The sequence below is a fragment of the Leopardus geoffroyi genome, chromosome C2 (genome assembly GCF_018350155.1).
Source record: "Leopardus geoffroyi isolate Oge1 chromosome C2, O.geoffroyi_Oge1_pat1.0, whole genome shotgun sequence".
NCBI classification, from domain to species: domain Eukaryota; kingdom Metazoa; phylum Chordata; class Mammalia; order Carnivora; family Felidae; genus Leopardus; species Leopardus geoffroyi.
The window spans coordinates 4,633,450-4,776,347 of NC_059333.1; the positions used below are offsets into that span (position 1 = coordinate 4,633,450).

The 142,898-nt window shown below is 51.7% G+C and overlaps 1 protein-coding gene and 1 long non-coding RNA gene across 3 annotated transcripts; one reads left to right on the forward strand and one right to left on the reverse strand.

The window, feature by feature from the left end:
• Window positions 1-20,682: 20,682 nt before the first annotated feature.
• Window positions 20,683-111,626, reverse strand: BACE2 (beta-secretase 2). 2 transcript variants are annotated; one of them, XM_045501325.1, is made up of 9 exons: window positions 111,289-111,623; window positions 71,835-71,923; window positions 61,173-61,389; window positions 57,160-57,288; window positions 55,664-55,798; window positions 54,197-54,298; window positions 49,380-49,529; window positions 44,161-44,329; window positions 20,683-21,168 (listed from the first exon to the last, which is right to left on the reverse strand). In XM_045501325.1, exons 1-9 carry the CDS (start codon window positions 111,577-111,579, stop codon window positions 20,915-20,917), a joined length of 1,536 nt encoding a protein of 511 aa, XP_045357281.1. In that variant the 5' UTR covers window positions 111,580-111,623; the 3' UTR covers window positions 20,683-20,914. The 2 variants fall into 2 exon arrangements, with proteins under 2 accessions (XP_045357281.1, XP_045357282.1); XM_045501326.1 differs by lacking the exon at window positions 44,161-44,329 and having other exon boundaries at window positions 21,100-21,168; window positions 111,289-111,626.
• A 7,957-nt stretch (window positions 111,627-119,583) lies between these two features.
• On the forward strand, window positions 119,584-122,478 carry LOC123575995. Its single transcript, XR_006701124.1, has 3 exons — window positions 119,584-119,811; window positions 120,298-120,496; window positions 122,008-122,478. It is a non-coding gene; the product is annotated as an uncharacterized LOC123575995 (long non-coding RNA).
• The last annotated feature ends 20,420 nt before the right edge of the window (window positions 122,479-142,898 follow it).

The following is a 142,898-nucleotide window of genomic DNA, read 5'->3' on the forward strand; positions in this document are numbered from 1 at the left end:
ACTCACACAGCTGCTCCCCCGGAGCCTGGGAGGCCCAGGCCTGAGGCTTGGAATGGGGGCCAGTTTTAAAGGATGAGGGAAAGAAAGGCCTTATTGACAGCCGAGGCAGGGATCACGACACAGGCCACCGGGGCCATGACAGGCATAGACCCGGGCCCATGGCCGCCTTCCTTTTGGAGGGTTACGTTCAAAGCGCTGATCCCTGCTAGATAGCGGCTGGGTGCGTGGGTGGGCATGGGGAAGGGGCTGGGGGGTAAGCGGATTCGTGGGGAGGGCCACAGCGCTTTCAAGAGTGGAACCGACAAGTTTTTGCCAAGTGCATGGCACAGAAATGGATCTCAACACACGCCCCTAGTCCACTGAGGGTTTTTACCGTCTGGAGACTCAAAACGTTTTCATGAGGTTATAAAAAGCATAGAGAAACCCAGATAAGTTACATGCACTCACTGATCTAGAAAAGAGGCATCGTCTACCCCCAGCCAGGCATGGCGCCCGATGCCGCAGCCTGCTTCCCACCAGGCTGGACACAGGCCCAGCTAATCAACATCCTCGGTGGGGAGGGCTTGGTTTCTGTCCCATCTCAGGGCCTGGTGAGATGGCCTTCCTTCCAGCGGGAGGTGAGACCTGGCCGGGGTCTGAGAATGAGGGGCAGCAGCGTGTTTCCTGAAGGCAGGGCTGGGGGTGAGGGTGTAACCTAGGCCTTGTTACTTAAGGGGGACCCTATCAAGGGAGCTTGTCACAAAGGCCCCGCCCCTCCTGGGTGGCTCAGTTGGGTAAGTGGCTGACTTCAGCTCAGGTCGTGATCTCACGGTCCGTGGGTTGGAGCCCCGCATCCAGCTCTGCACTGACAGCTCGGAGCCTGGAGCCTGCTTCGGATCCTGTGTCTCCCTCTCTCTCTGTCCCTCAAAAAAATGAATGAAAACGTCAAAAAAACATTAAAAGAAAAAAAAAAAAAGAAAGGCCCCACCCCAGACACAGAATCCAAAGGCGAATTTTAACAAGATCCTGCCACGATTCACGTCACGTTAAACCCCGAGAAGCTCTGACCCAGAGAATTCTGTGCAAAGAGTATCTGCGGTCTTGGGGGTGAGAGAGGGTCGGGGGCCATTATGGGAACGCGCACAGGGCAGGTGAGTGGCAGCCAGGAGAGGTTTGAAAACCACTGTTTCCTCCATCTGTCCTCCTGAGGGGCCGGCAAGCCGGGGACTGGAGCGTCCCTGCTCTCAGCCAGCTCCCAGATCCTTCTCCTCCTTGGCACGGGTGCTTGTTCCCAGTGCATGGAGTGCAGTCAATAAACAAGATGTGACCTAGCGACTCTGAGCAGAGAGATCTGCTCCCTCCCCGGCCTGCTGGGCTGGGACGCGCACTTCTCCTTGAACGTTCCTTCCTCACACGTGCAGGGCTCAGCCTTCATGCTCATCCAGCAGAGCAAACCTGAGACCCCGAGTAGAAAATGGACCAAGAAGGGGCGCCTGGGGGGCTCAGTCACTTGAGCATCTGACTTTGGCTCAGGTCAGGATCTCATCGTTCGCGCGTTCGAGCCCCGTGCTTCTGATCCTCTGTCCCTGCCCCCCTCTGCCCCTCCCTGGCTTGCGCACTCTCTCTGTCTCAAAAAATAAAAAAAGTTAGAAAAAAAGAAATAACTATTTTTAAAAAATGGACCAACGAAATGAAGCAGCCGTTTGCAAAATACGTGATACACAGAACAAAAAATGTAATGTTGCAAACAAGCGGATGCCTCTAAAACTAGGCGGGGCTTGACAGATAATATATGTCAGGCGGCCAGTCTCATCCCACTGCTGAGAGGAGTATGAATTTGGGTATCTTCCCGGAAAAGTATCCAAATACCGACAGAGCGGACAGACCCTCTGTTTCCCAGGACCCAGGGCTGCTGTCTGCACTATCTTACAGCACTACGAGAGGGATCCAAGGAGAACGTGGGGTCCAGAGAAAACAAGCCCAGAGACGACCGAACACGAGCGTTTCCCGCTAACACGTTCAAACGATCAAAACACGAATTGGGTGCTATAATGGTTGCCACGCAGGAATCTGGCGTTCCTATTCTCCCATGCCTCTAAGTTAGGACAAGTTACCATTTTCTTTTTCTTTTTCTTTTTTAATGTTTATTTATTTGGGGGGGGGTTGCAGAGAGAGAGGGAGACACAGAATCCGAATCCAAAGCAGGCTCCAGGCTCTGAGCTGTCAGCACAGAGCCCGACGGGGGGCTCGAACCCACGGACCGCGAGATCATGACCTGAGCCGAAGTCGGACGCTTCACCGACTGAGCCACCCAGGCGCCCCACGACGAGTGACCATTTTCTAGCATGTTTAGAACTGGTTCTGTCTGGGCCCGGGTGCTCCCTGCTTCCTGCACCGCCACGACCTCGGTAACAGGTCCTTCCACTGAGCACCTGTTAACGTTCTCGGCGGGCAGTCAGCCAGCATTGGTTCTGGTTGCTGGGACGGTCACGTGGACCCAGGAGGGTGCCACAGGGCAGGGTATACAGAGATGGGAGTGCAGCAGGTGTGTCATGGGATAGAGATTCGGGTCAGGCTGAGGCTGGCCTTGAGTGCTTGAATTTGCCTTTTTTCTTCCTGCTGCTGCAGTAAGCCAGGGGCGGTGTTTAGGCTGGAGGTGATTCAACCCAGAGAGAAGGCGGTGTCAAGGTGGGATAGGCAGACGGCCAGGGTACAAACAAGGAGACCAACTCAAAAGCCCAGAAGACAGGGGCGCCTGGGTGGCTCGGTCGGTTAGGCATCTGACTTTGGCTGAGATCATGAGCTCGGGGTTTGTGAATTCGAGCCCCTCATTCGAGTCTCTGCTGTCAGCCCAGAGCCCCCTTCGGATCCTCTGTCCCCACTCCCCTCTGCTCCTCCCACACTTGCATTCGCTCTCTCTGTCTCAAACAAACATTGAAAAAAGAAAACCCTAGAAGACAGATCACTGGAGCACCTGAGTGAGAGGGGGATCGATAGGAGGCCTCTAGAAGGTAGAACCAAGTGACTAATGACCCACCCAGGGTGGGGAATGGAGGACCAAGAGGACAGGAGAATGACTCAGGTTTCCTGCCCAGGCTGTGGTGGGGCTGCCATTGACCAAGACAGAAGGAAGGATCGAGGGAGAAGGAATCGAAGGAAGGATCGAGGGAGAGGGACAGCAAGACATCAATGGGCAAGATTTTCAAATGTATTTTTTCATGGTACTTGCTGATTATAAATATATATTTAGGAAGTACACAACTTGTAAAAGAATGGTTTAAATCACCTGTAATTCCTTTGTCAACGTTTTGGTGTTTTTCTCTCCGGTATTTGGTCTGTCTCTCTCTGTACGTGTGTGTGTGTGTGTGTGTGTGTGTATACATTTAAGACAGTGATCTCACTGCATAGACAGTTTATATCATTTTTCTCTTAGTATAATCATTTCCTGACCTTAAAATTATTAAAATAGATTTTTAAAAGTTGCCTTGCACTGTACCCTATGGGTGTATGACAATTACTCTATTCTGTTAGTGCTGGATACTTGGATCACTGCCATTTTTTCCCACCTTGAAGAACACAACTGGGGGCGCCTGGAGGCTCAGTCAGTTAAGAGTCCAACTCTTGGTTTCGGCTCAGGTCACGATCCCGGGGTCGTGAGATCGAGCCCCGCGTCAGGCTCTGCACTGGTGTGGAGCCTGCTCTAAATTCTCTCTTTCTCTCTCTCTCTCTCTCTCAAAGTAAAAAAAAGAAAAAGAAAAACACAACAATATGTTTGTAACAAAATCTTTATTCACGTTTCAATAAAAAGGTTTAAAAATATTTAAATAACCAAACGAAAACGTTCCAGTAGTAAAAAACAAAAACAAAAACGACGCCTCCCCCCCCCCCCGCCAAAAAAAAAACCCCATTGAAATGATATAAAAATATATACAATAAATGGCAAAGGCCAGACTCCCCGGCACGTAAGTCAGCAACTTGCCCTTCTTGTCCTGGGAATCACAGAAGCAACATGAGAAACACGAGAGAATGGGAGCCACAGAGCTTTGAACTCTGTATTTCTCCGGAAACCAGGAGCGGAGATAAGCCCAAGGAGAGATAAGCTGCCAAGGTTAGAGCCAGGAAACCCAGGAGGCTGTGTGAAACTCACATGCTCTGTCCCGGTGGGACCTCCTGTGGACAGCTGGTCCCCTGCTCCCCCGTGAGGGAGTGGTTTGAAAAGGAAATCGAGGTGCGCCTGGGTGGCTCAGCCGGTTGAGCGTCCGACTTCTGCTCAGGTCGTGATTTCTCGGTTCCTGAGTTCGAGCCCCACGTCGGGCTCCCTGCTGTCAGCACAGAGCCTGCTTCAGATCCTCTGTGCGCCCTTCCCCCACTCATACTCTTTCTCTCTCTCTCAAAAAGTAAATTAAAATATAAAAAAAAAAAAAAGAAAAAAAGAAATAGAGCAGAACCGATGAGCCAATGTGACGAGAAATAACATGTGGGAAAGCTTCCCATCTAACAAAGAACGCTTTCCAGAAAAGGGTCTTCAGAGAGCAGATGACAAATGCGAGCGTGCCTTTCATCACCAATTAAAACAAACAAAAACAAAAACACCTCACGGAAGCAATTCCTTCAGTGAAGGAGACCCGTAATGAAGGAAAGCAAAGCAAACGTTTGAGGAGAGCAAAATAATAGGAAGAAATGAAATCCAAGCTGACCAAACTCAAGAAAGAAGCAAAAGAAAAAGACAAAGTCATCAGAAGACACACACGTGGGGGAAACAATGCTTAGGAAAACAGGTGCTTAGGAAAACAGAGTAGGCAACATGGTTCGAGAGAAATGAGGCCGGTAAAAAAAAATTAGGGAAATAAAGCAATATTTTTCAAGTATTATAAAGTGATGGTTATCAAAGACAAGCAAGACAGAGATCCCATATGTATAACTGAAGTTGACATACAAGTGGGGAGGGGCCAAAGCATTGGATCAGAAGAAACATTTAACTTTCCTGGACCCCAAATGGTCAGCATGAGACAGGTCATTATATACACATTAGAGAGCTTTTGAGTTAAGAGTCTTTAGGGTAGCTAGGGAAAAAAAAATGTCAAGTCATATAAAATAGGAGGGATAAAAAGCTGGTATCAGTTTCCCCCAAAGCCATGTTCAAAGCCAGAAGGCAGCAATGCTGTGCCATAAGGTGCTCAAAAAAGAAAGAGGGGCGCCTGGGTGGTTCCGTCAGTTAAGTGTTAGGACTCTTTTTTTTCCCCCCAACACTTATTTTTGAGAGAGAGAGAGAGAGGCGGAGGGACAGAGAGAGGGAGACACAGAATCTGAAGCAGCTCCAGGCTCCGAGCTCGCAGCACAGAGCCCGACTCAGAACATCAAGGTCATGACCAGAGTCGAAGTCGGTCACTCAACCCACTGAGCCACCCAGGCACCCTGGTGTCAGGCCTCTTGCTTCTGCCTCAGGTCATGGTCTCCCAGTGGGAGGTCAGGCGCGCACTGGGCATGAAGCCTGGTTAAGATACAATTCCACCCGCACTCAGAGAAAAACGTATTGCCACAAAGCTTCTATCAAGGAAACAGAATGAAAATAAATGCATTAATCATCAATCAAGAAGATATGTAAGCAAAACAAAGAGAAAAGAGATTCATAAAACAGAAATGAATAAGGACAGTAAACAGTCGAATTAATCGGTAAAACCTTTAGAACAATAAACCCTTCAAAAAATAAAATGGGTGGGGCGCCTGGGTGGCGCAGTCGGTTAAGCGTCCGACTTCAGCCAGGTCATGATCTCGCGGTCCGTGAGTTCGAGCCCCGCATCAGGCTCTGGGCTGATGGCTCAGAGCCTGGAGCCTGTTTCCGATTCTGTGTCTCCCTCTCTCTCTGCCCCTCCCCCGTTCATGCTCTCTCTCTGTCCCAAAAATAAATAAACGTTGAAAAAAAAAATTAAAAAAAAAAATACAATAAAATAAAATAAAATAAAATAAAATAAAATGGGTAAGTCATGAGCTAACCTGACATAATAAAAAAAAAGCACAGGGAGGGGTGCCTGGGCGGCTCAGTGGGTTAAGCATCCCACTTCGGCTCAGGTCATGATCTCACGGTCTGTGGGTGCGAGCCCCGCGTCGGGCTCTGTGCTGACCGCTCGGAGCCTGGAGCCCGCTTCGGATTCTGTGTCTCCCTCTCTCTCTCTGCTCCTCCCCCATTTGTTCTCTCTTTCTCTCTCTCTCTCTCAAAAATAAAGAAACAAAAGTAATTTAAAAAAAAGAGCACAGATACACAAAACGAAGAATAAAGGAAAAACAAGTTACAAAAACAGGCAAAATGGAGAAAGGAACCATAAGACTGTTATGCTTAACTTGTAAGGATAATTTGGCACCCTGAATTAAAATGCATAATTTTATAAGAAGATATAATTTATCAAAACTGATTTTAAGTCAAGAGAGAAAATCTAAACAGACTGTTTCCACGGAAGACACAGAGAAAGGAGTCAAGGTGCTAGTTGGCAAAACATCAGACACAGAGAATTCTAAGGAAAATCTACCAAACGTTTCAAGAGCCAGTAATCCCATTACCACACATAAGCTCTCCCAGAGCGCAGGAAAAGGGTAAACATCCAAATTATCTTTATGAAGTGAGCGCAGCATTGACAACACCTGGCAGGCTGCAGAAAAAGGAAACGATAGACAAAACACAGTTGTGAATATGGTTCAGAAGGTGTTAAGTAAAACATGAGCAAACAGAATCAAAAGAATCAAAAAGAAAAACATGTCACAACCAAATACAGGTTATTCCAGAAGGGCAAATGGTTCACTATTAGGAAATCCGGAAATATAATTCACAATATTATTAAATCTAAGGAGATAAATCACGACGTCCTCCATAGATGATAAAAAAAAAAAAGTACCTAACATAATTGTAAAATTTATGATAAAATCCTCAATAAGATAGAAACAGATGGAGGCATCGTGGATGGCTCAGTCAGTTTAGCATCCAACTCTTGATTTTGGCTCGGGTCATGATCCCAGGGCCATAGGATCGAGCCCCGTGTCGGCTCTGCACTGAACGCGGAGACTGATTGAGATTCTCTCTACCTCTGCCCCTCCCCAACTTGTGCACACATGCGTACGTCCTCTCTCTCTTAAAAAAAAAAAAAAGGTGGTATACCAGTTGGGGTTCTCCAGAAAAACAGAACCAAGAGGATGGATAGATACATAGATTTATTTTAAGGAATTGGCTCACATAATCGTGGAGCTTGGCCAAGTCCAAAATCTGGAGGACGACCAGGCAGCCTGAAGACCCAGGAAAGGGTCCATTGGCAGTTTGAGTCTGAAAGCTGTCTGGAGGCAGAATTCCATCTTTTCTCTCTTAAGACCTTCAACTGAGTGGGCGAGGCCCACCCGCAGTATAGAGGGTAATGTGCTTTACTCAACGTCCACTCATCTAAACGTTAATCTCATCTAAAAAAATACCTCCATAGCCACACTGACACAAAGTTAACTATGAGAAATGGATACTTCCTCAACATAATAAATCATCTCTTTCTCAAGTAGTATCACGTTTAAAGTCATGAAAGAGGGGTGCCTGGGTGGCTCAGTGGGTTAGGTGTCTGACCTCGGCCCAGGCCATGATCTCACAGCTCCTGAGTTCGAACCCCGCATCAGGCTTTCTGCTGTCAGCGTGGAGCCCGCGTTGGCCAAACTAAGGAATTCACTACGAAAGCATGATACAAAATCGGTATATAGAAACGAGCAGATTTGGGGGCACCTGGGTGGCTCAGTCGGTTGGGCGTCCGACTTTGGCTCAGGTCATGATCTCACAGTTTGTGGGTGCAAGCCCCACGTCGGGCTCTGTGGCTGTTTCAGATTCTGTGTCTCCCTCTCTTTCTGACCCTCCCCCATGCATGCTCTATCTCTCTCTGTCTCAAAAATAAATAAACGTTAAAAAAAAAGAAAAAAAAAAAAAAAAAGAAACGAGCAGATTTCATATTCAAAAACAACCGGTTAGAAGATGTAACTGGAGAAAGATCTCATTTGCAGTAACAACGACAAAAGATTAAACACCCAGAAATAAATTTAATAAGAAATTGGCCAAGACTTTTACCAAGGAAACTTTAAAACGTCCCGAAGGAACAAAAAGGGAGAAATTAATGACTAGGAACACATTTCCTCTTCTTGGATAGGATACCTCAACAGCAGAAGGGTGTTGAGTCTCCCTAAGTTCCACTGCAAGTTTATGAGATCCCAATAAAAATTCCAATGTATGTTTGGGGGAGGCATCTATACAAACTGATTCAATTGTTCATATGAAAAAATAATAGGAAACGTTTGAAAAAGAAGGGCAGTATGAGGGGCTCCTGGGTGGCTCAGTCAGTTAACCATCCGACCTCAGCTCAGGTCACGATCTCACGGTTCGTGAGTTCGAGCCCCGCGTCGGGCTCCGTGCTGACAGCCCAGAGCCTGGAGCCTGCTTCGGACTCTGTGTCTCCCTCTCTCTCTACCCCTCCCTCTCACTCACGGTCTGTCTCTTTGTCTCTCTCAAAAATAAATAAACATTGGGGCGCCTGGGTGGCGCAGTCGGTTAAGCATCCGACTTCAGCCAGGTCACGATCTCCCGGTCCGTGAGTTCGAGCCCCGCATCACGCTCTGGGCTGATGGCTCAGAGCCTGGAGCCTGTTTCCGATTCTGTGTCTCCCTCTCTCTCTGCCCCTCCCCCGTTCATGCTCTGTCTCTCTCTGTCCCAAAAATAAATAAACGTTGAAAAAAAAAAAATTAAAAAAAAAATTAATTTTTTTTTTTTTAAAAAAGAAGGGCAGTATGAACACAGTAGCCATGACTATGAAAACTTGTGTAAAATTATAATACAGAGGGGGCGCCTGGGTGGCTCAGTCAGTTAAGCATCCAACTCTTGGTTTTGGCTCAGGTCGTGATCTCACAGTTCATGAGACTGAGCTCCGCACTGGGCTCTGCATTGTCAGAGGTTGGGATCCTCCCTCCCTCTCTCTCTCTCTCTCTCTCTCAAAATATATAAACATTTTTTTTTTTTTTTTTTACTTCTAAGACTGAAAAAGAAATTGTAACACTGAAACAACCAGGTGCTGGCAAGTCACAGAACAGACCAATGGAAAAGAAACACAGGGGAAAGAAAGAGAACGCACAGCACAGGGAACAGAGAGTCCGGAAGGAGGCACAACCCCACGCATCATTGGAGGCACAGCCACACACAACAATGATGCGTGCGATAAAAAGGCATCGTAAGTCAACGGCAAGGGTGAGCTATTGAATAAAGAGTGAGAACTGGGTGCACCTTCCAATGGAAACACCACACCTCACACTTGCATGAGCTTCTTCCAAATGGATTGAAGGTGAAATGCTTACCAAAAAAGCAATCCACAAATATAATCAGAAGAAAACATGTGTATAAGGCTCTTTATAAACACCCAGGTGGGAAGGCTTTTCTAACAGACTTAAATCCAGAAGGCTTATCAGAAAACATTGTGTAAAGTTGAGTGTGTGTGAGTGTGCACACCTTTCTCAAAGGCAAAAACAAAACAAAACACAACAACCCAAACCCATGATATTCAGTCAAAAGACGCGATGAACGGGAAAACAAAATTGCGACTGATGAGAACCCCCCCGCCAACCTGTCTACTTTATTATTTTATCTTATTTTATTTTCTTTATTTTTAAGTAGGCTTAACACCCAGCACAGAGCCCAATGTGGGGCTTGAACTCACGAGGCTGACACCTGAGCTGAGATCAAGAGTCGGATGCTTAACCAACTGAGTCACCAGGTGCACACCACCAGCCCCTCCTCTAACATCTTAAAAATGTTAAAAACCATCATTTTAAAAAACCATCATCCCGGGGGAGGCGGGACTTCTTATGCTACCGAGATTAGCTCAGTTACTTTGTATACCAACCCTGGGAGGGAGCGTTAGTATTAACACCATTTCACAGCTGGGAAATTCAAGCAGGAAGGGTTAGTTTGCCAAAATCACACAGCATGAAGTTAACATGTAAGGAGACTTCGGTATGTAAATCCTGTAATATGCACACCGATATACACGTGATGGTTCCCCAGAAATTGACCAACAAAGAGTTCTATGGAAAAATGGCCAAAAGATGTGAACAGCTCATAGAAAAAGAACTCAGTTGGCTTAAAAAAATTTTTTTTAATGTTTATTTTAGAGAGAGCACGAGCGGAGGAGGGACAGAAAGAGAGGGAACACAGAATCCGAAGCAGCCTCCAGGCTCTGAGCCATCAGCACAGAGCCCGATGCAGGGCTCAAACCCATGAACCCTGAGATCATGACCTGAGCCAAAGTCAGCCCTCAACCAACTGAGCCACCCAGGCGCCCCAAAAGAACTCAGTTGGCTTTTAAATGCATAAAAAGATATCCAAAGTTGCTCATAATAAAAGACATGCAAATGAGAACTACACTGAAATGTCACCCTCCACCCATCAGCTTGGCAAACATTCTGCAAGTTAAGCTACCAGCTTCCTGATGAGAGAATAGGCACATTCATGCATTACTTGTGGGAGCGTAATCTGGAATAACCCTTAAAAAGGGCAATTCGACAGCGCTTGTGAGAGTTACACATGTAGCTGTCTTCTGACCCAGCAACTCCCCTCCTGGAAACTCACCGTACACGTGGACCTGCCCACATAAGGATGTTTGTACAAGGTTATTCATTGCAGCCACGTTTGTAGAAGCAAAAGAGAGCAAACAACCCAGATGATGTCACCAAGGGACCAGTTGCATCAAGAATGTACATGCATACTGCAGACATGGAGCATCTGGGAAACACACGGGAAGCAATCTCCCAAGGTGAGCTATGTGGGGGGCAAAAAAAAGAGAAGCAGAATGGTGTATATATACTTACCTTTTTATATCAAAAGGAGACAGAAAATAAAAGCGTGTGCTGATCAATGCCTAAAGAGAAACTGGAAGGCTACACGGCAAACTCCTCTAACAGGTTACCTTGGGAGAGGTGGAGAGCAATACGGAAGAGAAAAACCAGGCGGATGAGGAGTCGGGAGTGGGAAGGAGACTTCTCATCACGCTGTGTTTTGGTTTTTGAACTCTGCGAACATACAACCCATGCAAAAAGTAGGGAAAACGACAGCTCAAACATTGTATTTTATGCCATCACACACACACACACAAAAGAACACAGAAGGCACAGATCTCAGAAAGGAGATAAGATTACCATCATTTGCAGATGACCTCATCGTCTTCCTGGAAACCCCCCCAGACAAGTCAAAGCAGAACAAAACGTGTTAGAAACAATAAGTTTACTGATGTGGTCAATTACAGGATGAACATAGAAAAATCCCATTCATAATGATGACAGAAAATTCAAAACCCTGGGGAATTAAGTTATCAAGAAATAGGTGTGGGTCTACATGAAATAAAGTCTGCTTGGGACGGGACAGAGGACAAGTCGAGACAAAACGACCCGTTCCATTGGGTTCAAAGTCTTCGTTTCGTAACGATGTAAATTCTCCCCAAATTTATCTATACATTTAGCACGGTTCCAAAACAAATCTCAACAGGATAGTTTTAGAAACATCACCCAATATTTCTAAAGGATATCTAGGAGAATCAGTATACAACGTTGAGCAGGATGACTAAGGGGGGGGGGATATTATATATTAATTCTATATTAATTCCATTAACCATCCTATATGTTAAAACCGTATTAATAAATGTAGGGGTGAGTCGGGGCCCACTGCTTTTTGTGAAAAGCCTCCTGAGATTATTTGAATTTTTAATAATGATGCCAATGTAGGACTTGAATAAAAACTAATTAAAAATCCCTAAACTATTCTTTTCACCCAGGATTCCCAATTTTTGAGGTAACAGGTTCGGGTGAATGTCATATACTCACTAGATTCTTACATTTTACACACTCGCGTTCCTATTCGTTTATTTCTCTTGAAAAACGGATGCGATACTGGCGTATCATTCAGCAAACCGCCTCTCTCTCTGCATCATTTCCTGGTTTGTCCACATTGCTATTTCTTGAGGATAGATTCCAGAAGTATCCATTCAGAGGGGACGTGGGTATTCTTCAGGCTCACTGGAATGCCTGCCCCAGCTTCCACGCTGCCCCAGCACCGTAGATGGCTCACCTCGTAGGCAGCGACTGGTCATTAAAACCTGGGTTCACTAGGGGCGCCCCAGTGGCTCAGTTGGTTGAGCGTCCAACTTCAGCTCAGGTCATGGTCTCGCGGTCTGTGGGTTCAAGGCCCGCATCGGGCTCTACAGTGACAGCTCAGAGCCTGAAGCCTGCTTTGGATCCTGTGTCTCCCTCTCTGTGCCCCTTCCCCACTCATGTTCGGTCTCTCTCTGTCTCTCAAAAATAAATAAATGGTTAAAAAATTTTTTTAAAAACTGGGTTCACTTGATTCCTAAGTATGTAAACTTCTGCACACATTGTAAGATCCATCAAGCAATTTTACGTTTCGTGACCATTCCCCCCCCCACCCCACCCCCACCCCCGCCATTTGCCAGCTTTTGTGTTTTTCTTCTCGGCTCTCATGTTCTTCTTTGGTGTTTAATGGGTAGCTGAGCTTTGTTTTAATGAGGTATGGTTAAGACAGCAGAAGCAGAAGGGGCTGTCAAGAAGAAAGATCCCTGGAGACAGGAGGCGTGGCATGCCCTACAGGGCCACAGGGGGAGGCAGAGGGAGGAGGGGGAAACAAGAGCCTTCACTCTGGTTTCCAGAGGAAGGAATGGGCAAGGCAGGGTTAAAAGGGGCTGTCTGGCCAGACTGAATGATCTCAGCAGGCTCTGGGGCACAGAGGTTGTCCTGAATTGTCTGGTACCTGACCCTGGGGTGATCCGGGCGGCAGGGGGGGTGGGGAGACAGTGGCCCAGAGTGTGGGAACCAGATAAAGGAGACCATTGCGGGGTATGGGCTCTGGCTTGCTTGGGTCACATTTGGAGCCAGTGTCGTTTACTCTGGAGTGAGCTGCTTGCCCTCTCGAGGAACTGGCGAACTCCGGGAGCCCAGTCTCTCCACCGCCAATAAGGTACCACATGTCCGAGCGTCAGAACACAGAAAATAAAGACATGGTTAGTACCTTTGGCTTACTGGTATGAAATTTTGGATGCGAAGGGCAGCAGGTCTCTGGCTTTTATTACTATTTTTTTTTTTCTTACCATGATGATACACGTAAGACCTTGGCCTATGGGCAGCTCTTTCTGCCCACGGGTCCTGTCCCCGTGCTTTAATAAAATCACCCCTTTGCACCCCCCCCTCCCAAAAAAAGACCTTGGTCTACGGACTCTTCTCCTGTGGGCGAGAGTTTTCTTTCCCCAGACCTCTCAATTTCTGTCATCTGTCCTCTCCGTACCCTTGCCTTCCACACACAGTTCACAAGATATTTTTAGTAACGACGCGTACCTGCTAGGGCCTGATCTGAGGAAGGAAGTGTCATCATGTACCTGATCAGCCAGGCCAGAATTCACCGTCCAATAAATGTTTGCTTCATCCTTCTATTTATAAATACATACATATATGCCAATGTGTAAATACACAAATATTTCTCCCAATATCTACCCAGGTAGCGTTTTTATTTTAGCATACATCAGTTCCCATTTTTTTTTTTTTTAAATTTTTTTTTCAACGTTTATTTATTTTTGGGACAGAGAGAGACAGAGCATGAACGGGGGAGGGGCAGAGAGAGAGGGAGACACAGAATCGGAAACAGGCTCCAGGCTCTGAGCCATCAGCCCAGAGCCTGACGCGGGGCTCGAACTCACGGACCGCGAGATCATGACCTGGCTGAAGTCGGACGCTTAACCGACTGCGCCACCCAGGCGCCCCCATCAGTTCCCATTTTTAAAAATAGTTTTCTTTTTGATTCTCCATTTTTAACCTCATGAAAACAGTAGCAGAATATGGTTGTGATCACAGGTCTGGTAATCAGAAAAGGTGTTTTTTCAAATCTGGACGCTGCCACTGACAGCGAGAACCCGGAGAGCTTACGGCACCTGTGACTCAGTTTCCTTCCCTGTGCGGCAGCCAAATAGGCTAGGAGGTGGAAATGCACATGTGGGGATCACCCCCCAAGATTTACTACATTTTCTAGCATCTTTTGAAGATTCTACTTCAGAGTAGAATGGAAGAGTAAACATCCTCGGATAGTTGTGGGGTATAGTTTCATTTCACGCGCACACTTGATGAAATTTGCCAACAAAGGTACACAGAATGGAAAATAAATAACTAAAAGCAGAAATGTTATTTCACAAAGTTTTGCAACAGCACCACCTAGTGATGAGCACACAAAACCACATCTTCAACACCACCCACCGCTTAAGGAAGGGCAAAATATGATAAACCAGCATAGCAAAAAAAAACCACACTGAAATCAAATGATCTCTTTCATTATAAAGAAGCAAACGTCCTGTTCTCTTTCTCCAGTAACTATTGCTTCACTTACTAATGGCTTGAAATTCCCTCCCCAGCCCCCCCCCCTTGCCTAGGTATCACCAAACCCATCTATCTAATCATTGAAAGGGGTCTTTCAAGGTTTGGCGTAGCGGCTAGATCACAGCTCGCGGGTGACATCTGTCTTCGTTCATTACTTCTGCTTCCCCCAAGTTGGCAACATCCCTGTCTGGAAGCTGAACCCACTCGGCTGGCCCCCGATGCTTCTGGAAGCTATGGCTCGGCATCGCACCTGGGGAGACAGTGTGGTGCAGATTTGCTCGGCAGGTGGACAGACCAGGGTCCCTTCCCAGGCGAATACTTTTCTGGCTGTGTGTTCCTGAGCGTGTGACCTGGGGCTGGTTGGTCTGTCGGATTCGGACACCATCTCCTTGCAGGGTGAACAGGGCGGGGTGGCCCGGGGATCCTGTCCAGTCCTTGTGACCCCTTAAACGTGCTGATCTATATACATGGTTTAGATGGTTAGACGTGGCCCCACGTCCCTAAGTACTCTATTCTCCGCCAGGTAGATCATCCCCCTACCCTCGATTTTATCTTTCACGCTTCCCAGGAACCCATCTGGCAGCAGTGGAGGCGAGCGGAACATGACACGCGCCACGGCCAGCCACGTCGGCAGTGTGACTCGAACAAAAGCAGGAAAACGACTCCAAGCCCAGTTAAGTCGAAAGCGGTGTTTATTCAAACAAACCAAGCTCCTCTGTTTCCTTCCCAACGGGATACATCTTAAAGTGGGGGAGCCTACAAGTATAAAAAGACAAGGGCTTTAGAAAACCCGACTGTAAGGTGCCCAACCACGTGGACCGTGGCCGTGGCTGCGAGGCCACTTCCGAGGAGGGGCGCGTACCTCCTCACGCCAACTGCTGGCCTAGTGCGCCCTCGGTTTCAATCACCGTGGCACGCCCCCAACGGAGGGACATCCCAAGAGGGACACAAAAAACAATCTTCAGCCTTGTCAGAAATGCAAGTTGCACGGAGCCGTGCACGGAAGATGTTCATCTGAGACACGCACGCCAATTCGGTCTGCGAAGTGCTACGGTCGGCACCACTTGAGAATCCGAGGTTTGCAGCTTCCCGGCCCGAGCAGGCACACCCCAAGGCGGCAGCAAAGTCACCCTTCGTACGGAAAAAAAAGAGTCACCGCCTCCAGGGACCGGACGTGGAGATTTTAAGCCTGAAGTCTCCCTGACTGTGCAAATGAAAAGGAGCAGTAAGAAATACCTTATCGCGGATGGCAAAAATTCACCTTTCATTCGCGCGTAGCAGATCCCAGCCATCGCTCCGGGGTTGAAACACGCTTATTACCAAAGTACAGCTGACCTACGGGCACTCGCTCAGGCCGCCTCCTCCCGGGTTCCAGGTACCTCCCGGGCTACATAGGGTTGCCAAGCTCACGGATACAAGAATGTTACACGTGACACATTAGATGGCACATGGCCTCCAACTAGGAAAGTGGAAAAACGATCCCGGTTGTAACTCCCAGCCACAAAGCACACACGGTTATTTAGGAAGGCGGATGGAGCCTCCCGGCCCAGCCCTTGGCTACGGGCAGATCTTCAAGAGAAAAACGTGCGGCCACATCACCCAGCACGATGTAGTTTAGAAACGCCAGACACGTGTACGTAACACTGACGCTAAGAAACCCAGAGAAGGCTCAGGACTAGGGAGAAACGCTGTACCGATTGGCTGAAGCCACGTGTCTTTATGACACTCGAAATTCACCCCGGGAACTCACGAGACTAGAGGTTCGGCCGACAGGCTGGCGTCACTACAATCCGGCCGACCCGCCCCCAGGATGACATTCTCGTGGAAGCAGGGCGTGGGCTCAAGCGGCGGCTGGAGTTCACTAGACACGCGTGGGGGCCCTACGGAACTGCGCTGATTCTGAACAGAACCTGGGTGAGCTGCGAGATGTATGGCCTGTGAGATGCCACAAGGCCACGCTTGTGCACAGGGGCACAGGGGCTGACGCTTCTTTCTGCAAGTGTCTCTGACAGCAGGCGTCCGCAGAGGAGGAGTGCGGTCAGGGACCTGTCGGGATTCTTCCTGAGTCAGGGGGCTGCCCGGCAGGGTGGGGCGGACGTGACTGTGTCTGAGTCGCTCTGGCTTTCAAGGCAACTGTCTGATGCCCACACCCCTAAGGTAACTGCCGACCACCCGCTCTGGCTGCGGCCCCTCGACCCTGCCCTAGGAACATCCCAGTGTACAACCTTGAGTCTACAGCCTAAGGACTAGGTCTTGCTTGGGAGCTCATGTGTCTCTAGTTGCGTCAGAATACAGGTGTTCTAATATGGCTGTAAAGTAAGTTTCCCTTTAGAGGTTCCTTTGGAAAATTCTTGGAAAGTATGGGTGCAAAAAAAATCATTTCCAGGGGGTGGAAATGAGTTGCCTATGACATCCTGGGACGTCCTCAGTTTGCCCAGCAGATCCTTCACAGCCACCTGCCGACAAAGGATCCGGCTTCCTACCCCACCTCCCTTCTCAGATTCTAGAACCTTCGAAGTCCCAATCACCCCCCTTCCCTGGTCCTCGAATGAACCAACCTTCACCTGGCTTGGGCAATGCGAAGTGTAAGGGGCCGCGTTATCACGTTGCCCATGCTGACACCTGACCCGTGACTCCGGCTTGAATGTTCTTGAAGTTTCGGGCTTGCTGCTGTAGAAAGTAAATCCCACCTGCCACTGATTCAGCAACTCTAAGGGTAAGAAACGTGAGGATTCCCGGAATTAATTCGAGCAGCTTTTGCCAAACTGCGAATTCCGCTTATGTTGTCGCCATACTTTGGATTACGTGTTTATTTCCCTTCCCCACTCGCAAAATGTATTTTTCCAGCTTTGCCACGTAATTGGTCAACTGACAGAAGTTCTGATCGGAAATTCTTAAAACCCACTACAAATGTATGTGAGAGCTTCTGCTGTATGGAGTCTTCTTGGCGCTAAAAACCTCGTCCCTCTCTTGGCAAAACCCAAATTCTACAATTTATAATGTTTAGTCGTTTTTCCTAAAACAGAAAAAAAAAAAAAAAACAACCTCTTGGTGGCAAAGTATTGGCTCTGAACAGTTGTGATATCAATTCTAATGAGTCTGTTCAAGACAAGAACATCTGGGGAGTCCACGCAAGTATCTGGTTTCCACTAAGAAGAATAAGTTGGGGAAACTCTATTATTGATGCTTATGGAACAGGTTTTTGGGCGGGGGGAGGGGGGGGGGGGGGGGGGGAGGGGGAGGGCAGGGTTTTATCTCCCGTGTCATCACGAGGCCCTGGGCCAGAACTCAGAACTGAACTGTGATGGTAATCCACCACACGGGGGACCTGGAGAGAAGAACGTGACAAATTTTCATTTCCACGGGGACCTATTAAACGATCAAACAGTCCTTCCTCACTTCTTAAATAAGACAACGCTAAGTCAGAACCTTTTGCAAGATCTATCACCCACGGCTCTGCGGAGATGTCAGCGGTGGGGGCACTGCTGGGGATTACTTTCGTGATTCTGAGCCATAACTGACCCCACCTTGATCTCCAACCACAACACTCTGCATTTCACAGGGAGTCTGGTGCCAAGTTTTCAGGAGTGGGCTGCATTCACGAAGGACAGCATTCCCAGAAGTCTCACGCGAGGGACCCGTTTCTTTAATGCCAGATACTGGTTTTTGGTTTAGAAAAAATACAGAATAGTGTGGTACCAATCACTGTGGCGCTTTTTAAAACTCCCGGGGGTGGGCGGGGGGAGGACTCAGTCCTCATCTTGTTTCTTGCTAGTTTTCAAAGAGGTCTAGAGACTGAAGACAGGACTGCATTGGGGGCTTCCAAATAACTTACCGAGAATATAAAATATCACCCTAGTAAAAAAAAAAAACAACAACAACAAACCTATGGTTCACGAAGAAGCATCCCACTTCTCATGGGAGGGTTGACAAGGTTTGACAAAAGCATAATGCTAAGTTGCAGCTTTCAAGAAAGGACTGTCTTCCAGCATTTTCCATAACGTGGTATAAGGTAAAAATGACACGGTCAGACAACTGCTACTTCCCTTCCTGTTCAAAGCAGGCCTGCTAGAAGGTTTCCCAAGCTCCGTATCAATTTACATAACTCGAGGAGGTGGGTGTCACGAACCAGGGTTTTGACTCAACGTCCAATTTTCGACAGCAAAGCATGCCAGAAAAATGTCCCACATTCCACTGTCTATTTCATTCTGGCTGCTAACTTACACTTTTGTAATCTAAGCATTTCCATTAAAATGTCACATCCCATGACATCTGGGATGAAAAGGTGGCGAAATCTGATAGGAAACCCACAGCATTACAGCAAACTTCATCAGCTACCCTAGAGCTTGAAACTGACTTGCTGTCATCATGCATTCTGGGGACAGTGCCTGCTGGTCTAACACGAGCCCGGAAACCCAACACGAGAGACTGGAACAGAAGATATCCGTGTGAAGGACGAGGCGGCAAAACTGCCCGGGTCACCTCTGCAGTTCCCTCGTTTTAGTGCACGAGCTTGGATTTTCACCGCCAAGGGAAGACCCGGTCTGGGAGGACCGCCATCACTTCCGTGCGAAGTGGACCACAAAGCGGGAACCCATGAGAAAGCCAACAGGACAAGAGAGTTAGGCTTCTAGAGATTTCAAACTCTGAAATGTGCTCTGCAATTACTACCTGTCACCTAGCTGAGACCGGACCTGATGAGTATCCGATAAGGGAACCCCCCTCCTGCCATCCCATCTCTAGAGGGCCTCGTAACCCGCCATGTTCCAGCTGTTTCCTGAACAGAGCACAGAAGATTCACGCTCTAAGATCAACTCAAACCTTCTGTTGCCGCAGTGTCCACAAGGACACCGCGACATGTATATGTGGCCCCACATCTCTGTGGTTGTCTATTCCTCAGGACGGATGTGCCCTGGCCCAGTGAGCAGAGCAGATGGCTGACGCTCCCCCGCCCCCCCACCGCGATGTAGCCTATTCTGAATATACGTGACGGTCCAGCCAGAGCTGAAACTCCAGTTAGCCCTCCCAGTAGGATTCCTGCATCCACCCAACTCACCCCAGTAGCAATGCAAAGTGAACATGGACTTGGGCACCCAAACAAGAGAGGGGATATTGGCTTTGAACTGTGAACACTTCTAATTACATCTGATCACAGCAGGCTGACTACAGAGCATGAAGGATTTCTTTCTTTTTTTTTTTTTTTTTTTTTGCGAAGAAATTCGTTTATCAAATAAATGATAGCAAGAGGGAGGTTCCCCAAATAAAGATCGCACTGCACACCCACCTCGTCGCCGGAGACCGAACACGCCAAAGGAGAGCAGCGCGCAGGTCACGGATTTGTTCTCGCGGGTTCAGATGGCTACACTGGAGTCTAGGGGTTCTGCAGATGCGGACACATGGTCTGGAAGCACGGGAAAAGCCGAAGTTCCTTCAAGTCCTCCGCACATCTTGTGTCTTCCTTCCCCCTGAGTGTTGGTCACAAGGACGGGCATTCGGCCATTTCCCTACCTTCCTAAAAGGTAATAACCCAACCTACCTTCAGAGATCTGGAAAAAACAAACAACCAAGCTGGCGAAATAGGATCTGTTTTTCTCACCCAAGCCCCACTTGTTAATTTTAAGTACGACTACGCCTGTGGGATGATGGCCAGCTGGGTGACAGAACAGCACCTGTCACTCTCACCCAGCGGGATGATGATTCTTCCAGCCGAGGGCAACAAGGGCAGCAAGTAAGCTGCCTGCGGCCCCCACCCGGGCGCGGGGCCCCGGGCAAAGTCTCAGCAGAGGTAGCTTCTTATTTTCAGACCCACGGTACTACACAAGCACGAGCACAAAAGAGGAGGCTTCCCTTGCACTCTACCATGATGGACAATAGGCTTCCCGTCTTCAGAAGAGGCTGGTGAAGACCGTGGAGGGATGTTCTTCTCCCGGAAGATTCGAGCTCCCATTCAGACCACAGAGAGACCCAGAAAAGGGTTCTGTTTCCAACTCCGAAGCGGGCAGGATGGTCATATCATCAGGCCCCAGGTTGCTCCTCCTGCCGCCATATTGCAAGGTTCCCGTACACTCTGATCCAGGTTGAGGCCTGGTGCCAAATACCCTTCCATGCAATTAATATGAAAAGCTTCCCATTAGCTAGGAGGAGTTACGAACCATACGTACTCCCTTCTCCAGAGACGGGAGGAAGGGGAGAATGAGCCAAAGCTGGTCTTGGCCGCACACTTAGCCAGTCTGGCATAACCAGTCACATAAAGCCTGAAGCCCAATTCACTCTGTTTTGGTTTAGAATGAGGTGTTTTTTATTATAATTTTTCTTGGAAGTGAGGGAGAAGAAGGAAGCTTTAAAATCAAGAATCAAAATACAGTGAATCTGGAAGGCATCTGGGAGCAGAACAGATTTAAGACTAGTGGTTACAGGAAGGAACCCTGCCTTATGACCCCGGCTGCTGCACCTGAAACGGAATTCTCCTAACAGAGAGTTCAAGGTCGCGCACGAGCTCGGACCCTGCTCTTCATTTCCAGCGATGCCGGACGAGCGAGGACTCATCATTGACAACCTCGGGGTCCGGGGGCAGGCGCCGACACCGGAAAGGAAGTAGCAGCAGGACGATCAGGGTAAGAAGGATGATTCCACACACGCTCATGAGAGTGTAGGAGACAATCCACAAAATGGGCTCATTCAAAGGCAGGGCGGGGACGCAGTTGCTGGCTATGTCGTCTGTTGAGAAAGGCCCAGAAATTTCAGACACTGGAGCACCGGCAATTTCTGGGGAGACAGAAAGGGGGAAAATCCACAGCTGTGAGGGGCGCAGCCCATCTCCGCCGTGTAACGAGAGAGAGAACGCCTGCTCTGTGAGACCACGGCCTCACGGGTCAGGAGCCAGTGGCTCAGGCAGGGGACCTCTGCGTCAGCACGTTGTCACGGCGTTCAATGCCCGCACCCGAGCACGGCACGTCCCGCGGTCTGCGGGTGCTGCACCCACGTGGGGGAGAGCGATGTGCAGAAGGGCACATCCAGAAGCCTCGGGGGCCCCGGTGAGGCCTGGCAGGGCCGCGGGGCCCGGCGGGCGAGGGTGCATCGCCCAGCGCCTGGGGAGGACAACCGAGACGGGGCGGCTGGGAGGGAAGGAGGGGAAGGAAGTAGGGAGGACAGTGGTATCTACGGCGAGGAGCTCGGCAGAGCCTGCCCGAAGCTCGGGGATGTCCCCGGTGCAGTCCACCTGTCCACCTGACTTCATGCCGCCTTCGCGTCAGCCTGCCCCACACTCCCGCTGGGCTCCAAGACCAGCCGGCCAGACCGGCCTGCCCAAGAGAGTCCCCCCTGCAGTGTATGAAGGGCCCAGAATCAGGAACGGTATGTGAGTGCAACACTGAATTCGCAGGAAACACGGCTCCAGACACCGGGCTAGAGCTCTTACCGCGGACGAGGTCGGGAGGCTTCCTTCCTTCCTTCCTTCCTTCCTTCCTTCTTCCTTCTTTCCTTCCTTCCTCCCTTCCTTCCTTCCTTCCTTCCTTCCTTCCTTCCTTCCTTCCTTCCTCTTCCTCCCTTCCTTCCTTCTTCCTTCTTTCCTTCCTTCCTTCCTTCCTTCCTCTTCCTTCCTTCCTTCCTCCCTCCCTCCCTCCCTCCCTCCCTTCCTTTCTTTTTCTTTTTTTTTTAAGTAGGCTCCATGCCCAGGGAGCCCACCCAGGTGGGCTCAGTCAGTTAAGCGACCAACTTCGGCTCAGGTCATGATCTCATGGCTCATGAGTTCGAGCCCCGCGTCGGACCCTGTGCTGACAGCTCAGAGCCTGGAGCCTGCTTCGGATTCTGTGTCTCCCTCTCTCTCTCTCTGCCCCTCCCCTATTCATGCTCTGTCTCTGTCTCAAGAATAAACATTAAAGAAAAAAATTTTTTTTAAATGAAAAAAAATTGTAGGCTCCATGCCCAGAGCAGAACCCAACACGGGGCTTAAACCCATGACCCTGAGATCAAGACCTGAGGTGAGATCAAGAGTCGGATGCTTAAGGGACCTAGCCACTCGGGCGCCCCGGAGAGGATTTCTCAAAGCAAGTCTGGGGGTTATCAGTACTGCATTTCTCTACCATCAGATTTATCTGCCCCTTTCAGAAGCACAGAATTTATGTGGCATTTTACGTTTTACTTGGAAAAAGAAAACGGTCTTGCCACCCACTTCACCCATGTTTAATCGCAGAAATGAATATTGAGCCCCCAAAAAACAATGTCACGAAGCATTTGATTTTTCTGTAACTGGACGCCTCAAGACCCTAAGGTCTGCCACATAACATCTTTTTTTGGTGAGGAAAGAAAAAGTCAAACTAACAAAGGAATGATGGCCTTAGAAGAAGGGTTTAAAATGGGGGAAGAAACAGACGTGATTGGAACATTTTCCTGCTCATGGGGATTGTGTGTGTGTGTGTGTGTGTGTGTGTGTGTGTGTGTGGACTCACGGCGTCCTCTGAGTCAGCTGGAAGAGCGCAGCAAGGGACCAGAGCCTGTGTGTACCCAGGAACACAGGGGCGCTGGCCTCCTGTCCGTCCAGACGGCAGGTGCCACGGCTGTGGTCACCATTTAAACAACAAACTCTTGGGCCATTTATATTTCCATTATAATTTCTGCCTTTTTCTCCTGAGCTGTAAGAATCCTTCACGTAGTAGAAACAAGTGGCAAGTGCCTTTCCAGAGCAGGTCCTCTGTCTTTTAAAAAGCATGTTTACTTTATATGGGGCGCCTGGGTGGCGCAGTCGGTTAAGCGTCCGCCTTCAGCCAGGTCACGATCTCGCGGTCCGTGAGTTCGAGCCCCGCGTCGGGCTCTGGGCTGATGGCTCAGAGCCTGGAGCCTGGAGCCTGGAGCCTGTTCCCTCTCTCTCTGCCCCTCCCCCGTTCATGCTCTGTCTCTCTCTGTCCCAAAAATAAATAAACGTTGAAAAACATAAATAAATAAAAAAATAAAAAGCGCGTTTACTTTATAAATTGGGAAGCATGCTTAGTGCAGGTACCAAAACCAGCACCAGTGCGGAACGTGAGGCGATGAAAATCACCTAAAACCACTTTTGCTTCAAGATGGAGGAAGAGGGGCCACATTTGCCCCCCCCCACACCTGAAGCAACTAAAATACTGGACAAAATATATGATGAAACAAAGATTCTGAAGATATTGCAAACTGCGCAAGGAGCCTAAGTCCCGAGGGATAGAGGAAAGTGGCCTTGAGAACGTTTCTGGGTTGTGGTGCAGGGAGGGGGAGACGGGCAGAGGTGGGCAGCCTTCTGGGCGGGGGCGGGGCTGGGCTGGGAGGTCCAGGCAGGACTGAGAGGAGGGGCAGGGCAGAGGGGCAGGGCTGCGGGGACAGGGCAGGGCTGGGAAGCAGGGCAGAGGGGCAGGGCTGGGGGCGGGACAGAGCACGGCTGGGGGTGGGGGGCAAGGGAGGCCGGGGACTGCTGGGGTTCACAAGGGCAGTGAAGGGCAGGAGGCAGCTGTAGACAGAAATTCCACACACCTCCAGAGGGCCTCCCGCTGAGCCTTCAGCAGAGAGCTGACAAAATTGAGCGGAGGGCCCAAGATCCACTTGAAAGGCCTAGAAGGAACAGGCTTGGAGCTCCCGTGCAGAGCTGACAACTCTATCTACCGCCAACCGCTTTCTGTCTACGCCGTGTCCCAGTGGAAAAAAACCCAAACCCAACTCGCAGGGCATGAATCAGAGTACTAAGGGTCTCTCCTCCATCACTGGGAAAGGAATCATAGACTGCACAGCGCTCTGGTCTGATCTTAGAGGCTTCAAAGCAACACGGGCCACGGGCGCCTGGGTGGCTCAGTGGGTTGAGCGTCCCACTCTTGGTTTCAGCCCAGGTCATGATCTTGTAACCGCTTTTCTAAAACGCGGGGATCGCGTTCTGGCGGATGGAACCCACGATCAAGGCTGACGGCAGTCCCAGCACCCGGTTGATGAGGTCCAGAATGAAACCAAAGGAGTCTGGCTACCCGGGAGGGGCTCCTCCGCAGGAGGCCCGTTTAGACCAACATTCAATATATCCGGAGGCAGTTTATCAGCCTGATTAGTAGCCAAACACATTCTGCAAGAGGCCCTGAGATTGGGAGCCTGCTTTAGGGCCATTCACAGCTGCACGCAGGGTACCTCAGTCTACCTGTTGTTTCCTGCAGAAGAGAGGACTTCAGTAGTCAGTAGGGGAGTCTGATGAAACATAGTAAAGGCAGAATTCCATCATGGTCCAAGCCACATTCCGACACATATATAGTCCTTACAGACCACTTCCTAGGAAACAGTCCTTGGCTGGGTTTTAAGTCGGTCGGGTCCTAGTTTCGGCTGGCTCCCAGTGGAGGTCCCAGGGCCAGAGGCAGCCAGACCAGGGATGTGGAGGGGATCACATCAGACCAAGGAGGAGGAAATCTCATACGGCAGTCGTGAAGGTTGGCAGCCGTCGTGGTGACTTAGGTGGCTGCCCCGTGCCCAAGACAGACAACGTCGTACAAGGACAGGGATAAAGAGAGGGCATCCAGCTCCTGGGTCTTACTACCAAATCAGCCGGGGTCCTAACTTCCAGCCAAAGGGCGGGTTTTGTCCTCCCCGTGGAGCAGCCCTGGACTAGAGGATTACAGCCCGAGCGATTGACATCAAAGTGTTCCATTAGGACCAAACTTCTCTCTTTTTTTTTTTTTAAATTTTTTTAACATTTATTTATTTTTGAGACAGAGAGAGATAGAGCATGAATGGGGGAGGGGCAGAGAGAGAGGGAGACACAGAATCGGAAGCAGGCTCCAGGCTCTGAGCCATCAGCCCAGAGCCTGACACGGGGCTCGAACTCACGGACTGCAAGATAGTGACCTGAGCTGAAGCTGGACGCTCAACCCACTGAGCCACCCAGGCGCCCCAGGACCAAACTTCTCGAAAAGCCCCTGAAATGAGAGTAAAGGAAGAAGAGAGAGGACTCACCTAGTTCGCACCGAGGCGCAGAGCCCAGAGGATGGAAAGACTCACAGCCCCATGTAAGGGCGCCGAAACGATGAAATTACGGAGTGGGGTTCGGGAGCAAACGGCTAAGAAAGAATTCTTGCGACGTCTGGTGCAAAAGGTGATTTTCTTCCAGCTCGGGGACAGGACCCGGGGGCAGAAAGAGCTGCACCGGGCTTGTGAGGAGTGACTGGCGATATACTTGTAAGTTAGTGGGGGTGAGGGGCGGCAGTTAGTGGGGGTGAGGGGCGGCGTAAGTCTCTAAGGAACTCGGAAGCTAGGCTTTCAGGACCTTGAGGGGCTCGCTGCTGCCAAGATGAGGTTACCTTTGGTCTTTAATAAAACAAAACCACCAAGGCAGTAAGGCAGCCAGGAGGTCCCTGAGCAAGGTCACACTCGGCACGTGTGTCAGTGGGCTGCGAGCTGTAAGGAGATTTAACTTCAGCTACATTTCTCTTTGTTTCCCTCATCAATCTCGGGGTTCCTGAGATCAAGCCCCACGCTATCAACACAGAGCCTGCTTGGGATTCTCTCTCCCTCTCTCTCTGCCCCTCCCCTGCTCCCGCTCTATTTTCTAAAATAAAAAAAATAAGCATTAAGGAAAAAAAAAAAAAAAGCAAGACAAGGCAGGACTCTAACTTAAATGTGACCCGGGAACACATCTGAAGCCTATTTGCAGGAATACAGGAGTATTCAGCACTGTTTTGGATACCTGGACCCAATTTTAACATGCTGGGGCTTAAGTCACCAACAGGCAATTCTCACACCCCAGCTGGGTGTCCACGAATTGAACTCAATTCTGACACTGTCTACCCGGAAGCAGCATCAGAGCCCACAGGTGAAGGGCTCAGTCCTACAAAGCTGTCCCCCAACCCCCAACCTTCAGACATCAGTTAAAAGCCCAGGTTGGGGGCGCCTGGGTGGCGCAGTCGGTTAAGCGTCCGACTTCAGCCAGGTCACGATCTCGCGGTCCGGGAGTTCGAGCCCCGCGTCAGGCTCTGGGCTGATGGCTCAGAGCCTGGAGCCTGTTTCCGATTCTGTGTCTCCCTCTCTCTCTGACCCTCCCCCGTTCATGCTCTATCTCTCTCTGTCCCAAAAATAAATAAACATTGAAAAAAAAAAATTAAAAAAAAAAAAAGCCCAGGTTGTTACCTACGCTTCTGACTGATGAACTACAGACTGGAGGTACCAACCACCCCCACCTTGAGCTTCATTCATTTGCTAGAGAGGCTCACGGAACTCAGAGAGACTGGGTTACTTACTGAATTACTGGTTTACTATAAAAGGACAAAACTCAGGGACAGCCCCATGGAAGAGGTGGCCAGGGCGAGGTCTGGGGGGAGGGGGAGGAGCCTCCGTGCCTGCAGGTGCCGCTCTCACCATATTTCCACACATCCACCTGCCCCGAACCCTCTCCTTTTGGATTTTCATAGTGGGTTCGCTGCACAGACCTGATGGATGAAGTCACTGGCCAGTGGAGATGGCTTCAGTGACCAGCCCCTCCCTCCCTGGAGGCCAGGGGGCGGGACCGGAAGTTCCAACACTAATCACAGGCCAGCCCCACCCTTAGATGCTTTCCAAAGTCACCTTACTAACATAACAAAAGACAACACTCCTTGTTGGAAATTCCCAGGGTTTTAAGGAGCTCTGTGCCAGAAATGGAGGCAAATACCAAACACATATTTCTTGTAAACTGTAACATCACAAGCATCCAACAAGGTGAAATTCACAATGTCTGGCCTCCAATAAAAAAAAAAAAAAAGAAAAAATCACCAAGTGTGCAAAGGAGCAGGAAAACACAATTCATAATTCACACAGAAGTAGAAAAACACAGTTCATAACAAGGGGGGAAAGAATCAATCCTATGAAACTTGGCAAGGAATGACACCCATGGTGGAATTCGTAGCCAAGATATTAAAACAGCTACTATAACTACATTCCACTCAGGATGCTGGAGGGAATATCGGGCATGAATAGAGACACAATAGCTATAATCACGTCAGACGTGTTAAACAGACAGACAGAAGCTATAAGACCTAAGTCAAATTTCTAGAGACAAAAACTGCAATGTGCAAGAGGGGAAATGCACTGCATGATATTAATAGAATATGTATCCGCAGGAGAAAAAGACCAGTAAACTTGACAACTTGAAACTAACCATGAAACACAGAGAGGGCAAAATCCTGAAAACAAACAGAGAACGTCGGTAAACTGTAGGACCACACTCAGAGGACCCAGATGAGGGGAGGGATGGGAAGCAGAAAACGTATCTGAAACAATGATACCCCAAACCTTTCCAAACTTCAAGGAACCAGCAAGGTCACAGATCCAAGAGGCTCAGAGATCCCCAAGCATAAGAAGCACGAAGCAGATTACACCAGTGAACTGCTGAAAACCGGTGACAAAGGGAAAATCTTAAAAACACAGAGAGCAAAACGAAACATTCTGTACAAAGGAACAAACAGAATTAGAGCGACTTTCATGTCAGGAGTAACACAAGCGACAAGACTGTGCGGTGACAGCATTCAAGTGCCAGAAGGGAAAACCTTGTCAATCTAGAATTCCGTACCAAGCAACAGGGTCTTTCAAAGTGAAGATTAAGATGTTTTCCGACATACACCAGCTGCAAGAATTTATCACAAGAAGAGACACGCACAGCCTTAAGAAAGAAGGAAATTCTGGGACACCTGGGGGGCTCAGTCAGTTAAGCATCCTAACTCTTGATTTCAGCTCAGGTCATGATCTCAGGGTCATGAGAACTGAGCCCCCGCATCAGGCTCTGCACTAGCAGCAAGGAGCCTGCTTGGGATTCTCTCTCTTCCTCTCTCTCTCTCTCTTTGCCTGTCCCTGGCTCTCTCTCTCTCAAAATAAACTTAACACACACACACACACACACACACACACGGATAAACCTGGAGGACATTATGTTAAGTGACATAAGCCAGACAGAGAATCTGGCTGGATCTCACCTACACGTGGAATCTAAAATAGTTCAACTCAGCAGCAGAGAGTAGAATTGTGGGGGTAGATCTTAAGTGAAGGAAGGAAGGAAAGAAAGAAGAAAGGAAGAAAAGAGAAGAAGAAAAGAAGGAAGGAGGGAGGAAGAGAAGGAAAGGAAAGGAAAGGAAAGGGAGGGGAGGGGAGGGGGAGGAGAGGCAGGGGAGGGGAGGGGAGGGGAGGGGAGGGGAGGGGAGGGGAGGGAAGGGAAGGGAAGGGAAGGGAAGGGAAGGGAAGGGAAGGAAAGGGAAGGAAAGGGAAGGAAAGGGAAGGAAAGGAAAGGGAAGGAAAGGAAGAAGGAGGGAGGGAGGAAAAAGGAAAGGGAAGGGAAGGGAAGGGAAGGAAGGAGACAGTACCTTTGTGAGGTAGGTGATGGATATGTTAGCTTCCAGGGATCATTCCACAACATACACATCTATCAAAGCACCAAGTTGTATACCTTAAATGCATATAGCTTTCATCTGTCAATTATATCTCAATAAAGCTGACCAAAAAAGAAGGAAACCATCACAGCCAACTGCACCCAAACCACGGCAAAGCCAGCCCTTCGAGCAGAAATCGGTGATGTCGGATGGAAGCTGGGATCCACACAAAGGGAAGACGAGCCCAGACTCGGTGACCACACGGGCAATGATAACGTCTCTCCTTTTCATTTTAAACACTGAAGAAGATAACTGGCTGAAAGCAAAAATAACACCAGTGTAGGGGGCGGTTTCTAACACATGCCTAAGTAAAACGTGTGACAGCAACATCGGGGGACAGGATGGCGAGAGACCATGCAAGAACACTGTAGGTCCCTTTCCTACCCGAAGCGGTCCCCTGTGTCAATCAAAGCCACAGGCTACGAACCCTGTACCACCACCACCACACAACAGCCACAGCTCATAAACTCGCCGAGATCAAGAGAAACAAAAATATTCAATCCAAAGGCAGCAGGAAAAGGCGGGGAGGGAGAGAAGAGGCCGACAGAAAACAGGTAGCAACGCGGGAACAGCATTCATTCCCACATGAATCATCACATCAAATATAATCTCAGCCGGGGGTCGGCAAACATTTCTGGGAAGGATCGGATAGCAAATGTGTTAGGGATTTTGGGGCCGCCTAGGATTCCTGTCCCCTTCTGTCCTGATTATTTTCACACCCCTTTAAAAATGTAAAACCGGGGCGCCGGGTGGCTCAGTCGGTTAAGCGTCCGACTTCGGCTCAGGTCACGATCTCACGGTCCGTGGGTTCAAGCCCCGCGTCGGGCTCTGTGCTGGCAGCTCGGAGCCTGGAGCCTGCTTCGGATTCTGTGTCTCCCTGTCTCTCTCTCTGACCCTCCCCCGTTCAGGCTCTGTCTCTCTCTGTCTCAAAAATAAATAAAACGTTAAAAAAATTTAAAAAAGAATTAAAAAAAATGTAAAACCATCTTCAGAGGTCGTAGAAAAAACCTCCACCCGCCAGATCCGGCCTGCAGGCTGCCATCTGCCAACCTCGGGTCTCAACGCCCCAGCGACAACGCAGACACCGTGGAATTAGATACGAAGCAAGACCCGACTACTCGCGACCCGTAAGAAGCCCACTTTAAATACAAATACTCAAATACGTTGCAAGTCACAGGGTGGAAAAAAGACGGGTCAGGCTAACGGTAATCAAGAGAAATGCAGTGGCCGTGTCAGTTATCAGACGCCGCAGACTCAGAGCAAAGAGGACTGCCAGGGACGAAGGCACTCATTTCCGAAGGGTTCAGGTTCAACGCACGAACAGGGCACAGCCATACTAAGGGTTTACGCGCCTCCTAAGAATTTTGAAATGTAGCAAACAAGAATAAGGAACCTGCAGAAGTTTAGGGAGACCTGCCCTTATCATTCTCAGCAAGAGGGCACGCGGGCAGGAAGTGAGTGCGGGTAGAGGCCACCCCAGCAGCATGACCCGCCAGCTTGACGTCACTGGCAATTACTCCGCCCACACGGCGAATATTTTTAAAAATTTTTTTTTTAACGTCTATTTATTTTTGAGAGAGAGGCAGACAGCGAGCAGGGGAAGGACAGAGAGAGAGAGGGAGACACAGAATCCGAAGCAGGCTCCAGGCTCTGAGCCATCAGCACAGAGCCCGATGCGGGGCCCAAACCCACGAACCGCGAGATCATGACCCGAGCTGAGGTCGGACGCTCAACCGACGGAGCCACCCAGGCGCCCCGAAAATACCTTGCTTTCAAGAGCACATTTAACCAACACAGGCTACATTCTGGGCCACGAAACAAGTTTCAAGACATTGAAAAGAATTCAGTTCAGGGGCGCTTGGGTGGCTCAGTGGGTTAAGCGTCTGACTTCAGCTCAGGTCATGATCTCACGGTTGGTGAGTTCGAGCCCCGCATCTGGAGCCTGCTTCCGATTCTGTGTCTCCCTCTCTCTCTGCCCCTCCCCCACTCATGCTCTGTCTCAAAAATAAATAAAAACACTTAAAGTTTTTTAATAAAAAAAAGAAAAGAATTCAGTTCATACTGTGTTCTCTGACCACAGTGGAATTAAGAAGTCAGAAACAGAGGGGTGCCTGGGTGGCTCCGGCAGTTAAGTGTCCAACTCTTGACTATGGCTCACTCAAGTCACGATCTCACAGTTCGTGAGTTCAAGCCCCACATGGGGCTCTGCTTGGGATTCTGTCTCTCTCTCTGCCCCTGCCCCACTTGCGCACGTGCGCTCTCTCTCTCTGAAAATAAGCCTAAAAAATTAAAGAAAGAAAAATCAAAAGAACGGGGCAGTCAAAAAAGTATGTCAACGAACAGCACACATGATATGATTTCACTTAGGTTAAAAGAGAAAACCAAACAACAACAAAACCAAAACCAAGCCCAGATCTCCTAGGTACGGGGCGGGGGGGGGGGGGGGGGGGGAATTAACTGATTCTAGCATTTGCTCTTTGCTCTTCAAGATCATATACATTTTTCATATATACACAGATACAATAAAAATACATAAAAACCCTCAACCAACTCCTATTTTCTTCAATGTACATGTATTCCTTTTTTTAATCAAAAAACATTTTTTTTAAGTTTTTGGAAAAACAGCACCAATTTAAGGCTGCCAGTCAAAATGTATCATCTGGAAACAGATGTATCCTCACGTATTCCAAGCAGCTGCTTCACGTTAAAAGCCGGGCACCCCTCTGGCTCAGTCTGGCTCAGCTGGAAGAGAGTGCAACTCTTGATCTCGAGGTTGTGAGCTGGAGCCCCACGCTAGGTATGGAGATTACTTAAGTAAATCAATTTTTTTTTTTTTAAATGAAGGGACAGGGCACCTGCGTGACGCGGTCGGTTAAGGGTCTGATTCTGGATTTCCGCTCAGGTCACGACCTCATGATTCATGAGTTCAAGGCACACATCAGGCTCCGTGCTGACAGCTCGGAACCTGCTTGGGACTCACTCTCTCCCCCACTCACTCTCTCTCTCTCTCTCTCTCTCTCTCTCTCTTTCTCTCCCCCCCCCACTCTCTGTTCCTCCCCCACTTGTGCTCTCTCACTCAAAATAAATAAATAAACTTTCAAGTAGTTTACAAAAATTAAGGGAAAGTTGACTTAAAATTACTTCTGGAGGGTATTTTCCATTCACTGGATGATCTGCACATTTCTTACATATACTAATTATTCTATGACCATGGAATAGACTTTAATGTTTTGTACTGAAATTATGAGGCCATCCTACATACTGGTTAAGAGCATGGACCCTGGGGTCAGACTTCTGGGGTTCAAATCCTACGTCCCACGTATGAGCTGTGTCACCTTAGCCAACTTCCTTAACTTCTTCGCCCCTCAGTTTCCTTATCTGTAAAATGGGAGATGGCAATGGTCCCCACAAATCACAGTCTTCGTGAATGGGGACCAAGCTAATAGAAGGCACTTAGTACAGTGCCTGGGGTAAGGGCAGTGCTTCCTAAGCATCGCTTGTTAATATCTTGTTATTTTAAATCTTTCATCAATGTCTTGGGTTAAAATTGTAACTATGTGTTTTCTCGGTTCTATCTTCCAGAAGACCCAGTTGATAATGAGCACCTGAGCAAGATCCATCAACTTACCAACTATAAAAATTATCATGGTTGGGGTCTTTTCTGCCATGGCACGTAAAATAAAGTGATGGTACCGAGATGCCTTTCGAGCAGCCGTGGTTCGCTTGGAAGAACATTCTGGAGTTCCAGGACAGGCATTCTAGACCCAGGGCCATTTTGTGCTGCAACTACACGAAAACCTCTTACTAACTACCCCAGGCCTCAATGTTCTTTTTTATAAAACAAGGAACGGAGACTGCACGATTCATGTCTTTGGGGCCCCTTGGCTTTGCGATCCTTTGATTATATTCTAAGTAGATGGCAGAGGCCTCGCTCTGAAACTCTGTTCTTAACAGCTAACTTTCCTATTTTTAAACATGAATATGTACCAGATGATCCACTTTCAACCTGCACAAGGAAATTCACAGCGAAACGACTGCCACAATCCATGGTACGTTCTCAAGTTGTAAAAGCTCAACTCTATACAGCTCTTGGGTGTTAAATGTCTCAATCTATAAAAAGACATGAGTGGTATTTCAGAAGCTTTGGATACATTAAGAGAGATCTGTCAATCTTAACGCTCTGTTATCCTTCTAGCTCTAGGACACTTGGCCCAGCCAACACAGAGGCATCTGAACGTGCACCGGCCTTGAACGTCTGTCTGTCTGCTGCTGACTTGTGAGACTATCTGTACGCTGAAGCCCCAGGCCGGCCAGCACTATGACACGTGGTGACCACCGCCGTATTTATCCGGCTCTGATCTGAGACCAGAATAGTGATTCTTTGTAGGGGTTGGGGGGGGGGGGGGGTGAGGCGAGGAGAGGCAGGGCAGCACAAGAGAAGCATCTGTGGATCTTTTTCCAAAATAACCATCACCCTCCCACCCACCACCATTCTGATACACCCTGGCTGAAAAAGGAGGGGAGGGTGTGGGCCATCATGTATTTTAAAAAGCTCCCCGGCAAAGTCCTCAAAGAGCTCCCACTCGCTGCTCTCCTTCCCACCCTGTCCCAACCCTTAGAGACAAGCCTAATCCCATAGCGGAGTGTGGTGTGACAAACACCAATTATTACGGAAACCCAATAAAAGACATCAAGAGAAAAGGGAGGCTCCCAAAGGTTTGGGCTCCACCAAGTGCTAGCTGGCACCGCGAGAGAACGTCCTCCTCCTCCCACACACAGAAAAGATGATAAACTCATATTTTTAAATATGTAGATGAGCCCGGAAATAGGTGCTAGAACTGGGGATCCAAAGCCCAGGGACAGGGGTGCGGAGGGGGATGGGCAAAAGACTTGACCCCGGCACCACGGAGATGGCTGGTAGAGGCTGGCTCGCCGGGGGAGGGAGCCGGGAAATTTCTGCCAACCAGGAAGCCGGACTCACCCTGCCCGAGGTCTGGGGGCCGGAAGGGCAAGGAAGAACCTCCTGTGAGAAGCAGAGCTTCCCTGCCACCGCCTGGAGCAGGGCTGGCATCGAAATTTACACAGCTTGGTGTAGAAACCCTGAAGTGCTCATCGCCTCGCACTCAGCAGAAACAAATGCAAAATTGGTTTATGGCAACATTTTTACAACCCAAGGTGCACTGAACTCTCTCCAAAGGGAAAAAAAAAAAGAAAAAAAAAGCTTTCCCACTAAAGATAAGCTCACAACAAGTAGTTGCAAACCAAGTGAGAAGAAAATCTGCCACGAGAGAACAGCAGACACAAAACCAAAGAGATCAGCTCTCCGTAAACGATAGGAAAACAGAATATGCTGGAGATTACACAATAGCGGTGTTGAAAAACTCACTAAAATACCACCCAGGCTTTTTAATCAGGCTGATTGAAAAGTTCATAAAGGAAAATAAAATTGAGGAAGAACAGTGGGGGGGGGGCCTGGGTGGCTCAGTCGGTTAAGCGTCTGATGCTTGATTTCGATTCAGGTCACGATCTCACCGTTCATGAGATCAAGCCCCTCATCCAGCTATCGGCGTGGAACTTGTTTGGGATTTTCGGTCGCCCTCTCTGCCCCTTCCCCACTCATGCATGTGTGAGCACATGCGCACACACTCTCTCCTGCTCGCTCAAGAGCAATAAATTTAAAAAACAAATACTGTAAGATATATCGATTGAACAGAATAGAAAATCCAGACATACAGACCTATCTCCCCAAATACTTACTGGAATTTGGTATGTGATAATATTCAAATCAGTGAAGAAAATGTGGATTATTTGGAAAAATGTTATAGGAACATGGGATAATCATATGGGGGTGAGGTTTAATCCATACATGCTATGTCAAGGTAAATCAAACATAGAAGTACTTGTACAAATCACGAAATGATTTCAATAAGCAAGGTCATTTAAAATGTGGCTTTAAACCTAAGGGCCTTAAAGGAAAAGACTGACATATTTAAATACATGAAAGCATTTCTTCAATAAAATCCATTATCAGGGGCACCTGGGTGGCTCAGTCGGTTGGGCGTCCGACTTCGGCTCAGGTCATGATCTCGCGGTCCATGAGTTCGAGCCCCGCGTCGGGCTCTGGGCTGATGGCTCAGAGCCTGGAGCCTGTTTCCGATTCTGTGTCTCCCTCTCTCTCTGCCCCTCCCCCGTTCATGCTCTGTCTCTCTCTGTCTCAAAAATAAATAAACGTTGAAAAAAAAATTAAACAAAATCCATTATCAGCAAAGTGTCTAAATAATGTAGAATTGAAATATGGATTATAGCTTTTTTCCCTCCAAATAGCTAATTACTCCATTACACCACAGAGATTCCACAAATCAATAGAAAACAACTAAAAACCCGACAGGAAACAAAAAATGGGGAAAGGATATGAGTGCCTAGTTCACAGAAAATGAGAAACAAATGCCCTAGACATTTACTTATAAAAATAAACAAAATAAACTCCACCTCACGCATACAAAGTAATACAAATTAAAAACTACACTGAGATAACCTTCGTCCATCAGACTGGCAAAATTCCCAAAGGGGTGACAACACCTTGTTGGTGACGCTGACTGGAGAGTCAGGCCACAGTATACATTGCTAGACAAATGGTACAGCCAACGCAGAAAAGAGCACAACCTCCTTAGAAGGCGATGTGACGATACCCATCAAGATGACAAAATCTTAGGGCACCTGGGGGGCTCAGTCGGCTGAGCGACTGACTTCGGCTCAGGTCACGATCTCACAGTTCGTGAGCTCGAGCCCTACCTGTATCGGGCTTGCTGCTGACAGGGCAAAGGCTGCTTCAGATCCTCTGTCCCCCTGCCCTCTCTCCCCCTCCCCTGCCTGCACACTCTCTCAAAAATAAATAAACATTAAAAAAAAAGATTCTTATATGTTTATACCCTTTAACCCAGCAATTCTATTCTACTTTTGTACGTGAGAATAAACACAGACAAATGGGATCCACTGCGACACAGTCTATAACAACAGGAGACTGGAAACGACTTCAATGTATCCATAAGGAATTGTTAAATGAATTAGAGAAGAGCAACAGAAGATTATGAGGCTCAAAAAATAATGGGGAGAGGGGGCGCCTGGATGGCCCACTCGGTTAAGTGTCCGACTTCGGCTCAGGTCATGATCTCGCGGTTCGAGAGTTCGAGCCCTGCATTGAGCTCTCTGCTGTCAGTGCAAAACCCACTTTGGATCCCCTGTCCCCCTCTCTCACTGCCCCTCCCCTGCTGGTTCTCTCTCTCTCAAAATAAACAAATTTAAGAAAATAGTGAGGGAACACTTGAAGTATTTATAATTGCCTCTAACAGAGCCGGGCACTATATAATGCATTGTAACTTGAACATGATCTGGCCGTTTTCAAAACTTAAATAAAATAATGGAGATAAAGGGAATACAAGTCACAACAATATTTACAGAACAAAATTTACAGAAAAGTAAACTTGTCTATTTGAAAAAGTACACAGTGGAATTGCCAGAAATGAAAAATACAGTCCGTGTAATTAAAAGCTCACTGAATAGTTTAAGTGGTCGACTGAACACAGTTGAAGAGAGAACTAGGGCACTACGGGATGCATCTGCGGAAAACTACACAGCATACAGCAAAGATAAAGAGAAGAAAGTATGAGTGAAAGGTCAAGGGACATGGAGGAAATAAGGAGACATCTCGAAATTTATCTCAGGAGATCCAAAAGAAGTAAAAATGGCTGTGAGGTAATAGTGAAGGAGGCACAACTGAGAATTCTCTAGGATTGATGACAAAAAACATGAATGCTTAGATTCAGAGAGCACGACGAGTCTTGAGCAAGATGAAAAACAATCTATATCTACATACCTCATGGTGAAACTCCAGAAGACTAAAAATTTAACCTAAGTCTGAACAGCAAGCAGAGGAAGCAGATGACCCTTTTTGGTACAACTGAAAGTGACTTTTCATCAGCAGTAATGTTGGCCAGAAGACGTTGAAACATCATCTTCAAAACACCAAGGGAAAAACGGTCACCCTAGAATTCCACACATAGTTAAATTATGATTCAAGAATTGGGGAAAAATGAGGGGCACCTGGGTGGCTCAATTGGTTGAGCGTCCGACATCGGCTCAGGTCGTGATCTCATGGTTTTTGAGTTCGAGCCCCGCATAGGGCTCTGTGCTGACAGCTCAGAGCCTGGAGCCTGCTTCGGGTTCTGTGTCTCCCTCTCTCTCTGCACCTGTCCTGCTCATGCTCTGTGTGGTCTCTCTCTCAAAAGTAAATATTAAAAAAATTTTTTTAATTTTTGAATTTTTATTTATTTTTGGAGGAGAGAGAGAAACAGAGCATGAGCGGGGGAGGAGCAGAGAGAGAGGGAGACACAGAATCAGAAGCAGATTCCAGGCTCTGAGCTGTCAGCACAGAGCCCGACATGGGGCTCGAACCCACAAACTGTAAGATCATGACCTGAGCCAAAGTCGGACGCTCAACCGACTGAGCCACCCAGGCGCCCCCTAGAAATTTTTTTTAACTTGGGGGAAACATGAAATTTAAAAGAAATCCTAAATTACATTCTTCAGCATAAGGAAAACTGCTGTGTCATAATGTTTATCCATTTTCCTTTGTCGAGCTTTGAACAGTTTTTAGTTTGATGAAAATGGCGGTTTTATGTAATAATGTAATTACTGAATGATGTGCTTTAGTTTGTTTTATGAATAAAGCTGCTTCTGGTCAGGTCTTTGGGTGGAAACACACATTCATTTCCTCACTGCATCTACCTAAGAGTGCCGTTGCTGAGTCATAGAGTAGGAATATGTTTAACATTAGCAGAAAATGTCAAACCGTTTTTCCATTCATACTAAACAATTTCAGCAAAGTGAGAATCCCTTAACGGAGGATTAGAAGGGAACTCCAAGAGCCTACTCCATGCACCAGACTATAGGACTGCTCTCACAAAAAAATCCAAGTGACTAACAACTATTTTAAAAGGAGAATTTAGGGGCGCCTGGGTGGCGCAGTCGGTTAAGCGTCTGACTTCAGCCAGGTCACGATCTCGCGGTCCGGGAGTTCGAGCCCCGCGTCGGGCTCTGGGCTGATGGCTCAGAGCCTGGAGCCTGTTTCCGATTCTGTGTCTCCCTCTCTCTCTGCCCCTCCCCCGTTCATGCTCTGTCTCTCTCTGTCCCAAAAATAAATAAACGTTGAAAAAAAAAAAAAATTTAAAAAAAAAAAAAAAAAGGAGAATTTAGCAACGTGACTGGATAGAGGATTAATACACAAACAAACCCTGTGTTGCCTGTACACCAATCAAAATAGGTATCTAAGCAAGAGGTATATGCATAAGAACTTCTTGAAGAAAACTGCAAAAACTCTGTAGGATATAATAGAAGACCTAAACAAGTAAGACTTGGCACATTCAGGAGGAGAAGACTTGTATAATAAAGATTTGATTTGGGGGTGCCTGGGTGGCTCAGTTCGAGACCCGCGTCGAGGCTCACAGCTCAGAGCCTGGAGCCTGCTTCAGATTCTGCCCCTCCCCTGCTCGCACTCTTGTCTCTCTCTCTCTCTCTAAAATAAATACACATTAAAAAGTAAATAAATAAAGATTTGATTTCTTCTCAAGTTAATCTGTACATCCAGTGCACTTGCAATCAAAATCCCAATAAGGTTCTTCAGAGATCTTGACAAGCTGAACAAAAGGACAAAAGTAGCCAGGACCATCTAAAGAAGAATAAGGAGAAGAGGTGAGCTCCTGCTGGATATTAGGTCTTATTATAACTACAGATGTTAAACTATATGTTATACCACAGGGGTAGGCAGCTACACCAGTGGGATAAAAGAGAATGTTCAGAAATAAGAGATCCAGGGGCACCTGGGGAGCTCAGTTGGTGGAGCGTAAGACTCTTGGTTTCAGCTCAGGTCATGATCTCACGGTTCGTGGGTTCAAGCCCTGAGTTCAGCTCCACACTGACAGCACAGAGCCTGCACAGAATCTCTCTCTCTCTGCCCCTCTCCCACTTGTGCTCTCTCTCAAAATAAATAAATAAACTTAAAATAAAAAAAAAAAATAATAGATCCAGATTTATACTGGGTCTTGGTTTACAACAAAGATGTTATTAAAATTATTTAATTATTTAACTTGAATCTAAACCAAGCCAAGTTTATAGAAATGTGAGGTTAAATGAACATGTTAAATGATACCATTAGGAAAAATCCAGACAAATCTAAATATATCCTACAAAACAACTGTCTTGGAAAAAAAAAGAACAGCTAAGAATATCATTTTGGGGGTAACTGAGGAAATCTGAATATGGTCTAGATACTACACAATATTACAATGTAAATATTGTTGGTTTTTTAGGAGTCATAATGGTATTATGGTTATATACGAGCCTGTCCTTATTTTTAAGAGATATTTGTGGATGAGGTATTATGGAGTAAAATATTTAGGAGTAAAATGTCATGATATCTGCAACCTATTTGCAAATGGCTCAAACAAAAACTACATACACACATATACTAATATATATCAAAATATAAAAATTATTAAATCTAGATAGTGTGTATTTAGAATGTCATTATTTTTAGTTTTTTCTGTATATTAAAATTTTTTATAATAAAATATTGAAAATATCAGAGGAGAAAATATATTCCATAAATGGTACTGAGAAAACGGAATGCCCTTATAAAAATTAGATTCCTACTTCACATTATGAGAAAATGAGGGGGAGGGGAAGTATACAGTATCTTTAGAAAAAAAAATCTCTATTTTCTTAGATTAAAGAAAAATTTCTTAAATAAGGTACAGAGTAAAAGCCGTAAAGAAGAGATTGGTACATTTTATTTCCCTAAATGTCAATAAATGTAAGTGAAAGCTAATAAAAACAAGTAAGAGAAATCCAGAGACTAGCAGATATTTACCACACATTAGCCCCCCAGAATTAACGGATCAAATATTAAGACTGTGTAGCCACCAATAAAAAAGATGGTAGAAAAATGTCCATAAGCTATTAGTAGAAAAATTCACCATAAGAGAGAAAGCTCAGACACCCCAAAAACATCCAAAGTTGCATCATCTCAGAAGTAATCAAACTGTGACACTATTTCACACATATAGATTGGCAAAAAGCAAAAACAAAAAGAAAACAAATAGAATAGTTTGAGGAAATGAAAACTCTTGTAGAATCCTGATGGTCCAGCTACCTTGAGGACAAATCCAACAGCAGCCAGTAATTCCAAACCATCTAGAAATTCCATTTTCAGAAGATCTCATTCACAGGCAGAAAGATGTTCGCTGCAATAGTGTTTATAACTGCAAATATTAGAAACGATCCAGATGTTAAGGCAGGACTGGGTAAATAATCTGGGTATATTCATCCAAGAGGATACTATACAGCAGTCAAAATGGGTGATCTCCCATCAACACGGAAAATCTAGTAAATGTAATGCTGACCGATAAAGCAGGTGGACAAAGGATATATATTATTATCTATAGTACTGTGTAGAATTCACATACATTTCATTTTACTATTTTTCAATAATTGTTTCCTTAAATTTTTTTAATGTTTATTTATTTTTGAGAGAGAGAGAGAGAGAGAGAGTGAGTAGGAGAGGGGCAGATTGAGAGGGAGACACAGAATCCGAAGCAGGCTCCAGGCTCCGAGCTGTCAGCACAGAGCCCCACGTGGGGCTTGAACCCACAGACCGCGAGATCATGACCTGAGCCGAAGTCTGATGCTTAACCGACTGAGCCACCCAGGCGCCCCCGTATACACTTTAAAACACCAAAAACCCACAACCAACCAACCTATGTTGGTTGTTATATGGTATTTATTTACAGGTAAATGGGAGACAGCTTCTAAGGTGACGCCGATGATGCCCGCTCCCCGGTATGTACGCTTGTGTAATCCCCCTCCCACAGGGCACCAGGGTGGTTCTGTGCAACCAACAGAATAGGGTGGAAGCGACAGTATGCCCTTTCAAAATTGGTTGGAAAAAAGACTGTGGCTTCTGTCCTGGTTGCTCTATTGCCCTGCTACTCCCTGCAATCGCTTGCTCCCGGGTGACCAGACGACTGTCCTAAGTGTGCTCAGGGAAGCCTGGTGTGAGGTCCAAACGGCAAGTAAGGTCCGGTTGGCAAGGTCCAACCACAGGAGTGAGCTTCCAAGAGTCCCCCTCCAGCCTCACGAGAGACCCTAGACCAGAACCACCAGCTAAGCCACTCCTCGGCTGCTGACCTTCAGCACCTGCACAAGGTCATCAAATACTGCTAAACTGGGGGCTAAGTTGTTACCAAGCAAGAGACGATGAATGCAAGGTACTCATACCTATGTAGTGAAATGTTACGTGCGTAGTAATTATAAGAACGTACACGGGTTTCAAGCTAAAGGGTAATTCTGGGGAAGGCAGTGGGGTGGGGCTCTAACTCCACTTACTTTGTTTCTATGACACATTTTTGAAGAAAATATGACAAAAACGTTAGCATTTGTTAAATCTGGGTGTTCCAAAAGTGTGTACAAAGCACATGATTTCCTGTGACTTAAATCATTTTCTTTGTTATTTAAAGCAGGTTATGAATTAAAAATAAACACTTCTAGAAAGAGAAAAAAAAAAAGCGGTGTCTCTCTTCCATTTATTACAGCCCCATAGACCACTGTCTGGCTCCTAATTGCAGCCTGGAGGGAAGTAATCACTTTAATGGCTAAACGGTTTGCACGGGAGAGGAGACATATCTGCGTGTATTCCCATGGCTGGTGAAATCAAATGTTTAAGTACCCAAACCCTAAATATATATTTTTTAAATAGTAACAGAAAAACTTCTATAAGCGCACCTACCAAAGGATTCATGCTGAAATGCAGGAGCGAACGTTGCTTTGCCTGGAGACACTTCGTACTAAACTATTTCCAACAGCAATTCACTTAGGAGACACGGTGATTCCGCTCCCTGCGGAATTAAGTGGACGATATACGGCTGTTGCCATAGCAGCCTCTACTTTAATGGTATTTAACAAGAGAACAGAAATTGTGAGGAAAATTGCCTTCGTTCTTAGTTCTCTGGGTTATAAGAAGTAAAACATTCAGGGGCGCCCGGGTGGCTCTGTCAGTTAAGTGTCCGACTTTGGCTCAGGTCACGATCTCGCGGTTCGTGAGTTCGAGCCCCGCGTCGGGCTCTGTGCTGACGGCTTGGAGCCTGGAGCCTGCTTCGGACTCTGTGTCTCTTTCTGTCTCTGCCCTTCCCCCATTTGTGCTCTATCTCTCAAAAATAAATAAGTGTAAAAAAAAAAAAAGTAAAAAAAAAAAAAGTAAAATATTCACATCCAGGAGACAGAGTAGCATCTCAGATTGTACACTCCCAGGTAGTGCCCAGAGAAAGGTCTCCCCCAGGGATACCTCACAGGCTAAAAACAGTTAATGCGCTCTCAAAGATAAACATTATCTCAAGGACTCTGAGCCCGCTCACCAATAAACTCAGAGGAATCTGCGTTAACGTTTAAGAAGGTATTTGCAACAAATATGTACGTGGTGTTGGGCATTTTCTTTTTTTTTCTTATGTTTTATTTTTGAGAGAGAGAGAGAGAGCAAGTGGGGAAGAGAGACGAGGGTGGGGGGGGGGGGCGGACAGAAAATCCAAAGCGGGCTCCATGCTGAGAGCAGAGAGCCCACTGCGGGGCCCGAACTCACAAAGCATGAGATCGTGACCCGAGTCGAGGTCGGACGCTTAACCGACTGAGCCACCCAGGTGCCCCAGGGTGGTTTTTTTTAGACAGCACATGAGTAGGGCCAATATTCCGGATGTAAGTTCTCCTTTCACTATTTCTCTTCACCCACTCTCCAAATTGTTATGTTACCCTTCGAGAACGCCAATGTGTCTAAACGAGGCTGCGAGGCACCGTGACGCCATCACTGACCTGCTTTCTTAACCAGGATCCCAATGTTACGACCACGATTTGGGTAGCAAATAATAACTGAAACCTCCCTCTCCGGAATAAATCAGCGGAGATCGTTTGACACTGTCCCCCAAATTCTCCCGTTGGTTTTAGATCCCAGGGAAGGTCTGGTCAGGGTCGAAGCGACCAGCACAGTTAGTCAGCCTTCCTGCCCATCCTGTTGCTACGTCTAGTGCCTAAGGATGCTTTCATCTAACCCACACACCTCCACCCCTGCACTGCATGGTGGTCTTGTATTTCACCCCAGCCTCTAATTTTCTTCGGTTCCACCTCCCTGTTGCCCACTCTTTGGCTGCCTCACGTCTGCTTAGTTTTTTTCCTCTCCCTTGGCATGTTACCCACCAACTCTGAATCCAAAGTGCCAGGATTTGTGAGTTCCCTGGAATCCTACCCAGAAGCACCGTGGCACCCGGCCACTGCCTGCTCATGCGCTCTCCACGCGTCCGGGCGATTCCATCCCATGCCACGTCCAGCCCTGGCCTTTTCCACACCAGCTTGGGCTACTGCGAGACGTACTCGACCCCCCGCCCCCACCCCGCTAAACCATGTGCTGTGCGGACACCCCATTCTAGCAAGTTGTTCATCTACAGACATTCTCGAGTTTGGGGGGATTACCCGCCCATCATCTTCCCTGTCCTCTCCTGGTTTCTCTGAACACCTGCCCCACTCTCTCAAGCTCAGCTCTGCAGAGCCACGCTGCTGACTCACCCTCAAACCAGCTCTCCAATTCTAGGAGAAAAACAAGCTCCTTGATCTCATTATTTTAGGATTTCAAGAAATAGCAACGATAGGCATTGACTTATTTCACAACGAAGATTTCTTGGAGGGAAAGAAAAACACACAGCTTACCCATGAATCTGCTTTATTTATTTTGATTTCACTGTCAAAAAGCCTGTAATTCATCCCCAAGGCCGCGTATGTTTATTCTATGGTGTGAGATACCCTTTTTTTTAATGTTTGTTTATTTTTGAGAGAGAAAGACAGAGCGAGAGTGGGGGTGGGGCAGAGAGCGGGGGAGACACCGAATGTGAAACAGGCTCCAGGCTCCGAGCTGTCAGCACAGGGCCCGACGCGGGGCTCGAACCCACGAAGAAGTGTGAGATCATGACCGGAGCCGAAGTTGGAATCTCAACTGACTGAGCCAGCCAGGCGCCCCTTTGAGATACCATTTTAAATTTAAGCCGAGAGACAACTATCACGCTAACATTTACAAGCACTTCCCATGTGTCAAGCACAGGGCTAAACGTCTTACGTGGATTGTCTCGCTTACTCCTCTCCACAACCCTACGGTACGTCTTACTGGTAAGACCGATCAGTGACGACAGGCCCGCGCCAAACAATTCAGTAGCAACTGACACGCTACCAAGAATCGCTTCCAATAAAGCGCTCCGGTTAGGGTCCTCTGTCCAACGCACGCGTCGCTTACCTGCACAGGGGCTTGCCGCAAAGCCCACCCTCTTCCGAGCTCTGTCAAAGACCACGTAGAAGCCCTCCATCACGGTAGCACCGATCACCAGCGCGTTGGTGGAAGGTGAAATGCCGAATCGGTAACATTCGTAGTTCAGGCCAGCCCCCATCATGGGCTGGATGTAAAGCTACATAAGAGGACAGAGCAAACAGACAAGGAGGGGCATGAATCGGGCAGCGTCGCGGAGCTGTCGAGGTCACGCCGCGTTCGGAACCCCCGCCCCCGCCTCCCCGGTGCTGTGGGGAGATACACAGTGGGGTGGGGTGGGGTGGGGAGGGGTGCGGGGGACATCACCCTGCCATCCAGAAGCTGAGAGCACAAGCGTGGCGATAAGCATCGTTGAAAGTGACAAAGGCACGTGCTCCACCTGTAACTCCACGGGGGCGCCACAGTGATGTCCGGCCGGCCTGCCAACCAGCCAGCTGTTATTGACAGTGCACTTGGCATGGCTTAGATACTGCCTCAGGGCCAGCACCACAGGGCTGAAGGACACCCCGTGCCTGCCCCCTTGAAGCTCCCCATCTACGGAGGAGGCAGGAGGTAAATGCGGAGTCGGGGGGAACCGCTCCGACAGGCCCCTCCACGGCAATGTCGCCCAGCGAAGTCTCCCCCTCAGACCTCTTCCTTCGCTTGGCTTCTGAGAAAGGGTTCTCTCCTCTTCCTCCCAACTCACTGGCCGCTAATTTCTTCACTGCAAGCATCGGCGAACTCCAGGGCTCTGGGCTCTCCTTCTGGCTGTCCCCCTGGGTGACCCATGTGGCCCCGTGACCCTAAGGACACCCCTGGGCTCTATGCTGACCCCCGAATCTTGACCTCCAGGCAGATCTCTGCTGCCATAGCCACACTCCTATGTCTTCCTGCCCATTCGCCACTCAACCGGCATCTCAAATCTAATATTAAAAAAAACTGAACTGGGAACATTTCCCCCAAATGTGCTTTTTGTTTAAGGTCTTCCGTCTCAGTAAATCCGTGATTCACCCAGTTACTCAGGCCCTACAACACCGGGCCAGGATCTCTTTCCCTACACAGCAGGCCTTCCTCTGAAATGGAATCCGAATGCGATCATCGCTCCCATCCCCATGGCTACCGCCCAGTCTGGACCATCGGCATCATCTTCTCTCCCGAGCAACAGCAAAGGCTCCTAACTGGCCTAGGACACCGTCCTTGTCATCTCTGCCAAAGGGAGCTTCCAAGGAGGCAGCAAGGCAGAAGCAGGAAGATCTATTCCCTCAAAGAGAGAGAAGCCGTCAGAGTCAGAGAGAAGATACAGCACACCTCGTGGAAGAAGGGTCTGTCCTGGCTGAGGGCCATTTCTTGCAGGGGCTGTGAAGTTCAATAAACACAAACATGGCCCTTGAGGTCGTTGGGGGGGGGGGGGTGGCAGGGCACGGAGGGGTGGGGCACGAGTTCCAGAGGAAATGAGTCAAAACTTAAAACAATCAGAGAGCAAATCATCCTTGCATCAGTAAGAAGGCTCCCTTTGTTCTTTTAACAGCAAAGTATTCAAATGCAGGCAACCGAGAGAATACAGTGGCTTAGTAACACAAAATACCAAACATTTGGAAAATAAAGCGTAAGATTACAACACGAGTAGGAAGAAGGACCTTCTTGTGAGTACTGACCGGCCCTAAAGGGCAAAAGCACGAGGAAAGATTTGGAGGGAAAGGTCTCGAGCCCTGGGCTTTGTTGCCAGAAGGAGTGTGTGTGTGTGGGGGGGGGGGGGGTATTTTCAGAGGGTGCAGCAGGGAGGGGCTGTCCCAAGGAAGGAATGGTTTGCCTCCCGGCTGCACCCCGACAGCAGGAGGCAGGACAGAGCACCAGCCACAAGGAGGGACGACACGAGAGCAGGAAAGGAAACCAGAAGTCAGGCTGCAGAGAGAGTATCTGATCAAACGGACCCCTGAGGAAGAGGAACATCACTGCCCTGTCAGTGCAGAGAAGGCGAGAGGGAGGGCGGCTGCAAGGCAGGGAGGCGAGCAAGGACATCGCCTGCAGCGGCTGCTGCTGCGTCCAGGGAACAGCCTTGCCCTTAGAACCCTGCCCGACTGGTCTGTCTGTCTCCAAGCCCTCCTTCAAGACAAGGACCCATTCATTCTGTTCCTCACTGTATCCTGGTGCCTAGGCTTCTAGGGTACGACAGGCACACAGGAGGACCTCAGGAGGTGTGCGCTACGTTGAGTGAGAGGGGCTAAGCATCATCGGCACCAAATGAAAAGCACGACTTCCCAGGATCGACTTAAATTAGGCAAAGGCAGGGGACAGATACACTTACCTGCCGTCAAAGCACCTTCACCTAAGGTTCTGTAAGCAAGCCCTAGGAAAGTACACGAACACGCGCACACACACTCCCCCAACTGATTCTATAATAAAACCCAATCAATCATCACGTTGTCCTGTAACAGACGCTACCGATACAAAAACACGCAGACTGAATCTGGGATCTTTTACTCTTCCTGTGTGTCTCCCGGACGACTTCCAGTAAAGGTTCCAGACTGTAGATGCTGGAACATGCTAGGAGAGCTGCAGCATTGCTAGATCTCAGAATAAACTGTCTGCCTCACGCGAAAATAGCACCCATAGACCAATCAGGGGTAGGCTGGCATTATTTACATTTTTAGGGTTCTAGGGAAAAGAAAACCAGAATTCGCCTGTGGGCTGGGGTTGGGGCCGCTTTTGAAAACTGGCCAAAACAGATTCAGCCCATGTGCTTTTGGAAAAGAGCGCCGGAGACGGACAAAATTTCAGAGATGCCTCTGACACAACGCTTTTCTGCACTAGCCAGCATATGCCCCTCCAGTACTGCTGTTACTGGAGGTCCTAGGCAGGGGCCCCCCATTCTAAAACTTTGGGGACAAGGAGCCCTGATGGCTGCCCTAAATGTTAGGAAGTGGGGGGCAGGAGTATTAGGAGATGCTCCCCACCCCCAGCGCTGACCCTGAGGGGTGTGTCAGTGGCACCCGGAGCTTGTGAGATTCTCAGCAGGCGACAGTTCACAACTGCCCATCCAACCGCCTGCTGTGGACATAACAGATTTTCCGCCGAATGCCTGTTTTCTTGGTTTCTTAGGAGTCCCTGATGCTGGCAGCCAACCCCATGCCATTAATTTACCGTTACGTGCTCACCTTTGTCCTGAAGCTAGGATTCAACTTTAGTTACGAACCACGCTGATGAAATGATGCCTACCTCTCGAGGTGTGCCCAAAATGCAATCACGGCGCGCAATTATTTTAAAGACACGGAAAACACAGCGCCGTATGCAGTGAGAATGTCTCTGGCAAGTATCATGAATCCTCTTTTATAGTTAAAGGGACAGACGGAGAAAGGGCGAGGCGATCTGCTCAAAGTTACAGTGTGAGTCAGGGGCAGAGCTGAGAACGTAACCGAAGCCTTGGGCTCCGGCCGCGTGCATCCTCTGTGAAGCCTTCTCCCGAGGCTTCTGGGCTCTTCCCCAGTAACCCTCCATTCCTGGAAGGCACGTCCCCCCTCTCCCCATATACAGTCGAGAAGGAAAAAGGCAATATTATCACTTCCTTCTTTCCTCTGAAATGACTCCTTCTTCCTTACCCCCCCCCCCCCGCATCCCATCCTTTATCCCCAATTCACCAAGTCACAACAAAGGCACACTCATCCGGTCTGCTCAAAAAACAGTTACTACCCACTAGCCTCCCCGGCCCAGTCATTCCTGGGAAGGAACAAGGTCTTCAGTCTCCTGGTTCTTATCTTCGAGGAATTAATGTAGCTGAGGGAGAACTGTAAGGGTGTGTGCGTGTGCTTTTAAAGAAAACAGAAGTCGAATGAAAAAGGCAGCAGCATAAAACACACCCTACAGACACGACTGCATGCCAGATGAGACGACTAAACAACATGCATTATGAGTCTGAAGGGCAGCCTCACAACGGGTTATTCTGCTCAGCGGAGGGTCAACAAAAGAGGGTTTGTCTGAGTTGGATCTTGAAGGATGGGAAGAATCTGGATATGCAGAGGGAGTGGGGAGGAGAGGGCATTTCAGGCAGGGGCTTGGCAGGAGCAAAGGTTAAGCGATCGGAGCGAGCACAGAGCCCTAGAGGACGGTGACCGGTGAGTGGTGGGTCAAGGGCGTAGCAGGGCGCAGGCTGGAGGGCGAGGAAGGGTCCAGCGAGGCCCAGAAAGCCACCAGGAATGAGGAGTCAGTACGCACGGAGCGGGGACTCACTGATGGCTCACGGCAGGCAGAGCAGGCTCAGAGCGGCCACATAGAAGATTACGTGGCAACGTTTTTAGGAGAGAAAGAAGGGGGCTGGGGTACATGGAGGGCACTTGGGAGGTTCCTGAAGGGGGACCAGAGCGAGAGCCAGAGCGAGATGGAGCAGGGCACAAAATGCTGTTCGATTAGAAGCTTAGGAAGAGGAGGGGGCGCCTGGGGGGCTCAGTCGGTTGAGCGTCCGACTTCGGCTCCGGTCATGATCTCACGGTTCGTGGGTTCGAGCCCCGCGACGGGCTCTGTGCTGACAGCTCGGAGCCTGGAGCCTGCTTCATGTTCTGTGTCTCCCTCTCTCTCTGCCCCTCCCAAGCTCATGCTCGGTCTCTCTCTGTCTCTCAATAATAAACATTACAAAAATTAAAAATAAAGTAAAAAAAAAAAACAAAAAAACCACCAAAAACCAAAACACGTACTGGTGCTTTGGTGGATACTGCAAAAATGTCCTCAATTCCCGACCTTCCCTTGTTGCCAGGCCCTTGCGATGGCACTGCGCAGCCCCTGCCGTTGGGAGGTGGGCGCACTTCCCCCGCCCGGGCCCCCAGGGGCAGCAGTGCACGGGAGGTGATGGCCAGCTGCGTGCCTGCTCCGGGGGCTCCTGCGTGTCTCCCCTCTCTCTCTGAGCCCCGCCACCCCCGTGCGTCAGCCACTGGACGGTGGGAGTCATCTGGGAGCCACTAGACTCGTGAGCGAGGCCCACCCTAGACCACCCAAGCGAGGCCCGGCCAAGCACGCCAGCGAGCCTGCGGAGACCAGGCAACCCGCCCAGACTCACGCTCGCGGACAGGCCTGCTGGCTTTTGCGGTCACCCGTCACACGGCATCACCGTGGCGATCGACACCCCACACAGACGTGCTATCTGTACCGGCACGTCCCGCACCAAGTGCCTGACTTCCGCACGGGACGCGCTCCGGGAGAAAAGCACACGGGCGGGTTCGTACCTGAGGCAGGATGGTTAGGCGGAACGACCGGCTGGAGTTCTCGTCTCTCAGGTAGATGGAGATTTTAGGGAAGTAAGACCAAGGCGTCTCGGAATTCGTCCAGCAAGCCAGCTGGGACCCAGTCCAGAAACCGTCAGAGAATTCTGGAATCTGGACAGAAAGAGAGCACGTGAGAGACCAGGACTCGTCTGGCGCGTCAAGAGGAAACGGCTCCCAGCTCTCCTCATCCCCTCGCCAGATGCCCGGGACGGCCTGGCCGAGACAGCAGTCTTCTGGAAGGCGAGCGGTGATGACGAATCCCCCAGGCACACGGAGTCCTTACAAAGTATCAGGCGCTGTTCCGAGCCCTCTGTAGCAGTAATTCCTTGAATTCTCAAAAAACCCCACCAGCACAGTATCACCCCACCCCACCCCACCCCCCAGCACTTTATGGGCGAGGAAACCGGAGCACAGGTGAAGTAACGCGCCCAGGGTCACAGCAGTGGCCGACGACCCTTTAGAAGAGAGAACCTTCCGAGCCTTTCGGGCATCGCCTCTCCTTTGAACTCCGAGCGCGGAACTCATCCCGGTGCGCAGCCCTGTGGGGGGCTCTCTGCTCTCCGGCGATATCGTTCTGCTCCTCCAGACGTCAGCTCAGTCGCCCTCCTGTCCAGGAAACCCTCCCCACCATGCTGCTATCCCGTCATGCAGCTCTCCCCCTCGCTCTTTCTTCCTGCGGTGGTTAGAATTTGACATTCGTTGGTGGAACTACCGAATTTCTGTTTCCTGCACCACAGTCTGAGTCCTTTAAGGACAGAGGCCTGCTGTCTGTCCCACCTGGCAGTTCTAACACCGGGCCCCCAGGAGAGACTCAGGAAGCCTTTGCGGGAAAAGCGAACAGCCAAGGCCACACAGCGTCCACCTGGGCCTCCCGCCCTGGGTCTGGATGGACAACGCCACCGGCACATGCCCACCAGTTGCCGAGTCCACAAGTCAAACGCAACTAACTCCCATCAGCTCACCAGGGCGAGTGTAGGTTCCGGAGGACATCTACCCGCACCTGCCAGCTCAAAGAGGGAAGAACCGTGCCGGGTGTGCCTCTTCGAAAACGGCCGGCAGAGCGAGGGCCCAGCTCAGGTCAGAACGAGAGAAGTGTGCGACAGGAAGAGCTCTAGGAGCGTATGGGACAGGAACAGATCTAGGAGAGCCTGGGACAGGGGCACAGCTGGGACTGAGTGTGATGGAGCAAAGGCAGGAGGGCATGGGAGGGGGCGGAGCCAGGACATGGGAGGGGCGGGGCCACGAGGGCAAGGGAGGGGGCGGAGCCAGGAGGGCACGGGAGGGAGCGGGGCCACGAGGGCATGGGAAGGGGCTCAGCTAGGAGAGCACCCACTTGGAGTAACAGGTGACTGTCACTGGGGAGACAGTGGCGAGAGAGCATCTCCAAGAAGCTGAGCTGAGCTAAGGGCGGGGGTGGGGGGCCAGCACGAGATGTGTCTGAGGGAGGACGGGCAGAGAAGCTGCCTCAATGGGTAAAACCGAGGTCGGCAGTGGAGGCTGGTGGGGCGGATCGGAAGGAACAGAGGGGAGACAGAGGAAATGATAGTGCCCTGGCATCTTCACCAGAGACCATTAAGAGAGATCTGAGCTTTGTGGCAAGCCAGTAAGGTGGCCAAGTGGGATTTGCACAGGCCACTGGTTCTTGAGTCTCAACTCCAGGGGGCGGGCCTGGCTAGAGTCACTGATGGGTGGTGATGTGGCATAGATGGAATCCCTCCGAGAGAACACAGGGAGAAGGGAAGGGCCTAGGACCCACCCTGGATCAGGCTGGCAAAGGAGACCCCATGAAGAGGGTGCAGGGACCAGAGGTCCAGGAGGAGGGTGTTATGGAAGCAGAGAGGAGGTAAGACAGGTAAGCAGGGATGGTGTGCAGGCCAATCGGGGCAAGAACTAAGAAAACTGGGTGTTGCTGCACAAACCCGGAGTGCCGTGTACTACAGGACCACACCTGGCAGGTGCAAGCCCCCCTCCACCCCGTCCTGGGCCACACAATGGGGAGAAAATGCCCCAGAGTTTTTCGTCCTCCCATGGAACATCCAGCATGAAACTTAGTGACTGATCTGTAAAATTTCTAATGTTGGCGTTAATATATTTTCACCTTTTATAAAAGTTAAGTCGAGCTGAACTGTGTATCAGAGGGCAGAATCCCCTGCCAGAGGAGCTGAGAAGGGTGGGGCTGTCATCTGCTGGACCCAGGGATGAGCTAAGACAAGGGCGGCCAGGCCTGCACCCAGGGAAGGGGGCCCCACACCAGTGCTGGGAGCGACACCGATGTGCAGACGGGAGGGATCAGGCCCAGGGGGGTGCCCAGTAACTCACCTAAGGGGTATAGCTCTGAATCGGATGGGGGACCATCTACCTCCAAAGAGGTGTCTGTGAGTCCAAGGGCCTCCCGGAAGGCTAAGCTACGTGTCCTCGGGGGACAGTTTTGACCCTCAGATCACAGAGTTTGGGGTCAGAAGTCATCCACAAGCAGGTGTCGCCCCGCTTCTGGATTTTACAGATGGGGAAGCACTGGGCAGAACACAAGGGCACTTCACCTAGGAGGACGGGGAGCCCAGGTCTCTGCCATACACAGAACTCCCCATGAGGCTCCTCTCAAATTACAGACCTATAAACCACGCATTCCTAAAATCCCAGCTGAACAATCCAGGCCACGAGCCCAACATCTGCACTGCGTCTAACTCCCCAAAGCCGGCCATTTCCCGGGGCGCCTGGGTGGCTCAGTCGGGTAAGTGTCCGACTTCAGCTGAGGTCATGATCTCACGGTTTGTGGGTTCAAGCCCCACGTCGGGCTCCGCGCCGATGGTGTGGAGCCTGCTTGGGCTTCTCTCTCTCTGCCCCTCTCCCACTTGTTGCGCACTCTCTCTCTCTCAAAAATAAATAAACTTAAAAAAAAAAAAAAAGAAGTCAGCCATCCCCTTAACTGGAAAGAAACTCTACGCCACGACAGGCGAGAACACTGGCCATCTGTGGTCCACGCGCGCTGACCCAGGGACCCCGTCTGCCCTCCCTGGACTTTCTCGGCCCAAGACAGAGAGCCGGCACGGGTCCTCCCCTCCCTGACACAGGCTCTGAGGTCACAGGGTAATTTTAGACAAGGCAAACACATGCTGTAATCTCATTCTTTCTACCTCCTGCTTTTCTCACAAAGTCCGTCGCCGCCGAACGGGGGCTGTGACGCCGTCTGGGGTCCCAGCGCCTGGCAGGCGTGGCCCGCTCTCTTCCCGTGGGGCTCACACAGGGGCTGGGGTCGTGGGCCCCGCACAGGCCGGGGCTGGCCACAGGCTGGCTGGGGTCACACGTACACACGCATCGAGCATTTCTGCAGGATACGCCTGAACACATTTACGGCCCAGAATACTCCGTCTGAAGAGGCTGATGTCAGGTCTGCTGAGGACACTTTCACTACTGAAGAAAATCAGCATATGGCTCCTTATTTTAAGCATGGTCTGATTTTCAGCCAGCGTTCTGAATTTAGGGCACTAAAAACTTTACTTGCCACTTTTTTCTGATTCAGCAGATACGAGACAAGAGGAGGAGCTTTACTCTGGCTTTTGACCGCTGCTGCCTGGAAATCCTCTCAAGCTCAAAAAGGGCCTCGGCCCTACGTCTGTTTCACGGCCCCTCTTCGTCCTCTCGGATCACCTGCCGCTCTTCCCATGACGGTCTCAGACTCTTGAAGTCTGGTTCAGGACAACCAAAAGCCCTGTGCTCCTCCCCATGCTTCTGCGAGAAGCTGTCACAAAGCAGCTGCTACGCATGTTCCGGTCACTGGTCCTTCGGTTCCGGCCAGCGGAGCAGTGAGTGGGGCGGTCGGGCCGGCACTCGTACCAGGAGAAAGACTCTGGGTGGGAGACGCGCGCTTTTGGTGACCTTGCAAGCGTGGCCCTGTGCAGACAGAGGCTTATGAAAACACCCAAGAAGCTGAGGGAAACGTTTGGAACGCGTCCGAACAAGGAGCAGCAGCGGCACCGTGGTTTGAACATGAAACAGAGGCTTCCTCTCCCCAAGCATCACCGTGTGGGGGCTTTCCACCTCGGCCCTCACGACAGCCCAGCGACGAGGGCATGGAGACTCCGAGGGCCCAAATCCCACCCCGGGCACCTAGCTACGTTCAAGCGCATCAGACCCCTGAAGGTGTGCTCTTCCCCAGTCAATGCCTTTGGTCCATCCCGTTGCCCCGAACCAACTGGAAAGTTGGAGCCATACTGGAACACCTGTCAGCCAGTTCTCCAAAATGCATGCCGCCCTTGGCCGTGGTTTTAATCATGATTACGCGGGCTTGATTTTGATTGACCTTCGTCTTCTGTGAATCACATTCTTTTACAGAAGTAAGGAATTAAAATTCCAGCACAGCTTGGATGAAGGCCAAAAAAAAAAAAAAAAAAAAAAAAAAAGAGTACAATTTTTGGTTTATTTGTTTTGTTTTACAAGCTGCAAATATATCCTCGGTCTACCACGTACTTTAATATAGAGTATTACCAAGTGGATTTTTTTTTCTTAGATTAAAAAAAAAAAGTCCTACACCCACGACTCTATTATTTGAAACACTAAACAGCATTGCACCTTCAAATCCAAGTCCTCTGAGGTTAAAGTGAAGAAATTCTTTGCTGGTTAAGAGTAAGACTGTGAACTTAATAAGTCATAGTTAAAAAAAAAAAAACCCAACCCCTCAAAATCCTCGGATGACGACTATTGGAGTACAAAGCAGTACCCCTCAGCACGTGGTCATGACCTGGCGGTCCCCGAGATTTATCAGCGCCCCGAGGACTCACCAGAGACGTGCGGGCCACGGCTTCAACAACCGCATCAAACACCTTCTGGGGCAGGCGCAGAAGTGTGGTGCCGCTATCCACGATGGCTTTGTCTGCATTGTACTAGAACAGAGGAGAGTTGGTGGGGAAAAGGCACAGACATAAAACTCCATAATCGATGCGTGGCTGCAGCCTGTTATTGCTGTCATTGCTACATACGCATTCAGGCAGCCGTGGTCCCTCACTGGTGGCTAAATTCCTTTCCTAGTCTTGGAACTTGGACACTAGCCCAAATGCTCACTTCCCGGATAAGGAAACTGAGGCCAGGAAAAGGAAGTGACGTGACCGCCGTCCACAGCTCTCTGCATGCAGAAATCCCCCCATTTGGGGGTGCTCAAATGTCCTTGGAGGAGCCCCTGAGGGCAAAGACCCACTTGTCTTTCCAGACGGGCGCGACATGTTAATTACCGCGTATACGAATCATACAAAGTCAAGTGTTATCCCACAAATGGAGAAAGAGAAGGACAGAGAGTCTTTATTTAACAGACACCTGCTACCTGCATTTGACGGAAGCAAAGCCACGTTCAGGAAAGGGATCTCACACCCACATGTGGAATTTGTATTTTATTGTAGGCCCTCCCATTTGGTTCTACCGCCGGATTCTTTAACGGCAGATAAGGGTCTCTGACGACAAACCCGGCTTTGGGGCCTATCGCAGGGCAAGGGAGCACCGCTTTATCGAGCTCTGACGGGTGTGCGTTTGGGAACTGGTGGCAGAAGGCACGGACCGTAAGGAAGCGATGGCAGGTGGGGATTTAATGAAATGCTGTGGTTTTTATAAACCATCCTGAAAGCTCGTTTGGTTTTGTATTTTTCATCCTGAACATTCTGCAAACCAGGCCGACCTCATCACGTTGTCCTCCTCATAATGCCATCATGGCCACAAAGGAGCCAAACGCAGACAGGGTGTGAATACGGCTCATACGAGACTTGGTGCCCCAGCTCTACACGGGCGCCTCCCGCGAGGACAGGCGAGGTGCGCCCCCTCGAGTGACAGCTGAGCGCTGGGGTGGGGGGGCGGGGGGGTGGCGAATGATTAAGCTGATGATCTGAGTTTCATTTTGCTTATTTCTAGTTCCCCCCCCCCCGCCCCCCTGCTGCCTTTCCCCTTCGCACTGACGAAACCTGCTTATTCCGTTCTCTTCAACACAGTCCAGTCACCATCAGGCCCAGACGAACAGTGAAAGATGTGGCCCTTGGGACAGTCCTCCGCACACACCATTTTATGCTAATTTTCCCCTGCGAAGCCAAGTGACTGGAAGGAAACAAATTTTCTGGAAGGAGGAGTTCATTATCATACAAAAAGGCCCTGTAACTTTTAATGTAATGAATCTATGATTTATCTATTTTTCTATTCGGGTCCCAGCGGTAGTATTGAAGCGACCCAGCCACACAAGGGTAGACACAAAGAGATCACGGTGCAAATACCTCTCTGCAGTCCAGATTAAGGCTCTGGCCTCCAATTTCCAATTTCAGAATTTCTATCTGGTAATACCACTCCTCCTTAATAGGGGTATACCAGATGTCTCCTTTGTACAAACTTGGTTCAATTCCACCCAGGACCTGAGAAGAAAAATATTTACGGGGGTAAGAAAAAATACGTAGGCATAGCAACACGTCACACAGAGAAAGCATGCGATCAGAAGGTGAATCCTCCCTGGGATCAGTACCTTCACATTATTGTGATGTTACAAAACAGATAGATATGCTTGAAAATTAAACAGGGAACGTTTGGGGGCCATGTATCCAAAGGTCCAACAATGTCACACCCTAGTCTAATCGAGATGCTCTGGGGGTTTCCATTATGTAAAGGAAGTACATACAATTTAGCCTTATGGTCTCGAGACTTCGCTTCCTCCAAACACATGAAGCGAAATAGTTAACTGTGTTGATTGATGGGAATTTAGTTCCTCTGAGGACTTAGACTTACTGTCTTGCAATTGTGCGTGGAAAGCAGAACAAAAGAGCTTCCCTACCCAAAACTGCATGCTGTCAAACTATAAAACATCGCCCCATGAATCCTAGGCTGCCCTCTGTCCAGAAAAGGGGGTACATAAGGTATTAAGATCGTGTATACTCGGGGCGCCTGGGTGGCTCAGTCGGTTGGGCGTCTGACTTCGGCTCAGGTCATGATCTCACGGTCAATGAGTTCGAGCCCCGCATTGGGCTCTGTGCTGACAGCTCGGAGCCTGGAGCCTGCTTCGGATTCTGTGTCTCCCTCTCTCTCTGCCCTTCCCCCACTCACGCTCTGTCTCTATCAAAAAATGAATAAACGTTAAAAAAAAAAAAGACTGTGTGTACTGTTAGCAAACGAAAGCAACTGGGCTTGCTTCGATTAGAGGGGTTGTGGGCACGTGCCCAGAGGTGCCCTTCTTGTACATCGTCCCTGTCACCTCCTGCTTTAGACATCGGGGTGCAGGGCTCATTGAGAGGACGCCCAGGCCACAGCATATCCACAGCGCTGATGGCTTTGATCTGTCTGTGTAATAGAAAGCTTTCCGCTGTGTGTGCACAGGTGCGCCTGTCTCCCCACCGCACTGATGACATCGCCAGCATTTCCCTCTGCCTCCCCAAGGCAGAGAAAAGCCCGCTCACCGCACCCCCTACGGTTCCTCACCTGCCCCTCCCCAACCCGCCAAAAACTGTCACCCTTCAAAGAAAAAAAATTTTTTAAGAAGCTTTAATGGATTTGGGGGAAGCAATGACAATCATCAGCTTTTGGATGGCAAGGTAATTAGGAAAGATAAAAATAATTCCCAATTGTATCCATTTTCTAAAGGTTCTAGAACAAAGGTTATCAAAATTCCACAGGACTTCTGCATGCGCCCACGTCTACTATTCCTATCAGGGTGTCAATGAAACAGAAGAAACTGCCCGATTGATTTGTGATTTTTTCCCCCCCTTTAAGACTAAAAGATACCCACAAGACTACCTCCGTTGGTACCGGATCCAGCGACGGGCAGCCCCGCCCCACACATCTGCATGGAGAAGACGTTGGGGATTCTTGCTTGTGCCACCAGAGAATCAAAGAACGTCTCCAGGGAACTTGACGGCTGTAGGAGGGAAAACGGCGACAGCACAGATGAGTGACCCAAAGCAGACACCACGCGTGACGTACCCACTGTTTCCCTAATTTGTCTCATGGCTAAACAACAAACAAGCTGCAGTAATTCAGAAAAACCTACAACAGACTTCCCACCAGGCGGCATTTTCCCTGCTGGAGCGGCTCTGTTGTAAAAATAAGACAGTATTTCCAAAATTAGAGCGATACGGTAGATTAGCGAGAGGCCCCTGCGCGGGGACGGCACGCAAAAAGAAGAGGGTATTTGTAGAGCAACCACGACGCCGTCTCATTTGTCACCACGACTTTCCAGGAGGCAGGGGTGAGACGTGGAAGTAGGTCGCCGAGATGGGTGGTGAACTCTAATCATGGCCATCTGAGAGTAACAAGAGAACGGTCTCCAGGTGCGGCCTTTGTGGCTTCAGAAAACGTCACTCACTCCTTTCAGCCACGGTCGTCTGGCGCGCCGCGAGACATCTCTGATCACAGCACCCACTGAACGCCGGGGAGCAGGAAAGCAGCAGGGGAGGGACAGTCCTGGGATCCTCAGGTTGAAAAGCCCCTCTTCCCTGCTGGGCCCAAGCGGCCCGTGCCTCCCTTCCCGTGGAGATGGCAGTCACTTGGGCACCCCCAAGTCTCCAGGACTCAGAGGAAGAGGCACGGTGTGCGAGCAGCTCTGAGCTGGGGGTGAGCCTCCCCCCTGGTGGTCTCAGGGCAGGTCAGGGACCTCCGGGCAGATTTTTGACAACTGGGAGATACCAATCACTTGGAGTTGTTAGTTTCTTAAGTTTATTTCTTTTGAGAGAGAGAGAGAGAGAGAGAGAGAGAGAGAGAGAAGGCAAGCTGCGGAAGGGCAGAGAGAGAGGGAGAATCTCAAGCAGGCTCCGTGGGGGTCAGCACAGAGCCCAACGCAGGGCTCGAACCCACAAACCGTGAGATCATGGCCTGAGCCGAAACCAAGAGGCAGGCGCTCAACCGACCGAGTCACCCAGGCGCCCCTCGCAGTTGTTGGTTCTTGACGGAAACTCGCCTGTGGTGGCACAGGTGCCATTGGCACATTCTGACCCCCGACGGTCACCGTCAGAACTATTTGCTACCTATAAGAATTAAAACTGAAATTCTGGAGGGAGTAGGAGAAGAGCCCGCTGGCAAAGAGAAGTCTTCCCACGTATTTAACTCTGTTGTCTCTGGCCTCCTAGTCCTGCTTCCACGACTCTCTGCCAGGAGTCGGCACAATCTCTGTACGCAAGGTGGGCAGAGGACTTGGCATCTGGGTCGATGACGGAGAGACAAAGTCCCCTCCTGCAGGAGGCCGGGTGTGGTGCTGACCCAGGCCGCTGTGCCTCCGGTCACCCGCATGGGAGGCAGCGAAGTAAATAAACGCTGCCTGGAACTAAATTCTGGCTCCGTCCCTTGCCAGCCGTGTGACTTGTTCCTTTGTTTCTTTCTCTGGAAAATGGGAAAATAATAGCCTCCTAGAGCTGTCGTGGGACTCAAATGGGTCCATACGCACAAAGGACTTGGAATAGTGCCTGGTGCCCGGCAAGGGATCCATTGTTACTCTGTCGAGTCACTTTTCAGGAGGACGGTGCCTCAGGATCCCTCTTGAGGTTTAAAAACATACAGGTGCCAGGATCAACCAAGAGAACCGGATTCAGGAGGCGTGTAGGGGGACCGAGACACCACACGCTGTGGTGGCCGCTGAGTGGCTCGGTCAGTCTCTCCCAGACCCCAATCCAGACTGCGCCGCCTGGCACGGGTCTCCCGCCACGCGCCTCGTCCCACCCATCGCGCGACTGTCTCCCCCAGGCTGGGACGGGACCCCCATCGCTGGTCATCTCGGAATTTCACGCACAAAAAGGTCACGTGGGGAGTCCGGACACCCAAAGGGACCCCGGAGTCATTCCTTCCCAGGAAGTTTATTATCAACATTATCAATTCCGGGAAATTCAGCTTCCTTCTACCATCCCTCCAGATGATCCGCCATGACACCAACCGGGCACACTCCTTTCGCGGTCAATGGCAGGTAAACAGGGAATGGTTTGTCCTTGGTCACGCTGTCAGGGAAATCGTATTTAGGAAGGGAGGTGATTGGCGCGCCTGGGTGGCTCAGTCGGTTATGTGTAGGACTCTTGATCTCGTCGTGGTTCATAGGATCGGGCCCCGCGTGGGGCTCTGTGCTGACAGCTGGGAGCCTGCTTGGGATCCTCTCTCTCTCTCTCTCTCTCTCTTTCTCTCTCTCTCTCTCTGCTCCTCCCCCTCCTCTCTACCTCTCAAAATAAATAAAAATAAACTTGACAAAAAGGAATGTAGGTCAAGAGTCTGCAGATTTCCCATTAAGCTCGCCACACAGTACTGAGAGCAAAAGGGGGCTCCAGAACCCCCCAGGGTCTGCAGACGGGCTCTGGGCAAGGAAGGTGAGCTTCTCTGACCCTCAGTCTGCACAGCCATAAAATGGGAGAACACGGCCTTCCAAAGTTGGCCTCATGGGGAGGTCTCGAGATTCAAGGGAACCAACATCCTGTGATGTGCCTCACGGGCTGTCTCTCCTTGAGAAGTCACAGGGTTGGGAACCTCCCCCGACCCCTCCCTGCTGCCCCCTCCCCGCCTGGCCCCCCCCTGCACCGTTTACTAGTGGGCTTGGGCTGGAATAAACGTCCTTGCAGGGAGAGAAAACAGGCCTCCCCTCCTGGGCCCTCACGGACCACGGGGGGCTCTGCCGTTACTGGGTGGGTAGGTCCTGCATGCGTGCGCCTTGTGGTTTCACACTCCGCTCTGGCTCCAAGCCGGCACCGAACAATGAGCAGGGCAAGGTGTGGTGCCCACTGCAGACTAGGTGGGGTGACCTCCCGCTTTGCTCAGGTGTGCACAGCCCGAGCCCCGGGCACACCCTGGGTCCTAATCTGCTGGCCTCTGGCTCCCTTCCTGGTGGAAATCCCCCGGCCTGTGAGCAAGCCCGCCCCCCCACACTCCTGCACACCAACGTCCCTTCCTTTGGGCCGGCCTGAGTCCAAATGTTTGGAGAACATTCAATTCTGTCTTTCCCATTTTGTGCAGGTTCCGATGCTGAAGAGAGCGACGGTTCCACACTTTCCCCCCGCGCCTCCCGGGCCACTGGCTGGCGGTCCCTAGGACGTGCGTTCAGGCCCCACTCGGGCTCTGGGAGGGGGGGCTCCACAGGGGTGTCTGCAGCCACAGCAAGAAAGCACGACGCTCTCCTCCGTGGTGGGGAGCCTCCCGGCTGAGGTTCAGGACCTCCCGCAGGCTCTGTGTCTCCACGCAAAGGTGGGAGTTTAATAAATGTCTTTTCGGGGCGCCGGGGTGGCTCAGTCGGTTGGGCATCCGACTTCGGCTCAGGTCATGATCTCGCGGTCCGTGAGTTCAGGCCCCGCGTCGGGCTCTGTGCTGACCGCTCAGAGCCTGGAGCCTGTTTCAGATTCTGTGTCTCCCTCTCTCTCTGACCCTCCCCCGTTCATGCTCTGTCTCTCTCTGTCTCAAAAGTAAATAAACGTTAAAAAAAAAAAAAAAAGTGTTTTCTTTTGACCCTACCCGAAGAAAAACCCCTCACCACCATAATTCAAGTGATTCAGGTTCTGTTAACATTTTTACACGGCAGAAGTAAAATAGGCAAAACTAAGACAAATGAGGAAAAGTAACGCTTTGGGTGTATCTTGGGAAGTTCGAAGGACTGCACCGTTTACCTTAAGCTTCACAGATGCCCAGAAACACGATGCGCTGTGTGACCACGGTCTGCTTCCACCACGGGAGTCTCACGGACCGCCTGTGCCCCGCGGCCCGGACCCACCCGCCGCCCGTCCGAGCACTGGCCCCAGACGCGTCCCACCTCCGACTCACTCAGGTCCACGCTGGCCTTACCTTGGCCAGGGCAGCGTACGCGAGTCCCAGAATCCCGTTCCATTTGACGCCGGGCAGAAAGAAGTTCTCGGACTCGAAGATGGTGGCAATGTTGACAAGAAATGAGCTATTGAAGCCTTTCGGGATGGTGACCACGTCCTCCCCCACGAAGCCGGTCCAGCTCCCTTGCGTGTACTTCACGGTGACGTCGAAGCCCTTGGAGCGGTACGTGCTGGACCTGGCGGAACACGAGGGAAGGCGTCGTATTTGTCTGTGAACCCGCGTGCTGACACGGCGGCCGGTCACCGTGGCGGAGACCGCTGTGCTAAGCGCCGGGGGCGGGGGGGGGGGGGGGGGGGGCTCTGACGGTCAACTCTTCAGGACTGACAGTGGCCCTGCTGACGAAGTGGCATTTCCCACAAGACACGATCGCTAACATTTGGGTAGCAGTGGTTCCGTGCCACGTGTGAGGGAGGTACCGGGGTCGACATCTGCCCCTGGGAAGCCAGTAAGTCAGGGGCTTTACTTAACTGGATGAGCCTTTGAAGGCAGAAATCAAACCTGGGCACCTGCCTGGCCCTCTGGCTTCACAGGGGCCCTGCAGTGGCTTCTCTGTGACACAGGGAGGGGCCGCGGGCAGTGGCCCGAGGTTCAGATTCACATGTACCATCAGTGTGAAAATACCAAGTGATCCCCTCCACCTCCACGGCCTTCCTTCTGATGTCACAGGCTCCTTCTCCCGGTTGTCCCCAAGGCTCCAAAGCTCATTATACTCATACCAAAATATGGGGGATACCAAAACATGAAGGGATTCAGACGATGGTCAAGGCAGAGGAGAATCCTGCCCTTGGGGAGACCGACAGTAAACAAACGAATACACAAAATTCCAAGTGGTGATAAAGAGTGTTAAGGACTCTCCAGAGAATAAATCGGTGGTGGGGGGAGGGGGGTTGGCAGTGACGTGGAGGTGACCCAGGCGTCTGCAAAGCAACCACGTGTGTGTGAGACATGCACAAAGACAATGAGCCACATAGGAAGGACATTCGGGAGGGAGGACAGCAGGTGTCAAGGCCCTGTGGTGTCCCAACCTGTAAGGTTAATTCTCTTACCCAGCTGAGTTTAAAAACTCTGCTGATTTACAGCAAAGGACCCAAAGAATGTCTCCAGGCAAATATCTGAGCATTCACACCACACGCACCCTAGGAAAACTGTCCACTTCCTCAGAGAAGTGTCAAATCACCAAACAGATCAGTGGAAAGTGCCCCCCTTTGCCTGTGGTTTTTATTTCGCTGTTTTATCACTGAACACTCAGTCCTTGTTTTAGGATTACATGGACTAATGCAGTCTTGCCTGAGGTCAGGAAGGAAGTTAAATCGGAGATGATATGACCTCTTTTGGGTGGGGGGTGGGGTGGGGTGTGGTGCGCACAGCTCTTACGCTTTAAATATATTTGACAGTTTTTAATTCGGTAATCACGCTTCTGAGAATTTGCTCCTAAGGAAACGCCCATGATGCACGCGGAGATTCAGGTACAAAGACAGCCACTATGTTTTATCTATAATAGCAAATGGTTGGAAACAACCTAAGCGCCCAGTAAAAAGGAAACAGTTTAGCAAACCATACTATATCTCTATGATGGAACATTACATAAAACCGAAACAGACTAAGTCATTTTCAACGACACAGGAACAAGGTACAAGAAAAATGTCGGTGGCTCCCTTGGGTGGTGGGGTTTGTAGGGGAGACTCCCCTCGTTTTTTAGGCCCATCTACAATTTCTGCATACTTAACTTCCACAATCAGAAAAAAAAAAAAAGAGTTCTTTTTAAAATGTCTGGCAGACACGGGGCACCTGGGTGGCTCAGTCAGTTAAGCATCTGACTCTGGATTTCTGCTCAGGTCATGATCTCGCACTTTGCGGGTTTGAGCCCCGCGTCGGGCTCCGTGCTGACAGTGTGGAGCCTGCTTGGGATTCCCTCTCCCTCTCTCTCTGCCCCTCCCCTGCTGGCATGCGTGGGAGTGCCCTCTCTCTCTCAAATAATAAACTTTACAAACTGGCAGAAGATTTTTGGAGAAATTTGATCTACGTTAACTTCGTAACGGGATACAAACCGTACAGAATGGCTGCTTTTGATATTTGCCGTCTTAGATCGCTCTGCCATGATCTCTAAGGGGCGGCAGCATTAAGTGACCACCTCGTGTGTACCTGTCTCCTGACAAGGGAGAGCACAGAAGAGTGAGGGTGGAGGGGTCCACGCACGCGGAGAACTAGGGGACCCATCAGAAGTCGCACGTGTAAGGCAGTCAGGTCGCTGAGACGCGGGCACCCGAGGGTTGCTGTAACGCCCAGTTTACCGCCAGCACTAATTCAGGTGTGCCTGATGTGTAGCAGGGGCTGCACGCAGCGACGGTGACCCGCAACGAAACCACTGAATTATTCGGGCCCTGCTGACAATCTCGGGTCATTCCTCGAGTCCGCAAATCCACCACTGCTAACGAGAGCGGCTACCTAGGATCCAGTCCAGGGTCAGCACACTGTTTCTGGAAAGGGCTAGAAAGCAAGTGCTTTACCTTTGGTGGGTCATGTGATCTGTTCCAACTCCCCAGCTATGCAAATCTAATTGAGGACGGAGGCCACAGACGGTACATCAACAAGGCGCGCTGTTGTATTCTAATACCGTTTTACGAACAGAAACACACAGCAGGTTGGGTCGTAGCCTGCGGGTCCTGGTTTGCCAACTTCCGATCTAAAAGATTAATTATCTCGGGCGCCTGGGTGGCTCAGTTAAGCGTCTGACTTCGGCTCAGGTCAAGATCTCGTGGGTTCATGAGATCGAGCCCCGAGTCGGGCTCTCCACACTGTCAGGGCAGAACCTGCTTGGGATTCTCTTCCTCCCTCTCTTCTCTCTCTGCTCTTCTGCTGCTCACGCTCTCTCTCTCTCTCAAAATAAATCAAAAAATAAAAATTTAGAAATAAAATAAAAAGTCTGCCTTAACAAATGTTAAATGATTCGTTATCTCCCCAAAACCACCTGAAGTACTTCTCAAAAGTACTGTCTTTTGAGAAGTTGTTTTATTTCTACTGTGCCCAGAGTATAGAACACTCATTAGAATTTGCTAATATCGTCGGAGTCTGAGCCAGCCTCTTACATGTATTTGGCGTGTTTTCTACACTATCCTGACCAGCTTGCTACTCCCCTCATGGGGGAGGCATTCTGGATATTTCAGTGCCACCCGGAGAGCTGAGAGGCAGGTGATGTCACGCTGACTGCGTTCAACCGCTTATTAGCTGTGTGATACGGGCCAGGTTGCTTCACCTCTCTGTGCCTCTGGCTGAAAGGCAACAACATAGCACCACACCTCGTGCGGTGGTTTAAGTTTGAGGAACAAGAGTTAATACTGGAAAGCGTTTAGAACAAAGTCCCTGGGACACAGCAGGTACGCAACGAAAATAGCTGCCATTATTATAATTATCTAATCACTTGCTATCTTTATTCAATCTAGGAACTACTATTAGAAGAGGTAAGAATTTTTTTTCCCTGAAAACGCTCCTACAGAGTTACTCTCACTGAATTCCCAAACGGTCTCATTTGGAAGTCCAGCCATCCCTCGGAAAGGGGGTTAGTCTGTCGAACGGCTTGGTTAAGGTGGTCAGGAGCGGCGGAGGGGGCTTGGTGTCTAAAGGCAGAGTTCTCCTGCATCCTAGAGAGGTGCGGTCCAACAGAACTGGCCGCAGATCGGTGCTGTCCAACATGGTAGCCGTAGGGGCCACTGAGCGGTAAAATACGATTGCAGGGTGACTGAAGAGGTAAACTGATTTCACCTAACGTCACGTATTTTCAACAGCCACACGCGGCTAGCAGTCACCCCTGTAGAAAACACAGCTGTGGGCAACGCGAGAAGAAGGTAAATGCATGCTGTCTGAGCTCCCTGAAACGAACCTCAAAGGGCAAACACCTCAGGGATGAATGGTAAGCAACTCTGAGGGTTGTGGACACATAGTTTCCGGGACTGAATTAAAAAAGGAAAGTCTTCCTCTGCCTTCATGCTCTAACATCCTACTCGTTGGCACTAAAATGCTGTGGCTCTCAAGGGCTCCGCTCACTAATTAGCGACACTGAGAGAGAACCCCACATTGGCTCCTCCCGTGGCGTCCATTCTGGGCGCTCAGAAACCCCAATCGATCAAGGATGCAGGCAGCCAGGAAAAAGTCTCCTCACGGCAATAAAACCCACTTGGAACCGGGGGCGCCTGGGTGGCTCAGTTGGTTGGGCGACCGACTTCAGCTCAGGTCGTGATCTCACAACTCGTGAGTTTGAGCCCCGCGTCAGGCTCTGCGCTGACAGCTCAGAGCCCGGAGCCTGCTTCGGATTCTGGGTCTCCCCCTCTCTCTGCTCCTCCCCCACTCACGCTCTGCCCCCCCCTCTCTGTCAAAAATAAACAAACACTTAAAAAAAAAAAACCCACTTGGAGCCCAGTTCAGGAGGCATTCTGCCTCTGAGTGTTGCCCGAACACAGGAGTGGAAAGTGAAATCAACGAGCAGAGGAGAAAAGAGCCACAGAACATTGTAGTGTTCTGAAAGAAACCCCCTGTTGCTTCCAGAGGACATAAAAAGATAAGGTGTAAGGGCAGAATTGAAGAGTGGGGTCCTGCGGTCTGACCTGGTTCTCTTAAACCACCGCACCCCGGGAACGTGGAACCTCCGGAAGAATGCAGCCAGGGGCTCTTCTGTCTGTTTGGGGGTTTGGAACCTACCTTTGGGGTTGCTGGGCTGGCCCAAGTGACCAGATACTCCCTCCCCTTCTCTGCTCGCTCTGGGAGTGACCGGACCAGAGTGGTGGGGCCGTTGATGGCCCTTGGGGCTGCTCAGCTAGCCTGTCTATCCTGGAGACTCGTCAACATCCTCAACAGTGGCCAAAGCTCATGGGCTCCAAAAGTCCCGTCTGGGACAGGCAAACAATGGGTGGGCTTGAGAAAGGATCTAAGTCATCAAATATCCGCATCGTCGCACACGGAGACATGAGGCATTTCTTGGGGGCATCAGGGGTCCAGCTCAGCCTCCTTCAGTTGGTCACCGGTAGTCCCCTAACATCCTAATTCTACCGACAGGCATCGACGGCTCCTTTGCCGCGACTACCCTGGGGGCTTCACCCGGCATGGAGTATGGGAGGAGGAGACATTTTAATGGAAAGATGTTTAATTTCCCGAAGAGATTAGTAGAAGGTCAGGGGAATGAGTATGTTGGCTCTTTAATCAAGCCAATTGGCCGGAGGCTATTTTATTGGCTAAAAAAGAAGTACATCTAAAGAAATACACAATCTTCTTTTTGCCATGTGGAAATTCATCGGAACGTTTGCCACCATGAAAGGAGGGCTTCTGATGGGAAAAAGCTACACAAATGATTAATGGTAGTCTGACGGCTCATTCCATAAATCAAAGAACTCTTGTCAAAGAACCCCAAGCCAAAGCTCCAATTACTGGGAAATGTTTCAGGAAGCATTAAACCTGAATATCCAAAGACTGGGGGACTTGAATCAGAGGCTGACAAACCCAACCAGGAACCTTATTATAACTGAGGGAGATCAGAGGGACAGGCAAACACAGAAACATCATAGAGCGGGCAGCTACATCTCAGAAAAGAACCCTTTGTCAGAAACTAAGAAGGGAAGGGAGAACGTTCTCTTGGCATCCATCAAATACAATGGGGGAAAGCATACCGTAGGCCAACTGTAAAGTCAGCTCAAAGCAACAGGCAAATTAGTAATACATAATTTACACAGAAAATGCTCCTATCTTTCCAATATTAAATCTGCGTCAAATAGAAGCCTGGGAGAAACATGGCGGGGCGGGGGGTGGGGGGCACAGGGGAAGGGAGAGAAAAGAAAGTTGGCGTAAATCTAAGCGACTGCTTAACCTGCAGACGCCCGCTGTTAGTAGGGACACCACTGACTGAGCAGAACCAGCCCCAAACTCAGAAATGTGATGCTTCATGGAACAGTCCTCTTAAAAGGCCGGCCAGAGGCCCCAAATGTGGGTGATGTCTTCTGGGTACTGAGAACTTTTCAGCATCACCTGTGAACCAAGAAGGTGGGCTCAGGTCTGGGCGACAGAGCCAGGGGCGTCCCCCGCCCGCTGGTAGGTTCTGTTATCTCTGCTCGTCCACGTGTGGACAGCCCAGGAGACCCTTGAGGGCCCCAAAAGCTGGTAGGGAGCCCTCAGCCCTCCTGTGCTAGTTAGCGGGAGGGAAGGCTTAGCCATCGGGGCAGCTACAGACGTTCTCACGAGTTTCACCTTAAACGAGGCTCAACCACCTAAATATGAGAAACAGACACATCTGCCGCCGGACCACAAACCTGGCCGGCAAGGTTAGCGGCGAGGTTAGAAAGACGTGTCCTCCCGAAGCCTGAGACGGGACCACCGTCCGACCAAACCGTGAACAAAGCAAAAGGTAAACAAGAAAAGACCCCCGCAGGCTACGGTCGGGTAAATACCGTACACGGTTATTTGTAACGTTGCCTGCGACCTACCCCGGTTTCAATAACCGCATCTGCGTGGCAGAAGGGACTGGCTTGCAAAGTGCTCTTTTGGCCTTTATTGATCCCTGGCTGTGGGCGCTTGCCCAAGCCCTACCGTCTACCCACTGGAAGGGCACACTCATCCACAGGGTTAAATCTGCACACTTGAGGGGCGCCTGGGCGGCTCAGTGGGTTGAGCGTCCGACTCTTGATTTCAGCTTGGGTCATGATCTCACGGTTCGTGGGTTCAAGCCCCGCGTCGGGCTCTGTGCTGACAGCTCGGAGCCTGGAGCCTGGAGCCTGGAGCCTGTTTCGGATTCTGTGTCTCCCTCTCTGCCCCTCCCCTGCTCGTGCTCTCTCTCTCTCTCTCTCTTTCAAAAATAAATAAACATTAAAAAAACCTTTTTTTTAAAAATCGCATCCTGGAATCTAATGTGAGTACACACATCTCTCAAATGTTGGCTTTACTCTCCTGAACTTTCTCCTACTGTCTCTCGTGTCTGCAGATCCGTGATGAAAACCAGAACGACCCCAGGGGAGGAAAGCCACTAAAGACACAGCTGAGCCTCGAATACGAGGTTCAGAGCACAGGGAGTGTGCTGCACATGCGTGTTCTGAGCACAGGGTGGGTGTGGGGACACCAGGTACGTGTCGCGACTACAGCCTGCAGTGTGAAGAAGACGGAGGGCTAAGGTTGCTATGCCACCCAGATACATTTTTTTACGTATTTTTAATACGCATTTGCCCTTTCCAGAAACGCGAGTCAACCCGGGGAAGGCGACGCTTTTGGGGGAGGGACAACTTTACCAAGATGCTTCGCCTGTTTGTTAAATCATGTCACCAACCCAAGCCGCTCGGGGGGTCTGAATCCACTTCACCCCTCCTTCTCCCCTTCTCTGCACTGGCTGCTGCAAGGCCCCCGGGGATGCTCACAGCCTCGTGTGCCCCCACCTCCCAGCCCTCCCACTGCAGCCGACCCAGAGTGTGCACAGACCAAGGTACCGACCACCTCTGTCCACATGACCGCTTTCCATCCTCCCCGTACGGTCCCGGGGCGTCTAGACTTAACACATGCAGGTAAGCGATACTGCCTTTCCAATTCATTCAGGGCATTCCCAAATACTTGCTAGAAAAACGGGGTGTGCCGGGGCTGAAGGTTCAGGAACGGCTGACCTAGAAGCTTGATCTTGGACAAGTCTCTTGGCCTCCTGGGCCTCCTGTGCTACGTGAGTAAAATCAAGGTCTGGACCAAGTCCAAGTCCTGCTCTAGGACGAAACAGTCCAGACTGAGCAGCTGGGGGCAGAGGATGTGGATGGACGGCCCATCGGAAGGGGAAAGGGCAGAGGGTAGCCCCCAGCCCCGTGCACACGCGCGCGTGCACACACATACGCCCCCCCCCCCCCGCTGCACATCTGTGGCTACAGCAAAAGCTCTGGGGCACCCACAAGTCTTCTTCTGTCATAAACAGTCACTGGCTGGGAAGTTCGCCCCGGAATTTCAGTAACGACAGGTTCTCGGTGCACGGGGTCATACACTAAGCCACAGGCTCTTCGAAGGACGGGCCCATGGGGTAGCTGGTGGCCCCACGAGGCCTGCCTAGCACCTGCCACCACTGCTTTTCATCTGTGCCTACAGAGGAGCACATCTCTTGTGCCACCAAAATGGAGACCGAGTTGTGGCATCGGGAGAAGACAGGCGGGCACTTCTCCCACACGGGGCGACGTCTCCTGCCTTACTCTCGACGCCCACAGTTTTCTGAAGCTTCCCAATTGTTATTTTCCCTCAACCAAAGTTGGGGGAACAGAGACTGTGGACGAGGAAAGTGAGCAGGGAGGCATGTAGAGGATGGGCAGCAGGGCACTGAACGTGGTCAGGGTCTGGCAACGGCTCACCAGCCTGAAGAGCCAACCGCATTCCCCTTATTTGTTTTCTCTGTTTAAGGTTAAATTTCAGGGTCACAAAAAGAGATGTGAAATCGAAATGTGCGTGGCATTTGGGCAGCAACGGCACCCAGAAGACGGCGACTCTGACCCCGTGGGCTCCCCTGGGGCCCAACGCTGCCACGAGGCCCTGGGGGCCGTCCCGGGAGCCCAGCGGGGGCTGCGCGATGCCATCCAGGCTCCACACTGTTCTCAGGGGCCTGCCCCACAACGGCAGGCTTGGAGCCCTGTCCTCAGACTGAATGTTCTGTGCTCCTTTCTAAGCGAGTCACAGAAGTGGTCCCAGTGAACCACACCTTGACCACCATTGAACTTCGGGACAGCAAAGGTGGCTCTCCGAGCAAGCCCAGGCCGCAGTCCGGAACAGCCTCACGCTGACGCCTAACGCTCCCCTCCCGGCTCGAGCCCCCCCCCACATCAGGACTAGAGGGGCTCGAGGACCGTCAGAGGACGGTGTGCTGTCTGCAAACCGGGTGTGACTACAAAAAGGCCAGCTGACTCAGATTTTTATCAAGTCAATGATCCTCCTATGGATTCCCCTGGAAGGAGTTCATACCTGTGTGTACACGCATACCCAGACAAGTACACGACTCACAGGAAAACACACAACCATATACTCACACACACAACCGTATACACATATGCAAATATCTAAATACACACAGATGTCTACACATGCACACAAAGGACCCACAACCATATACACGTATGCAAATATCTACATACACACAGATGTCTACAAACACACACACAACCATATACACAAATACATACACAACCATACAAACGTATGCAGGTATCTACACATAACACAAAAACATATGCATACACATAAATATACAATAATCATAGACACATACAGATATGTACATATACACAGATGTCTACATATACACAATGATACACAGTCATATAGACACATATATATACACACAACCATATATACATATGCACAGATATCTATACATGTACAAATATATTCATATACATACAACCATACACACATATGAATATACACACAACTATTTACACATCTGCACAGATACCTGCACATATACACAGAGACAATCATATACACATACACAGATATCTACACATCTACATACCCACAGATATATACACAACCATATACACATATACACGAATATACAATCATATGCACAACTATACACACGTATGTAGCTATCTACATATACAAATATTTACATACACATAAATATACACGCATACATACACAGATATCTATACATATACACAAATATATACATACACAGATATACACACACCATATGCTCAAATATACACACAACCGTATACACATATGCACAGATATCTACACACATACAACCATATACACATACACAGATATCTGTACATCTATATACACACAACCACATACACATACCCACAGATATATACACAACTATATACACATATACACATATATAGAACCATACACACATATGCAGATATCTACACACACAAATATTTAGATACATATAAATATACACACAATCATACACACACGATATCTACATATACACACGTCTACACATACACACAACCATATATGCATACACAGATATCTACAAATACACACACAAATGGACATGCAACCATATACATATACACACAAATAGATACACAACCATACACACGTATGCAATATCTACACATACACACAAATACGCACACGATTATATACAAATATCTACATATACAGATGTCTACAAATACAAATACACACAACCACACACACAGACGAGTACATACAGAACCATATACAGATATCTACACCTACACAAATATATACACACATATACACACAACCATATACATATACATACAAATATACACACCCATCTATACACACACATATACATATACATACACATATATATACAACCATATACATATATACACAAATACACACAATCATACAAATGTCTATACATACACAGAAATATGTACACACACACACAAATATACACACAGCCATATACACAAATGTCTACACAAATAGACGCATGTACACAGGTCTACATACACACAGATATCTAGGCATACAAATATACATGCAGATGTCTACACAGACACACGAATACATACATACACAGATCCCCCTTTAAACAACACAGCCTTTCGGCTTCTCTTATGCCAGTGTCTGCTCAGTATTCACGCGGTGCCCCAAAACCCTGCCGCGCCCAGCCACGCGCCCGTCACTCACCTCTCCGTGTCAAAGTACGAGTCTATGTAAGAATGCGGGGCACCTGCCACGGCGAAGTTGCTGCTTCCAGTGTCCACGAGAATCTGCAGCTTTTATTTTGAAGGGGAAAAAACAGAAACTATCAGGTTACTGGAAGAAGGCAATGCTCTCGAAGAATTCTTTCTAAAACTAAGCACCAAAAGGTATTGCTTGGAAAAAAAAACTTGTATCAATGAGAAATTTGTGTTAAAAGTCGTTATGAAATTGAAATCTGAACAGTCCATTAAGAAGCTAACAGCAGGGAGGGGCACCTGGGGGGCTCAGTCGGTTAAGCATCTGACTTCGGCTCAGGTCATGATCTCACAGTTTGCGGGTTCAAGCCCCGTGTCGGGCTCTGTGCTGACGTCTCAGAGCCCCGAGTCTGCTTTGGATTCTGTGTCTCCCTCTCTCTCTGACCCTCCCCTGCTCACGCTCTGTCTCTCTGTCTCGAAAATAAACATTAAAAAAATGTTTTTTAATACACAAACCTTAAAAAAAAAAAACTGCTAAAAAACATAAGCTATTGATGAGATAACCCAGGTGGGTAAGTATTTACCTGCAATTCTCTCAACACTTACACAGCTGCTCTGGGGAAAACCCTCAGTTTTGCCAAATCCAGTGTTTTCCATGCTTCTCTCACTTGACCCCCTCCCTCAGCAGTCTTGCCCAGTCAGCCACTCTGTCCTGGAAATACGGTCTTCGTTCTGGATTCCGGGACTCCACGCTCCCAGTTTTCCTCCGACTTCCTGCCTGCCCACTTCAGTCTCACTGCTGGGTGCCTCTCCTCTGCCCCGTGTGCGGGAGTCCCCCACAGGTTGGCCCTGCAACCGCCAGGCACCAGCCACACTCGCCCCGTGGCAGCGACCTCATCAGTCTCACGGCTTTGCCCTCCACACGCCCGTGACTCCCCTACATCTCCCACGCGGGCACCCCCAGGCCTTCCCCGCTCAACACCTCCACTTGGATGCCCAACAGCCATCCGTTAGGGGTTGAAATGTGTCCCCCAGAAAGTCACACCGCGGTCCTAACCCCCCAGAACCTGTGACTGTGACCCGACTTGGAAATAGGGTCTTTGCGGATGCCATTAAGATGAGGTCATTAGGGTGGCCGTCATCCAACAGGACTGAGGTCCTTACAAGAGGAAAACACCATGTGAAGATACAGACACACAGGAAGAAGGCCAGGGGACAGGGGCAGAGACTGGACAGAGGCAGGTGCAGCCAAGGGGCACCAGAGACTAACGGCCACCACCGGCAGCCAGCAGACGCAAGGAAGGACTCGACCCAGAGTCCCAGAGGGAGGGCAGGCCGGCCGCCACCCTGACCTCAGACTTCTGGCCTCCAGACTGTGAGAGGAGGCATTTCTGTTTCAGACCACCCGGTCTGTGCTTCACGATGGCTGCCCCAGGAAACAAACACACTGTCTCACATCTGACGTGTCCAGAACCGAGCCCCCGGCACCCCCGGGCCTGCCGCGTCCATAGACTTTGTTGCCATTTTGTTAACGGTGGCTCCGTCGCGTCAGCTCAGGCCAGACAGCGTGGTGACACCTTCACCGCTTCTCTCCCCCATGCCCCACATCCAGACCCCCTCCTCCGGGCTGTATTCCGCGCCTGCCCGTCTCCATCACCTCTGCTGGGACCAATGTGGCCGGGGGCATGACCGTCTCCCGCCTTTCCCAACCAGGGTCCCCGTTTCCTGCCTCAGTCCGCTCCACCCAGTGGCCACCGTGACGCTACAAAAGTGTAATTCAGAGTGCACCACCCCCTGCCCTCCCTCAGCTCGACAGCCTCAGTCCTCACACCGGCTGCCAAGTCTCCGGCGCCCCGACTTCACTCCACCCCCACCATGCTGTTCCGTGGACATTCCAGACTGGGGCCGTCCCTGCCCCCCGACCCGCTGCCTGTGCCGAAGTGGACTGCCCTCCTGGGGGGGACCCGGAACGCGGCGTGCCCTCCTGGGGGGACCCGGGACACAGAGTGCCCTCCCAGGGAACCCGCAGTGCACATCCCCCCATGTCCTCCAAGGCTTTACTCAACGGGCACCTCTCAATGTACCCTTCTGAATGGCAACTCCCTGCCTCTGCTGGGCACCCCCTTCCCTTCCTCCCTCTGCTCCCATGATGCTCATGCCCTCCTGGGGTAACAACAGCAATGGCAGGCATCTAGCAGCACCTACTATGTGCCAAGGACTCAGCACCTACTATGTGCCAGGGACTCCTTACAGTGCTGCATAGACACTAACGTGTTGAACCCTCACAAGGGCCTTCTGAGGGCAGCGTCGACACCCTTATTCACAGATAGGGCAAGCAGGTGCAGAGGGGCTGACCAACCTGGTCACGCACGGGTGTGTGCGTGGCAGGGCCGGGTCTGAACCCACGCCGTCTTACTCCAAACACATTATTTTATTTAACCCAGCTACCCACTTCCTGGTTCTAGGAGCTACCCATTTCCCCTTCACCCCATTACCGTGTGAGCTCTCAGGCAGGGATATGTGTTATTTTGTTCGCTGCTCTGTCCCCGTGCCCGGAACGGGGCCAGGCACAGAGGAGACGCTCAAATATGTGTTGAGTGAACAGCTAAATGATTCTCAAAGGTTAAAAAAAAATCAAAGACACCAACTTTTCCTTTGAAAGACAATACAGATTCGGGAAAAAATAAACAAGGTACAGTTGGGGCGCCTGAACGTGCTGTGGGCAGGCTCCGCGGAGGCCCTGTTTTAGGCTGCCAGGCAGACAGCAATTCTGGCTCCCGCTTCTCCAATCGAAGTGCCCTGGCCTTCCCCTGCAGGAGGCTGCGGAAATGGCCGGGAGTAACGACCCGTCCTGGGAGGACCTGCCCTGGAGCTGTGGGCACAGCGAATGCACTGCCCACGTTTTCCCAAACAAGAGCCAATTCTGTGACCTCAGAGGGTGCCCTTCCCAGCACTGAAGATCCCATCCATGACACTTGGCGGAATGGCAGACAGATCTGGGGCCTGAGGCCTGACGTGACTCTAAAAGTACTGAATAAAGAGATGATAAAAATCACTCGATACGCCTTAACTTTAGGAAGTGAATTCTGCCCTTCGTCTGCATCTACTAACACGGAGTCACCGGAAAAGGTGCAAAATCTCACTCCCCTACAGAGAGGAGATGTCAGACAGCCTGCAGTTTGAATAAAAATCATCTGGTTCCCCGTTCAAGCATGTGATGCCCAACAGCCCCGCGGCTGCCGCCAAGTCTGCGTGTACTTGGGCTGGACCGGAAAGGAGCTGCAGAGACCTCGCGTGCCTCCAGCAGTCAGGGCAGGTGCGCCCGGGGGAGGAGTTCGTGCGCAGGTCAGCCGGGAGGGCCGGATATTCCTACAGGGCAGAGCTCTCCGCTCCCGCTCTCAGTGTCAGTGACTCAACACAACGTGATCCTCAAAGCAGGCTTATCAGAATCTCTATGCAGGTTTTTAAAAAGTCCCTTCACATTGGGGCACCTGCGTGGCTCAGTCAGTTAAGCGTCCGACTCCGGCTCAGGTCATGATCTCCAGGCTCATGTGCCGACGGCTCGGAACCTGGAGCCTGCTTCCGATTCTGTCTCCCTCTCTCTCTGCCCCTCCCCCACTCATGCTCGTGCTCTCTCTCTCTCTCTCTCTCAAAAATAAACGTAAAAAAAAATTTTAAAAATAAAATAAAAATAATAAATAAATAAACGTAAAAGCAATCCCCTCAAAATCAGTTAAGACACGGGGCGCCTGGGTGGCGCAGTCGGTTGGGCGTCCGACTTCAGCCAGGTCACGATCTCGCGGTCCGTGAGTTCGAGCCCCGCGTCGGGCTCTGGGCTGATGGCTCAGAGCCTGGAGCCTGTTTCCTGATTCTGTGTCTCCCTCTCTCTCTGCCCCTCGCCCGTTCATGCTCTGTCTCTCTCTGTCCCAAAAATAAATAAACGTTAAAAAAAAAAAAAAAATCAGTTAAGACAGGAGCCCATCCCACATACGTCCAACTCAATACCTTTTTCCTAATCCTATGGCTTCCCATGTCCCATTTCCATTTTGATCCTGTAGTTTGCGTTTTCATGGAGGCCTCACGCTTAGGATGGCTGATGGAATCGTCGGCCGCTGGTGACCGAGTCAACCTCCAGCCCGTCTGTCCTCCCGAGGCGAGCCTGAACTCCCAACTCTCCTCCCAGGTTGGTTCCCCATCCCAAGAGCAAGCTCATTAACGTCACTCAGGTGTGGGCGGACGGGGGCTTGCTCTGAATAGCAGTCCTATCCCTGGGGGAGCTCCTCGGGTTTCAGGAGCTCTGCCAGGAACTGGACCAAGATCAAACATAGATTTCTTCTAGTAAGTCACAGTATCACATATGGCCAATGTGAAAACAGCAAGGATGGCACCTTTACCCACCCTGGGAACGAACTGCCAAAATGCAACCTGTCAAGCACCAAGGCTTTTGTCCCAGCAGCAGACACTGGGTCCAAGCTGACATACGCTCAGCCGTGCAACACACGGGAACCCGCTTCCAGATTTAAATGGTTCCTGAGGACAAGAAGAGCTTCTCAAGTTGCTTGGAGGAAAGCAGCAGAGAAACAAAGGAGAAGGGTAAAACCCCAGGACTCCTTCATGAGGCCAATCGGGGAATTCGACACCTTTAAAAACAGGGAGTGAGGGGCGCCTGGGTGGCTCAGTCAGTGAAGCATCCGACTCTTGATTCCAGCTCAGATCATGATCTCGTGGTTCACGGGTTCGAGCCCCACGTCGAGCTGTGCGCTGACAGCGCGGACCCTGCTTGGATTCTCTCTCGGCCTCTCTCTCTGCCCCTCCCGTGCTCATGCTCTCGCGCCCTCTCAAATAAATAAAAGAAGAAAGTGTGGCAAGACATATCAATCACCCGAAAAATAAAACAAAACAACAGAAAACAATTTCACAACAGCGAGGAATACTTCATCTGTCATTAAATCACAGGTGAGAAAACTCTAGAATCCTGAACATGAGCATCCTTCCTGCCCACACTCATGGTCGGGCAGGAAAAGCGTGCCATCTTTACGAGCGTTTCCGGGTCTCCACGCACCCAGCCACCCAGCAGGAAAGGCCAGCTGCTTGGGGGCATCCCACCTCCACACCCAGTGCTTTTTCGCAACAAGCATGGTCAGAGGCACAATCGCCTAGGAGAATTTCTGGGTAGACATCCACCCCCCCAACAGTCTCCGCATCTTACCAGAACTTTCACACACCCCTGCGCTTACGTCTACCGCAACAAACAAAGCCCCGTTTTGCAGAGGCAGGGGACACAAAAGCAGAGAAAGCTGCACCAGAATGCAGACTCCGCTCTTTTACACAGCTGACTCCTAACCGTCCAGGCATCTGGTACGACCCTCTCTTTCCCAGCGAGTTCAGCAGGGCTCAGCTTGCAAGAAGATTCAATTCGAGTCACGGCTCGGCAAAGCTGGCCACCTCAGTCGTTCCTGGAGCAAAGGATCTGAGGAGAGAAATCACCCCGATAAATGAGGCAGTCCAAAGTCAGGCAAGGGACGGATGTCCAGGGAAACCACCGTGGGTTGTGTTTCAAGTGACATCTCTGCACAGCAACAAGCCGACACTTTTTTCTGTGCGACGATGCTGGAGACAGACGTCGTGTGTGCTGACGTCCCGCCATAGCTCCCCTTTTGGGAGGAATCCAAGCCACAAGGGAAAAAAGGTAGTGCCACTCGCCCCGTACCTCTGCTCTGCAACAAGCTGAACCTCCGAGGCTCAGGATACCGGTTTCTTAGCCTCACTCCACGCATTCACACCGCCTTCTGCGGCATCCTTCATCCTGAACTTCCAAAAGCATTTCCTGCCTCCTTGGGTTCAAGTCCACACACCCATGATGGTCTAAACCCCAGGACGCTCAGCCCCATCAAGGGACGTTGAAGATGCAGATAGATTAACATTAAAAAAAAAAAAAAAAGGTCCAGAACTGCAGGAATTGACAGGACAAATTTTTTGTCGCTCCGTAAAAACAATAAAAACTCCAAACACTCCCTGGAGCCACTGCCCTGTGCCTCCCAGAACAGCCAGGCATCACTGAGCTAAACTTCCGTCTCGATTACAAGCCTGTAAACAGCACAGGTAACTACTGACCAGTGCCCCTAGAAGCTCCAGGAACATCGCCTTCCTGGTTTTCCCACCACAGCCCTCCTTTCTCATCCCCCCTGCAGATACTTCCCTCCTCTGTGCTCTTGGAAACGCTGTACACGTTGCTGCTAGGAATTGTGTCCCCAGCCCCTGGTGCACCGTTTCCACACTGGACGGCGCCCCACGGTCTTCTCCAGGGGACATCCCAGCACGGGGCACCCTGCAGGGGAGCAGGGCCTGGGTGGGATTCGCCGCTTCGGCCCCAGTACCTTGGACAGCGCCCAGGGCATCTTGGCCGCTCGATAAAGTTGTGAAAGCCGTGAACAAGTCGCTGCATATTCTGGGCAAAAGAAACTTGTTTATTCATTTATAAGACAAGTCGGTATTGCACACCCACCAATAATACACATAATATCAAGACGGCAAAAGATCTGAGACCGCCTATTCTAGAAGACGAGAGAGAAGACGTAGGAGACTCCTACTACCCCTAAAGCAAACACTTTCCCCTTTGGCGTGTACTTCTTCAACGATATTCTCCAAGCCCAGCAGCCCCGGCTAAACCCGCGCGATGCCATTCTACAAAATAATCCTGAAGCAAGGACACCATTCGGCACACTGGCGGGTGAGGACTGGACAGGTTTCGAAATGTGAACGGCCAGTGTCTTCACGACAATGTGCTTCTGAGCCACTTTGCTGAGCGGTGACAGAGCCCGGGATCCAGGGGGCCCCACCTCTCACGAGCAGTGACACAGCCCCGGATCCAAGGGCGCCCCACCTCTCACAAGCCTGCGTCTGGGCAGGACCCCACCTCGCTGCCTGTGCCTCGCTGCTCCCTGGTGCAGACTCTCAGTGAGACAGCAATACCTGCTTGTGCCAATCACACATGCAACTCTCTGCAGGAGGTGGGAAGACTGAGGTCAGTCCTCAGTGGCCACCACCACAAACTCCAGGACATCCCAAGGGACCTCTGGCCAAGGGCTGGTTCCAGAGAAGTTTGAATCTAACGGGTTCTTCAGGACGTCCACTTTAGGAGTGTCCTTGGGGACAGTCAGGACTTTATCCTCACGCCCTGGCCTGCCTAGACAAAGCTCACTCATTTTTAAAATGGCACCTGCTGTGGGGTTTTATTTTCCTCATTGTGTGTTGGTGCAACGCTGACGGAGTCCTGGCCGTCTGGGTCTTTACTGGCCTTCCTTTTCTCCAAGTAGCTTTCCTTTCAAAGAGCTTGAAAGTTGCTTGAGGGCAAAACAGATTTTCCGGTCTCCTTTTGTCATTCCCCACAATGACTACCTCAGGCATCTGCTAATCAGCTGACCTGTAGGGGTAAGAACACACCTGGGAGAAGGTGCACCTGCCAAGAAGCTGGAGGGAGATGGAGATCAAACTCCTGATATGTGTGTGCAAAGTATTTAGGTTTTCTAGAAATGGCTGGGGGGGGGGGGGGCTCACTTCATGTCCCAGGTGCTCTACAAAATAACCACACGTTTACCTCTTAAATATCCAAGGATAACCAATGTTAGGACAAGATGATGGGGGCACCTGGGTGGCTCAGTCGGTTAAGCATCTGACTTCGGCTCAGGTCATAGATATCACGGTTCATGGGTTCGAGCCCCGCGACGGGCTCTGGGCTGACAGCTCGGAGCCTGGAGCCCGCTTCGGATTCTGTGTCTCCCTCTCTCTCTGCCCCTCCCCTGCTCGCACTCTGTCTCTCTCAAAAATAAATAAACATTAAAACATTTTTAAAGGAATTAAGACAACAGCAGAGGTTCTGGTGCCCACCCATGTGCCCTGGTATTTACTGGAGCTTCCGGTACATTCTCTAGCTGCAGCAGCAAAGACCCTTCAAGCATCCAGGGTGGCATGAAGTGCCAGGAAGTGAACACAGCATCGGATGGCCTGAGACCTCCACCTGCCGGCTCCTCACCTGGACAGCTGGACAGCGCGCTCTGCCGCCTCCCAGAAGTCCGGGCAGCCCCGGACCCAGCTGTTCCCGGCAGTCACGGGCTCCTCCCTGCCTCACTGCCTTGCCCCCACCAGTGTCTCAGGGCAGGGAGAAACTCGAGAAGGGTGACTCCGGCAAACCTTGCCTTATGTGCCCCAGAGACCAAATATGCTTAAACTCAGAGACCCTGAACGGAACGAAAGCCAAGTGTGGTCAGGAAAGCGAAGAGCCCTCCAAGACAACGACCCACCTGACCGTTCTACCACCAGCCGAAACCTACGTCCAGACTGAGCGTGTCTCCCACTGTCTGTCCCTCCTTAATCTTCTGCTGACGCATGGGGCCATCACCTTGCAGAAAGTCATTTGCTCGTCGCTGCAGGCGGGCAAAACATCGCGTTAAAGGAAAGAACTGGGTGACGCGTCCAGTTAGCGATTAGCAGCTGGAGATCTCTCAGATATCACTGTCTCTTTTTCAGCAGGTTAATAGATAGGAAAATGAGCAGATCGTTTAAATAATGGCTCATTGAACACAACGATTCCTAATTACATTAGCCGCCCATCTGCTGAAGTCGGCCGGCAAGCAGAACCCACAAGCAGCGGCATTTTCCGGCCCAGCTACGCGGGCTGTTTGCCCACAGTTATTACGCGTGATTATAGGCGCTGATCTTGTTAACCAGGTTCTTTCTCCGCTTCGGTTCTGGAGATGAATCTCATTTACTTAAACACATCTTGTTGAAGAAAGCAAAAATAATTGCCACGCACCATTTCTCCACAATCTAAAATTAAGGTTGTTTTATAAAGAACAGGGTGGGGGGGGGGGAATCACTTTCAAAGGGCCCCACTTAACACAAACAGATGTTACCGAACTCAGCTAAGAGGAGCTTGATTATACGATTTATTCAGGCTCTGCGCTCACGCACGCTTGGGCTTTCACTACTGCAACGAGGCTCCTACTAGAAAAACACACGTCAAGGGCCACATGGATTCCTCAGCTCCTTTTGGAGGAAAAAAACAAAACAAAACCAGCAGTGAAGGTTTTCCACAGGGTGCTCAGGGCTTGGCAGGTTAATTCTGGCCGTACAGGTGGAGGTTAGGAGCGCGGGATCTGGGGTGCGGGAGGGTTGATGCGGGGGTCCCTGTTTTAAGAACCGAAGTCAACCCCAGATCAGACATGGCTGATCTCCTTCCGGACACAGGAGTTATGGCTCCCTCTGCAGTGAAAACCCATCCCCGGGGTGGTTTTACCGCAGGGAGGGAGTGGTCCCTGAGTTTTGAAACTTTCCAGACACCCCCCCGCTCCGCGCCCCCCCCCCCCCCCCCCCCCCCCCCCCCCCCCCCCCCCCCCGGTGGCAAGACTGGAGAGGCGAAGGGTGGGGGAGATTTCATCACACATCCAGAGCCCGGGCCCTTAATGGTGTCCATTCATAGGCTGCTGGCTGCAGGTTCATTTTCCGCCAACGGTCCCAGGATACGCTCTGCACTTTCTCTAAAGCAGAGCAGCATGACAATATAGTGGCTTCAGGGTCCGTGACGCCTGGATTTGGGCGCCGGCTTAGCCTCCTACTGGCTGGCTGTGGGGGCTCAGGTAAATGACACACCTTCTCCGGGCGTTGGCGTCCTCATCCACCCGTGAAGCGGAAGGCTAAAGGCTGCTGTTCTGAGGGGCACCTGAGATCGTTCATGTGTGGTGCGCCCAGAATTGCGCCCTGCTCACCGGGATGTTTTAACTTCTCAAAGGGGTTGGAGCGACTCTGTCCGCCCTCGTCTGCGGGCTGACTTGCATCGCGGTGTATCAGCGCCAGAACTGGTACGGGGTCCCCAGCAGCCCTCCCCGGGGAGGGCACTGCGGCCACTCCCCTGCAGCAGGCGGTGCCCACGTGAACGCGGCCATGTGCCAAAACACCGGGGTGGTGGCCCGGGCGCCAGGAGCACCCACACTCGGCTCAGACTCTAAACCCCAGGGCCAGCGAGGCCGCTTCACTCCACCAGTCCTTCTTCCACACTCGGTCCCCTGGCGGACTGGGACCCTCCACCTCCTTTCCTCTTCCCTCTGCCTCTGTGTCCCGTATGTTCCACGCGCCGGACCTTTCCTCAAGCTGTTCCGCTTCCTCTGCCTCCTTGGGTCACCCCAGCGGCTTCGATGCACTAGCCCTGAGCACAGAGCTCAATAAAGGTTTGCTGAGTCAATGAATGAGTGGTGCCGTCCGTACTCAGAGCTGGAGCCAGTTAATTTCCGCCCTCCGGATGGGTTTTCCTAGGGTCTGATGCCCTCAGGGCTTTGGGGGTTTGGTTTCTCTCCCACGGCGCCTCTAGTGGCCGTCCTTACCCTCTGGGGCCACCGCGGAGTGGAACTCACCCTTGGGTGATGGGTGACGGGGGAGGGGGGGCTGTGGCAGGACCCACGGGGCCCGCGCCCCACCCTCAGCAGCCTGACCGCCCCTCGCACCTCAAGGCTAACCAGCAAAGGTGATGTTGGTGAACAAGATCCTGGTGAACAGCCTGCACAACTCTGAAGCTCCGAGTTCTTGCACACGCTTCTCCCAGCCAGCCCCCGGGAGCGCAGGAGGGGGGCAGAGAGATGGGCTTTCCCGCTGATGGGAAGTCCACGTGCCCCGGCCCTGCCCCCACAAGGCAAAAGAACCCTCTAAGCACCTAGGGTCTCAAATACCCTTTTGTCCCCCTGGAAGACGAAATGGCGGTAGAGTGTGCGGGCGCTGCCCGGATTCCCCACTGACCAGCTGCGAGAGGTCACCTGGCCTCTTCCCCCAAGGCCACACCCCTCCTGGGGACAGCCACAGATAATGACGAGTGACACTGGATAACAAAGGCCTGGCCATGTCCGCCCAACTCGGGAGGGCTCTGCAGGGCCCTCCTAGCGCCCGAGTGCCCGGCGGGGGGGGGGGGGGGCAGTTGAGGCCACCTTTGGGCCTCATCAGCCCCGTCTGCCCACTCCTGCTTCCTCAGCCCCTCGCCCCGCAGCTACACTCTGCTCAGAGCCTGCTCCCCGGAGCCCAGCCCACACCGGCCTTCTCGGCTGGACACGTGCTCCAGGAGCACTTCTCCAAGGGCTTCCCTCTGAACAGAACCTCAGTGGGTGCCTAAGCCTGGTTCGTAAGTGGGGAGTCTCCAAAGCAGAGGCCTGGGCCTGTCTCCCAAAGCAGACAGAGCCAGATGCCTCCCCAAGCGTCAAAGGCCAAGGACAGAGGCCCCCCCCCCAGTAAAGCGGTGAGATCTGCTCTCCGCTTGGCCACTAGCTGGCTGTACAGTCACTTTTAAGTTCTGTGTAGTTAAGTAATCTCTACGCCCGACGTGGGGCTCCAATTCACGAGCCTGAGATCAAGAGTCGGAAGCAATTCTAGCTGAACCAGCCAGGCGCCCCGGGAACAGTCCTCTTTGGCCCGGAGTTTGATCATCTGTAAAACGGGAGGGAATAGTTTCAGCCTTCGAAATCCGTGCGCCTAAGTCTAGCTGTCGCCCACAGAATTCAGACAAGGAAGGACATTTGCAGCCTGGGTCTCCCCCAGTGTGCAGGGGCACCCCACAAGGCTGGGCTTCCTCCGGGCAGAGTTGGCCTAAGGCTCAGCCCCCGGCAGCCCGGACAGGGCATCAGCCTCCCGGGTCCAAGGACAGTTTTCATCGTGAGTAGCAATGGCCTCAGAGCACACTTGGGAAGAGGCAACAGAACCCTCTAAACCCACCTCCAAGCCCTGAGGAAGCTGTGTCTGTGGGTTTCCAGCTCTTGCTCTCAGCCTCACCTATGAACATGGTGTTCCAGGCCTCCGCCTGTGCTTCAGGCTGCAGAGACTCGAGACAACATTGACACGCCAAGTCCTGGGAGTGGTCAGGCACGTAGGGCTGCCCTGACCGGTGACCAGCAGGGCCAGGGCCAGGATCAGGAGCCCATGTGTCACTGGGCTCACCGTAGCCGGTGTCACGCCCGAAGAAGGGTGGGCTGTTGGCTACATCTTCGGGAATCAAAACAGTCCGGGGGTCTGGTTCTCTGCCCCTTGGACACAGAAGTCAAGCACAGACTCCTGGGGGCACTGCCATAAGCAGCCTCACATCGACCAAGCTTCTGGAAGAAAGTTGGAAGCCACAATGCTTGCTTGTTTGCAAAGGGATATTCCGTGACAGGTGGCCTGGATGATTCCATTTGCTTGCCCGGCCCCTCCCTCTGAGTAGGTAAACTGGGGAGGGGGCTGGGGAGGTGGAGGCCTCTCTTCTATGGAGACGTCACAGCCCTGGACACCTCCCAGGCTGGAGTCTCCCTTGGCCTCTGGGCTTAAGTAAGCTACCTGTTGTCAGGATGCAATTACACTGACAGAGGAAGGCGGATATTTAAGCAGTCATGTGTCAGAGTTACAAGGCTAGACCTCATTTACCGAGGCCAATGATAATAATGATTCCCTTTGCCATGGAGAAGAAAATTCACGCTAAATGGTGCTTTTTAAAGAAAGCACTATTAAAAAGTTCAAAAGCAGTGGCTGGCTCAGTGACTTTGGCTCAGGTTATGACCTCACGGTTCGTGGGTTCAAGCCGCGCATCAGGCTCTGTGCTGACAGCTCAGAGCTGGAGCCTGCTTCAGATTCTGTGTCTCCCTCTCTCTCTGCTCCCTTCCCCACTCACTCTCTATCTGTCTCAAAAATACACATTAAAAAAATTTTTTTAAAGAAAATCATTAAACAAAATAAAATAAATAAAAAGCTCAAAAGCAGGTATGTCCCATATTCGGGTGACTGTGGAGGGAGGGAAACTTCTATTTCCAGAAGGCAAGGTAGCCTCTTCCTTCCCCAAGAGACAACTAACTGCTCAGTCCCCAAAATCCTTTATAGGTTTCCAGGGATCTTAGGAGACATCGTTTTAGCTTAAAATCAGCCCTTTCTGCACATTTTCCAAAGGAGTTTAAGCAGACTCTCATCAAAGGTATGACGTCTTAACTCTCAAGATATTTCCAGAGTTTCACTAAATGCTCCCTTGTGCTCAAGAGTTGGTAACCGCAATTGAAAAGCCATTTCAGATCTAAACTTTCCGAAAAGAGACACGGGATTAACTTCGCCCAGGTTCCCACGTCCAAGTACTGCCAGTTTTTAGTCAACGTTAGGAAGAAAGACAAAGCGTTTACACTTTTACTGCAGCAACGGGCAAGACCGTCAAGTTACTGTTATTATAAAACGGCTACTTTTGGCCATTATTCTAGACAGCAAGAGTCATGTTCTTAATCGCGGTGAAATACACATAACGTTTGCCATCTTAACCGTTCTGGAGTCTGCAGGTCAGCGCTGTTAAGTCCATTCACACTGTTGTAACAGCCGCCCCCCACCCCCCCGCCGTCCACCTCCAGGACTTACTCATCGCCCCCAAATTGAAACTCTGTCCGCTGGAAACACTAACGCCTCATTCCCTCCTCCAGCCCCCACCACGCTACCTGCCGACGCTGGGACTCTGACCCTCTAGTGGGATCCCACAGTTTTTCTCTGTGTCTGTCAGATTTCGCTCAGCATCGTGTCTCCAAGGTTCATCCACGCTGTAACCGGTGTCAGAATGTCCAGAATGTCCTTCCTTTTTAGGGCCGAATAACAATCCACCGTATGGATATATCACATCGTGGTTACCACTCGTCCGCCAACAGACACCCACGCTGATTGCACCTGTTGGCTATGGCGACTAAGGCTGCTGAGAACACGGGTGTGCAAATATCTCTTCGAAATTCTGTTTCAAGTCTTTGGGGAAGATTATTTTTTCCGATAAATATTTAGTGAGCAGCTACCATGTGCCCGGGGCCGCGGTGACAAAGAAGACTGGGTGTGCATTCCAGACTTCACCACCTAACGTTGAGACAACAAACAAAACAAAACAACAACAACAACAACAACAAAAACCAAACAGCTTTCTCTGGACGCCTGGGCGGCTCAGTCGGTTAAGCGTCCGACTTCAGCTCAGGTTATGTCCTCGCGGTTCATGAGTCTGAGCCCCGCATCGGGCTCTGTGCTGACAGCTCGGAGCCTGGAGCCTGCTTCCGATTCTGTGTCTCCCTCTCTCTCTCTCTGCCCCTCCCCCACTCACGCTCTGTCTCCCCCACTCTCAAAAATAAATAAACATTAAAAAAAATTGTCTTTTAAAAACACCTTTCTCTTTTATGATGGCCTTCAGTCTCTGCTGAATCAACTGTAGGACGGGAAATGAATGAAGCACACACAATCAGAGATTAATTACTTGAGGTTTATCCACTGAATTAAAAGTTTAATGTCTAAGTCCTTTCCCTGCTACACAACACACTTAAGAAAAAGAACTCCCTCGGTTTTATGATGCTGTTTGTCAAAGGTACTGTAGTCAATGTTAAGTGTGTGAAACACAAAAGAATGAGACTAGGGACGTGAAATGCCGACTACACAACCTGTTACTGTACTGTGAATAAACAGCGCTGAACTCGAGTTAAAACTCACCGGCCATGGGAATGCAAGCTGGTGCAGCCACTCTGGGAAACAGTACAGAGGTTCTTCAGGAAACTAAAAATAGAACCACCCTACGACCCAGCAATTGCACTACTAGGCATTTATCCATGGGATACCGGGTGTGCTGTTTCGAAGGGACACATGCACCCCAATGTTTACGTGTTTATAGCAGCACTATCAACAATAGCCAAAGTCTGGAAAGAGCCCAAATGTCCATCGATGGGTGAATGGATAAAGAACATGTGGTATATATATTCAATGGAGTATTACTCAGCAATCAAAAAGAATAAAATCTTGCCATTTGCAACTACGTGGATGGAACTGGAGGGTATTATGCTAAGAGAAATTAGAGAAAGACAAAAATCGTATGACTTCACTCATATGAGGACTTTAAGAGACAAAAACAGATGAACATAAGGGAAGGGAAACAAAAATAATACGAAAACAGGGAGGGGGACAAAACAGAAGAGACTCCTAAATATGGAGAACAAACGGTGGGTTACTGGAGGGGTTGTGGGAGGGGGGATGGGCTAAATGGGGGAGGGCGCTAAGGAATCTTCTCCTGAAATCATTGTTGCACTAGATGCTAACTATCTTGGATGTAAATTTAAAAAAAAATAATAATAATAAATTTGAAACAAAAAGCAATAAATATGAAGATCAAAAAAACAAGACCAAAAACAAAAAACCCTCACCGGCCAAACGGACTTGCCAGGTTAGCCTCACACGGTCTTATGAAAATACACGTTCAATACGATCATGGAAGTGCTTTGGAAGCAGACAGTGTGACTTACACCCTAAGCGTCGCAAAGGCACGAAAGCCATCTAGCAACACTGATGCTTCTATGTGATGAGGGGCAGGGTAAGAACGCTTGTACTCAGCTTACCGTGGAACGGGACCGAGCCTTTGCCAACGACACCTTCTCAAAACCGAAAGCGTTAAGTCCGTTTTGCATGTCTTTGCACCACTGTCTGATGGGCCCAACCCGGGAAGGTGTCACCCAGAAAGGCCATTGTTTTGGGTTTGCTGGCCTTTGCTAATTTCAGGCCGGCCATTTAAGAAACAGGCTACTTCTATGTGATTTGTAAAAGGCTTTGATGGTCTTTCCTTGTGAAACCCACGAGGGGAAAAAAGTGTTTTAATAGGCATATGGCGATCAAAGAGATCATTCTCCGCTAAAAAGATTTTTTCAAGCCCTTCCAAGTAAATTCCTCTCAGGAAAGACATTAAATCTCCATTGATCTCCACATTTTTACGGTGTCCAGATATTTTGAAAGAATGCTAACCCAAAAGAGAAGTGACAGATGCCTCCCTCTTTTGTCTCCACACCAGCGAAATACAGATATTTCCCTAATTAGGGTACAGAACAGCCGCACACAAATCTTCCAGAACATTCTAGAGGCAGGAAAAACTAAGACTTGGCTAAAAAAGAATGCAACATACTAACCTTGGCAAGATCTCCGACATACGTGTGAGAGAACCCTTCTGTATGACATCTAAATGCCCTTGATGCAGCAAAGGTAGAGACAGATCCCCACCCACCCCTCCCAACTCCCACCACCACCCACTCAGGATGGCACAGCACCGATGCCCCCGACTCTCTTCCGCATCGTCAGCACATCCCCCCAGGATCGCTCCCACCTGCTTACAAACAGGCTGTTCCATTTCCCATCTGGACAAACACAACAACCCACAACTGTCTTCGCCTGAGAGCTTCCTACAACCGCGGCCCCTGCGCACCTGTAGGGAAACCCCTTGCAAGAGGTGACTGTGCTTGGGGCGCTGGGGGGCTCGGTGGGGTAAGCGTAGGACTCTTGGTTTTGGCTCAGGTCACGATCTCAGGGTTCGTGGGTTCAAGCCCCACGTGGGGCTCTGTGCTGACGGCGCGGAGCCTGCTTGGGATTCTCTCTCTCTATCCCTCCCCTCCTCTCTGTCTCTCTCAAAAATAAATAAACTTAAAACATTTCAAAGAAAGAGGTGACTGTACTTATTCACGGCTTCAAAGCCCTCTGCTTCCTTCTCTCTTGAACCGCTGGGGACAGCTCTTACCCACATCACACGCCAAGACCAACCGCTAGACCTCCCGCCCCTTGGCCATCAGGGCATTTGGACCTTTCCTGAGTCCCCACCTCCCCCCCCCCCCCCCCCCCCCGCCTCCCGGACACGACCACTTTCCTGTTCCCCTCCCATCCCCCTACTGCTTCTCCTCGGGCCCCCAGCCCATTCCTCCTCACCTCCCCAGCCTCCAAGTTCTGGGGTGTCTCAGGGCCCATCCTTGGACCTCACCTCTGCATCCAGGCTCACGCCGCAGGAGACCATGTCTAATCTCATGGCTTCACAAGGCTGCTCTCACGGTGACGCTCTGCCTGGGACCCCTTGTGGAACCCCACGTGCATATTCAGCTGCCCCTGAAGGGATCTCAATTTAGCATTTCCAAGACTAATCTCCTAATTTTGCCTTCTTGACCCCGTAGCTGCCAGCCACCTTTCCTCTTGCTGACACACCGGCGTGCTCCACATGGGGCGTCCTGGGGGCACCTCCCAACACGCAAGCACACATCCTCCTCAGGGCCTTTGCCCTGGCTGTTCCCTCCACCTGGAAAACCCTTCCCCACATACCTCACTCCCTCTGTCTTCAGGCCTCTGCTCCAGGGCTGCCTCATTGAAGACCCCTCCCCTGACCACCCCGCAGCACCCAAGAACACCCCCCCCCCACGCCCAGCATGCCTTTGTCTGCGTTTCAATCCACCTTCCAAGTAGCAGCGTATTTACTGGATCGGTCTCTTCTCCCTAAATGTAACACCAGATGTGCTGTGGCTGTGGCTCACTGCTGTACCCTCCGTGCCTGGTGGGGGAGGGGGGGCGCACCCCCCCAGGGGGGGGTCACATGACCACTGACATGTGTCAATGCGCATCAAATATCTGCTGAGTGTGCTTTGTCACAAGTGAGTTAGAGTAACTGCCTTACCAGTTAACCAAACTCGGACACCAGGCTGCATTTTATTGAGAAACATAAAAACAGAAGAACTGAATCTAAGGGGTCATTGTTTTCCCACTGGAATCACCCCGGGAACCACTAGATATAATCTCCAACCCAGAGAACAGAACCTGGAATCCATACCATTCTTTGCATGTTTATTTATTTTTAGGAGACAGCGCATGAGTGGGGTGGGGGGCAGAGAGAGAGGGAGACACAGGATCCGAAGCGGGCTCCAGGCTCCGAGCCGTCAGCCCAGAGCCCGACGCGGGGCTCGAACTCACGGACTGCGAGATCACGACCTGAGCCGAAGTCGGACGCTTAACCAACTGGGCCCCCCCAGGCGCCCCTAAAGTGTTCCTTCTCTTTAGTCCAGGAAGGATGCAGAGGACACTCATCATCACGGGCCCTGAGTGACGTACCGAATGGCCGCATCACTCTACGGCACACCGGAACCTAATGTAACACTGTGTTAACTATGCTTCAGTAAAGAGCGCCTGACTCTCGACTACCATACACGTCCACCGCACATCCGTGCCACGATACACACAACGCTGGATGACAGTCCCCCCGCCCACTTACCACAAACGCCTGTGCAAACAATTCACAGTCAAAGCCGTGTCACGTGATTTCACGATTCCTTACGACATTAAAAACTGCATGAAAGCCAACATCAGCCCAAGACCGGATTTGTGCCTGATAAAGACCCGCACACTCCCAAGCACGCTGTCCTGTCCGGAGCGTGGAACGGTTAGCATCCACCGCAACTTTTAAAACAATCACCTTTTAGGGGCGCCTGGGTGGCTCAGCCGGTTAAGTGTCGGACTCTTGGTTTCAGCTCAGGGCGTGAGGTCACCGTTTCGTGGGTTCGAGACCCGCGTCGGGCTCCGTGCTGACAGTGTGGGGCCTGCTTGGGACTCTCTCCCTCTCTCTCTGCCCTTTTTCCCTGCTCACGCTCTCTCTCTCAAAAATGAAGAAATAAACTTAAAAAAAAAGAAAAGCAATCAACTTTTGGTGTTAGTCACTAACAACAGGCCTAAAGGATGCCGCGAGAATATGGATGACTGCTTGCGATTGCAGAAACTGACACACTTTTTCTCCTCCGCTGTCAGAATAGCTAGGCCTCAGAGAGGAGTGTGAACACACACTTGGGAAAAGCATTCCACCTCCCGATCTCCTGCTCTGATTTACACGAGAGCCCGCGGCCGTGGCCCACAGCTCCTACCCGGCGCCCAGGCACACCTCGCAGCTCCCGCACAAAGCAGACGTTCGCACCGGCCGTTCTGTCTTAAATCTCCTCTCCCCGGAGGATGCCTCTGCCAGGTTTGAGATCAATGAACTGCGAGACAGACGAGACGGTTAAGAGTCCAAGCTGAAAGCCTCATACGCTTAAGTGCCAGGCCTCGTACAAAACATTCCAGTCCTTCTGGTTTCAACTGCTCAGAAAGGCAGGTGGCTGGCTGGCCCCAGCCCCCGGATCGCTGGCCATAAAAGAAGCCATAATTTTCTGATGCACCTGAATGTCACAATTTCTCCCAAGTGGATGTGTCTTGATTTGCGAAAAATAAATAAGCTTAACTCTATTAAATGTGCTTCTCCTGGGCGCCAGGGGTGGCTCAGTCATTAGCATCTGACTTTGGCTCGGGTCGTAATCTCACAGTTTGTGAGTTCGAGCCCACATGGGTGAGCCCTTGCCCCACGAGCGGTGAGCTCATGCCCTGGGTGAGACCAAATCTCTCCTTCCCTCTCTCTCTGCCCATCGGGGGATTCTTCCTCTCTCTCTCTCTCTCTCTGACCCTCGCTCACCTGCACCCTCTCTCTCAAAAAACATGTTTCTCTTAAATCTGCCATTAGTGTGGTAATAAGAGTCGTTTGACCTGCAGCATGCTATCTTAGCATTCGCTGACTGAAGAATAAAAGACTTAATAAGAGCTGGGTTTTTTTATCTGTTATTTTGAGGGAGAAAGAGAGAACACCAGCAGGGGAGGAGCAGAGAAAAGGAGAGAAAGAATCCCAAGCTGGCTCCGCACCATCAGCACAGAGCCCCATGCAGGGCTCGAACTCTCGAACCACAAGCTCGTGACCTGAGCCAAGAACGAGAGTCGATGTTTAACCGATGGAGCCACCCAGGTGCCCCAGACCTGTTTTTTATGGTCCAGAAAATAAAGCCTGATGGGATATCACAGCACAAGAACATTTCTATCAGGGAAGGCCCGCCCCCCATCCTCCTTCCTTGCCCGGTGACCAAGGGCAGTGTGGGAAAAGCGGGGAGACCTCCGGACGGCCACGTGCGCTAGGACCCCATCGTGCACTGGGACGGAGGCAGGGCGCATCAGTTGGTTCAGACTAGTGTCTTAACAGAAATTCACCTCCTCATAGCTCTGGAGGCTGGAAGTCCAAGGTCAAGGAGTCAGCGGGGCCGGTTTCCTCTGCGGCCTCTCTCCTGGGTGCGTGGATGGCCACCTTCCAGCTGCCTCTCCAGGTGGCTGGTCCTCTGTGCCCGTGCACCCTGCCACCGGTGCCCTCACCTCTCAGAAGGTCACGGGGCAAAGAGAACTAGGGCCTGACAGCCTCTTTTATGCAGGCACGTTTCAAAGGCCCTGCCTCCAAATACAGTCACATTCGGAGGTACTGGGTTTAGGGGGGGCACGCAGGGGAGACACACAACGCAGCCCTAACAGAGGCCGGGCCCACACAGCGCTGGGACACGGCCCGAAGATCACACGGTTTCCGTCCAAGTCCCCATGCGCAAGCATGCACAGACATCCAAACCCAGAGTAAGACGGGAAGGACAGATGGGATGACCCTTGTCTTCTCTGCTTCCCGGAGTTTCTGCAGCTCAGGACACTTGCCAGAGACCAACTGAGGCACGCGGTGCCTGAATTTAAAGTTCCAAAGATTTGCCTTTTGTTTTTCCTTTTTTTTTTTTAAGTAGGCTCCACGACCAAAGTGGGGTTTGAACTCACAACCCTGAGATCGAGGGTTGCACACTCTACCGACGGAGCCAGCCAGGCGCCCCTCGAGTTCCAAAGATTTGGACAGACTCATGCAGTAAGCAACGTGCTTCACGTGTCCCCCTCACCAGCTGCAGGAAGCTGAGCACACATAGCAGGAGAGGGGATTCTACTCAGGGTTCACAAGAGGAGGCTGTCTGCAGGGGTGTGGGGGGTAGGGAGAGACTGTCCGCAGGGGTGTGGAGGGGGGAGGGGCCGTCCACAGGGTATGGAGATGGGAGGGGCTGTCTGCAGGGATGTGGGGGGGGTGTGCGCAGGGGGTGGGGGCTGTCTGCAGGAGTGGGGGGAGGGGCTGTCTGCTGGGGTGGGGGGGTAGGGAGGGGCTGTCTGCAGGGGTATGGAGGGGGGAGGGGCTGTCCACAGGGGTGTGGAGGTGGGAAGGGCTGTCTGCAGGCATGTGGGGGGGTGTCCGCAGGTGGGGAGGGGGGCTGTCTGCAGGGGTGGTGGGGAGAGGCTGTCTGCTGGGGTGTGGACGGGGGAGGGGGGGGCTGTCGGCAGGGGTGTGGGAAGGGGTAGGATCACAGAGCCAGATGTCCAGCGGCCTGCGGCCCAGGGAGGAGGAGCAGGGTGGGCCGGGTCCTGGAAGAGGTCAGGGCTCGGCAGCTGCCGTGCTGGAGGAAAGTCCAGCCACCCTGAACCCGGAGGGGAGAAGGGGTGGGATTTCCACACCAGCTTCTCTCACCCCTCATCCCAAGCCAAGGGAAAAGGGAGCCTGAGCAGTGCAGTTCATAGAAGCTGGCCCCCAGACCGCGTCCCAGAAAACCAGCTCCTCCTTGGGGCCCCCCGTGTGGTGCCATGTGCACTCGGTCACCCAGATCAGATGCCACCCGCACAGGCGTCCCTAGCACCTTGCTCCTAGCCGGCCTCCTCCCCCTCCTCCCCTTTCCAGCAGCATCCACCAGAAGGAGGCAGGGAGGCGGGCAGGAGTGAGAACCAGAGGGAGGACGGAGGGGAGCCAGCAGGCTGAGGGGGGGGGGGGTGCCCACACGCCTCCCCACCTACGCAGGTGGGAAAAGTCAAGCAAATCCAAGCCGCACCCTGACTTCTGCGGTTGCCCGTAAAAAAGCGGACAGCGCCACAACTCAGGCGGGCGTAAGTGACACCCGCCGATGGGAAAGGGGAGACACCACACGCAGGCTCTGCCCGGCCATCGCTGCTGGGAGTTGATATTTATGGTTTAGATAAAGCTTCCGACCGCCCGGTGCTATCCTGGGGCTGCTCCGGGAGAGGCGCTTATTAAACGAGGCAGCCCGCACATCTTCCAGAAGGCCGGGCGTCCGAACAGGCTGGCGGATGAACCAATGAATGCCTCTTTCCTAGGCGTCTGTCTATGCTATTCTAAGACACCCACGAACTCAGCTCATGGATGAGCAGTTTCTCTTGAATCGAACCAGCCCCGCCCCCCCCCTTACAGGGCACCCGAATTCTCACGGACTAGTGACTCTGAGAATTGGTGGAGAAACTAGTCCGCCAAGAAAAATATTCTTGGGGCGCCTGGGTGACTCAGTGGGTTGAGCGTCCGACTTCAGCTCAGCTCATGATCTCACAGCTCGTGAGTTCAAGCCCTGTGTCAGGCCCTGTGCTGACAGCTCGGAGCCCGGAGCCTGCTTCGGATTCTGTGTCTCCCTCTCTCTCTGCTCCCCCCCGCCCCCGCTTGCACTCGGTCCCTCTCTGTCTCTCTCAAAAATAAACATTAAAAACAGTTTTTTAAAAAAGAAAAAGTTTTGAGTACTCAGCCCCATGCATGTATAGATCTAGGACTTACATGCTAAGAGCGAGTTTAGCAGTGGTTCAGGGCACAAGATGGGGGCCCAGACCAACTTGTTTTCAAATCCTGGCTCTGCTCGCCCACCAGCTATGCCTCAGGTTCCTCATCTGTGAAATGGGGATAATGAATCCTAAACTTTCACCTTCCCTAATGTCAATCAGTAGTTCTAGCAAACTAACCAGAAGGTGCTACTTTTCTCTAGGTGGTTGGGGTTTTTTTTTTTTTCTTAAGTAATTAAAATTCTTTGGAAGATTTCTACACAGGTAATAAATGGTCTCCAAGGGTTCAAAAGTGTTTATGTACATAGCAAACATACCTTTCTGGTGGCAGAAGTTAAATAATGATGGAAACATTTAAAGATATCATCTTTGGGGGTGTGCCTGAGTGGCTCAGTCAGTTAAGCGTCTGACTCTTGATTTTGGCTCAGGTCATGATCCCAGGGTCATGGGACTGAGCCCCACATCGGGCTCCACACACAGCACGGAGTCTGCTTGGGTTTCTCTCGTTCTCTCCCCTTCTCCCCCGTTCATGTTCCCACTCTCTCTAAACAATTAAATTCAAATAAGTAAAGATACCATCTTTGGGAGACTTCTCTCCTTAGGAGTTTCTTATGAAAAAGCCGTTTCTAATGCGGTGTGAAAATATCACCTTAAAGGGACCTGTTTTAATTGCTTAGTATTTTTTTTCAGTATCTGCTAAGTAGCAAACCACTGCCAGTCACCCTGTAATCACAATAAAAGCCAGCCAGTCTGCAACGGTGGCTTTCTGGGAAGTGAAAGCACGTAACTTATCTTCAGAGGTCTTGATCTTTCCAACATACCAGACGGATAATGTGCTGGAGCCTGGAGAATGTTCTGCGGGCTGTCAGCAGAGAACAGGTGACGGAACAAAGGCAGCACTCACAGAGCTGCGCAGTCACCCAGCTCTGGGGGCCTCTGTCCCGCACCATCGAGGGGGGGTGGGGGGGAGGGGAGACAGGCGCCTCCACACGCCTACCTGCTTTCCTAGACGCATGCTACCCTCTTTTCTCCATCTGGCTTTCCTGACTTGGAAGGTGTTTTGTTGTGGTTGTTGTTGTTTAGCTTATTTATGTTGAGAGAGAGAGAGAGTGAGCACAAGCAGGGGAGGAGCAGAGACAGAGGGAGAGGGAGAATCCCAAGCAGCCTTGCACTGCCAGCACGGAGCCTGATGTGGGTCTCGAACTCACGAACCGGGGAGATCACGACCTGGGCCGAAATCAAGGGTCTTAACGGACTGAGCCACCCAGGAGCCCCTCCTCACTTGAAGTTTTGAACGACAGTCAAAACTCACAGCTGCATCGCGTCCCACAGTGTAGACCAACACTTCCCTCCGCGAGTCCCCTTTCCACAAACATCCGGGTTGGGGTTGTCTCCATGGTTTGCGGCTGCAGGTGACATCCCCATAGCCTTGGGGGATGCTTTTCATGCCCCACCCCCCTGCGGTGTAAACCCGCAGAAGCAAATTTGTGAGTCAAAGGGCAAATGCGTACATAATTCTGAGACATTTCCCAACCCCCCTCCAGAGCCTTTGTATGATGGCGTCATATTTTGGTAGAACGTTGTCGTCACACGACTGCCTTCAAACACGCTCTGAAACTTGTTCTTTGCCATCCTTGAATGAAGTCTTGGGCAAAGGCTGCATTCTTCCAAAAGCTCTGTGGGAATTCATTCATTTTCGGGCATGATCGGCTGAGCCCTGTCTAAGGACAAAACTCAAGCTCGTCCAGTATGGTAGACCCGCCTTAGGCTCAGAAATCCACCCTGGGGAAGGGGAGGCATGACTGGATGTACTTCTGTTTCCCCACCTGGTTCACAATAATGCCTGTGATTTCCCCAGGACTGGAGCCAAAGAAACGGGGGGTTGAGGGAAGAACATGTTCATCTGACTTCATGACTGGTACATCCAGTTGAGGTGGCCGATGTCTACACCTCCAACTCTCATCCTGCGGGGTATTCAGTGGGGTCCTCAGAGAGCCGGGAGCTCCCCCGCCCCCATGCCCACCACAGAGAGCTCCCACCTGCCGGTGTGAGCAAAACCACCGCCAGCCAGCTGGCCACCTAGGCCCCCTCATCTCAACTCTGCCACTGTAGGGTGAGACCACTTACAACACATAATCCACCATCCATATGGTTGCATTCCAATAAAACTACAGAAACAGGCAAATTTGGCCCATGGGCCTTAGTCTGCTGGCCCTCTCACTCCTCCTGGTGGTCCTAAGCGTCTTGCCAGTAACAGCAATAAAGACATTAAGGAGAAGACTTTTTTAGACTTGTCCTCCTCTTCTTGGGAGAGGTTAAGAAGAATGACAAATTGCATTAAGTAATTTTTTAATTTTTATCTTAGAGAGCATACAAGCAAGCGAGAGGGGCGGAGGGAGGGAGGGAGGCAGAGAGAGAGAGAGAGAGAGAGAGAATATCTTAAGCAGACCCCATGCTTGGCGTGGAGCCCAAAGCATGGCTTGGTCCCACAACCCTGGGATCATGACCTGAGCTGAAATCAAGAGTCGGAACACAACCCGCTGAGCCACCCAGGGGCCTCTCAAGTATTTTTTTTTTTTTAATGAGTAAGCTATTTTTTTCCCAAAAACTTCTGACGGCACATCATTTGGAACATTTTTGGCTGCAAGTAAAAACTAGATTTCAAGCGGCTCAAACAAGTGGGGATTATTCTCCACGTCCAGAAGTGTCCAGAGAGAATTGGTATTAGATCAACACCTCACAGAGAGCCAGCGTCAAATCTCTGCTGCTCCCCCCAAACCTGTCTCTCAAGGTCAGACGCTGGCTACCTGTTGACAGGCTTTCACCTTCATCAATGGCAGGAAGGAGCAGAAATTATAATCCCAGCCACATCCATTGTTTTAATCAGGAGAAGCTTCCCAGAAATCCTCCAGGAGACCCCAATTTATGTCCCACTGTCCACCACTATGGGCTGAGTCACACAGGCCACCGCAGGCCAGAGAGGAGAGGACTGGGAAGGTGTTCTGACCTGACCACCCAAGTGAAAGTATCGCTCACTGGTCAGGTACAGGGTCACTGTCACCGCCATGTTTCAAAACCTAGGCACGCATGTAAATAACAAAAACTCACTCTATACACGGTCTACACACACAGCCTTCCTCTTGGTCTTTTAACGCTTCCCTTTAATTGATTTACTTTTTTAAATTTTTTTTTTAATCTTTATTTATTTTTGAGAGAGAGAGAGAGAGAGAGAAACAGAGTGAGCAGGGGAGGGGCAGAGAGAGACAGGGAGACGCAGAATCCGAAGCAGGCTCCAGGCCCTGAGCTGTCGGCACAGAGCCTGACACGGGGCTCAAACCCACGAACCAGGAGATCATGACCTGAGCCCGATTCGGACGCTCAACTGACTGAGTCCCCCAGGCGCCCCTACATGATTTACTTTTTTAAAGTAGGCTCCACGCCCAGCGTGGGGCTTGAACTCCCAACCCTGAGACCGTGAGTCACATGCTCCGCCGACTGAGCCAGGCACTCCTAACACTTGCCTTTTAAATATGAACAGTCAGCCACTAATCCCTGGACATCTGAGGAAAGAAAGTCTGTGGCCTGTGACACAGACCAGACCAGGCCCCTAAGGGCAGGATTCAGGGGCAGCAGAGAAAAGGCAGGAAGCGGGAAGAAAATTTCAAAAAAAATCGCAAATAATTTCCTCAGAGAAATAGCAGATATGCAGTTTTGGAGCAAGAATAAAGTACAAGCAGGAAATGGAACATTCTGAGGAACAAGAAAGCGCTCTCGAAAGTGAAAGTGAAGGTGGCAGCCGTGAATCTGCCATAGAAGCAAAGACCAAGGGATGGGGACAGGAGACGGAACCAGAAGTTCAACATCTGGGTAACTCTTTTTGGTCCCCCAAAAAAGAGAGCGGACGTTTTACTAGAAAATCCCTCAGAACTGCACATCCTGAGCTTCTAGACCGAAAAGACCACGTGCCCAACATTAAAAAACCAACCAACCAACAAAAACAGCCATTCGAAGGCACACTGCCATGAAATTTCAGACCACCAGACCTCAGAACGCCGCTTTTCCGGTATCTCCCTTAGCTCACTATCTCACACATGGTTCGCTTACAACGAATCAGAGACCAGAGTGCCTGGGGGGGCTCAGTCGGTTGACGGCCCAACTTCGGCTCAGGTCATGATCTCACGGTTCGTGGGTTCGAGCTCCGCGTCGGGCTCTGTGCTGACAGCTCAGAGCTTGGAGCCCTGCCTCCGAGTCTGTGTCTCCCTCTCTCTGCCCCTCCCCTGCTCGTGCTCTGTCCCCCTCTCTCTCTCTGTCAAAAATAAACAAACATTCAAAGAAAGAAAAACAAAGAATCACAAACCACAGCTGCAACAGCGTCCGTGTGGAAGGCAAGGTGACGCTGCACGTTGTGGAGGGATGCTGTCTGTCCGGCTGGAGGGGCCAGAACTGCTGGGTCTGTATTCACTCCTGGGGCGGGGGGCAGAGGGGACCTGAGGTGGGGCCGGCCCCCAGGCATCCACAGGAAATGTGTGCCGCTGACTGGGAGCCCCACGCACGGCACTGGCAGAGCTGGGGTGGAGCGTGAGGCTGAGATTTGAGGCTGGGCAGGCCCCCGCCTCCCTGGAGGCCTGAACACAAACACTAGGATGTTTCACTTGTCCGGCCAGCGGCATGGCTCACAAACCCAGGACAGCGAGGCTGGTGTTCACAGAAAACCCAGGACTGGGATGAACAGGTCCCCTGCGAGGCACCAGCTCAGAGGTAGAGGGGAAGGTGGGGATGGTCTCTGCCCTCTATAAAGAGCCCAGCGGGAGGCCTGCAACCCCACCCACCCAAGGACCACCAGTCTCTCCCATCTGGGTGGGGCAGATGGGGTCACAGAAACTACCAGGTCCCGTGCAGGGGTAAGGAGCCCAAATGCACATAGGTCTACAGACTTTAGGGCGACAGAACATATCTTAGGTATTTCTGAAATGAGCGTACATCCAAGGACTGGTGTCAGACAGGGTGCCTGGGTGGCTCAGTGGAGCCCGACTCTTGATTTCAGCTCGGGTCATGAGCTCGCAGTTTGTGGGTTCGAGCCCCGTGTCGGGCTCTGCACTGGCAGCGCGGAGCCTGCTTGGGATTCTCTCTCTGCCCCTCCCCTGCTTGCCCGCCTCCCCCACCCCTCAAAATAAATAAATAAACTTAAAAAAAAAAAAAAAAAGGAAAACAGAATTGGTGGTGGGGCACCTGGGTGGGTGGCTCAGTTGGTTAAGAGTCTGACGTCAGCTCAGGTCATGATCTCACCGTTCATGAGTTCAAGCCCCGCGTCAGACCCTGTACTGAAAAGCTCAGAGCCTGGAGCCTGCTTTGGAATCTTGGTCTCCCTCTCTCTCTGCCCCTTCTCTGCTCGAGCTCTGTCTCTGTCTTTCAAAAACGAATAAACGTTAAAAAAATTTTTTTAATTGATGTTATATACACTATAAGCGCACAGCTGGATGATAAATCTTTAGGCTTCCGTAAGCTTGTGGATTTCACGAGCGTGTCAGGGTGTCTGGGACCTGACCCTGTCCTGTACCCCTTGCTTCACTGCCTTCAGACATCGCAAGGCACCTGGCACGCAAAAGTGTTGGAAGTCTCGGGTTCAGAGCACTCGACCTTCAAAGGAGGTTTTGTGGTTGTTTTTAACCTCAAAACATCATCTCCCTTTGCCCTCCCCCCCCCCCCCCCCCCACCAAGCATTCTCCCTTGCTCAGTGCCCACACAGCACATCCTCCTCTTCTGGAAAAAAGTTCAAAGTACGCGTCTCCATGAGAAGCACACTCTGGACTGACTCACAGAGGCTTCCGTGAGTTAGATTCTAGAGCGCTTTAGGAAGTTAGGATTTTAAAGCAGCGTTTCCAAACTGCTTGGTGAAAGGCCGAAATGATGCCCTCAAGTACATTCAGTGACGGAACGTATTCCTTCTTTCCTTGCCCAGATATTAGCCTAACCGGTGCCAGCCACAGCTCCAGCGGGAGGGCTGCAGCGGCCGCAGCAAACCCCATGCTGAGCCAACCGTTCCGTGTATCTGACCCTCAAAGCCCCAAGTGCACGGCCCCTATAACCGCCTGGTGGCCTGCTCTAATCAGCTGTAGGACCACAAATGCCAAAGGTTAGCCATTAGTTCGCCCACTCTGGAGCAGCCTCGGGCACACACCTGCAGGAGCAGGGGTGGGGGTGGGGGGAGGGGGACCCCAGCGTCCTTGCCCTTCACCTGGGACCCCTAGTCCGTTGGGCATCCTCTCAGAGACCCTCAGGGGGCTCGTGTACCGCTGCCCACACCTGCAACCTCTCCCCGCACGCTCCCCTTCCCTTCTCCCCTCCCCCACCCACTACACACGAATCCCGGGATCACCTGCCAAATACAGCACCCATCCACACACTTAGCTCCTTCTGTCCCTGGGGAACCTGACCGAAGGCACTGGTAGAAAACAAGCATCGGTCGTCTGGCGTCCCACCTCCCTTGGGCACGCTGAGCGTCATTTTCCTTTCTTTTTTAAATTTTGTTTTCTAAGTTTTATTTATTTATTTTGAGGTAGAGCATACAAGCAGGGGAGCGGCAGAGGGAGAGAGAGAGAGGGAGGAGAGGGGGGATCCCAAGCAGGCTCCGTGCTGTCAGCGCAGAGCCGGACGCGGAGCTCCCCGCGAACCGTGAGATCATGACCTGCGCTGAAATCAAGAGTTGGTCGCGTAACTGACCAAGCCACCGAGGCGCCCCCGTAATTTTCTTTTTTAATTCAGAAATTCCTGGCTAACCATGGTTAGCTCGCCCCACCCACTCTTCACTCCCTACGCGCGCGCGCGCACACACACACACACGCACGCATACACACACACACACACACACACACACACACACACACACACACACTGCCTCTCTAAGGACTCTGTTCTAATAAAATCTAACCCCAAAGCGCAATTTTAAAATAGAGGAAAGACGGGGGTGCCTGGGTGGCTCAGTCAATTAAGTGCCGGACTTCGGCTCAGGTCATGATCTCACAGTTCATGGGTTCGAGCCCCGCGTCAGGCTCTGACAGCTCGGAGCCCGGAGTCTGCTTCGGATTCTGTGTCTCCCTCTCTCTCTGCCCCACCCCCACTCATGCTCTGTCGGTCTCTCTCTCAAAAATAAACATTAAAAAAAATTAAAAAAAGAAAATAGAGGAAAGATGAGCTACTCCCAAGGCCGACGCATCCGTCGGCAGCACCCAGGGCCCACGTGCATTCGCGGTGAGGGACACTGCCCGGTGCACAGCCCTTGCCTTCGCCTGCCTGGCCTCACCTGGTTCCCTCCACGTCTTCCCACACTGCTGGCCACAGCCAAACTGCACTCCAACCCCCACTCCCCCGGAGCACAGGGCCTGGCACACAGTAGTCACTCAATAAATGTGCCCAAGGAGGAGACCCGCAGTGCTGGAACAAGACAGGGCTTTGAAGATCAGGGGAGGTCCACAGGCGTCACGAGCAGCCACTGCTGGCTCGTGCCCACGGCAGATGCTTCTCGTGGGCATTCTCCCCTCACTGCTCCCAGGCCGGCACGGGTGGCAGGCCAAGTTACCAGGATTTCTCACCCTTGGCATCGGTGACAGTTCAGACCAGACCATCATCTACCATGGGGAGCCGTCCCGTGCCTTCCTTGCAGGATGTTCAACAGCGTCCCTGGCTTCCACCGGATGCCAGTGGCACCACCCAAGCTGTAACAACCAAAAACCATCGCAAGACAGAGCCCAATGTCCCCGAGAAGGCACAACATCCTGGGAGAGAAAACCTCTGGGTTAGACCTATTTGCTGCCGGTGTAAAAGCTCTCTTCCCACCCCCGCTGGAGAGGGGCTGGGAAGCACAGAAACCAGCACCACCATATTCCCTTTCCACTTTAGCAAAAATAACCACCGTCCCACTAAAGGGAGGGACAGCAAAACAAAATCAGTGGCTGGAACCATTTCTAATAACTTCTGACTTGCCCCACGTCTTACAGAGCAAGCTTTCTAGAACACGTGTATCAGTGAGAAGTCTGGCCTCCCCAGACTGCCCGATCCACAAGCCCAACAGTTAGGGCTGATCCGCAACGAGGTAGCCACAGGATGGGAGAGGAAGCCTTGAAACAGACATCAGCCCAACCAGGAAACCGGATGTTTGCTGTACCCAGGAACTGAAAAAGGAGCGCTTGTATTTACACACTTTTTAATTTCCATTTTGTTTTCCTACTAACTCATTTTTATCGCTTTACAAATTATTGCCCCGTGACAGACTGAAAAGTTAAAAAGGACACCGTCAGCACACGTGCCCTGAGAGCATGGTCCCTGGAGAAAACGTTCTCCTCGTTTCCAACCTGCCAAACACAAAGAAGCTTCTGGAAGGCAGTCTGCTTGAGGTTGCTGAACCCGCAGAGGAGACACTGACCAAATAACATTTAGGAAGATGAAAAAAGCTACTCATGCCAGGTTCCACGCAGACAACCACCACGCAGAGGAGAATCTGGCCTCTGTCGGGCTCGCAAACAGCATCCCCGGGCTGGGGCCGAGTGCCTGCTTAAGGGGGACCAGGGGAACAGGGCAAAATGCAGAGGACTCACCCAGTACACGGGGGCTGGGTCCTGGGAAACTACTTCGACCCAGCCCTACCAGGCACTCTTAGTCCCTCCAGGCCAGCTGTGACCTGTGACCCATGCCCTCCCCTCCCCCCAGGGTGCGGAGCCAGACTCTGCATTTTAACAGATGCCCGGGTGACTGCACACAGCTGAATATTAGAGCTTTCGCGAGCGCTCAGAACTAAAACAGATTGTAAACGTTGTGTGTTAGAGCCTCTGAAGGGATCTCAAGTCACCGGGTAGAATTTACAGATGAAGAAACTGAGGCTCTGAGAAGTTCTCCCACACCAGCACTTGGCAAGCAGCACCTCTACGGTCAGCACCCAAACACCTGCTTCCCAAAGGACTGCACAGCTCTGCCGGCTCCCCAAGGGGCCTGTCTGGCTGGAAAAAGCTTATGGTTTCCGGGCGTGGCCTGATGTTGCGGAAAGGGCTCTGGATGCCCACGGAGGCTTCTGGAATCCACACCTACCTTCCCCGAGGAGCTTGTCTTCTCACCAGGGTCCTGGCTGTCCTAACCTCTCTGCTCCCGGGAAAACTTTTTGATTCGGTACCTTCCCCCGTTTTCCTCCACGGCACCACTTTCTGAGGGCCTGGCTTGTGGGCTGACTTTGTGTTTGTTTCTGGGGTGGGTTGCAGGGCTGGCAAACTGAAGCAGTCCCCCCACATACTGCCAATAAGGCCACTTATTCAGTGCGCCTGCGCTTTGGAGGCACTCCTGGCACCGGGGAGCGCGAGCCTGGCCTTAGCGAAGCCAGGTATAAATCGTGGTGCTGGAAGGAGAGAAGTTTCCCACCGCCCTTTACGGCTCCCTGGAATGATGAAGCTGGCCCAGGGCAGCACTGCTTTACTCTTCAGACAGTGCTCTCTATCTTCCTAAAACGGCAGTGCTGAGAGTGTGTATTATCAGGTACAGGTATATGACGTGCCATATAATAAAGATCCCAAAACGTCCAACCTGTGACCGGTGCTGGCTGGTGTGCACGAACTCATAAACAAACCTCCTAGTTGAGTGTCTTGAATGTGGTTACACCAGCAAGCCAGGAGCATTTTGTCCTCTTTGGGGATCCCAGGGGCGAAAAAAGCTACCGAATAGCAATGGGCAATAAATAAATAAATAAATAAATAAATAAATAATCGTCTGTTTGGGCCAGAAGAGGACAAAGGGCCCCCAAGGGGTGGCCAATCCAGCCACGCATCACACACCAGTTCTCCACGGCTCAGGAAAGGAGCTCAGAATACGGGCACACACCCTTACACTCTACCCGCAAATACGCACACGCGACGTCACAGAAGCTAAGCGGGGACATCCACCTGCCTCACAGCCATTCTGCTTCCAGGTAGTATCCGCGGTCACTAGCATACGATGAGCCCCGCTGTCAACATCGAACCCAGGCTGGGCAAGCAGAACAGAGTGAGCGGAGGAATCCACGGCATATGGCAATGGAGCCAAGTGTGAGTAGAGGCCTCACTGCTGGTCATACAAGGAGGCTCTTGGGTCGGAGACAGAAGTGCCCATCGTTGTGACAAGGGAGAGGATTCACTGTTAGAAATACCAAGGGACACCTCGGTGGCTCAGTCAGTTAAGCATCTTCTGACTCTTGATTTCTGCTCGGGTCATGATCTCACGGTTTGTGAGTTGAAGCCCCGCATTGGGTTTAGCACTGACAGTGTAGAACCTGCTTGGGATTCTCTCTCTCTCACTCTCTGCCCCTTGCCCAGTCTCTCTCTTATCTCTCTCTCTAAATAAATAAACTTAAAAAAAATTTTTAAAGAAATACCAAATAAATGCCGTGCTGTTTAGTTAAATAGGTTTATAACCTATTGGAAATATGTACAACCCCCCCTCCCCACAATGGAGTCCCAAACCCTTAGACATTTCACTTCCTGGTTCTTCTTCCCTTCTCTGTCTCACGGGCTTATTTTCGGGGGCTTTGCAATGAGCATGCACCAAAGAACAAAGGGAGGAGGGACTGAAAGTCTCTGTGTCACCTCAGGGAATGTACGTTTGTTCCAACCAGACCACTTTTGGCTTTCCGTGGGCATAGGCGACTTCCCGGTAAGGCTGTAACCCCCGTAGAGCTCAGCCAATGAGGAACCAGGGGAGGGACTCACTTCTGTAGTGCTCAGCCAATGAGGAGCCAGGGCAGGGACTTGCACGCGAGGAGATAAATTGGCTGCTGTAACTGCCCTGAGTGTGCCTGTCCGTCAGACCCCTGCTCTTGCAAGAATGTTGATTAAAGCCTCCCTTCACTGTGCTTGAGTCTCCGCATCCCTCCTTTGATTGGGTCGGTGGGCTTATTTCTAGCATCATCGCAATGGACGCACCAGCTACTCCTGCTGTACTCTGCCTGGGGCTGGGGCAAAAGTCAGCGCCCACCAACCCCCACCCTCAGCCTAGGTGGACCCCGAAACCCGGGCCAAAGGCTTGACCTGCTCATACAGTGTCTGTGATATAAAATAAACCCAAGGGCTGCCAGGCGCCACAGGGAAGGGGAAAAGCCACCGCCTTGAAACTCCTGTCCTCGGGTTCAACACAGCATGGACTACCACCGTGGAGAAATCACTCATCTCGCGAGCTAACCTTAAACCTCCCCTTTTCAAGTTGTAGTTAGGAGACGCCAGCAATCATTCCGGGAGGAAGCAGGAAGCCCAAAGGAGGTTAAGCCCACCTATCTGCAACAAAGGAAGTCAGAAGTTCAGAAAGGGCTAGATATGACAGGTAGGAGTACTACAAGTGAAAGGTGTGTATTCTGTATCAAATATGTTCAATAAAGACGGGTGACAGATGCCTTATAGTCTTTAAAACATGAAATACAAGCTTTCAAGCCTTTTACATCTTTGTTGTTCCCAACATGAGTATTTCTTAGTCATAGGTATTTAAAATACCAGTGATCCGAGCTTACACAAATGGACTTTGCTCAAGTTAGGCAATGATTCTGGCAACTCGAGAATTTGTGCAACGTGACAAGAACGTTTAAAAAATATGTTGAGTCCTGGGGCACCTGGGTGGCTCAGTCAGTTGGGCCTCAGACTTCGGCTCAGGTCATGATCTCATAGTTCCAGAGTTCGAGCCCCGCGTCGGGCTCTGTGCTGGCAGCTCAGAGCCCGGAGTCGGCTTCGGATTCTGTGTCTCCCTCTCTCTCTGCCCCTGCCCCGCTTACACTCTGTCTCTCTCTCAAAAATAAATGAACGCTTAAAAATAAATACATAAAAATAAAATTATTGGCAACTGAAACATGAGATAGAATGAAAGAAAATACACAGAATGACAAACTCAGAATGAACTTCTGGATTAAAACTCGTGTCCCACTGGGGCGCCTGGGTGGCTCAGTCGGTTTCCCCCACAAAAATTATGTAGAAATCCTAACCCCTGGCGCCTGTCTTTACAGATGTGAAGAAACTAAGATGAGGTCAGACCGGATCAGGGTGAACCCTAATGCAATGACCGGTGTCATTCTAAGAAGCAGCAAATTTGGACACAGAGACATACACGGCGGGGGATTTCCTGTGAAGACGAGGCAGAGGCTGGCTGCTGGGGGAGGCAGGAGAGGGAACGGGATCCTGGCGACACCTTGATTCCGGATGGCCGCCCTCCAGAGCAGTGAGTGAATGTATTTCTGCTGTTTAAAGTCACCTAGTTTGCGGCCATTTGTCACAGCAGCTGCAGAAAACTAAGAACTCAAAAGATCGCCAACCGATAAGAGCAGGGCAGCACAGGGCAGCCGATCGCCTGTCCTCGGTCACGAGTGTGTGATGCCACAGCGTCCTGGAGGCTCCCCGCAAAACCCAGGTCATCCACGGGTAAATTAAAATGGGTATTTTTTTGAAAGTCCAGATGCAAAAGAGGGGTAGTGGCCCGGGGAGCTGGGCAGACCCCACGCATCGATACCCCAACTGGGCCTCTCACCAATGGGACCACGGACAGATTGCTGGGCCTCTCGGGATCTCGCTCTCTCCACCTGAAAACTACTAAGTCAAGTCACTTACCCGCCCTTCGCAGGGCTGTTTGCAGGATTAGAGGAGGTGACCTGTGCAAAATGCTTAGCGTGGGGCCCAACATCCAGTGAGCCTGAAATAAAGGTTAGCTATTAATATTAACGGTTGCTAGCAACTTCTCAGACGGTCCCTCCAAGGTGCTTTGCGCAGATGTCTCGGCCTGGCCTTTCCATCTTCCGCAGGAGGACTTGGATCTTAATTCTTTCTCTAGAGCTCAGGAGCTGGCACCTTCCACTCACAGAAGCTGGTGGGAACCTAGCCTTGACTTTCTTGTTCTTTTAACCCCAGACACGTCATTGTCTGTAATATTTACCATCTCACTGTGTTCCAGCAAATGTATTCTCGGGGCACGCCGGGGCGGCTCAGTGGGTTAAGCGTCCGACTCTTCATTTCGGCTCAGGTCATGATCTCCCGGTTTGTGGGTTTGAGCCCTGTGTCAGGCTCTACGCTGACAGCTCAGAGCCTGCTTGGATTTCTGTCTCTCTCTCTCTCTCTTTCTGCCCTATTCTCTGCACGCACGAACACATGCTCTCTCTCTCTAAAAAATAGATAAACATTAAAAAAACAACAACACTTATTCTCCGTGCCCATCCCTTTTTCCAGCCTTGCCTGCAGTGAGGCTTAATGTAATTCAGGGACACTGGATTGCTTGTTCTAAAAAAGACAAACTCCTAAATCGCATATCCTTGGCACATATTTTCAATCCAAAGTCTTCCAAACAATTGTGTACTAAGAAGTGATAAGCCAACATGCCGTGATTAAAATGGGAGTCCCCAAAATAATTTTGTAGCTCTTTACATTCGAATGGTTAAGTATGAAGATCGTATTTCTGTCTGTTTCATCCCTATTGGTGGAGAGAGGACAGAACAATCCTTCAACAGAAACCCCGAGGCCTTTTGAGGCCATTACCAGGTACAGAGCTGCAGACCCCCTAGCATCTCCAGTGGGTTTATCGTGTCAGCATGGAAGCCTTTTGTTTGTTTAAATAATGGAAATTGCTATAATTATCATCATTTTAGCACGCCGTTATTATTATTATTAATACGACCAAACCGTATGGTTCAAGCAGAGGCGGGTTCGCTACTGTTCGAACGAGGTCACGTGATGGTACCCAACACCTGGCCCGCATCCCCATGCCCACGTGGTCCTGCTCTCCCACGGGCTTCGGGGCCGATGCCCGTGATGTCTTGACGAGTATCAGGCAGAACGACAGACCCCCCCCCCCCCCCCCCCAGTTCTTGATTAAGGCGTGCGGGGACCGGGCACGTGTGCGCGTGTCCAACAGTTGGCTCTCCCTTGGGAGAGCAGGGACCTGCGTGGCTCTGGTTCCTGTTGACCTGTGGCTCTCCGCCAGGCACGCCTGGGTCCAACTCTTCATCATGTCGCCCTGAAGGAAGGGAAAGGACGAAGGGGCCGCGGGGGTTGGAGTCCCTCTTTGGTCACGTTATTAAGTCCCTGACACCTTGGGGTTTAAGGTCCAGGGAGCTCTGGCTGGACAGGGAGGGTACTTGGAGGCCAAATTTTTCTTTTTAAAGGGAAACGGAGGGGTGCCTGGGGGCCTCTGTCTGTTGAGCGGCTGGCTCTTGCTTTTTCGGCTCAGGTCAGGATCTCACGGTTTGTTGAGTTTGAGCCCCGAGTTGGGCTCTGTGCTGTCAGCCCAGATTCTCTCTCTCTCCCTCCCTCTTTGCCCCTCCCCTGCTCTCTCTCAAAAATAAACAAACTTTAAAAAGGGAAAAGTAAAATAAAGGAGGCGGGAAGGAAAGGGAGCAGGTAGGCAGGGGCCCAGTGGTTCGGAACTCGGCTTCTGGACTCCAGCCACCTGGGCCCGATTTCTGGCTCTCTTTCTTGTCCCGTCCCCTGGGCCAGCCATTCAACCTCCTCAGGTTTGTTGTCCCATCCCCTCAATGGGTATCAGAACTGGGAGGTGGTTGTGAGAACCCCCAAGGAGAGCACCCGTGAGACACGCAGCAGGCTGCTTGCCACGAGGGGAGCCCTGCGAACGATCTGCGACTGTTACTTCTCCAAAAATTCTTGGTTATTTAATGCTTGAATTTACAATTTCATTTTTCTCTCCACCTAAGCAAGTTTTATTTTAGGCTTAGGAGAATCAGCAGAGAATAAATGCATAACTCTTGGCCATTAATAGAGCAGGAAACCTCACTCCAAGTTCAGAAGTCACCCCAGGGCCTGCTGCAAACACCTTGCTGGTGGCCAGAGACATTTCGGAAGGAGACAGGGAAGAAATGAATCCCAATGCACTTGTCACTAACACCTAGAGTAGGCATTTGGAAAGATCGTACACACGGATGTTGCTATAAAACAGCTTATTACTAAATCAGGCCAAGAAGGAGGAACAGAATATTTCATTCCCCGTCAAATGTAAAAATTAAATCTGGATTGTTAAAAACAGCCTTCCCTGGAAACATGCTAATCTTTAACTGAGACATAACCTTGAATGAACTACTCCCTTGGCCAAGGTAAGGATACAAACACGAGGCATTCAATACATTCCTGTTATTTAAACTTCATCATTTTATTTATTTTTTTTTTAATTTTTTTTTTCAACGTTTATTTATTTTTGGGACAGAGAGAGAGGGAGACACAGAATCGGAAACAGGCTCCAGGCTCTGAGCCATCAGCCCAGAGCCTGACGCGGGGCTCGAACCCACGGACCGCGAGATCGTGACCTGGCTGAAGTCGGTCGCTTAACCGACTGCGCCACCCAGGCGCCCCTTAAATTTCATCATTTTAAAGTAAAGGTCACCGGGGCGCCTGGCTGGCTCAGCCTGTAGAGCATGTGACTCTTGATCTCGGGGTCGTGAGTGCAAGCCTCACGTTGGACCCAGAGCTTACTTAAAAAAATAATAAAATAAAGGAAAGGTCACTGCATTAATTAATAAAGAAAAGCTATCATTTATGAAAGTTTTTGTTGTGAGAGCCCCGGAGAAAGCTTTTTTTTTTAAGCTTTTCTTGAGACTTTTTTTTCCCCCCACCCCCCTTCTCTCTGGCCAGAGGCAGACTTCAAACCCCCTTTTATCCCAGCACCCAAACCGCCCACATCTTCACTTCAGTACAAAGAATTCCTTTCCACTCAAAAAATTAACAGGAGCTCTTGCCCTCAAGGCACACATTCCCAAGAGGAGAGTCATTTCCGGTCCCAAAACATCATCCTTAGGCCACAAAAGAGGTTGATCGTCAATATCTTGTGAAATCTTGGGAAGGCAGAAAAGTACAAAGTTCCCACTACCAGCTGGAGTATTCACGTGGTGGCTTTGACCAGCACCAGCCTCTGCCGTCAAGTTAAGCTTCCTCAGCTGACTCCTTCCCCCTCCTCCCTCCCCACCATCCACCCCGGGAGCCACCACTTAGATGAAAGGCAAAAAGCAGAGTCAAAGTTTTGAGATGAACACATTTCTGAAGGGTTTTGTTTTGTTTTTTTTTTTTAAACTAATTAAGCAAGTATAGAAGTTATTCTGCAGAGTTTCTTTTTTTAAAAGAATTAGCATGGCGCATCTTTCCTCTTCAGAAAAGTCTTGAATAATTTAATTAGAATTACACCCAAGTCATGAGTATGTTCTATTTATGGGGGAATCATAGCTGAATTAAAACCCAAATGACAACGTTAAAAATAAAAATAAAGTATCTTGAGACTGTGCTCAATTGATAAGAAAAACCTGACTTCACATCACACTTGGATTAGGTAATGTGTGAGGAGGAGGAGAGCCAACTCGACTCCTGAAATTTTCCTGTTCTTCAGATTACCGAGCCTGGGACCACTGGGTTCTCGTTACAAAAAAAAAAAAAAAGTGCTAATAAATGAAAATCAGATTAAGAGAAAAAGAATGCCGCTTGGTTTTATTTTTATTTTGTCCTCGGGAGGCCACTCGGTCTCCGGCAGCCTGGCTCAGCCCCGGTTTGCTCCGCAGGCGCCCGACTGCGTTTTCATACATTCGGCAGCCACGTGTGCGGACGCCGGGCTCGGTGCAGAGAGGCTGGGCGGCCGGACCGGCGAGAACACGCCGATGAGCCAACTCCGGGAGAGGGACGCGGCCACGCGGCCCCCTCCGCCGGGCGCACGCACACATCCTTCTCCCCGGGCGCTGCGCCGCCGGGGCCGGCCACGGCCTCCCGTGGCCATGAGACAGCATGGGGGTGGGGGGATCGTGGGGAGCAGAAGAGGAACCCGAAGTGAGCCCCTTGGCGGCCTCGGCATCGCGCCCGAGGCCCACGGCGCCGGCTCCCCGCTCGCCAGGAGGGCTGCCCCTTAGAGGCGCTCGCCGCCCGGCGGCTCGGAGCGAAGGACGCACAAGTTCTGAAACACTCGCGCACGCCCTCGGCAGCGCCCCGGGGCAGGACGCCCGGCCGCCCCGCGTCCCCGGGGCGCGCGCCCCGCTCCCGGCCCGGCGGGGGACCCTCGGCGTCCCGCCCCGCCCCCCAGCTCTGCCCTGCCGGCGTGTGGTAGGGGGCGACGCTAAACCGCGCGCGGGCACCGCCGGGCGCCCCCCGCCCCACCCCCCCACGGGCCCCCCGGAAAACCCGCGGCTGCAGCCTGGGGGACCGCAGGGGCGGTGGGGAGCGGGCGAGCGCCCACCAACCTACCTTCTGCGGGGGGGTCCCGATCAGCATCTCCAGGTAGTAGCCGCGGCCGGAGTCCCCCTGCAGGTTGTCCACCATGGCCAAGAAGTTGGCCGCGCCGCCGGCGGGCTCCAGGGCGAGCGCCAGGCCGTCGGCTCGGGGCGCGGCGCGGGGCGCGGCGGGGGTCCCGGGCCCGGGGGTGGGCGCGGCCACGCGGAGGGGCAGCGTGAGGGGTGCGGGGGCCGGCGCCGGGGCTGCGCGCAGGAGCCAGTGGGCCAGCAGCGGCAGCAGCAGCGCCCGGGCCTGCGCGCCCATGCCCGCGGCGGGGCCCGGGGGGCGCGCGCGGCCCGGCCCGTCCCGTCCGGCGGTGGCGGCGGCGGCGGCGGCTCGGAGGTTCGGCGCGGGGCTGCGGGCAGGGCCGGGCGCGCACGGGGCGGGCGGGCGGCGGCAGCGGCGGCGGCGGCGGCGGCGGCGGCGGCGGCTGGGAGGAGCACCGCGGGAGGAGGACTGCAGGAGCGGGAGGAGGTGCCGGAGCCGGAGCCGCCCCAGCCCGCGCCGCCAACTTGAGCAAGTTGGTCGCCGCTGCCCCCTCTGGCGGGCGGCGGCTGCCCCGCAGGGGCCGGGCCCCTCCCCCGCGGCCAAGGTCACGGCGGAGCGCGGGGTCCGCGGGAGCGCCCCGGGCGCGCCCCGCCCGCCCTCGCTCGTCTCGAGCCGCGCCTCTTCCCCGGGAAACTCGAGTCCCGAATTTCCTAGGAACGCACCCCGCTGCTACGGCCAACGGATGTGACGAGGCTCATCTGATACCAGGGGGAAAGTTTCGGGAACCCTTAAAGGGGCAGCAAGGGCCTGAACTGGCCCCCGGACCCCGCGCGCGAGGGGGCCCCGCAAGGGCGGGGGGGGTGAGTGGAGGGTCAGAGAGGAGAGTGGGGAATCGTCAAAGAGCCGCGAGCGTCACCAGGAGTCAGCGCCTCCCCTCGCCAAGTTCCTCCCCGCCGCACTTCAGCCCGGCGGAGTCTGGCTGCCTCTCTGGGCATTTTCCGTGCGCTGAACACCCACCCCCATCCCCACCCCCATGCCTGCTCACTCCCGCTTCCTTGTCCCCACTTCGGCCCCCCGGCAGATTTGGAAGAAATCTGAGTGGAGGCGGGGGTGGGGGAGGCAGGGAGGACGCGAGAGCTTTGGAGACTTCTCCCTAGAAATCTTGGGGGTGGAGGGGATGGGGCTTGGATGCCTCTGCTGGCTGCCCGAGCCTCGGCTCCCCCTGGCGCCCACCGTCACCGCCCGGGAGGTGGTGTCCGCTTCTGGCTTTGAGCTTGGGCTTCTCCGCCCCACGCTTGTCCGTAATGCAGATGGGAAGCTGGCGGGAGCTGCTCCCTCACCTCCCCCAGGACTCCCTCAGTCCACCAAGCGAGTTGCAGTCACGATGCAAAAATCAGGGCCGCCAAGGCTGCACGTTGCCTTTCAACCCTCCGCTTCCCCCTCCGCCAGCTCCCGGCGGATTATCTAATTAATACTTGTTTAGCCGCAGACACCAAGACCAAAGAAGGGGCTCAGCAGTGCCAGCAACGAGGGTTATTTTATTTTAGGTACTAAACGCGGGAGTGGGGGGGGGGGAACAGTTACACAAACTAAGGTCCATTGATTTCCACTGAAACAAGGAGCAGGCGAATCTTTTCTACCTCCTCCAGCTGAAATATGCTGGCTGTTTTAAAAAACAAACAAGCCCGTCTTCAAACAGTGGGAAGGTTGGAGCAAAGCTTCGCTCCTCGCTGTAATTTCCAGCTACTTCTATCCAAGATTTGATTTTTATTCCTGTCTTCTCGATTTTAGAATCAGGTCTCGCTCTGCGAGAGACCCATATGTCAGAGATCTTCGGTTGTGCGTATAAAAATCACATTTTCCCCAGACTGTATCCCAACTTTAACAAATCCCCAGCCTCAAAAAAGAAAGGCCTGGTAGGGCCTGTGATATAACCTAAATTGATATCCCCATAAATCTGCATAGTAATTCCAGAGCTATTATATTCATATATTCACATTTCGAATTCAAGGTTGTAGACGAAGTATAATTTTTAAAGAATGATTATTTATACTCCTTGGTGTCCAGTCTTGAGGAGGTCCAAAAAGAAGTGTAGACAGTTGTTGGAAGAACACAACCTTGGGAAAAAAAAAAAAAAAAAAAAGCACATGCAATTTATTAAGGACGTTGGCATAGGGGCTCCCTGACTGGAAGTTCAACATCAGAGACATTTGCTCTCATTATTAAAAACCACCAGGGAAGATTTTGAAAATCAAGTCTAATTAAGGTGTGTCCTTTGTGGGACTCCGGCCCCCGCCTAGTGTGAGCATTCATGAGCTTTTCACTTTGAAAACGCCAGTTTAAGTTTACGGGAAACAGACCCATTAAGATCTGGTCACAGGGGACCTCATGTAGTTTTCATGGACGCTGGAGCTGTCTTCTCAGAAACGAATAGGGCTGAAGTGACTGCATCTGATGACTGTCCCCATGGCCGTCTCTGTTACGAATGGTCTTGCAGTTCTTGACCGGACCCCTACTCACAACGAGGGTGCAGCCTGGGTCTGGGACACAATAGTTTTACCTCCCAGGTGTTCTCCCTGGAACCTTATGTGGCAGGCCTGTCATTCCGGAGCTAATTAGGGGTTCTTTATACACTCCCCGAAGCCCTTCTCTAAGAAAGAAGCTGTGTCCCAAAGCATTGGTGAGCGGCAGGGAGAAGGTGGACCCCTCACACCCCCCTGCAGCACCCCAGCATTCCCCAAGAATCTCTGTAAGAGCCACCATTTCAGCCACACTTTCTGGGTCCACATGGGGAAACCGAGGCCTACAAGTGAGACTGGCCCACCCCGCCTTGCAAAGAGCAAACGTCCTCACCCAGAAATGCCTGGCACAGCTGAGGGTGAGAAAGGGTCTTGCCCTCCTGCCCAAGGAGCTAACCAAGGATTCCTTCCGGGAATACGTGTTGCTTGGTCACAAAGATTGTCACCGATGTGTTTGTTGACGTTCATTGGTTCTTAGCACTAACTCTGAGCTCCTTCGACACCAACAATTCTCACACTTTTGGGTCTGAGGACCCTCTTACTCCCTTAGAAACTAAGGACCCTAGGGGCGCCTGGCTGGCTCAGTCAGTGGAGCATACGACTCTTGACCTGGGGTTGTGAGTTCGAGCCCCACGCTGGGTGTAGAGATTGCTTAAAAATAAAATCTTTTAAGATTTTATTTTTATTTTTTAAGTAACCTCTGGACCATCTCGAGTTGTGGGGCTCGAACTCACAACCCGGAGATCAGGAGTGGCACGCTCCCCGGACTGAGCCAGGCAGGCGCCCCAGGAACTTTTGTTTATGTAGATCATACCTATCAATAGTTACCAAATTAGGAATTAAAACAAATGTTAACAATATGTAATAATGCACTTAAAAAATGATGTAACAAACCCATTATACAACAACATAAAATAACATTTTAATTTTTTTAAATATTTATTTATTTTTGAGAGAGAGACAGACAGAGAGACAGTGTGAGCAGGGGAGGGGCAGAGAGAGAGGGAGACACAGAATCCGAAACAGGCTCCAGGCTCCGAGCTGTCAGCACAGAGCCCCACGCGGGGCTCAAACCCACGGAACGTGAGATCATGACCTGAGTTGAAGTCGGACGCTTAGCCGACGGAGCCACCCAAGGTGCCCCCATCAAATACCATTTTAACAAAAACTAACTTTTTCAAAAAGTGAGAAGAATGATTATTTTGCATTTTTGCAAGTCTCTTTATCTGCGACGGGAGGCAGCTGGATTCTCATATACCCTTCTGCATTCCGTCCATTCGGAAACCTCTGGAAAATTCCACCCAGCCCGCAGAACCGAAGGAAAGTGAGAAAGACAAGTAACACTTTACTGTCATCATGAAAATAGCGTTGAGCTAAAGGGCCCTCTGAAAGGGTCAGACCATACTCGGGAGAATCAAAGGGCCCTTTCCTGTGTCTCTCCCGGGGCCTCCCAGCCGGAGCAAGACGCCAACCCCCTACAGCCCAGGGGAATCTTATCAGCTCATCTCTTTAGTATCCTGTGGTTTCCTTGTCTGTCTGCCTCATGGTTCCTTCTCAGAAACTTACAAACACGCAGACAGCCCCCACTTCCCTTTTGGTAAAACCCATCTTGACCCCACTTGTGAAGGCTGCTGGCTTATCTCCCTCCCCGTGCGGCCACCCTTCTGGAAGGTGCTGTGTGCCTCCTTATCTCTACTTCTACCTCCTTGCACTCCTCACCCTAACAGAGCTTCACTCCTGGATGGACGGGCTTGTAGACAGGTCTCCAGCTTCATTCCTACCCAGCCCCCGGGCGGCCCGAGCACTGGTTCCTGCGCACCAAGCCTCGCTGCTCCCTGAGGCTCCTGCGGGATCCCACCTGGCGGTTGGTTTGGGGCCGGCCTCCGGAACGGCTGGTTTTAAAAGCTCCCCAGGTGAGCCACGCGAGATCGTGACCTGGCTGAAGTCGGACGCTTAACCGACTGCGCCACCCAGGCGCCCCCGGAACGGCTGGTTTTAAAAGCTCCCCAGGTGAGCCAGGAAATAGAGCATGGGAGAAAGGGAATAGGGTGTCCGACTGAAGAGATCTGGAGACTTGTGGTCCTGAATTGATTCGGAAATTCCAGTAGGTACTCCTGAGGTCGTTCTTACTTAAAAAAGTAAATAAAGGGGCGCCTGGGTGGCTCAGTCGGTTGGGCGTCCGACTTCAGCCAGGTCACGATCTCGCGGTCCGTGAGTTCGAGCCCCGCGTCGGGCTCTGGGCTGATGGCTCAGAGCCTGGAGCCTGTTTCCGATTCTGTGTCTCCCTCTCTCTCTGCCCCTCCCCCGTTCATGCTCTGTCTCTCTCTGTCCCAAAAATAAATAAACATTGAAAAAAAAAATTAAAAAAAAAAAGTAAATAAATAAACCTTGGGGCGCCTGGGTGGCTCAGTGATTAAGCATCTGACTTCCGCTCAGGTCACGATCTCACGGTTCGTGAATTCGAGCCCTGCATCGGCCTCTGTGCTGACCGTGTGGAGCCTGCTTGGGACTCTCTCTGTCTCTCTCTCTCTCTCTCTGCCCCTCCCTTGCTCACACTTTCTCTCTCTCTCAAAATAAGTAGATAAAACTTTAAAAAAAAAAAAAAAAGAAGCCTTGCTGAGTCTATTGGAAATGCCTACATACGATGAACATCTGTAGTGCCTACATTAGGGCTTCTAAATATCACATCCCCCACCCCTTCCCCATAAAGCAAACGGTGGCTCCCCAGAGAAGGCTGATCCCAGGTCTGGGGACGAAACTGAGCATCGTGACCCTGGAGCGTCTTGTCTTACCAGGAAGCAAGGATGTAATCAAGGGCTCTGGAGGCTCTGTCCAGAGCTAAGGCAGAGCCTGGACGATTCAAACAGCATTCGAAGTGGTAACTGCAATGGCTCAAAACACTTCAATTATCTTGAAACCTATTCGATCATAATGTTCTTTGAAAAAGTACATTGATTCTTTTGGAAGCATGCTAAGGAACCCAATGCGTTATTTTCAAAAACTGGCAGAGAGGGGCTCCTGGGTGGCTCAGTCAGTTGAGCATCCAACTCTTTTATTTTTTGGGGGGGGGGAGATTTTTTTTTAAGTTTATTTATTTATTTTGAGAGAGAAAGCACAAGCAGGGGAAGAGAGAGAGAGAGAGAGAGATAATCCCAAGGAGGCTATGCACTGTCCACGCAGAGCCTGGTGCAGGGCTCAAACCCAGGGACCACGAGATCATGACCTGAGCCGAAGCCGAGAGTTGGACTCTTAACTGACTGAGCCGCCCAGGCGCCCTGCATCTGACTCTTGATTTCGGCTCAGGTCATGACCTCAGGGTTCATGGGACCAAGCCCTGGGTCGGGCTCTGTGCTGACAGCATGGAGCCTGCTTGGGATTCTTTCTCTCCCTCTCTGTCTGCCTCTCTCTCAATCTCTCTCCTCTCTCTCTCAAAAAATAAATAAATAAACTTAAAAAAAAAAAAACTGGCAGAGAAGGGAAAAGAATCACGCATCTATTGTCTTGACTTTCCTGTACAGACTACACCTCAGTATAACCAAATAATTGGTGAGGGGAAACTTCTCTTCATAGAAGGTTTGCAGCTGATACACGAGGAAGAAAGATGATGGGCTTGGAACACTGTCACTGAGCAGCCCTTAAGGGGTTAACAGATCTGGGCACTGAGCATCCCTGGCTGAGAACTTCACAGACAAAGCAGAGGGACCACCCAGCATTCCGTGCTTCCTCGTGGAAGTCCACAATGCTACAGTGAAATGTTCTCGCCGGAAAATCGAACCCGAATCTGATTAAGCCTCTACGTCACAGGTTGGCACATGACATCGGGGGACCAATTCAGCCCTGCTGCCTGTTTTTGTGAATAAAACTTTATTGAAACGTAGCCGTGTCTGTCTGTTTCAGCAGTTGCTACAGAGACCATGGGGCTTCGAAGGCTAACATGTTTACCGTCTAACCCTTTGCAGAAAGTTTGCCAAGTCTTGTGATAGATCAAAAGAGTCCCAAGACCCTTATCAGTCGTTTGCAGCACAGGGTTCTTCTTTGGCTCATGACTAAACAAAAAGGAAAAGTTACTTGTAAGACAATTAGAGAAATTCGAACACTGGTTGGATGATGTTATGGAACTAGTATTGATATTTTTAGAGTATTTTAGAGTAATATTTTTAGAGTAATGGCATTGAGAGTGTGTGTGTGTGTGTGTGTGTGTGTTTAACAGATATTATTTAGATCAGACATGCTGCAATATTTATGAATGAAACGAGATTTATTTCAAAATAGTATCGGTTGGTAGAAAACATGCCAGTCCTCTCAGTGAAATATATACTCCTAATAATAACTGTTAGCAGGCACCATGATCATTCTCATTTTACAAATGAGATACTGAAGCAGAGTTGATACGTTTTGTGTGTGGGTTTTTTTCTTTTTCTTTCTTTCTTTTCTTTTTTTCTTTTTTGAGAGATCGTGCGAGCAGGGGAGAGGGGCAGAGGGAGAGAGAGAATCTAAAGCAGGCTCCGGGCCCAGCGCAGAGCCCAACACGGGGCTCCCACCCACCCCCTGGGATCGTGACCTGAGCCAAAATCAAGAGTCAGCAGCTCAACCAACTGAGCCTCCTAGGCGCCCCCAGAGTTGATATTTGACTGCTGAGTGGTGAAAGTGGGATTCAGATTCTGGAGACCTCACAGCCTGTGCTCCTTGTCATGTGACCTTTCTGAGAGACCACAGGATGGTCTAGCTGGAGAGGACCCCAGAACACTGGCCCGGGGAGCGTACAGAAGGTGAGGAGGGCCAGGTGATCCTGCAGACGGCATCCCCGTGGCTTGTTTAACAGACATGCTGAGCCGTCCTTTGTGCCACTGACCACATCAGAGCTGGAGCCACCTGGGACAAATAGCCCCTTCCTTCAGAGATGACAGGTTAGCAAGGTCACACCACAAATACATTTTCTTTTCGGAAACACGACTCCAGCTCAGGTGGGGGAGAGATGGGTGGTGGTGAGCCCAGAGACAGAGGGACCGATTAGGAGGCTGCTGCAAGAATCCATGAGGAGGGGACAAGGGGCACAGAGAGGGAGCAGTTAGCATTTAGTGTGGAGAGGGTAGGACTCACCAGCGCTGTCCAGACAGGTGCACAGCGGCTCCTTCCGTGTGCTCAGTGCCCACTCACTGCTGCTAAGTTTTCGCAGCGATGTGACTCTTGCACAGTGAGAAGCAGGCGGGGCAGATGTCCCCGTTTCGGAGGGACAGCGAAGGACAGCGGCGCTGAGGTCCCACCGCGTCCTGGGCGCTGACTGCATCCTCTGTCGCTCCAGGGCAGGCATCCTGTGCCCTTGCCGCAGTGGGGGGCGCTGAGGATCTGCCTTAGATCCCAGCAGACAACGATGAGCTGGATCTGAAGCCTTCGCCAGCCGCCGAAGCCTGGGTTCTTCTACCTGGACGAGGTTCCCTTCTCAAAGGGACGAATCAGGCACATTTTAGCACAGGAGGAAATAAGACTCACGTCAGGCTTCCCTTTAAATACCAACTATCCTGGGGCGCCTGGGTGGCTCGGTAGGTCAAGTGTCTGACTCTTGGTTTCAGCTCAGGTGATGATCTCACGGTTCGTGAGTTCGAGCCCTGCGTCGGGCTCTGTGCTGACAGCGTGGAGCCTGCTTGGGATTCTCTGTCTCTCTCTGGTCTCTCTCTCTCTCTGCCCCTCCCCTGCTCAAGCTCTTTCTCTCTCTCTCCCAAAATAAGTGAATAAACATTTAAAAATTTAAAGAAAGGAATAACTCACCAGTCTATTTCACCTATATTTTATGTTCACACAGGAATAGCCAAGTAGGACTGTAAACCTCTTTCAAAGATACAAAACAAAACCCCTAAGTGATAAGAAAGCCTAATGGTAACATATCTTTCTCTTTGTGGTTCACGAAATGATGGTTCTTTCTGCTCAGGTGTGTATTTGACCATCGTGGGAGTCAACGGCACAGAACAACCTATGTGGACGTACTCGCTGGGTAGGAATCAGTCAATGTTTACCTTCCCTGAACATGTCTTGGATGTTAAGACTTGCCCCCGGGTTGTGTGTTTCTGGGATCTGGGGGGTGCCTACCAGAGCTGTCAGCCTTCCTCAGCTCCAGGGCTTGGTCAGAACGGCCTCGTTCCCTCCCTGTAACCACACAGCTCCGTCCTTCCCATTGTTCTGGGAACCGCTTCCAGTCCTCATTCTGGAGACTGGGGTTTGGTTGGGATCCCATAGGTGATGCTGGGTGGGGGGACAGTGGGGGGGGGGGAGCGGGAATCCTCTTTGCCAGAGTTAGCATCCTTCCGGAGTTCACAGCTCTCCTGCGTACTTGGAATTTTACATCATCACGATTCATTGATATTAACACCAAGGCAGGCGGAGTCCCTGAGTGGCGGAATCAGGAGCGGGTTGGTGGCCACAGACCACTCGTTCGGCTGCAAGCACGTCTTCTTTACTGTGTCATATTTGTTTTGGTCAGCTTCTGAAAGCCTCTTTGTGTCCCTTTCCCGGTGAAAGTCTGGAGGAAGACAAATTCGAGCATCTGTTTGGACAGGGGCCATTTGGAGAACGGGACTGTCCTCTGTGTGGATTTATGAGTTTGTCGGAGCACAGAACAGAAGTGCGGAAGGGAGGCAGTGAAGGAGACAAACAAGGAAGAAGGTGCGGAGAAGAGGCAGGTGAGTCTCTGCACCCCTCCCCCCCGCTCCCAGCGTCAGTCAGATCTGGGTCATCTCCGCTGGAAGGAGAAGTAACGTGGCCTGGAAACCACCCCCTCAAGGTCCGGGTACAGAAGCCCATCCCCAACCAACAAGCTCAGGGTATGACGGCCCACGATGGGTGGTCCCGGCAGGGTCGGAGGAGAAGGCAGGTGGTCCCCTAGACCACAAAGAGGCAGGGCCCTCCCTGTACCTAAAGTAGCCAAGCCTAACATCTGACCTGCTTGCCCCTGTGGGCTGCCTGCTGGGGGATGGGGGTACAACTCCTGGTCTGGCAGGTCCCTTAGTGAACAGCCAGGACCCAGAGGGGAGAGGACAGGGCTGCAGGTCACGTGGGGATCCCATAACAAAAAGGAGGGGGAGGGAGGCTGGGGCAGCCCCGAAAGGCCCAAGCTTGTCTGGCCCCTGCCCAGAGCTTCTCTGGTGTTTCCCTGTGACCTCTTAGAGACATGCCTGGAGTCCCATCAGCAGAGGGAGGCTGGAAGGGTGGGTGGGCAGATCTGGAGCAGCTATGGGAGCACTCATTAGAAACATCAGAAGTCCCATCGGAGTGCTGCGCACAGGGTGGCCGGCAGCCTTTGCCTGCAGAGTCAAGGGCTCAGGACCACCCGCTGGGCTCAAAATGGCAGCCGCTCTTAGCCGTTGCCCACCTGTCTCCATGCTGCCTCTGCACCATTTCCGAGGAGAAGCATGTCAGCTCACCCCACCCCCAGGTTCATTCTCCGCCCTCCCCTGGAGACCCCCACTGGTTACAGAGAGTCCAGGCTAGCCCCCCAGTTGCATCCGTCTTAACGTTTGCTTATGTGTGCAGACAATGAGAAGCTCCCAGACTCACGAGGAGAGTCTGGCTGAAAGAGGGCCATCGAGCCAATACTTCCTGAGCTGATTTTGAGCTAACATTGTTTCCCCCTCAGGGAAGTCTCAGAACCTATCACGTGAAGGAAAGAAGAGATTTTACTGTGTTTATTATTTTTTTGTTATTTTTTAAAAATTTCTTTTAATGTTTATTTTTGAGAGACAGAGCATGAGCAGGGGAGGGGCGGAGAGAGAGGGAGACACAGAACGTGAAGCAGGCTCGAGGCTCTGAGCCGTCAGCAAAGAGCCCGACGCGGGGGCATGAACTCAAGAACTGTGAGAATGTGACCCGAGCCGAAGTCGGACGCTCAACCGACTGAGCCACCCAGGCACCCCGAGATTTTACTGTTTTGAAAAGAATGAGCTCTTGGAGCTCCAAGAAGAGTTTTCGGAGAAAGAGGCATAATGTTTGAGAAGAAATGAAAAGCTGAGCAGGGACAGCAGCAGGCAGAAAGGAGAGAGCTGAAGCCCGTTGTGCTAGATGAGCCGGTCAGCCTAACTCTCGTAACTTGAGGAATGGTTACAACCCCAGAGCAAAAGGGCCGGGGAGGGAGAGCCACGAAAGGCAGTATTTACGACCGAGGGAAAGCCACCAGATCTTGTCTTTGACTTTGCAGAAGTCCAGGGAGAAGGAAGCTGGCGGAGGTGAAGAGACCTACGAGAGTTCCTTGAGCTGGAGACGTCAGACCACGAGGGTTCACCAACGTCCGGGTGGGGTGATTTCAAAAGGCACTTGGGAATTCCAAAGATACACAGGAAATTGTTTGCATCGTATGCCCCACGACAGGGCCTCCTCTGTCGAATACTGAGTGGCGGGAGACAGGCGCCGAACGCACCCAAGGTAAAAAGAGATCGGTCCCAGGGTCTGTCCTTCCCGCGGGAGGGAGGGGAGGACAGCATGGGGTGCGGGGAGGGGAGGTGTACAAGCGAGAGTGACCTAGGGTAGCGTTGAGCTTGCGGTTGAATCTGGACAGCTGTGGACAATATGACCAGAAGACGTGAGTCGTGTGACGGTTGAGAAAGAATTCTTGAAACAGAAGAGGCTGGTGGAGAACCAAACTGCTGGAAGTTTCACCTAGCCCTCCTAATTGGGCGGGGCGGGGGTGGAAAATGGGGGAAGGAGGAGGAAGAGGCCTAAGTCTGGCCTGGGTGGGGCGGGGCCAGATGGGGCTGGTGGCCGGGAGGGTGGGGAAGGTTATCTGAAAAGGGAGGGACACCACCCTGGTCACACTGGGGCTGAATTCTGAATCTGTTTTGCCTCCTGACACGGCCTTCCCCGTCTGTGAGGGGGGAGATAAAGCCTATTTCGTTGGACACTGGGAAATTAAGACACAACACATGCCAATCATCTCACACGGAGCTGGCACATTTTAAGCGCTTTAGCTATTATATTATTTTGTTTATTTAAAAAAAAATTTTTAACGTTTTTTTTTTCATTTTAGAGAGACAGAGTGTGAGCAGGGGAGGGGCAGAGAGAGAGAGGGGGAGACACAGAATCCGAAGCAGGCTCCAGGCTCTGAGCCGTCAGCACAGAGCCCGACGCCGGGCTCGAACTCACAAGCAGTGAGATCACGACCTGAGCTGAAGTCACACGCGTACCCAACTGAGCCACCCAAGCGCCCCGTTACAGTTATTGTTATTGATGGTGATAGGGAAACATAAGTCAAACCATATTTAAAAATTTTTTTTTTTTTAATTTAAAAACCTAGGATTTCAGTGATGTCATTGTGAAAAATTACCAGAAACTTGGGGAACCCGCTGGCTCAGTCGGTAGAGCATACGACTCTTGGCCTCGGGGTCATGAGTTCAGGCCCCATGTTGGGCATAGAGCTTACTTTAAAAAAAAAAAAAAAAAAAAAAAACAAGGTTACCAGAAACTCTTTCAATGTACCCTTCTGGGCATGTGCGGGCCTGGTCCTGTGGAAGGAGCCACCTTCCGGAAGCCCTGGGAGAAGAGGGTGGGGTTGGAGCCTGGCTGACCAGGGCTGGGTTGGGTCAGTTATGGTGGGTGTGGTTCGTTTGCTGTTTTTCTGGAAGGTTGGGGCTCTTTCCCCTCAGGTGGGTGGGGGCCGAGTCCAGAGCCAACAAGAAAGTCACAGGAAAGTTATGCTTCCTGCAAAGAGCAGGACGGAGGCCTGTTTACACAGCGGGATGGCAAGTATTCGTTTTTAAACCATAGTCACAGGATTTGAATGACAAGCCAACGGGGTACACAGCTGCTCCCTTCAGCCATCCAGTCTCCAGCAAAGGCCCACCCATACTCTTGCCTGATGCGGAGAAAGGGGCCAGAGTGGCTGCTCCCAGAGACCCAGGCACCTGGGGCTCTCACCTGGACATCCCTCCCTTGGGTCACTTGGGACCGTGGGGGTTTGGTTCCAGCAGGCAGACCTGCTGCTTGCCATTAGGACTGGACCTGGGGACTTTGGGGCTTCCTGGGGGTTTGGGGGACGAGCCCTCTGGAAGAAGTTTATCTTCTTAAAAAAAAAAAAGTTTATCTTCTTGGGACTCGAGTTTAAAGGTGGCCAATCTCCATTATTTATCAGCGGCCATAAGCCAGGCTCTTACACGCTTTCTGTCATCTACTCCCTAAGCAGCTGTGGGCAGTGAGCATCAGCACCCCCAGTTTACAAGCACCCCCAGGCCACTGAGACTCGGAGAACAAGGAGCTTGCCCCATACTAAGTGAAGGGGTTGCTGCCCCCCAGTCCTGGATCCTGCAGGAACTTCAGAAAGAATTTGAGGGCTTTTCCTTCATCAATATTTTTAGAGCATGTCCACGTAAGTGAAGTTTCTCTTTGGTTTTGAAAGAAAATCCTCTAATGCATCTGTACTTTACAAGGGCAGGGAACAGTAGCGTTCCGGTCACGAAATGGAAACAATCTTGCCCTACAGGTTCTGGAAGGCTGGAGGCTGGCTGCTTTCTATTTCCGAATGTCGCCATTGGGTGGTGAACTCGCCTTTCCGGCAAGTGACGGCTGCAATGTTTTTATTTTTCCAGCTCTTGGTGATAACCTTGGGCCCGGGCACTTTGTACTTGAAGGTGGAGGCTAAATAACTAAGTTCCTATCCTTGAGGACCTGTTGTCACCACCTGGGACATTGAGCCTGATGGAGTCCCTTGATGGAAACCACGTGTGGACCCTGGGGACGGGCTTGCACAACCCAGGGAAGGACAGTCAAGGTTATGAAAATCATTTTTGGCTCGGCGCCCCAGAATGGAGTCTGGGGGCTCCCGCCTGACCTGAGCCCTCGGTAGCATTTGATCCAGGGCTGACCATCCCGCCTCCGGTCTCTTTTCTCCGGGCTGTCTTCCACCCCTGCCCCGGTTTCCCTCTGTCCTCGGGCCTCAAGCCCAGGAGATGCCGGCTCCAAGTGGTACTTGGTCCGCCCTGTGGGGCTCTCCCAGAACCTTGAAGAAGGTGGCCTTGAAGTATCCCATCGGTGAGCAGGAGTCACCAGCTCAGCCCAGCCGTCTCCGCCTCAGCTCCCAACACGGAGGCCCTGCGGCCTCTGCCCCCAACGGGACACCTCCAATTCAACATGGCGGTCACAATGGGGACTTCTTCCGCTCCCTCTGGGCCTGCCCCTGTGACGACCCCCACACGTCACCCCCTCACTTCCCACAGGCCCTGCTCAGAGGGCGCCTGTCTCTGTTTCCAGTCCCAGCCAGCCAGCCCCCTCCCCACCCTGCCCAGGGGCCCCCAGACCCTGAGGCTCCCCTGCCATTTTGTGTTGCAATCTCCCTTCCCAACTTCCTCAATTTACCCCCTCCCTCCCTCTCCCTACTCCCCCTACTTCCTCCTCCCCACCCCTGCCCCTCACCCCTCTCCCTTCCTACTTACTCTCCCCCTCCCTCCCCCTTCCTTTACTTCCTCTAACCCTTTCCCTCCCTCCTCTCTCTCCCCTACCCCCTCCTATTATCCCCTGTCCCTCCCTCCTTTCCTTCCCTCTTCCTTCCCCCCCACAGCGCTTACACTTTATAATAAACCATACAGATGAGTCCCTCATTCTCTTTGCAATCCACTGTCCCCTGTCTCTCTCTGGGGCACACCTCCCTCCCACAGCACATAAGGTCCACGCGGGCCGCAGTCTTTGCCTGTTCTGTGTACGACGCATCCCAAAGGCCCAGGACAGAGGTTGGCGCGCTGAGGTGCTCAGCGCATATTTATTGAACTAGTGAAGGAAGGAAGGAATTACAGGGGCCCCCAGGTCCCCCCAGGCCTTCTCCTGCTTCCCGGAGTCCCAGCATATCCTGTTCCCCGGGTGGTCCTTAGAAGTCCTCTTGGCCCCTGTGGGCTGTGCTCGGTGAACCACCGTCTGCTCTCGGGAGTGGGAGGCCGCATCTCTCCTGGTGGGGTGCGAGGCCCTCTACTCTAGAACGCGGCAGAACCTTGGGCCCAGCACCTGTGGTTGGAAACTGTTCTTCATCTTCTGGCAGGAGAACAAAAGAAAAGACTATCAAGGAAAGGCTAGAAGCAGAAGCTGAGGACAGCGGAGCCTTGCTCCCTTCCCTCCTGCAGATGTTAACAAGAATATCCTGGTAAATAAAACTTTTATTAAACATGACGTCTTGGGGGGGTGGGGTGGGGAGGGCATCTGGGGGGCTCTGCCAGTTGAGCGTCAGACTCTTGATTTGGGCTGGGGTCATGATCCCAGGGTCACAGGGTTGAGTCCCGCCCGAGTGGGGCTCCGCACTGAGCGTGGACCAGGCTTGAAATTCTCTCTCTCTCCCTCTGACCCTCTCCCTCACTTGTACTCTCTTGTGCTCTCTCTCTCTGTCTCTCAAAATAAATAACTAACTAACCCCATAGGAGTTTAAGTGATTTGCTTTTAAATATTTCTTTATTTGCTTATTTTAAATGTTTATTTGAGAGAGAGTGGGCGATAGTGGGAGTGGGAGAGGGGCAGAGAGAGGAGGAGAGAGAGAATCCCAAGCAGGCTCCGCACTGTCAGCACGGAGCCAGACTCAGGGCTCAAACCCACAAACCGTGAGATCATGACCTGAACCAAAGTCATATATTTAACTGACCAAGCCACCCAGGTGGCCCAGGAAACACTTTTCTAAGTCATGGTTCTTTTAAGTCTATTTATTTCTTACTCTCACGATTTCTCATAGGATATACGTTTGTCTTATACACTTTAAGTATACTTTATATACTTTAAAATATCTTTTAAAAAGTCCTTGGGACGCCTGGGTGGCTCAGTTGGTTGAGCGTCCGACATCAGCTCAGATCATGATTTCGAGGTCCGTGGGTTCGAGCCCCGCGTCGGGCTCTGTGCTGACGGCTCGGAGCCTGGATCCTGCTTCCGATTCTGTGTCTCCCTCTCTCTCTGCCCCTCCCCTGCTCGCACTCTCTCTCTCTCTCTCTCCCTCTCAAAAATAAACATTAAAAAAAAAATAAAATAAAAAGTCCTTATGTTCTTTTGGAATTAAGATACGCAAGCTCTGTGAGTGGGTCTGGTCATGGAATCTCCGGGTACAAGGTTTTCGACTGTACCTGCCGCAGGAGAGAACACAGGAAGATGCTACGTGTACCCAGAGTGCCGTGTGCCTGGAAATTCCGCCGGGAAGGAAGCAGAAGGGGAAAACAGAGACGCAGTACATTGCATATGGGCCCATTCCCAGTCTGTTTATCTGTCCCGTACGTGGCCCAGCTGTCTTCTTCCCTTTCCACTCCTTGGCACGTTCTGAGGCTCGAGCGGGTATCTTCTATCAACCAGACCAACCGGCCCTACGTGCAAACATCTGAAGTAAAGCCGAGAACCCGTGTGACGGAGGCGGGCTTGGGAGGCTGGCCAGCGTTTACTGGGGGGGGGCCTCACCTTTACTGCGTCATTTACAAACCATCGACCCGGTGTCCCAGAAGAGGAAATTATGGGGCAGAGGGGTTAAGTCGGTAACCCCTGGGGAGGCACCTGTTGCGGGGTGATCTCGTGCTGAGAGCCTTTTGCACAATGTAACATCCTACACCCATTTAAGGAAGGCACCAGAGCTCCGGTATCTGTGCGTCTGTAGAGGAGAGGAAGAATAAATTACTCCAATGCCCGAATAAAATATTCTACTGCATGAGTATTCTACGATATCTAAAAAACAATATTGCGAGGCATGGTGAACAGTATCGTTAAGGGCTTCGCTAGCTCTTACCCTGTAAGAGGAGCTGCCTATATGTCCCCACTGTCACAAGAGGCCCAAGGTCCCCGCACCATCGCCCTACAGGCGAGGAGACCCTGTGCTGGGCCCCAGTCACCTCTGCAGAGGTATCCTCGGCTCCTGCCGGCCAGGACTGTCCCCCGATTACATCTCCCAGAGAGCAGCGGCAGCCCGGCTCGCTCTCTCCCCTCCTGAGAAGCACGGCCGAGTCCTGACGTTACCCGAAGCTGGGTTCGCCTCCTCAAGCCAGAAGGCACAACAACCAAGCCTAAGAATAGGACAAGGAAGGCCGTTCTTGGAACAAGCGAAGGAGAACACGGGGGAACTGTCCCAGAGCAGTGTCTCCTCAAACGACAAACGGGGGCACGTGCTCAACCAAGGATGATGCATGTGCAGGAAGGGGCTTGCGCCATAGGGCGTGCAGCCGGGAATTGGGGCGAAGGCCATCGTAAGGTGACAGAGTCCAGGTCCCCATGATGGAAGCCCCGGGCTGGCCAGGGTTTGGGGCCATCAGCCCACTGGCTCCCGCTGGTCTGGGATCTGAGCGCTCGAGGGGGGTTAGATCTTGCACTGGTAACTCAAGAACGTGTGGGGCCAGTCTGCACGTTGGAACCAGCGCGGGGGCTGATGGATCGTCCCTGATGCTATTAAGGCAACCTCCTGGCCTGATGGTGGCTGCTCGTTCTTGCCTTCTTTTCTTCCCTGGAAATGGTTAACTGCTGGGGGCTGTTCTGGAGTTCCAATATATCCCAGGAGGCTCTGCAAAAATGTGCTTTGGGCAAATAGCGCCTGTCAGGCATGTGGTGTGTGTCTCCATGGATGGGGGTCCCCAGATGTGGGGTGACAGTCGGGTGGAAGTCGGTTTGCCCAGGGGGTCGTAGGTTCACCTGAAGTAGAACCAAGGAGACAGAAGTTTACTGAACACACCGCAAGGGATTGGGGGGCAGGACAGCAGAGGAGGGACGGCAGGGGATTGGGGGGCAGGACAGCAGAGGAGGGACGGCAGGGGATTGGGGGGCAGGACAGCAGAGGAGGGACCGCAGGGGATTGGGGGGCAGGACAGCAGAGGAGGGACCGCAGGGGATTGGGGGGCAGGACAGCAGAGGAGGGACGGCAGGGGATTGGGGGGCAGGACAGCAGAGGAGGGACGGCAGGGGATTGGGGGGCAGGACAGCAGAGGAGGGACCGCAGGGGATTGGGGGGCAGGACAGCAGAGGAGGGACGGCAGGGGATTGGGGGGCAGGACAGCAGAGGAGGGACGGCAGGGGATTGGGGGGCAGGACAGCAGAGGAGGGATGGCAGGGGATTGGGGGGCAGGACAGCAGAGGAGGGATGGCAGGGGATTGGGGGGCAGGACAGCAGAGGAGGGACGGCAGGGGATTGGGGGGCAGGACAGCAGAGGAGGGATGGCAGGGGATTGGGGGGCAGGACAGCAGAGGAGGGATGGCAGGGGATTGGGGGGCAGGACAGCAGAGGAGGGACAGCAGGGGATTGGGGGGCAGGACAGCAGAGGAGGGACCACAAGGGATTGGGGGGGCAGGACAGCAGAGGAGGGACCGCAAGGGATTGGGGGGCAGGACAGCAGAGGAGGGACCATATTTAAAGGGGGAAGATGAGGAACTTTGGGGACAAGAGGGATCTTCCCTTCTTGGCAACTATGCCTGGGTGTAAGTAGCCATCGGTCAGGTAGGGCTTATGGATATTTTGGGGTTGGTGGCCCGATGGGCCCGGTTGTATTTAGCCGGGTGTTCACCGTGGCCATTCGCCGTGGCCCTCTCCACATTCAGGCGCTCAAGCCTGTCGCCTAAAGGTGGCCTCTCCCAGGGATAGACCGCACGGTGGCCGCAGCCTAAAATAACTGTTCTTACGTCTCGTCTTTCTCTTTCTGCTCAACACCAATGCCCTCGGGAAGGCTTCTCAACCCCCAGTCCACAGCAACCTCTGCCCTCCTTCGTCACATGCACACCACACACACACACACACACCCGACACAGGAGCAGACGATCTGCTGAGTGATTGTAAGCCATGGGCCCCTTGACGCTGACTCTCAATGGGCTCTGACGGGGCAGATGCTTCTCGATCGCAGAAAAGCAAGTCTGCCAAAAGCAGAACCAGCAGAGGTGCGTTGGTCTGACTCTCTCTGGACGGGTCACGGTCTGGAACTCTCAGGGGACACCGCAGGGACACGGTGGTGTCCTCCCCGACAAGCTGCACCCTTTGCCCCGCAGTGGAAGGGCTCAGCCGCCCCCCTGCCGTCCACTGCTGCCCCCAGGCCCACCTTCCACACGCCCCCAGCTCACCATCAGCAGGCCTGGCGCCGAGCTCACCGGAAATGCTGCATTTGAGGAAACCTTAGTGTTCGTGAGCTCAAGACGCATCTCCCCAGGGCAGGACCCCATGTCGTCTGCAAGTGCTGCTGCCCCTTTCCGATGTCTTAATGGGCAGGCGTGGGGGGGGGGGCCAGGTCTCCAGCCCCGGTACTTTCTCTCCTGCGCGTCTGCTCGCCTGGAGGGGCCAGCCGGGCGTTGTCTGCACTCCGCCTTCGGAACTGCAGAAACAGCACAAATGAGCGGCAGTGACACGAGGGCCCATTCCCGGAAATCACTTTAGTGGTGGCTGTTCCCTTTCTCCAGGGGTCCTTCCTGGGCCGCCAGGGTGCTTACGCATGAGGCTCCCCCTTTTATCTAAATTTTTAAAAATGTTTTTTTATTTTAGAGAGAGAGAGAGACACACACACAGAGCAAGCAGGGGAGAGGCAGAGAGAGAGGGAGACACAGAATCCGAAACAGGCTCCAGGCTCTGACCCGTCAGCACAGAGCCCGACGCTGGGCTCGAACTCATGGACCGCGACATCATGACCTGAGCCGAAGTCGGACGCCCAACCGACTGAGCCCCCCAGGCGCCCCACATGAGGTTCCTTTTTAAAATATGGATGTGGCTATCAGATCGGTTTGAGTAAGTTCAGTCCCCAACTGGTTTTTCCTCCCCCGAGGTAAACTTTTTCTTCCGGATAAAATATATTTATCTTCCAGATAAAAAATATATTAAAAAAAAAAAAAAAAAGGAGGCGTGCACTGGTCTGTGTCTGTGTGTGTCTCTTTCAGAAGGGTCGATGAATCCTTCTTTGTTCGTGGCTACAAGCCCGGGCGTTTTTGTCCCCCGTGGCTGTGTCCATGTGAAGCACTGTACCAGGTAATGAAAGGATTTTTCTAATGTTTCCGTGCTTTGTTTTCAAGGAACAACAGAGAGGGGGTATTTCTAGGCAAGTGAGTAAGTTCCCAGAAGCGAGTGGCCAAGGACCTTGAATCCTGGAGAGCAGGGCTGAGTTGAAGAAACCGGGTTCCACATTTCCTAGGAAGCTGCTTATTTTCTTTCGTCCCCAAAGAGTGACCTCCCGCCCTCGTCACTAGCAGGCGTGCACGGGGTCGTTCTCCACCCCGAGCGGCTGGAGGCCAGAGGAGCCAAACTTGGAGACCCCCCCTTCGGATGGAGTCTGGTGGCCCTGGACAGCCTGGGGTGCAATTTCCCTGGGAAAGGGGGCACTTGGGCCATTGCAGTGCACGCCCCACCCCTCAGGGGGGTCTCATTGGCTTTAAAGCCTGGCTCTGAGCCATATGGAAATACCAGCTTATCATGCTAATTGGGTTAATGATCCATCGGCCTTTTGGGGCGGGATTTGACCTCCCCGCTGTGCACTGACATCCCCCCAGGGGACCCCCAGCAGCCCATCCTGCCTCCACCCCCAGGAATGTGTCCAAAAGTCATTAGCTCCCGGGGGGGACTGTCATCTGGCCCTGCAACCCTCTCAGGTGTCACCTGCTTCATTATTCCCTCCTGGCAGGTGTTCCAGGATGCAAAGGTGACACCATAATTGCATTCATCTAGCGGAGTGGGATCCGTGAAAACAATAGTGAGGGGTGACAAGGTTTGGCAGTTGCTGGCTCACAGATCAGGGCGGAAGGTGGGCAAATAGCTACTCCTAGGACTTTGAGCCTAAAGGTGTGACAGGTGTTCACTGAGGTAGGACAGGTGTCTTCAAACTTGTCCTGCTTCCAGACCTTTGCCGAGCCAGGGGCTCTGGATACTCCTGTCCTCTGTCCAGGAAAGTCCCCAGCTCAGGGGCGTCCGGGGGTCCAGTCTTTGGAGGATAATGGTATCCATCAGGGCCCAGGGGACTCTGCTGTGTCCCCTGCGTGCTCATCCACCTTACCCCCTCTCCTGGTTATTACCCCATCCCCATCCTGTCTCCCCGTAGCCTCTAGTGGCATTCCTGACCTCACCTGGCGGCTCCTGGCCTCCACCCCTGAGGACAGACCTGACTGGTCTTCAGAGGTCACAGAAGGTTCCAGCCCCGTGGCATTCTTTGTCACAAGAGCCACGTAGAAATAGGTACACTCTGGATAGTGTCTATAGACACATTTATGAGCGTTTATTTAATAAACGCTTTGCTTTTCTCAGACATCCCGTATTTGAAAAAAGATGTGTGGTTGTCATTGATCGATAGACGAGAAGCTCTCTCTGGGGGGTTGGGCAATCATCCACACGACATCTTCGCGGTCACAAAACCTGGCCCTAGACGGTGGCTCTAGTTACACTCATCCCTCCGATTCTCCCTTTACCTCAGGGCGAGAAAAAGAGACCCTGCATGCTTACAGTGCTTTAGATTAAACAACATCAAAAAAGAGCCCATATTCAATTCACAATAATTGGATCGTCTTCACAAGCTTGGGAGGGAAGGAGAGCAAAAATGATCGTCTCTGGTTTCCGCACTGGGCAAACGGAGTCTTACGTAAGCCTAAGCGATCCGTTTGGACTCACAAATAACTAGTAGATGGCACAGCTAGAATTTGATTGTAGATTTTCTGGCTCTTTCTACCAAAGACCCAATCTCTGGTCTAAAATCACAGATTCTGGATGTAGTTACGTGCCCTACTACACCCCCCCCCCCCCGCCCCCGGTGTGTTAAAAAACAAAATTCAACTAAGTACATTTGAAGAGCTAATTGGCTTTATTAAGCGATTCGAGAATTCGGCAGGAATTAGTTACAAAATGGAAGGGTTTTCTGGGGGGTGGGGGGGGGTGGAAGTTATTAGCAAAAGGAAAGAAAGGATCGTTCCGGCAAGGTCACTAGCCTCGGCGGGAAGGGCCCCGGGGTCTTAGCTCCCTTTGGGTGGGAGGGATGGAGAGGACCTAGGAGACCGGTTGCCTCAGCGATGGGGACTGAAAATTCCTGACTGGCTGGTTAAGACTACGCTTCTGGAAGGGGCCAGAAGTGCCGTTAGGTTAGGTATGAAGCCTTGGTTTGGTGGCTTGGCCCAAGTGCCCCCGTTTTCGGCCCGTGGTTGTCTTTCTAACACACGGAAGCCAATTCGCTGATACACACACAGCCTCGGGTGGCCCCAGTCTCCCGGGTGTGGCCCCCGAGGACGGAGCTGTGACCCCAAAGGTGGCAGAGTGTGGCCTGGCTGGACTCACCTTTAGGAGCTGGAAGGGGAGGCTTTCTGGATAATCTTTACGGAGAACAAACGAGAACAGCTGTGTAATTGGGGGATTTAAGGAAACCCTTGTCCCAGCTTTTCCCTACTGGAGGCACGGAGGTGGGGGCAGGGTCGTGTCAGCAGCATGACGAGCCTCGTACGGGGCAGTGACCAGGGGTCCACGCGGAGTGCCACGGTCCTGTGTGCCGGGAGCTCCTGCAGGAGGGATGGGGTGCCCGCCCTGTGCTCGGCAGTCACGGGGCACCAGGGACCCCAGGGGCAGGGTTAGCGCAGGAAGGAACGCAAGCGAGGAGCAGGGCTGCTGGACCAGAGACACCCCAGGGACCAGGAAGGAGGGGGAGAAGGATGGACAGTGAGGACGGGGCTTTAGCAAGAGCCTTGGCAGAGGACGGGCTGGTGGCCAGGGGTTAGCCTGTGGACCATCGGTCCCAGCTGAGTGAGGAGGCCTGTTTTGTCCCCAGGGCCACCGATCACACTCTGAGATAGTAAGAAAATGCCAGAAAAACCGGTATTGTGACCGGATATGCTACTTTCTTCTTGTCGAACTTTTTCAACTGAGTTCTGAATGCTTTGCTGCGGGAAACATCTGTCACCTCGGCTCCTGGCACAAAGCCGCAGGCCCTCTGCGTCCCCCTGGTCATGGTCCCAGTTGTTCCAAACTGGACACGCTGGGATTTCTTTTAACTCAGCCTTCCTCTCTTGTTTCCTTTCTTTCTTTCTTTCTTTTTCTCTTCCTTCCTTTGCTTTTTTCTTTTCTTTCTTTCTTTCTTTCTGTCTTTGCTTTTTTCTTTCTTTCTTCCTTTGCTTTTTTCTTTCTTTCTCTTTTTCTTTCTTTGCTTCTTTCTTTCTTTCTTTCTTTCTTTCTTTCTTTCTTTCTCTCTTTCTTTCTTTCTTTGTTTCTTTCAAGTTTTATTTGTTTAAATTATCTCTGCATCCAACGTGGGGCTCCAACCCAGGACCCCGAGATCAAGAGTCACGTGTTTTTCCAATGAGCAGGCCAGGCACCCCTCCCGTTTCTTTTTGCATGAGACAGCCCCACAGTCGCGTTTGTAAGGAGAGAGTTCACTTCCCTTCATCACGATTCCCCACATGCATTTGCTTCCTGCTCGTGACTCTTTGGCCTTGAGTAGCGACACTGGCTTTGGGAGGCTCCTCTGACTTGCTGTGTCCCTTTCTCTAAGGGTGTGGAGGCGAGAATGTGCTCGGCACCGGGTTATAAATGGCTGTTTGGGATCTAGGAAGGGCACAGACTTGGAAGGCGACCACGACTTAGGTCACCCTGGTGCCAGGCTCTCTGGGCCTCGGTTTCTTCCTCTGTGAATTGGGACAATCGCACCCCCTTCATGGGACAGGCAGACGCGGTGTGCTGTCCCATAAAAGCTGGCACACGGGGCCTGGCACGCGGGGGCTCCTCCAATGTGCCCTTGCTTCCCCGGCCCTCTTCCTACCACATTAGCCCCGGGACTAAGGGCGCCGGGAAAACTCACAATGTATTCTGTGAATCATTTACAAAACTGTCCGTAAGAACACGCCTGAAATCAGGACGCAGGTCTGCTCCGTGAGGCTTGTGTGCAGAAAGAAAAACTCAGAAAACCTTCCCTTGTAGATGAAAAGCCCAGGTGCCTCAGAGGCCGTGGTTGTGGGCATGGTTAAAGGCGAGGAGAAAAGTCTGGAGGTTTGCTTAGACATCTGATTGGATTCTTCTCCCAAGTGCCAGGCTGTCAGCGCGGGGAGGCCGCTGGGGCTTCGGGTCCCGGCACCCGGGGGAATCGGCCCCGTTGGGCGAGGTTTTTCCCCCGCCTACTGGCCGCTGCCTGTTTCTGCTGACCCAGGGCATACGGGGCCCTCTGTTCTGGTGAAGTCAGGTTCACCAGATGATGACGCAGCGTGACTCCCAGTTTTGTGCCTTGACAACAATTTCAGGACACACGGTGGGCTCCCCAGGTCCCCGGGCAGTCAACGAACACCCGAGCGTTGCTAACTCACGCAGCCAGGAACTTCCGGTCACCCATGTGTTTGTACGGCCTGCCAGACTGTGCTATTTATTCTAACGTTTTCTGCTTTTGTTTTTTAATCTGTTTTAGAGAGAGACAGTGTGCGGGTGAGGGGCAAAGAGAGAGGGAGACGTAGGCCCCAAAGCGGGCTCTGCGCTGACGGCAGAGGACCCGACGTGGGGCTCGAACTCACGAACCGTGAGATCGTGACCTAAGCCGAAGCCGGACGCTCAACCCCTGAGCCACCCGGACGCCCCGACACTGTGTTATTCGTGGAAGCCACTGCTCACACAGAAGGTGTGCGATTTGGGGCCGACGTGGCAAAAACTAGGCAAAGCCCTTGAGCTGAGTACCAGGGAGGTCACCAGACTCCCTTACTCTGGGGCCGGGAGGCAAGGTCTGTGGTGGGGCTGACCCCGGGGCTGCCCCCGGGGTGGGGGGTGCCTCTGCCTGCTGGAATCTGCAGTGGGAGTCGGGGGTGGAGGCCTGGGGGGGGGGGAGAAGTCTGCCCCGGGATGAGCGGGGAGGGGGGACCCCCACCCCCGGAGGAGCCCAGCGAGGCCTCCGTGCTCCAGAGGCTGGTGACATCCGCCACAGATGCTTCAACGGGAGAAGCCTGACCGACAAACGAAGTCCTCCAGGGGCCCCTGGGCCCATGGAGGTTTCCGTGGCTCTGGGCGGGAGGCCCGGGTTATTCCACAGCCTCAGGCAGACGGCAGGGTGGCACGTCTCCAGTCAAGGGACCCCCGAGACTGCCGGCAAAGCCCCAGAAGCTGGGGGAGAGCTGGAGTAGATGCTTCCTCCCTGCCCTCAGAGGGACCCAGCCCTGCTGACCCCTTGAGCTCAGACTTCTGGCCTCCTGAGCTGAGAGACCATAAATTTCTGTCGTTTTAAGCCACTCGACTCGAGGTTGGCTTTATTAAGGCAGCCCCAGGACCTTTGTACAAGAATCCTGCCTGGGGGTTGGTTCTGGGCCGTCGTCTCCAACCCAGGGACAGGCACTACCACTGTCTTGGGGCTGGGGCACCCTGGCCTTGTCTCGTGTGCGACACGGTCCTGCCCCTTTGACCAGCTGACCCCAGCATCAGGGTGGGGCAGGGGCTCCTGAGCTGTGGGGACAGAAAAGACCCCCAGCCCCCATATGGCAGAGGCTGGAGGCCGGGGGTGGCTTCTGGTCCTGAAACTTCCAGCTCAGCCAGGAAAATCCCTCCTGCTGCTGGCTTCTGAGTCAGATGTCCGGAAGGAGACGTTCCGTGGGGAAAAGTTGTGCACAGTCGATTCAAGCCGTTCCTCTCTTCCCAGGGGCTGCGACTTGCCCTGGGCACCCTGCCACCTTTGTCCTCCCCCCAGGGCTGTCTCTGTCCTGTCCCATGGCCGCTGGTTCCCGCAGAGATGTGCTCCAGTGGCCAGAGCTGGTACCGGCCAGCCCCTCGCCCTGGCAGGCAGGAGTCCATTCTTACTTGCAAGATTTGGAACTCTCGTTCTCGCCCCTTTCCTCCCTTTCGGCCTTGGACGCGTCTGTCCTACTTGTTCCTCTCCTCTTTTCTCCAAATGAAGACCGTTCTCCCTGGCTTGCTTTTCCATATCAAGCTCCAAGTGGTTTTAAGGTCACAGTGCTCTGGGCCGGATAGCTAGCTATGTGGGAAACCGATAGGCCTTTATAACCAAATAAATGCGGAAATTATCCACAAAGCAAACGTTAATGGTGACCAACAGCAATGAAACCAAGGACATTGGAAACTGTTGCTTCCTGAGGGTTCCTGCAGGATCTATTGCCAAACTTTAGAGTCTCAAGTACACGTGAGTAACTCTCCCCCCTCCCAAACATGCAGTGTCTGCCCCCCTCCCCCCAGCCTTGTCTGCCAAATGGGCCTCTGAAGGAAGCAAGGACAAAAGCTCTGTCGTAGATTTTCTAGAATGACGAGTGTGGTCACTCTACGCCCGACACAGGGGCCCCGGGGTGCATGCGTGGTGGTCGAAAGTAGTCAGAAAAATCTCCTTCTGGGAGCCCTGCCCCTCAGCATGAAGGACAAATGGCCCCCAATGATGCAGATGCTTCTGGAGGCTATCTTTTCACTCCCTCGCTATGGCAGAGGGGCGATCAGACCAACGCCTTGACCACTGTAGGCTCTGGAGGGATGAGATCAGGCTGGTCCAGCTCAAGGTTGAAAGCGCTCCAGTGTTGGTGGAATTAAGCAGATGGACCAGAGCAGAGGCCTTGGTAGGAAGCCCGGCTCTGCGTGGGGTCTCAGGCAAGCTCCTGAACTCGAGCCTCAGTGTCCTCATCTGTAAAATGGGTGTAATAACAATATCAACCTCACCGTTTGTACAGCGGCTATTCGAACAGGCTGACTGTAAGTCCTAAACACAAATGCCTGTGGGGTGAACATACAAAGCAAGCAGCGGGCTGTGGGCGGCGGGGGGCAGAGGGCCGGCTGCCTGGGACCACTGGGCGACGGGACAGGCGCCTGGGGAGAGGTGCCCGCAAGGGAACGCTGGACGAACTTTCCCTGCTTCACAGTCTTTCTTTCCTACCCTGCTTCTCCCGATCAGAATGAGAATGTCATGTCAGACTCACACCGCGGATCCCTTTTCCTGCCAAAACGCCTCTTCTAAGCAGCGAGCAAGAAAGTCGTTTGAGCGAATCAAGCCAAAAGCCCATTTGGCAAGAACGCTGTTTTGGAAAATGATCAGCCGTGTGGGTTGGGATGAGGTTTTCTGTGCCTTTTCCATTATTTCTTCAGCTTCACATAACCCTGACTGAGCAGTGTTCAGCTGAGTGAAGCCCGGCCGGGCAGCAGACGGACAGAGATTTTGCCCAAACTGTGCTGAGCCAATTTCAAAATACACAGAGAAGAAAAAAACACAAAAAAACCGCCAACCCTTGTTTCACCTTTTCAGTGTTGAGAGGTATCACAGGCAGACACAATTTTAAACTTCCCAATGAGATGTTGGGAGTGGTAATGCAGAAATGGGAAGGAATTGGTATTTACTGACGAGTTTCTCACCCCAAAGCCCAAACCCTTCCTGTACTTTTCACTGCCCAGAATTCAAGAAGTGGGCGGGTGGGGTTTTTGCTGAAGAGTGTGTGTGTGTGTGTGTGTGTGTGTGTGCATGTGGGAGACACATTATGCAGGGATGTTCAAAATGATGGCAGGGAGCACCCGTTTGGATTAATTCTGTGAGAGTAAATAGGCACTGTCAGGGTTTTTCGTCAGCTCAGTTCTTGGCCCGTCTGGGTCAGCCACCCAGTGATTGACTGATGGACTCATTTCAGTACTTGCTGAGTGCCCACAGTAGCCAGACAGGAGTTGAGGCCCTGGGAATCCAGCAATAAACAAAGCAGGAGAAAAGCGTGGCTGTGTAGACCCGGCCTTCTTGGGCAGGGGTGGGGAGAGGTGGCCAGGAGATATCCTATCGCAAGCAGCCATAAACACGGGCCACAACCCATGGCAGGGGGCCAGGGACCTGTTTGGGACTCTCCTCGTCGTGTTTCCAACTTCCTCGCCGTGTCTGTCTCTGGCTGCACACCCTGGTTCCCCGTGCGGATGAACCACCGCCCCCCCCCAGCCTGCCGCCCCCCACCGCCTTCTTCTGGGACTTAGATGCAGCTGGGTTCAAAGTGGGGCTGTGCCACTAACCAGTGGTGGCGTTGGGCCAGTTCAGTCCCCTGTCTGAGACTCAGTTTCCACATATGTAAGAGGGAGGCGATGCCTTTGCATAGAGACGGCTTGAGGATAGAGACCGAATGCCCAGATGGGGGCTGGGGCACGGTTAATGGCCAGGAAGTGCCCGTTGGGCTTGTGATTGATTCTCCCTGGCGTTGTAGACCTGAGGAGCTCTGAGGGCGGGCTCTGGCTCCTGGGGGCTGCGAGACCCTCCCTCTCCAGGATGCCTGGCAAGGTCCTGGGTGCACGGGATCTATCATTTGCCTGGAACCCAGAAACAGAGGGATAGAACTGCGGCCACTGTCCGCCCTCGGGGGAGGGTGGTGACAGGTGAGGGGCTGCGCCCAGATCCCACAGCTGAAGGGGCTGCCCACCCCTTCTCTCTGGCCGGGAGAGGTCAGGGCGAGGAGCAAGGAATGTCCAGAGCTCTCTCAGCCATCTAGGTGGTGGACACCCTTCTTTTCTTGGACACGACATCTGTGCCCAGTGTCTGTGTCCACTTATCCCGGGGGTCTCCGTGGTCCCGCTGCCCCTACCGCACTGGCAGGGCCAAGCCCTACTGAGCGGCCAGAGGCACCGAGGTCCACCTTCTCTGACCAGGGCAGAGCCAGTGCGCGAAGGGGAACCGGCCTGCACCTGCCAGCGCTCGGACTCGGTGCGGGGCCGGCCTCTGCGGGGCCTGCCGGGGATGTTACACAGGTGGGAGGGCCGGCCCGCCTTCCCGGATTGATTGTTTACGGGGACACCACGGGCTGACCCGGGCTGGGTACCGCCTTCTCGCCGCTTCTCTCCTGAAAAGGGTCTGGGAGCACCCTTTGGGTTGCTCCCCAGCTCAGGGGACCGGCGACTCGGGCCATAGCCACTTGCAGACCGCCGTTCAGCTGCCTAGTATGGGGAGAAGCCATTGACCCCCACCCGCACCTCCAACAGCAGAGGTCCCAGCCTGCCACCGGGAGAGCCCCAAATTCCCGTGACCGGAAGGGTATGTGCCAAGGGGAATCAGACAGAGCTGGTAGCCAGGGGAACAGAGCTGCTCAGCAGACTGGAGTCTTCCCGGGGAGGGGAGGATGCTCCTGCGGGCACGCTCCTTGGCCCAGATGTCCTCACACAGCCCGGCTCGGTCCCCGCCTCTGTCGCCTGTGTCCCTGACTCCATCACCTGTGTCTGTGTCTCCGTCCCTTCCATCCCTGCCCCCGTCACCTCTGTCCCCACTTCCATGACCTCCGTCCTGGACTCTGTCCCCCACGTGTCCGCCTTCATCACCTCTTGCCTGCAGGCGGTACTCCCCGTGAGCCAGTAGGCTCACGGGCAGTGTGTGGGGCGTTGCCACTTGCCAGGTATGAAGGTGGAGACGAGGTGACGGGCCCAGTGTGGCCTGAACACGGTGCTCTGTGCCATCAGCTCGGAGGCAGGAGGTAGGGCTCCGTCACCAGCAGCCGATGCTGCACGCAGATGCCCAACGCAGCCCGGCTGCCCTTAAAGGGTGGCGGGCGCTCCGGGTGACTGGGGAGGTCCGTGCACAGGCGGGCCCGGGAGATGGGCAGCGAGGGCCATCGCCTTACAGACCTCCGGGCTGAGAGAGGGTTTCTGCTGATAGTCTCCCGAGTTTCCACAAGGCACCATCCCCGGTCCTGAGTTGGAGCCCCTACGTGGTGGTCCTCACTTTTGAATGTACTTAAGGATCCACCAGGGTGACCGCAGGGGGTCGGATGCCCAGCCCTGATCGCAGGGAGCCCGATTCTGAGCTCCAGCTTCTGGAACCCAGGGTTCTGCACCTGGACCCCCGCCTCACGGGACTCTGCTGCAGGTGGTTCAGGAGCACCTTCCAGAAGTTCTCCCAGCCCACTCTCTGAGAGGGATTATTGGGGCAATGGCCGGAGAGGGACACACACAGCCGAAACGTCAATGACTAAGGCAGGTGATGGCCGGCTTGCTTTCTGCGGCGTGCCACATCGAGAGTATTTTCTTTAAGGTGATGAATATGGAGAAAACAAATCATAAACCCTGTGCCCCCCTTCTCCCACCCTTCGTACGTCCCCTGCTGAACACCAAAGAGCTGAGGCTCTGAAGATGATTTGTGAGAATAAGGTAAATAGGTAAGTTGGTGGGAGGTTCCCATCCGTCTATTTCTTCCACTGTGGCTGCTCCCAGGACAGTGCTCAATGACCAGCGTCGGTCCGGCCAGTTGCAAGTAGCAGCATTCAATTGGAGACATAGCTGCCGGAGAGACTGGTACGTATCTTGATCAAAGCCTTAAAAACGGGGGGCGCCTGGGAGGCTCAGTCGGCTAAGCGTCTGACTTCGGCTCAGGTCATGATCTCACGGTTCGTGGGTTCGAGCCCCACCTCGGGATCTATGCTGACAGCTCAGAGCCTGGAGCCTGCTTCGGATTCTGTGTCTGTCTCTCTCTCTCTGCCCCTCCCCTGCTCATGTTCTCTCTCTCTCTCTCCCTCCCTCTCTCTCAAAAATAAACATTTAAAAAATAAAAAATAAATAAAAAACAGGAAATCTTCTGGGTCTAAGGGGAAGAGTTTTCAGACTTGCCACCGAAAATCACATCCATCAAAGGAAAAATTGTTAGAGGTGAAAATTGTTAGAGGAAAAATTGGCTGAGGTCATGATCTCACGGTTCGTGGGTTCGAGCCCCGCCTCGGGCCCTGTGCTGACAGCTCGGAGCCTGGAGCCTGCTTCGGATTCTGTGTCTGTCTCTGTCTCTCTCTGCCCCTCCCCTGCTCATGTTCTCTCTCTCTCTCTCTCTCTCCCCCTCCCTCTCTCTCAAAAATAAACATTAAAAAAATAAAAAAAATATAAAACAGGAAATCTTCTGGGTCTAAGGGGAAGAGTTTTCAGACTTGCCACCGAAAATCACATCCATCAAAGGAAAAATTGTTAGAGGTGCCCAGTTGGCTCAGTCAATTAAGCATCCGACTTTGGCTGAGGTCATGATCTCGCAGTTCATGGGTTCGAGCCCCGCGTCGGGCCCTGTGCTGACAGCTCGGAGCCTGGAGCCTGCTTTGGATTCTGTCTCTCTCTCTCTCTCTCTGCCCCTCCCCCTGCTCATGCTCTGTCTTTCTCAAAAATAAATAAACATTAAAAACATTTAAAAAGAAGCCTTGAAAATGGAATAAAAACTGAGTTCAGCATACTCCGGGAAAACAACGCCGCGTCTTTCTTCATTTTGAGGAGCTGTTACCACCCACGACCTCGCAGTGGCCGCCAGACGTCAGTATAATGTAGGTGTCGCAGCTGCCTCTGGGCGGTGGGAACTGCTTCAGGAAAACCTGCCCTCAGACGTCGAAGGCCCTGAGAATAAAGGACTGGCCTAGATCTGCAAAATCATGGCAAAATCTGATATTCCTGCCTTTGCCGTAGCGTGAGCAAGTGTTTGGAGGGAAATTGCTGCCTATTTTAAAGAAAACGCAAGAGCTATTCAAAGGACTGAAGAAAATAGAAAGCAACAATTTACCTATATCGACCTCATTTGAAGGCCTTAACATAAATATACGGTTAAGAAAAGGCAAAGGAATCTGACATATGATATTCCAGAACCTTCTAGAAATAGGTCTATGGCTATAAATGGTGTCCATAGCATATTGTTGATATTTTTACAAAATAGGTTAAATTAACATGTAAAATGTAATCCTTTAGAAAATGCACGTTCTCTACATTTTAGTTTAAAAAAATAAAAATATTTTCTTTTGTACAAAAATGAAGTTGGTAAAGAAGAAACATTTTTAAACTTTGTGTGGTGACAGGAGTTTCAGGCTGTCATTCTGTCTTGGTGACCATCTCTCTCTGCGGCCAGAACGGGGGTAGACCAGGTGGCCCATTTATAGCTGGCCTCATATTTCTTGACCTTAGATTTTTCTAGCCCAGCACAAAAAGAACACATACTTGAGAAAGGTTAGCCGAGTAAGATCTAATCACGCCCCGGAGGAACTTACACCCAGTGGGGAATACGTCACACAAATAATCCCGATAAATACGGTTAATATTCCTTTGCCTGCGATGTTCTGCTCCCTCCTCCTTCTTACCTGAATGACCTAGGCTTATGCATTAACATCTCCAGGAAGCCTTCCTGAGCTCCTTATGTCGCCTAAAGGCAGCATTCACTCTTGCACCTGCTTCTCTGTCCCAGGGCCTTTGCACAGCCAGAGCACAGGGCTATCTGAATGTGCCGGGTATAGGCGCGTGCGGAG

What these genes read in the sequence shown, in the direction of transcription:
- BACE2 (XM_045501325.1), bottom strand. Translation starts at nt 111,579, where the DNA reads ATGGGCGCGCAGGCCCGGGCGCTGCTGCTGCCGCTGCTGGCCCACTGG. An exon ending in TTAATCTGGACTGCAGAGAG is followed by an intron (nt 54,299 to 55,663) that starts GTATTTGCACCG and finishes CCTCTGTTCTAG; the next exon opens with TACAATGCAGACAAAGCCAT. An exon ending in CCGTGGCCCGCACGTCTCTG is followed by an intron (nt 49,530 to 54,196) that starts GTGAGTCCTCGG and finishes CTTTCTGTCCAG; the next exon opens with ATTCCAGAATTCTCTGACGG.